Source organism: Magnolia sinica, chromosome 2 (assembly GCF_029962835.1).
Source record: "Magnolia sinica isolate HGM2019 chromosome 2, MsV1, whole genome shotgun sequence".
Lineage (NCBI taxonomy): Eukaryota > Viridiplantae > Streptophyta > Magnoliopsida > Magnoliales > Magnoliaceae > Magnolia > Magnolia sinica.
Genome location: NC_080574.1, coordinates 103,072,168 through 103,193,989, shown reverse-complemented (window position 1 = coordinate 103,193,989; position 121,822 = coordinate 103,072,168). Strand labels below are relative to the sequence as shown.

The window sequence follows — 121,822 nt, the reverse complement described above, 5'->3', positions numbered from 1 at the left end:
ACTTTGTGAGGTCCACTTAGATTTGAGCTAAAACATCTAAGAGATATAATATTAGAGCATTCACTTCATAAATGGTTTGCATTAGGAGGTAAGCTCACATAACTTTTCCCTTTTAATCTCTCTCTCTCCCTCTCTCTTTGTGAGTGCTTACGAGAAGTGGTTTAGCATGCCTTATATAAAGGAGTTAAAGCCCTCCTACATTAATGCACATGCATATATAACGCGTAATAAATACATGTTAAGTGCATGTAACTTTCATCTTAAGGGTGAGAGTTTTTTATTGGATGGATGAGGGTGCAAACAATATGTGCGTATGTGTCATGGAGATATGGGTCCCACGAGTAGTCTTCTTGATTTAAGTGCATGATTAGATTATTTATACCTTATGCTCTCTTATAAAAATGATTTCTTAATCAAAATGACTATAGTTAATTGTATGGAAATCACAAGTGTTCGTAGAAGCGGCAGTGTACCAATTATTGTACACATGCGTTCATGTGAAGTATGGTGTATTAATCGAGTGTGTACATGCCATGATCGTATGGGCCATACCAAAAGTTTTTATATCCAACATTATATCAAAATGAAATTTTTATTACAAAAATCATGGGAAAAATAATTTCAATGTTATAAAAAATAAGTGTATAATACTATGAGTCATGCTCAAATGTATGGTTATAATATATATGGATTTTTTTTTTATGATTTTACTAATGCTAAAATAATTTAAAATCATGGTTTTAAAGATCTACTAAAGTCATGAAATAAAAAGCCAGTATACTCTGCTAGGGTCCACAAAACATGCTAAAATTGATGGTTTAAGAATTCTTAGCCTTAGATATAAGTTTTTTTTTTTTTTTTTTTAATCCTTGTTCAAGTCAAGATTTTTATATGACATTTTTTATACTATGTCTTAGAACATATTAAATGGTTGTCTATAGAAAGATCAATTGGTCCAATGGATAATTCTCAAGATCTTAATGATACATCTATTAGATGATAATTTTAACAGTAGATTTAAAAATTAATAAGTTACTATTTAATTTAGATGGTTTGGATCGATAATTCATGGTTTGGATTGGTGATCCAATGGATGGATTGTCACAGATCTTGGTTTAAATTGATAAAATGACTCACTTGATGATCAGTTATGATTAAATAATAAGAAATAAAATAAAATACCCCCCAAAATTACTAGTATAATACATTTTATCCACATTAAAAAGATTTTTGTCCTGAAATTCATCATACCTTGGCCGGTAAAGAGGTCAGGATACTTTTCTTGGATCTTAGCTTCTCGCTCCCGTGAGGCTTTTTCTTCATTGTGGTGACTTCATTAGACCTAAACCAATTGTATCACATTCGTTCGCAACACTTGTTCTTTTATGTCTAGGATACGCATAGGTCTCTCGATATACGATGCATCTTCTTAGATTTTTAATAATTGCCAATCTATCATGTGAAACGGGCCTCTTTCGTATTTATGAAGCATAGAGACATGGAAGACATCGTGAATACTGGCAAGCTATAGGGGTAGTGCTGGTCTGTAAGTAACAAGTTTGATTCTCTCTAGGATCTCGAATGATCCTATAAAACGGGTTGATAATTTTCCATTTTTTTCGAATCGCATAACACCTTTCGTCGGCGACACCTTTAACAACATGTGATTGCCAACTTCAAATTCTAAGTCTCTTTTTCTGGTATCTGCATAGCTCTTTTAACGGCTTTAGGCGATGACACGTTCTCGCATCACTGAGATCTTCTCGGCTGCCTCTTCTACCATTTTAGATTTAAGCAATTCCTGTTCTCCTACCTCCAATCAACAGTTGGGAGACCTACATGGCCTTCCATACAATGCCTTAAACGGTGACATGTCGATGCTTGACTGATAACTATTATTGTAAGAAAACTCTACCATATGCAAGTAATCGCTCCAACTCCCCTGAAAATCCATAACACATGCATGAAGCATGTCTTCAAGGATTTGATTCACTCCCTCGGTATGTTCGTCTGTCTGAGGTGAAATGCGGTACTATAATCTAATGGTATTCCCAAAGCTTCCTAGAAGTTCTTTCAAAAGCATGAGGTGAATTTAGGATCACAATCAGAAACAATAAATACATGGGTTCCGTGCAAACACACTATCTTTTCATTATACAAGTGACATAACTTACTCATTAGGTATGTGGTGCCTACTGGTATGAAATGAGTAGATTTGTGAGTTTATCTACAATTACCCATATTGCAATATGGACATTCTTCGATCTTGGCAATCCCATAACAAAATCCATGCTGATGTGCTCCCACATCTATTTAGTTACTGGCAATGACTGCAATTTGCCTACTAGTCTCTTGTGCTCATCCTTAATCTACTGGCATGTAAGACATTTAAACACGTATACTGTTACATTCTTCATATTCCTCCACCAATATTGCTTACACAGGTCATGGTACATTCTTATCTCGCCTGTGTGTATGGTGTGTTTTGACTTATGAGCTTCATCGAGAATTTCCCTTCTTAAACTTTCTATTTCTGGGAGATATAGCCTTCCTTGGATTCTAAATCCACCATCTGTTCCGGTTTTCCGTTCCACTTCCTGCCCTTCTGTTACTTCGACTAAACAGGCTTGAATCCATGGGTCTAACTATTGTACTTCTATAACACGATTTACGAGGGTTGGGCAAATAGTTAAATTAAATAAGCAAGCCATGGTATTACGTGTTTCTAGCTAAACATCAAAGTCTCTTAATACTTCCAACGCTTTCCATTCTTACATCTACATTTGGGCTACTATAGTGGATAGTTTACAACTAAGTGCGTTGACTACTACATTGACTTTTCCCGAATGATACTGTAATTCAAAATCATAGTATTTAAGAAACTTCATCCAACGATGTTAGGGTATGTTAAGCTCCTTCTGCGAGAACAAGTATTTCAAATTTTTATGATCCGAGAACAGTTTGAACTTTTCCCCATAAAAGTAATGCCTCCACACCTTGAGTGCAAAAATGATGGCTGCCAACTTAAGATCATGTGCTGGGTAGTTTTGCTCATGCACTTTCAACTGCCTTGATGCATAGGCTACTACATTGCAACACTCCGAACTTTTCAATACCCGAGTATTAAAAGTTCTCGAGTGTTATCATGAAATTTAACCTAGCATGTACATGTATGATACCAATTTAGCTATCCTAACCTTACATCTATTCTCCAACATGAATCTGACCGTTGGGAATAATCTTCATCCCTAAATCAAGTCATTCGACTACTGATTTTAAGACAAGACCATCATATATCTAAGTTCCTCACCTGTCCATCTTAAGCAACTGATTAATCAAATATTCATTGCTAGATAGAGACATCTAACTATCTACTTTGATTTTGGACCACCCGATGATAGTAAACTAGCTACTTGACCTCTACATCCGTTCATACATGCATCAGATCGAGATTCCGATCCGTTCATCCTATTCACCACCTATGAATATGCTTAACCCACCATCAGAACTACAATATGAGGAAATTACACATGTGAACAAGTCACTTGAATCTAACGGTATACATGTTTCACATCTTGATCACTCCAGAAACCCGCTTTGTGTCCATTCGTTTACGAAACTAACCGTACATCTACCTACATACATGGTAAGAGCACTAACCATCAAGTTTTCTTATTTTTAGCAAGTCATCTGACCACTCATCATATTTGGATCCTCCAAATAGGCCACATGAATATTGTAATAAACCAATCATCATGAAGATCTCAGGGTATAGGTCTAAACCACCTGGTAACTTGTCAATTAGATGCGTACAAACATTATTTTGAATTACAGAGTGTGTTAAGTCATTAAAAGAGCATCTTAGTCATCCTTGAGGGATCATAACCCAAATTCAACCATTTGAGAGAGCATGTAAAATAATGATCACCCGTCAAATCTCATCACGTTTAGACTGTGAAGCTGTGAGATACGGATGACGAAAGTCTAAACAAAAGAAAATTGTACAATTGTAATTATGAACCCTATACTCATATATCCAGCAATGTTGCAATATGTTACGTGAGGTTTTCACGGTAAGTATTACCCGCACAATGTTACAATGTGTGGCCCACCTAAGACTTAGATTAGTTCCATACTTGAGGCCATAACCGAACATGATGAGACCAATATGATGAATGGAGTGGATTTCTAGGACGAACACCACAAGCGGACCCCACATATTACAAACAACCGTCTGAAATGTCACTCATCCGCACGCAGCAACAGTGCGTAATGAACCTGGTACAACAATGGGTTTCACCTCATTTTCCTGCCCCAGATGTGGGCCATTAAATCAGTGGATCCCCTCCGAACTTAAACCCATGCCATAGCTAGACAAGACGAAATTGGTGGTCGGGATGGATCGCATCACAACAACTGGATAAGTGGGCCCCACCTACTCTTAAAACACAGAGTCAAATGCTGTTACAATGTCTGAAAGAAACTCGCACATGAAAATTTTCCTCCGTCTAAGAAATTCGGCCACATCAGATCCACCAGATCTAGGTCGTTCATTCTCTAACAATGAGAGTTCAGATGCAAATCTGATATCCCAGATAAGTCGGGGAGAACCACACGACGCTGGCAGCCGGGCATTGCAAGCTCAGGATTGCAACAATGGCCGATAAAACTGGACCATAATAAGTTCCTTGCTTGGGAACTTTGGATCTGAATGCATTCGGAACCATCCATTCCACAACTGAAAGACTTCCAAAACCGACGTGGAACCTTAGGAGAATCGAGGGAATCCCATAGAAACTCAAATTGTCAAAGTCGACAGGATCATTGCAATGTCATGCAAGAAATCACCACCACATGGACACATTGAACCCACCGAGTGAACGACCTTGAAGCTTCGATCTAAAACACCCCAGAGCTCCCCATAACTAATCCGAGTCCTCCACTGCAATTGGAATGTAGAAAGGAGGCAACAATTCAAATATGCCATTAATGTTGGTCATCTTCCCCGCTGAGGAGTGGCGATTGTAGGAGGCTTTCCGAACATCATCTTTGGATTCTAATCGACCAAAACATGGCCCATGAGATCAGCAGATAGCTTGTGTAATTAGGAGGGAGAGAAAGTTGGTGCAACAGCACGATAAGAAAGGGCGAACGTCCAACAAAGCCATCACGCCGTATGCATGTAGGATCAATGCAAAACAAGTTCAGCATATAATCTACGGAGGAACACCCTAAAAACTTTATAAATTCCTCCACTCCTTGACGTTAGAAAATGTACTCAGCAAACGAGAGAGAGAGAGAGAGAAAGGAACGGGAAAGAAAGAAGAAAGAAATGAGAGAGAGAAGAGAGAGAGAGAGAGAGAGAGAGAGAGAGAGAGAGAGAGAGTTCGGGTGTTGGACCAAGTTAACTCGTTTGAGATTAGATGGGTTGAGTTTTTGGTCCATCCGGGTTCCCTGTTCGACCTTGAAGAATAAGAAGAACAAGAAGAAGAAGGAAACGAGGGTTCGGGGTTGACTCAACGGTTGAGTGCACATTTAATCCGTTGGATTTGGGTTGTCAGGTTGAAACTCAAGAGTTGAACAAGGTAAGACACTTACCTCTATAATAAGATAGTTTGTTAAACTACATTAGTCTAGACCTAACATCAACATAAACTGAGTCGTAATTTGAATCATAACCTAACTCTATTATTCCAGACAATACAATAGCCTAATTAGATGAATCATATCAATTCTACTAGGGCTGGAGCATGACGACACAAATCTAACAACATTAGGGTGAAATCGAGATTGAAAGGTGAGGGATTCCTTTAAGCTTACATTAATTCGAGTTGATGTGATTTATCTTATTTTGCATACCTTCATGTTACTTGTTCACAACCCCAAGTGTAGGGTCGCAATGTAGTAATAATCTCGGTAAGACCAAGGTCGAATCCACAGGGAGTAATCTCGTGTGCATTTTGAAAGTAACTAGAATCAAAACTAGAAGAAGATGTAAATTTAAATTGGGAATAAAAGGAAGTAATTGTGAAGTATTTAATTACAAACTTAAGAATTCAAAGGTGAGATCTAGGGTTTTCAAGGATCCACTTGCAACTATTAGGATGTTTCCTTATTTGATTCAAGGAACTCAATTGGAATTGGAGTCTTATCCTATCCAATTGGAAGATATATCAATAAGATCAGATCCGAACTTCCACTGACCTAATTCTCGATGGATGAGAGTTGTGAGGAGGAAGTGATTCCATCATCTGACCATGCCTAGGAGACAATGGGAAACAACAGGATATACTGATTCCACAACCGAACATAGGAGAATTGTGAGGATTAGAAGAGATTCCATCACCCAACCATGCCCAAGGGATGATGGTGAACAACAGGATTTACATCTTCACAATCTCAAATTTGGAAAAGAAGATACTCAAAGTTATTGCAGATCTATTGTAATTTGAGTCATGACAAACTATTAACAATCAAAAGTATTCCTTAAATATCAAATTAGAATCAAAGAAGTTCAACAAGAATAAGAACCAAACAAGAAAAACATCTCAATCACGCTACAAGCTTCATCCCTTAGCCCTAGCTAAGGGATTTTGTAAGACCCGTATCCTAGTCCGTACTGTTCTGTCAACTCCCGCAATCCTTCCCGACGAATTCCGGGAATCCGCGACTTATAATCGATGTTTGCACGCGACCCTAAGTCGTATCCTGTAGAATTGAGTCGGCTTAATCCGAAACTTGTACTATTACGACCGCACCGTCGCCGCGGTTCTAACGCCGCGACTTGCACACCGAACCGATACCTAGGTCAGAAGATGTGGGCCCGCGTTCAATTTGAAAAAAATGCCGTGCATTGCGAATTTCGAGGGAATCTCTACAATGTGTCCCATTAATCAATCATCTCATGTCAAGTACAAAGCACCCATGCTTTTTTTCTCCACAAGTTAAGCAACCAGCAAGTCAACTCTCTCTCACCCTCTCTTTTACACACCCATACATGTCAAGTACAACATCACCTCACCCATCACTCACATCCATCACTCTCTCTCCTTACAACTTCTTCTCTCTCTCTCTCTCTCTCTCTCTCTCTCTCTCTCTCTCTCTCTTTCTCAACACTCTATCCCAAGCAAGCAAGAGAACTCACATCTAAGCATTCCATGTGAAGGAGAAAAGTGACTTTGTGTGGCCCACCTTTCCCACCTAAAAAAACCATCATCTTAGCCATTCAAACCTCATCACCCTCCATCAAAGTGAAGCATAAGGAGATTGGCTTTCCAACGGACCGAGAAGACCGAACGGTGGGTGCTTCCATAGGCTAGATTTCATTGTTTTGATGATGGGCCAAGTGAGGCCTACCGATTGATGGTATGGATCTCACTTTGGACCCTAGATGTGGCTGATGGCTCACTTTAAATTCCATGATCATGCCATGATGGGGCCATCCTCCATGGACCCCATCATGATGTTTATTTTCCTTGCATAAATAGGGTCATCTAGACCTTTCATTTTGGTGGAGAAGTGATCTCCACCATTGATCCTTGATTTGGTGGGCCCATATGTATTGGGACCCACTTGATGTATGTTTTAAATTATGCAAGGGAGGGCCCATAGTGCCGGGGTCCCTCCATCACACGTGTCCCTCTCTCCTTCTCTCCCTCTTTCCCTCTCTTTCTTTTATTCTTATATGTGATGATGTAGTGGTGTGGCCCACTTGGATGGATCCCACCTTAATGTATGTTTTACCCATACCATTCATCCATTTGGTGGCCCACCAGAGCAAGGCCCACCTTATGCATGTGTTACGCTGAGACCGTCCAGCGTCCAGGGACGTTGGACGTGGAAAGAAAATACAAATATTAGCTTGGTTTTACAAGCCTTTGGGGTGAACCACTTGTGTAGGCCCCACCTTAATGTATCAATCTCATCCAAGCCGTCCATCCCCTTTCCTACCACATTTTAGGCGTTAAACTGAAAAACGAAGTCAATCCGAGGTTCTGGCGGGCCATAGCATAACAAATGGTGGTTTTCACTGTTGAAATCTTTCCTAATATTTCTATACATCGAAAAATACTCAATATTGGGCTCGTTGGATCTGTTATGAGATGTAGAATCCAATGGTTGGAGTGGATTCACTTGGAGCGGGCCCCATGTACGAAAAAACTCGAAAAAATGAGATTTCAAAAAAAAAAACCTTCAGCAGCAGCTGATGCTGCTGCTGTTAAAGGCGCAGGCAGCGCCAGCGCTGGCGGGCTAGTGGACGACAGGGACCCACGGTCCCAGCCGTGGCCCCACCATGATGTTTGTTGTATATCCACTCCGTCCATTCTGTGGGACCCTTAAGGCTGTGGGCCATCCCAAAAATCAGCCCTATCTGAGGCTCAAGTGGCCCACATCATAGGAAACAGTGAGATTGAATGGCTACCTTTAAGACCCTTTTCTGGGCCACAGAAGTTTTGGATCAAGATGAAATTTGTTTTTCCCTTTCAGCCAGGTACGTGTGACCTTATCAACGGATTGGATGGCATATAGACATGATGGTGGGCCCCACGTGGGACCCACAGTGATGTATGTGTTCTAATCACACCGTCCATTGCTGTGGATGGTGGATCCCACCTAGATGTATATGTTTTATCAATGCTGTCCAGTTGCTGGACGGCTAGTGAACCCCACCGTGATTTATATGTTTATCCACACCGTCCACACCTGGACGGTGGGACCCATCATGATGCATGTGCTGCATCCAAACCGTCCATCCACTTTGAAAACTCATTTTATGGCATAAGCTAAAGAATGAGTCAGATCCATAGTTTAAGTGGACCCCCCTATATTATATATTATATTATATAATATATACGTGATGGTGGGCCTTCAGTGGACCCCACTAAAATGCATGTGTTGCATCCGAGCTGTCCAATCATTTTGAAAGCCCATTTTAAGGCTTGAGACTAAAAATAAGACAGATCTATAGTTCAAGAGGACCCCACCTTGGTATATATATAAGGCCCAAGTGATTAGGCCCATCTTGTCATATTTATGACCCGTTGTTGAGGCCCACCTTAATGTGTATGAGGCCGTTGTTGAGGCACACCTTAATATGAATGTAAGGCCCATTGTGATATATTCAAGGCCCATGGGTTATGGCCCATTGCAATGTATATAGGGCCCATTGGTGCGGCCCATTGATGTGGCCCACTTGATGAATATAAGGCCCATGTGATATGGCCCATTTGATGTATTTAAGGCCCAATGGGATGTCCTTAAGGTCCATTGCAATGTGTGATTCCTCCATGGTTTGTGTAATGATGTTTTATGGCGGGTCATGCTTTGGGAGCAATGTCGGTTTGACGTCCACATTGTAATAATGTTGGTTAAATGTCTGCATTATGACTCTCCCTTGGGCCCATTGATAGGCCCATACTGGTTATGTGTAGGCTGTCTAGGCCCATCTTCGGTGTAAGGATAGTTCATTACTTTATAACATGCTTAGTACACTTCCATGATTCATGCGCATACGCATCATATGTATGCTTGATATGAGGAATGTTTGATCATAGCATAAGCCGTTGGGCTGAGACATTTACGGGACTCCTTATGAGACGGAGTGCCCATGCGTGAGATTGCTGCATGACTGACAGTTTGACTCATGCATTTCGCATTGTGTGTCGTGATTCACTGCACGCCCTAGCGACATCAGGGTCGTGGCCTCCACAGGCACATCTTGGATGGTTGTATGAGATACCGAAAATATTAGCTCTAGCATTGTGGGCACTAAGGATGTCCTTGGGTGAAAATTCCAAAACCTTTTTGGTACCAGGAGTTGCTCCAATGTCTAGACCGAGTGGATACACGAGCGCCCGAGTGCCGAATACTAGTAGGCCGCCTCTCCCACTATGTCGTGGTCGGTTGGAAGGGGGTGTGACCTTATCTGCCCGAGTGAGGGAGCTATAAGTTAGGCTGAGTTTAACCAGCTCGCAAATGAGTCCACTATCGACGAACCTGGTAGGTATTGGTAGACTACTGATCAGGTGGATAGTGTGGTCTCTTCCACTTGCTTGGTTGTGCAGCTAGGGAGGAGGCAGTCAGTGTGAGTGTACTAGACCCCGGTGATATCCAGAGAGGAACTATACTGATATGTGTACTTGATGAGTACTGACACGCTTGCTTTGCATCTCATATATGACATTTGGCTACATAGGCCTCGCATCGCACGACCTTGGTATGGCCGATAGCATTCATGCCTTGCATTATATAGTTTTGGTATAGCTGATAGCATTCATGGACTTACCCGCATATTTCTGCATTACTCTGATATTGTATACTTGGCACTCGCCTTACACACACTTTCACCACCCTCTAAGCTTTCTATAAGCTTATGCATGATAGATGCATGCAGGTGGCGTTAAGTTGCAGCAGCGTTGAGCTTGAAACGTGTAGCTAAGCTTTTGGAGTTTCTGTTACTTCCATTATCTTATATTTCCCTTTCCGCACTGTACTTAAAGTTTTTTTGATATAGTGGATACGTGGTGATGTTGTTTTGTGACTTGGTTATGCTCCATTACAAAAAAAAATTCATACTGAAAATCCTCCTTGTAGGATCCCAGGATCGGAATCTGGCATGTGAGTGCTGAAATCCGATAATGGGGCACTACGGAGGCTGTCGGCGCCAGATTCGGCGATCGAGAATTTTGTGAGCCCATTTTTCGAGTTTGGGGCGTGATAGATTTAGCCAACCATAGACATGATTGGATTCAAAACCCTAGAAGAAAGCATTAAAAACTAAGAAGAAGAGAAGAAGAAACTCTTGGATTATGGCTCAACCCCTTTGCTCTGCTCCTCTAAACCTTAGATATCCCAAAAAGACTTAGGAAACCCATATTTATAGGTTAGTTTCCGCAAAATCATAAAACCAACTCAAATTTACACACTCTGCGTAACTTTGCGTAACGCCTTCGATGTCATCGAATAGCCATCGATGTTATCAAAGGGGTTTGAATCCGGAAGTCGCGCATTTTCTCCTTTCGTACTGCGTAAGTCTCTGTGTCATCGAACATTCCTTCGATGTCATCAAGAAGTCCTTTGATGCCATTGAATGGTCTTCTATCTATCGAAAATGTGTCCAAAACAGTCCAGCAAGTTGCTTTAATTTCTTCAATAAATTTGATACCATCGAACTGACTTCGATGCCATCAAGCATCTTCTTCAAGTCATCGAACATGACTTCGATCCATCGAGAATTGCATCCAATACGTCCAGCAACCAACTTGATTTTTCTATGAAAATTCGATGCCATCGACCTGTGTTCGATGTCATCAAACGATATCTTCGATGTCATCGAACAGGGGTCGATGCCACAGATATTGAAGTGAATTTCAGTACTTTGTTCTTCTGATTTCCTTCCTCCTCCACTTGATTTTCTTGGATCTTGGGTCTTAAAATCTTCAATCTTAGTCTCCAAAGATCCATCCTATGCCTTGATCATTCTTGAGCATTAAATCTATGCTTTTAACATTCTTTTCAATCTAAGCTCTTAAACTCACATTGCAACACAAACATGTATAAAATATACCATTAAACATTATCATGTTCATAAAACCAAGATATAAATGGAGAAAAATATGCAATATTTGAGTCTCAACATTACTATGATTCTCTATGCAATTGATTGATTTACCATTAACAATTATTTATCCTTTTGGGAATTATGGTTAGGGAATGATTTTAATTATGCATAATTTTTATAAATTTATGTGGGGTGATTGATACAAGCCTTGCCCTTTTACCAATTTTGAGAATGACGTATGCTTCCACTCTATATTGAGTTGGTCTTTTGCTCCCCTCCCCTCATTCTTGTTGAATTAGCCTATTTGCTACTCTCCTCTTTTATTGAGATAGCTTAATGCTACTTTTCTCCTTTATTAGGTTAACCTTGTGCTACCTCCCTTTATGACTTGGTATTCCAAAACTCTCATGGTTCAATTTATTTTTCCTTTGTTGAAGTGATGTGTTAGAGGCCTCACAACTAGTGATTCAAATATTTTATCGTGGACATAATGCGCTCTGGGTAGTGACCCTCTCGGTTGACACGTAATTCTATGAATTTTGGGTAGTGGTGCATAAATCGATGTAAGTAATCTGCAATGCATGTTCATCACTTCCGGGATTGGATGTCACAAATAGTCGCTCCATGAACAAATCATGTCGCGTAATTCATCTGATTCATGTGTTGTGTCGTCTCGAGGTGTTCACGTAAATCCACGATAGCGATGGATATGCCGACGAATCTCCATAGTGTGAGAATGCGGGGCAAGCCAGGTTTTCTATGAATTATATTCCACATTGTGATAATCGCTACATATAATAAGCCGCACACACTTTGCTAGGCATGCATTTATATATATATGTATATATATTAGTTGTACATACTGATACCACTCGTAGTGGTGGAGTACGAGACATATCAGAACTCTTACATTACTCTTACGAATCTCTTAAATTATTGTTAATATTAAAAGATAACTATCACTATGAGTAGGGCATTGACCCTCTCCAACCGTACAGATGATGCAGGTGATGTGCAGATTGAAGATGCGGATGATAATCCCCCTACGTAAGATTATTCTGAATAAATAAAGATATAACTTTATGTTTAGTTTTATTTATTTCCGCTGCAAGCTTTGATAATATAATAAGCTCCCATTGAGAGGGCATTTGATAATTTGTTGAATTCTTTTAATCTAATGGAATAATAAATACAGTTGATTTTACTCTCGTGAATGTAACTAGACGTGATATAAATGGAAAAAAAAAGATTCGATTTTGAAGCATTTAATTTTTATATTATTAACACTCGAAATTTTCGGGCAAGAGCATATATTCGAGCCAGGAAAATTCGGGATGTTACAGCATAATAACACAATCCAATCCCCTATGAGAGGCATCGCTATACACTACGAAACCTTTACCACTAAAGGGTATGGTTAGGACATGCGTTGATGTCAACTTTCTTTTCGGCTTGGTGGACACCTGCTCACACTACTTATTCCATATGAACTTGACTTTTTTCTTCATCAGATGAGTCAAACGTGATGCTAGATGAGAGAAATTCTTAATGAAACGCCTATAGTAACATGCTAAACCTAAGAAACTACGAATTCGCAGTACATTAGAGGGTCGTCCCTAATTCCATACAGCTTCTACCTTCAATGGATCGACGAAAATTCCTTTTTGAGAGATAACATGTCATAGAAATTTGACTTCATGCTTCCAAAATTCCCTTTTTTTTTTACCTTAGCATACAGTTGATGGTCCCTCAGTGTGTGAAGTGTAATCCTTAAATGTTGTTGATGCTCCTCTTCCGTCTTCGAATAACGAGGTTGATTTCCTTGCATTTATTGGTGTTGTGGCTGATAGTCTCCCAGTCCCTTTTGTTGTTGATATATCTTTTGCTGGTAGGATTGTTGTTTTTGCTGCTACTTCGGATGTTAGCAGTCTTTGGATTTGTGGCCTTCCTTTCCATAGTTGAAACATTTTCCAATGAATTGGCGAGATACTTGTGACTTGGGTGGCGGGTTTGTGGGGGCATTTCCTTGGTTCTGGGCTATACTTGGGATGGTCTTCACTTTTCCCTTGATGTCTTTCTGCGAGTCCCTACCCTTCTAAAACTCTCAATTATATTTTTTGATCACTTGAGCCCTCTTCACCACTTCAGCATAGGATTTTAGTCGCATTCCCACTATTTGCCTTCTAATACTTGGCTCAAGTCCCCTCTCAAATTTTCTCACCTTCTTCTTCTCATCAGTTATGAGATAAGTTTTAAATCATGATAGTTTGATGAAATTAGCTTCATATTTGTTCAATGACATGTTCACCTGTTCAAGTTATAGAAATTCCAGCTCCTCTTCTTCGACATTGTCTGGAGAGTACTTCTCGTCAAACTCTTCACAGAACCGGTCTCATTTCCACACAGTTCCAGCAGGGATAGTCTTGGCTATTGTTTTCCACCATAAGTAATCTTCATCTTGTAGGACGAACATGGCGAGTGTCACCTTCTGCACTTCATCTCATCCCATTATATCAAAAAATTTCTCTAACTCCATCTTCCACTAAATGGCCTTTATTGGGTCCATCTCTCCTTTGAATACAGGAGGGAATAGTCTCTTGAATTCTTTCACTAGGTTACCCATTCTTTCAGGTCCTACGGGTACTTCTTCATCAAAGTCTTCTTGTGTTTCTTAGTTCCTTCTCATCTGCTGGTTAAAGAGGTTAGTAATGGTCCTTAAGACTCTAACCTCTTCTTCCATGGTCAGGTTAGCACCAACCAGTGGCACTGGTGTAACCGATGTGGCAGTTGTAGTTCACGTTGCCGATGTATCCAGTGCGTGAGATGTAGTTCCTTGAGGATAGTTTCTTCTTGCTTTTTAAGATGTCATTGATATACAAGGGATAAATGAAGAATTTAAATTCTAAGTTCACTGCCACTAAGGAAAGTTTAAACCTATAGCTAGTTCTCCTAAGTTTCAAATTATTTTATAACCGTAGGTCCCATTTTATTCTAAAACCTAGGCTCTGATACCAAGCTGTCACACCCCGACTCTAGAAACCTAAGTTCGCTTGACTCAGTCGCTGAGTCGAGGGTGTGACTCGATGGGGAGGGGATAGTATTATACACATAACCATAGTAATCATCACAAATAGTAAACATAATTAATCATCATGCATCCAATCAAAAGTATCAATTATCTATTGGTCGATATCCAGCATAAGTTCATACACTATTATTTAAAAGAAAAAAATATAAAATGTAAAATTCTTTATTCTCACAGCAAATCTTCAAGAGCATGCATCTCAAAGTCATCATTCCACACGCAGAGACTCCATTTCATTTCCATGTCCTAGATGGTTTCTAATCAACAAAATGAGCTAACAGCCCAACAAGTAGTTGTATACATGATTCACAACATAGGCATGATACAAGTGTATATATAAAAATTTTAGTATGCCACATTACCACATAAAAAGTTTCTTTAGTGAACAACCGGAGCCATAGCTACGCACAACATCTGGCTTGCCAACACCCATCCGAGCAAGTTACATATGAGCCTAACATGTGTAGGAGTTTACTCATATCCTGCGCAAATGCTGGCTTGAGGAATCTCGCGTACCGTGTGTAACTGTATAGTCTGGCAATGAGTGACCCACTGTAGAGATGGCCAAACTCCTTCACTAGCCTCGACCGTAGTCCAATGAGGATGCCATTTTGGTACCAACCCAGGTTACATCGATAACTCTGCCTAAGAATTTAAGGGACAACTCGATCCCCAAGTTGTCTGGTGTTCTCGGAATGACATTTCAAATACAAGGTAGTTGCATACTTAAACAAATATTAATAGATTATAAATGTCAAGTAAAAGTAAGCATGTAATGTTATGCAACGCATGTGCGAAAATCCATTCGTGATAGTGACTACTTGCTTATAACGTCCATTCCTTATTCGACCATTTTGACCTTTTGATCATTTCTTCATAGATTTGATGACTACACTCAGGTCTACAATCCATAAAAAAATTCATTTTTTTTTTTAGTAATTTAACGGTTGGATTGGATTGGAATCGATCGTCGATTTAACAGTCCATATCATTATTATGATCTTTCCCCTAATTTTAATATTATGGATCTAGATTATAAGGTATTCAATCCATATTTACATTTAACGAATAAGATTTCTAAAGGTACAATTAATTTTATGTGAAGCCCACTTTCACACTAAATGCTTATATGAATTTTTCACTTACAGAATTATATATAACACAATATAAGATATAAAAAACACAAATGATGTAATATGATAGACATGATCTTGTGGTGGGGCCTACTTTTAGAGAGGTTAATTTTCTTTTATATTGGCGTATCATAATTCTAATGATGAGATCCTGTAACCAACTAATTCATTTATATTTTCAAAAATCACAAAAATAAATAAATAAATAAAAACTTAATAAACAAAAATTCAAATTTAGATGGAAAATTTTACTTGTACAAAATCTTATAGAAGGGTGGGGCCCTCCCATACTATTTATTATGTCTACACATGGGGACCACGTTGTTGCTTATGTGACAATGTGTGGGGCCCACACATGCTGACCTCATGGTTAGCCCTTGGTTCATCCCAGTTTTGGGGTCTACTATATCCGACCTAAAACATTTAAGAGATATAATATTAAAGCACTCACTTGATAAACGGTATGGATTAAAAGGTAAGGTCATAAAATTTCTCTTTTAATCTCTTTCTCTCTCCCTCTCCCTCTGTGAGTGTTTACGAGAAGTAGTTTGACATGCCTTATATAAAAGGAGCCAAAGCCCTCTTACATTGATGTACATGCACATGTAACACGTGATAAACATATGTTAAGTGCATGTAACTCTCATATTAAGGGTGAGAGATTTTCAGGTAGGTGAGAGTGCAAAGAATATGTGCATACGTGTCATGGAGATGTGGGTCCTACAAGTACAGTCTTCTTGATCTAAGCGCATAATTAGATTGTTTATATCTTGTGTCCTCTTGTAAAATGATTTATTAATTAAAATGACTAGGGTTAATTGTAGGGAAATCACAAGTGTTTGTAGAAGCGGCGGTGCACCAATTATTTTATACATGTGTTCATATGAAGTATGGTGTATTAATCGAGTGTGTACATGCCACGATCATATGTGGCATACCAAAAGTTTATATATCCAACTATTATATCAAAATGAAGTTTTTATTACAAAGATCATGTGAAAAAAATTAAGATAGAAAAATGTATAATACTATATGCCATGTTAAAATGTATGGTTATAATATATATGGATAATTTTTATGATTTTACATATGCTAAAATAATTTAAAATTATGGTGTTAAAGATCTACTAGAGTCATGAAATAAGAAACCAATATACTCTGCTGAGGTCCACAAAACATGTTAAAATTGACGGTTCAAGAATTTTTAGCCTTAGATATAAGCTTTTTATCATTGTTTAGGTCAAGATTTTTATGTGACGTTGTTGATACTGTTATTCAACGTTGTTTTCTTACACAGTGTATGCATGTGTACTGGAATTGGATTTACAACTCCAATTAGAACTGATCAACAATGACCCCGAGCACCGAGGTAGGTAGGCACGTAGTGTATGACTGAGGTATGAGGAGATCGGTCGCCTATTCAACCACTCGCTCGATGTGTAAATTGGATCAGACGATTTTCATAGGGTGAGGTTCATCCTCTGATGATGGGTTACTCCGTTGCCTTCCATACGAAAAGACTTTTTAATACAGGTGGAATTAAAAGAAAGAGAAATCCTTATAGTCGATCGCGAAGAATAGTTAAAAGAACTCATTTTTGATAGATAAACTGAATTCAACACTCGAGAGCGAACTTAAATTATTACAGTTAAAGCTTATCAACTATTTGATTACCACTACAAATTATGTTATGAAATGTAAACAACAAGCTAGAAAGTGAAAGGTTACACCAAGAAAGATAATTTATTTGCAGAAAGTAAAGGATTACACCATGGAATGCAAATTGACTTGTAATTAAAGGATAATTAAAAGATATATCGGCTTTGTTTAGATTGGTATGAGGCGATTTTTTCTTCTCAATTTGCTTTACTATTTGTAGCTTTGATCTACGCGTTTTGAATCCTTTCCACGTTCCGACGGTTATGGTAACCGCTCTCAATTACTTAGATTCTAGATGCTTCCCATGTTCTGCTTCCTTTGCCTCTTCTTGCGCCACGTGTCAAGTGATCATGCGAGCTCGATCGCCTGTACCTACATCATCTATCATATGATCATTTGAGCTCAACTATTCTTCCTCTCGACCGCTCTAGTGATGCATGACAACAACTGATATGTTGTGGTTCCACTTTCCGAGGCATCTTCGTACATATCTGCAGGAAAATCCTTAGGCGCACCATGCGTGCTTGTACAAATCACACGTAACCTAATATGATTGGTCGCGACGGGATATGACTGAAAATGGGTGCGAACAACTGTGTTTAGGAACATATTAAACGGTTGTCTATAGAAAGATCAAGTAGTTTAATAGACAATTCTCAAGATATTGATGATACATCTATTAGATGATAATTTTAACAATAGATTTTAAAATTAATTAGTTACTATTTAATTTAGATGGTTTGGATTGATAATTCATTATTTGGATTGGTGATCCAACAAATGGATTGCCACGGATTTTGATTTAAATAGTTAAAATGACCCATTTGATGATCGATTATGATTAAATAATTAAAAAGAAAAAAATATCCCAAAAATTGCTAGTATATTACAGGTGTAGTCTGCCTTATATAGGGGTGTACACGAACCGAGTTAGCTCAGTTAGCTCACTCGACTCGACTTGAAAAAGCTCGATTCGACTTGGTTCGAAGCTGAGTTTGAGCCAAGTCAAGCTGATTTTTTGAGCTTGAACAATTTTCGAACCTAGTTCGAGCTTGCCTGAGCTCGACTCGTCTAGTATCGAATCCCAACTCGAATCGAGCTCGGATTGAACTAATTCAGTGACTCGGTTACTCTGATATTAATGTTGCTCACCAAGTGTTTGATGAAATGACTCAACAAAGTGTCATCTAGTGGTAGGGAAGGTATGTATATGAAACAAATACCATTTTTCCTTGATTTTGATGTTGCATACAAGGTGTTTAATGAAATACTATTGAAGAGCTACCGTTGTTTTACATACAGTGAGAAATTGAAATTGCAATGCATGTGTTAGTGAAAATGCAATAGAGGCTCGATTTCGACTCGAATTGGACCAAGTTGCTGCTCGGACCGAGCTGAACTGGCCAGTTAGGCTCAAGGACTAAGCTGAGCCGAGTTCTAGTCGGGGTCAGCTAGCGGCGAGCCAAGTCGAGTTGAGGCCAGCTCGACTCGGTTCGACTCGGTTTACACCCCTGGGCTTATATTTGAATCCGCTTCCATAATAAACTGACAAAATTGATGGATGGCAGGGTTAAAATAGATGCATCGTGATGGGCCCAGGGCACTGCAAGGAAGTTTTCTACATGCCCCGCTATTTTCTGTGGTATGGTCCGCCTAATATTTGGATCTCCCTTTATAATGAGCTGGCAAAATTGATGGATGGCATGCATAAAACACACGCATCATGGTGGGCCCACAGAGCACCAACCGGCACGGACCAGTACCAGCCTCTGTACTGGAGGGTGGTCCAACATCTGTACTGGAGAGTTCACCACCGAATCCCAGTCCGATGGATTAGAGTTCAAAACCGCATAAGCCCATCATTGAAACTCACATGGCCCCACATCTGGGTGGGAGTCTACTCATCGAGGATCAGACGACATTTTAAACGCCGAGGCCAGGAAAATTTCAACGGTAGTCGTTTCATCCCTACTGTGGTTAGCCCAGTTAAGTATTAGATTTACCTTGGTATTTACTCTCACCCTAACACTAGCCGTCCAATGATGGTGGGTCCCGCAAGCTTTTGGTTACAGCAACTCCTGTAAAAACTCGCGTCCCCAATTTTGTGTAGATGGGATGACAATGATTTGACGGTCCCCAGCTTAGGTGGTGGATGACCCTGATATTTCTCAGATTGGAAGATCCTCGCCCTTAGACATCTGTCCTATGTACGTGGACAGCACTGTATGTTTCACTGCTTGTAAGCGCGGAACGACGGCTAAGACCATCGAGCATGGTAGGCGCGCAGGACAGCAGCCGTTAATAGCGGGGGCTCGTCGTGTCAACGGCCTAGATCACCAAACATGCCCCACACGCACGGTCCGACTGGACATTTTGCTCATGCGCAGAAGCAAATGAGTTGCCAGTAATTAAATGGGGGAGCAGAACGGGGGGAGGGGTGGTTTCTTCTTCTCTCGCTTTTCTTTCTGCTTCTGCCTACCAACCAATGTACCCGGAAACGTCCATTTCTCTCCTCTAAAACCTCACTCCAACGAAAAAACAGAGAAGAAAAAAGACAACTCCTTTTCTCGCATTCGGAAAAATCATGGATAGATAGATAGAGAAGAGGAACAACCCCCCCCCACAAAAAAAAAAAAGAAAAAAAAAAAGAAAACGAAAAAAAAGAGCAAAACCCGAATCCCCTTTCCTCCCAAAACTCAGCTTCTTTGAAAAAAATCCGTTTCGGTCCGTTGGAGAAGGATGAGCACGAACAAGTTCCAAATCTTTGATTCTCTACCGGCCTAGTGAAATCGGTCTCTCATGGCCAAGCGCGTCTACCAAGTTTGGAAAGGAAGCAATGTGAGATTTCTTTTCTTCTCTCACTTAAAAAAATAATAATTTATTATTGTTATTATTAATTTGTATTTTAGCACTTGGGTGTTTTTGGAGTTCTTCGGTAAGGTTTTGTTTGTTTTGTTTTGTTTTTTATTTTTCGATGTTTACTTTTAGTGGCTTGTTTGGTGGTTCCTTGAATTTTCTTTTGCTGTATTTGATGTTTTCAGAAGATTTGAGCAGTTGGGTGTGTTTAGGTTGTGCTAATTTCCTTCAAGGTTGGTTTTTGTTATGCTTGGCAGCTTCTTTTATGGTTGATTCGATTGGATGTTCTGGCTTTGTTCAACAGGTGTGCTTTTATATATATATATTAAAAAATAAAATAAAAATAAATTTCCCCTCACTTGTTGTGGAGTGTTTTCTGTTCGGGTGGATTTTTATTTTTTTATTTTTGGGTGGAGTTGAAGGTTAGAGGTAGAATTAAGAGGAAGAAAAGAGAGATTGGGAAGTTAGGCTGGGTTTGTATACACAAATAAATTACATAAATATCATTCAGGGTTCACATTAATGCAAATTGAATTTTAATCATTAGTCCGGAGTCTGAACAAGTTGAAATAACCGATTTGTAATTTCTGTCCTTAGAATGCATTGCATCCTAGGGTTTCTGATGCCATCCACCATAGAGAAGGCATTTTCATCACGAGAAAACACCAAAGCTCCACTTTCGTTCTCATTATTCTTCGTAACATATCCATGCATGTAGCCATAGGGCCTATGTGTAGAGCTTATACGGTCTTCCCTTTCGAGTCCTACCTCTATTTCTTACTTGACTAGTAACCTGGACTTGCTACAATCAAAGAAAATAAATGACACTTTCCAGTGCAAGGTTACACAAAATGCCATGCATATGCAAATTATGGGTGCAACTGGAATGGGTTGGGTTGAGGGTCAACTCAAGCCCAACCTGACCTCAAACTAGGTCAACTTGCAGTCTGACCCAACCCGAGACACAACCGGAGGTCCCCTACTTGAGCCTAACCCAACGTACCATATCTAACCCATCTAAGGTTGGGTGGGGTTGAGTTAGGCCCATAATAATCTCTACTAATAGTAGTAATTTAGTATCTTATGCCATATGTCCGTTAGATATAATAGTTTATACTATATATGTAATGCTGGGTCGGTTTGCCTAAGGCCTCAACTGGAGCCCAATGCAACCCGAACCGGTGTCGGGTTGACGATTTCCAGCTTGTGCCCAGACTGAACTCAACTCAACCCAATCCAACCCAACCCGACGCAGCCCAACCCAACCCGACCCAACCCTTCCAAAATTTTGGGTTGGGCCAGTTGGGTTCAGGTTCGGCCCAAGCCAAGTTGCACCCCTAATGGAATTAATGGTTGCATATAGTACATAGTAGAGATTGTGTACTTCCTCCCACAATATATGAATAGTCTCCACCACTTAAGATGTTGCATATCTCTTTGTTGGGGCTGTAATAGACACAATCGTTTAGTTGTGCATACAGCTCTATGCAACTGTACGGTTGTGTATAGGCTGCCATATACACAATTGCGAAACATACACATGCTAGATTTTAGCGTGCAAAATTATTTCTAATGGATTGGCCATGCATATGAACTAGAGGCATGCTGGTGCCACTTTGGGTCAGATGTATAATCCTATGCTTGGTTTACATCAATCCCGACTTTGAGAAACTTGTTTGTGAGTTTGAAAGAGACATCAGCCTTTAACTCTGGAGCATTGCCATGGCACATTTTAAATAGTTTGTAGGGACTTTGATGGCTCCAAGTTGCTTGACACTTCCTCGAACTAATCATATTCTCTCTCTTGCATCCTTGCGTATGTGTACTATCACGGCATGTCTTTAGTGTCCCGGCATGCCTCTCTTCTTTGGCAATGGTTGCATGGCTAGCTCGGTCTGTTGTCTCTCATTTGGCATATTTATCTCCTTCATTGTGGACGATCTTGGCACTGTTTTATTGTTCTTCTTTGTCCTCTCATTTCCCCATTGTGTATCCTTCCTCATTGACTTGAGGACGATTTCCTTTGCTTGTGTGTGAAAGTGTTGGTGAATCAGAGTGTTGTCCATGGAAAACCAAGTAAGATCTAGCCAATCCTCATTGGTACAATACCATACCACATTGAGTCAGTATGATGTTGCCCCAAAAGATAATTCAAAATACATCAATGGGTCACCTATACAGTCTCATTTGCTTATTCTGGTAACCCAGTGGGTTTGTGTATAACTTTCAATTGCTTGTTCTCTGTGATATTGTTTTATCACACTTGATATCGCATCTTTGAGAATGAGAAATATTGCGGGATATATCGGGAAATACCATAAACATCGTGTGAAGTTTTGTAGTCTGAATTGGGGAAGTTTAGGAAAATGGTGTAATTTCTGAATGAAACTTCAAGATATGTTAAAGACACATGGCTACACACTTAGAAAGATTTTTTAAAATCGTAGTAGGGGTTGAATCGTATTTAATTGGAAATCGTAATATTTTTTACAAATTTCTTAAAAAATTGAAAAAAATATTAAAAATATGAATATATCAGTTTTTTTTTTTTTTTAACTCATCAATCTTCCTTTTCCCATCAATGTGCACCAAGTAATACCATGTAATGATAGTGTTAAAGGATTCTTATTCCCTTTTTTTTGGTCTTTCAAGAAACTTCCCTTAAAAAAAAAAAAAACTTGAATCCTTTAATAATTTATGTTCTTGTTACCTTTCTTGAATATAGAATTACAATGAAAAATCAGCCTTTGATAGTACACTGACGAAAAAAGATATTTTCATTTCCAAATATCATTCCATAATACATATAAATCAGCATGATCGTAACCATCCATTAAAACATTACAAGTAAGTCATACATCAATTTGGTGTTTCGACTAGTTAAGAAGTAAGAAATCACAAAAAAAGGCTACATGATTTAATGTTAAAGAGAATATTTATAATTTAATCTCTTATAAGAACAAATAAAATAATTTACCTTTTCTAAATGATTCTTGTAGCCCTTATCAAATAAAAAACATAAAATGAAAGCCTAGTGAATCTTAAAATAGAAGAGAATAAGTATAATTTGAATCGTAAATTGGAATTTAAATCATAAATCGGAAGATTCAAATCATAGAATCATAGGATTCATATAAAAAGGGATTCAAGGTTGGGATTCAAATCGTGTTGCTTAAGATTTGACTAAAATCATATATCATAAATCATAGGATTTTGACAACACTGGTCACATATTTAAATTAGCCCTTATACCTTCAAAAAATAGTAAAGTGCAATCCTTGATTTAAGCTCTCAAATCTATAAATAAATAGTAAAAAAATCAGCACATATTGGGCCATTTAGTGGGTTGTGGGCTTGCATTAATGGCTTCGAAAGAACTCATCCTTGAGTTGGAAACCAATCTCAACCTTTGGACTTGTATTACCTCTACGACAAATCTTCTTCTTTGGTGGAAGTTGGTGGTGCAACCCTAAGCGTCGGTTTGGCACAACCTTTGTTGGACTCCATTGTAGATGATGTCTCTGTCGCTTGCACTTTTGTGGGTGCCAACGTGTTTGTTGTAATTGCAAAGTTCTTCATGGATCATGAAATATTTGCTCCATTTTTCATGCCATAGTCATCTTTTGCAAATGTGCTTCAATATGAGTGTTGATACCCATTTGCATGTCTATCAATGTGACTGCTGCCATTAGTGGATCCATCAATTGATCCGTTAGTGAATTTAAGTGTGGGTTCAAAGTTAATGCATCGATCACTTCAGATGTCAACTTTCCCTTTGATTCCATGGTTCTTTTCGTTATTTCTGGAATTTCTATTTTAATTCCAGATTCTTTGCACGTTCCAACAATCGAAGAATTCAATCATTGGTGTTTTCATAAGCTGGAGCCGTCCTTTGTTGGTTAGGACCTTGGTAGGGACCTCCTACGTGTCCACATGCTCCAACTTCGATCTCCAGATTCCCTCAATGCCGGAGCTCCCCCACTTGATTAGTGAGAGTGCCTACCGCGTGAATGAGTTGATCTACTCACTCTTTGAGTGTGTGGATTAATTGGATTACTTGTACAAACTCTTCTTGTGTCACCCCCTTCAAAGCAATTAGGGGATGATGTAGAGTCAACAATTTCCCAATGATCACCCGCGTTGATACCAAAATGGTGCAATCCATATATCGAATCAATTAGATATCAACATTGTATCGCAAAAAAGTAGACAAGAAGTACACTCACAAGAATATTTGAGTAGAGAGATGGTGCAACCTGGTTATTGAATCAGCACATGTTGGGCCCTATGGTGGGTTGTGGGCCTATGTTATTATTGTTGGGCCCTATAGTGGACCTAAGTGGGTCGTAAGCATTGTTTTAAATATCAACGATATCTGTTGATATATCCCACGATATATCTTGTATCCCACCTATGCAATACAAAATGCATAGGTAGTGCCGATATATCCCACATGTTTGATCCGGTGAGCATTTTCAATTTTCGATCCTTTTTTTTTTTGAAATTATATTAAATCAGTGCCAAGTGGTTATAAATCCATTGGTTTTTCATGTTTCGCATGAAAAATCATGGAGTTGGAGCTTTGATTTCGATATCCATTAGTTCTTCATGTTCTCCATTTTTTTTTTTCCGAAAATCTCCTTCAACTAGCTGTCAATTGAGACTAATTTTGAAGTATTTAAGATTACTTCATGAAATGATCATCATATACATTTTAATTTTGAAATTTGAGTGTAGGTGGTCCGATTTGGGGAAATTTGGAAATTTTTTGAAATTTCTCTCAAATTGCTTGCAATGTTTCACTCCAAACATGAAATCAAGCATGTATGAGGGTTAATTTACTGATTTGTTAAGTCCTTGTCAATTTTCAGAAAATAAAAATCATTTTTAATTAAAAATTAATAAAATATTTTTTTTTTCCAAAATTTACCTTCAACTAGATGTCAATTGAGACTAATTTCGAAGTATTTGATGAAATGGTCATTCGCATATACTCTAAATGTTATGCATTCAATTTGAATATAGTTGTAGTAGTTTAGTCAGACAACGCATAACTTAGGACCCTATACAAAGGAAACCTATTATGTGCAGTTCTTTTTTGAGATGCTATTATTTAAAAATGTGTATTAATGTATTTTCTAACAATCCCTGAAGTTTCATTGAAAAATTCAACCATTTTCTCAATGTTTCCCCATGTATCCCAAAAAGTGCGATAAATTACTCGATACAAACGATATATCCCATGCGATAACCGGTATGTATCTGTATCCCAAGGATGCGATACGTAACACGATACCGATATTTCGAACACTGGTCGTAAGCGTAGGTGGGCTGTGGGCCTGCATAAGGCTTTGAAGCCTTGCTGAAAAACGCATGAGCGTTCTAGTGTGTTTTATGTAATAATAATAATTATTTAGCTTCAAAACAACTATAAATTAAGGCGCTTGCACCTTTGACTTAAATAAGTGATTTGAAGTTGGCTAGGAATCTATCCAATCTTCAAATAATTAGCTGGCAAGTTGAGTGGAAATAAGAAGTTGCTACTGTTAGGCTGTCTGCTCTGAACCTCTCAAATCGTAAAAACTATAGGCTGGAATTTGGAACATGGGGTCCATAAGAGGCTTTACATGTTTTAACTAACAGGGTATGCTTGAATAAAAAAGTGTGAAAGGATGTGGTTGAGAATTCACGGCTAGAGAGGGCTTGCAGGTAAGGGTTTTTGTTTATATATTGGTTTTGGTTCAGGATTAGGATGTTATTTAGGGTCAGCAGAATGCACATTGGATTTTGGTGTGCCTGGGGACTGTTTAGGGTTGGCTGGATGAGGACTGAAAGATTGGCCAAGACAAGGGCTGATATGCAATTTGATCAGGGATTGAACAGGTAGCAGGTTTTGAGTTTGAATTGCGTGTCAATTTAGGTGTAACAAGGGCTGTATATATGCCTGAAATTTAGTAGTGTTATGAAGCACTGGCTGAGATTTTGGTTTCTGAGGGCTGAGCAGGTCTGAAGTCAGGGTTTGTGGCTGGTTACAGGTTGCAGTTGGAGCTTAAAGGCTGCTTGGGAACTGTTTTTATTTATTTATTTATTTTTTAATTTTTATTTTTATTTTTTAAAGTCGTGTTACCAGCTGTGGGAAGCTTCTGTTTTTAGGTTGGGGAATAGGATATTGTTCTGTCTCCCACTCATTGGATGAGCAGGTGGAGACAGTGTAGTGTGTTTGGGTGATCTAGGGTTCAATCCCAGGCAGTGTTACCTTTCCAAAAAATAAAATAAAAAAATTGAAGAACATTGTTCTGGGTTGGATCTGGACTGGAAGTTTGGCCGAGCAAGGGCTGAGATCATGATGGTTTGTTCAGGGATGTAACTGTTAGCAGGTTTGGAGTTTGAATTGGATGTAGGTTTAGGTATAATGGGGGCTGCATATATGCCTGAAATTTTGCGGTGGGGTGAAACAGTGTCGGGGATCTTTTTTTTTTTTTTCTCCGGAGGGCTGAGAGCAGGTCCACAGTGGGTATGTGGGCTGGCAACAGGTTCCAGGAGGAGGTTAATGGCTGTAATGGGCACTGGTTTTGGTAATTGGGTTACAGTCTTTCAGTAGGGTTGTATGTCCATTTCTGGTGACAGCTTGGTCTTGTTACAGGTTTTGGAACTTGGGTGAGGCTTGCAGCTGGCATAGATGTGGCAGATGGGACATTTAGGAAGTTGATTTGGGCTGAGTAAATTGGAGTATAATGACTGTAGTGATGGTTAGGGGTAAAAACAGGGACTTTAGTTGAGAAATTAGGTGTGAAAGGCTACAGCTTGGTCTTGTTACTGGTTTTGGAACTTGGGTGAGGCTTGCAGCTGGCATAGATGTGGCAGATGGGACATTTAGGAAGTTGATTTGGGCCGAGTAAATTGGAGTATAATGACTGTAGTGATGGTTAGGGGTAAAAACAGGGACTTTAGTTGAGAAATTAGGTGTGAAAGGCTGTCAGTTTGGATGTTGGTGTTAGGGCTTCTGATATACGGTTGGGTGTAGGGGTGTAAAGGCCTGCGGCTGTGGATTTAGGGGTGGAAAAGGGTGTCAGTTGGAGATGTGAGTATGTAGGGGGCTGCAGTTGGCTTAGAGGCGTAGAGGTGGAAGGGATTGGAGCAGGGTATCCCAAATCGGTTACGTAACGGCCGATACGTAACGGTAACGGTGGGACCCGTTACGCGATACGGGGTCGAAACGGCCGTTATGGATTTCTGTGACCGTAACGGCCGTTACGGGGCCGTTACGGGCCATAACGGCCGTTACAGACCCGTAACGGCTGTTACGGGCCCTGAAAAAAAAAAAAAAACAAAAAACAAAAAAAAAAAAAACCTTACCTTTTTTCCCTTTCTTTTCTTCTTCTTCTTCTTCTCGAGCAGCTGCGGCTGCCTCCTGTTCTTCTTCTTCTTCTTCCTCTCTCTCTCACTCTCTCTCGCTCTCTCAATCTCTTCTTTCCCCCTTTCCCTCTTTTTTTCTTTTCTTTCTTTCCCTCTTTTTTTCTTTTCGTTTCCCTCTCTCCATTTTTTTTTTATTTGCAGCAGCTGACTGCTGTAGGTACGTGTCACGCAAAGACGAGCGCCGACACTCCTCGAGCTCCGAGTTGTACGAACGGTTCAAAGGAGATCAAAGTTACATGGGCTCCACAGTGATGTATTTATTACATCTACACCGTTCACCTATTTTCAGAGATCATTTTAGAGCACCCGCCAAAAAATGAATTATATCCAGAGATCATCTGGACCACACCAAAAATAGCAGCAGGGATAATGATTTTCACGGTTAAATAATTTGTAGGGCCCATGGTAACGTTTATTTTCCATCCAATCAGATCAGACTCGAGTGGGCCCCACCATAATATATATATTTTATCCATTTCGTCCATCCATTTTGCCACGTCATTTTAAGTCAGGATTCAAAAAATTATTAATATCCAAATCTCAGGTGGACCACACCATAGGAAATAGTGGTTATAGAATGCTCACCATTAAAAATTTCCTAAAATCCACTGTAATGTTTATTTTCAATCTAACCTATTAATTGGGTCATATTGACGTGGATGAAGGGAAAACACACATGTCAGCTTGATCCAAAACTTTTCTAGCCCCCAATAAATTTTTAACGGTGAATGTTTAATTATTATTGTTTCTTACGGTGCAATTCACCCGAGCTTTGGATGTGCCTCATTTTTGGGCTCATGCCCTAAAATTATTTGGCAAAATGGATGGACGGTGTAGATATAACACATTCATCACGGGTGAGGCCCAAAAAACTTTGACACGTGTGCTGCACTTTACATCCAAGTTCCTCCTAATTCAAGCCTTAAAAAATTGTACACGAGACATATATTAACTTGAAATTTAACAATTAAATTATGGACTGCAATTGCTAACTCACAATGCCAAAATCAAATTATTTGAATAGTTTTAATTGTTAATTTGTGAACTTTTATTTTTTAAAATAGGGCCTTTTGATTTTTATTTTTATTTTTATGATTCACTATCCAATAAATGTGCACTAATTTATAAGTGGGATAATGACAATAAATGGCATGAATTTGAGGCTGATTTGGAGAATAAATTGGTCCTCCAAGTCAACCCCAAATTAGCAACGCCATCTACCTGAATTTAATTTCATTTTTTTAAAGAACTATTGGGAGAAATGATATCAAGATGTTAAGTATATAAATTACATATTTAAAAAATTAAATATATGAATTTTGTAGTCATATTCAAGTTACCTGGTTAAATTAATCAGACAGTCCGATACAACTTCTCACCAAAGAGTGGACTGTTACACCACCATAAACATGTTCCAATTTATAAATGAATGCATATTTGGAATGCTTAGAATATTTTGGATTTAATCCATATTTTTTCATATTTTTTTGGCAAAAAAAAAAATTTGCGCCGTTACGGGCCGTTACGCCCCCGTATCGCCGTTACGCCCCCGTATCCGTATCGGTTTCGGAGGGCACCGTTACGCCAACCGATACCGATACGGGACACCTTGGATTGGAGTTACGGTTACGGTTTCTGCAGATTTTAAGGAAAGAGGAAAAGAAAATGAAAAGAACAAAGGGGGACAAGTTTCCCAAGAACTACTTCCTCTGATAACTAGGTAAAATTGTTCCACCTGCACCTAAGGCGTCAGACTCTGGGGTTTCTAGTGGCATCACACCAATAGAGAAGCCCTTTGCAGGAAAAAGAAGTCAACTAGTGTTTCCAATCTTCTTCATAACATAACCATGCATATGGTCATAGGCCCTAACCCTATTTATAGAGTTTATATACCAGTTTCTCCTAATGTGAACTTACCTAAATTAAAGACAGACTACTAATATTGTGAGATTGCTTAAAATGGCATGTGTATGCACATGGGGTTGTATACACAATCAAGCAGCAGCTCATTGAGTACTTCCTCTACAAAATAGGAAATGAACACAAAAACATGCTTGAAATGCTGTGAATAGATTGATTGGATCTGTGTGCACAGCCGCTGGTTTTGTATATGCTACATATAACGATATGGTTGTATGTGGGATGCCATATACACAATTGTGAGGCATATGCATGCTTATGTTAGCATGTAAACTGTCTTGTAAATTAAATGGACTGGCCACATGTATGAACTAGCGGGGCCCACTCTGGTTCACATGTGATCTAGGGTTTGATTTGCATTAGGAAATGAGAATGATCAATTACATTTTCAAGTATTTTCCATAGTGATGAAATATGAGAATGATCAATTACATTTTCAAGTATTTTCCGTAGTGATGAAATAGCCTCAAAATCCAATTACATCTCTTGCAGTTTTAGCTTGGTAGTAACACATGCAATTTGGAGCCCAAACCAGATATGAATGCTTAAGAAATAACAATTTGGCCACTTATGCCAATTGTAACTAGTAATTGCATTTCATTTGGATAGGGCTTCCAAACACACCTTTAGTGAACAGGTCCCTTTTGTGTTCGATGGATAATTTTTAGGTGAGCCCTTGTGGCGTGGGAAAATCACCTTATTTTGTTCCGATGTGCTTGTATGATGCGTCATCATTTCAACACTTCTTATTTTTTCTCTTTCGCTTTGGTGCTGTTGTTGGGGTTCTTTTGCTCTTTTTAATGAAGTATCCATTCTATAAAAAGAAAAAGGAAAAAAAATAAAATTCACGTGAGTCCCTATTGACAAAAAAAGTATTAGTCCCTTGCCTTGTTGGGTTGCTTTGGGACCGATTGAATATTATCGAATATAAGGGAAGGATCTAGGTGTTAAACACTTATATCTAAGTTGGACACTATTATCTCTGTTCATGCATCTCACTTGTGAGATCCAGACCACTCACTTATTGGGCCATACCATTGGTTAACACTCTGGTTGGATGACATTAGTCAGTGATACTGCAAAAAAAAAAAAAAAAAGAAACGAAAAAGAAAAGATTCTAGTCAGTGATTGGAGGGCTTTTATGGATTTAAAAAATGGTTAGGAAAGAAGTGTGACCAACCTTCCACATTTTTTTTTCAAAGAAAAAAAAAAAAAAAATATATATATATATATATATATATATATTTATTTATATAACTCAAGGGGTGGAAACAGAGGCCCAAAAAGAGAAACCACAATCACTTATACAAACAAAGACCACGAAATAGAAAGGCATCAACCAAACACGAGACAGAACACAGAGGAACCCAACTGAAGCCCAACTTTGATCCAAAAGGGGTATTATGAAGGATTTGTTAGTTAAATTGAGATTTGAGGACTGGTCCTTAACGTCCCTGAAGATTTGAGATGAAACCTTTGGAGAGGAGGAAGAGGAATTGCTGAAGCAGCGGAGATTTCTTTCTTTTCAAATATTCCAAAGGGTGGCCATTAACATAAGGTGCCAGATTGCTTTAAAGTCTTTACCAATGCTCTCACTGTGCCAAGTGAATAACAGATCCAGAATCTCACCAAGCATTTTTTTTAGAGATAAATCTCACTAAGCATTTTTTTAGAGAAATCTCACCAAGCATTACGTAGGGGGAAGGAAATTTGATCAAGATATCATACTAAACTTGAACCATGAATAGGCAATGCAAGAAGAGTTAAGAGATGGATTATGCATCTCCACTGCCGAGCAAGCGGATATTAGGCAAGACAATTGCCTGGCGTTTGAAAATTCTCTACTGTGAGAGTCCTTCCTCTACGTAGAATCTAGCGAAGGCGCGCTCGCTCACTCTCCTAAAACACACTTGCCCCTCCTCGGACAATTGTTATTAAGGAAGGAAAGTCCCCTTTGGGGGAATGAAAGCCTCACCACACCCTCTAACTCCTAATACACTCCCTTCACTTGTAGATTTATTTATTTATTTTTATTATTCTTTTTTTTGGGGGGGGGGGGGAGGGGGGGTTTACGACCACAGATGATGAGGGGGTTACAACCACAAAAGCAGTAAGGGAAGTTTGGATGATGAGGGGGATACGACCACATATGAGGTGCCAAAAGGATTTGGAAGAGAACAGGTCGGAAGAGGTGAGCGTCTAAGAAAGAGTCTTTCATCCTCGGATTTGGATGGATCCCTTGCAGAAGCATCTGTGGCTCCAACAGTTCCTCTATGTCATTTTTCGTAAGGGCTCTCCTACAAGGAGGGCAACAAACCCCTGAACCATTAGTGAAGAAGCAATTAGCCATGGTAGTGGAGTTATTGGAAGTCACTCTGGCCAGAACAAGAAAGATAGTTGTTAGAGGACTATTGGAAATCCTACAGTCCAACTAGAATCTAATCCCATAACCATCACTAAGATTGAAGGAAATGCCTTCTTGGAAGAGAGGCTGGGTGGAGATATTGGCCTTCCACATTGAGGAGGCTCTGTATAAGGTGGGTTTGGTAAACCAACCCCCCTCCTCGACTACATATTTGCAAGTTGCATTTTCTCCACCAATTGCCAAACTCGATACGAAAGCGCCAAAGCCATTTCCCAAGGAGAGCCTGCTTCACATCCGATAATACTCTAATTCCAGCTCCTCTTTCTATGTAAGGCCTATAAACTTTAGACCAACTTAGGAAATGGAACTTCTGGCTTTTAGAGTTGTCGTTCCAAAGAAAATCCCTCCTAAGTTTATTTATCTAATTAAAACAAATTTAGGACAACAAAATAAAGAGAGAATAAGAAAGGAGATTGGACAAAGATGCTTTGACTAGGGTTAACTACCTTGCCCCCCAGAGACAGATATCGACTCTTTTAAGGGAAAAGTTTATGCTCCATCCTTTCAATGACAACGTCCTAGAGATGAAGAGTTGGCCTCCCTATGGAAGGAGGAAGCCCCAAGTAGGAGGAAGGAAAAGAGCTAGGCTTGCAACAAAAGGCTTCGGCTAATCTAGAAAGAGAAGAATCGGAAATATTAATGCCCAACAATTCACTTTTAAAAAGATTGATCTTAAGACCAAAGATGGCTTCAAAACATCAAACTACTTTTCTTAAATTAATTGTAGCTGATACAGGGGCTCCACAGAACATAAGTGTATCATCTTCGAATTGAATATGAGGGATAGAGGGAATGTTGGGGGACATTTTGAAGCCATTGAAAAAACCCCACAAGTTCCCCTTTTTTTAGCATATGACTCAAGCCATTTGAAGCAAGCACAAACAAAAATGGGAATAGAGGTCTCCTTGCCTAAGCCCCTAGTAGAACAGAAAAAGCCTTTGGGGGAACCATTGATGAGCATAAAAAAGGAAGCCAAGGATAGACAAGAATGAATCTAGCCTCACCATTTTTGACCAAAGCCAAATCTACTAAGAAAATAATCTAAATAACCCAATAAACATGATTGAAAGCTTTTCCTATGTCCAACTTACACACTAGCCCCTTCAAACCTTCTCTATGGTGGGAGTCTATGCATTCATGAGCTTAAAGAGAACAATCCAAGATTTTCCTATTAGCCAGGAAAGCTCCTTGCACTTTTGAGATAATGTTGAATAGCACTGGAGGAAGTCTAAAAGTTAAATTTTAGCTAGAATTTTGTAAGGAGCTCCCAGCAGACTAATAGGGCAAAAATCTTTGAGGTCTGTAGCTCCATCGACCTTGGGAATTAAAGCTATGAAGGAGGCTCCCATCAGGCTAGAAATATTTCTAGATTGATGGAATTTCGAAAGAAAATCTATTAAATTGTTCTTCAAAATATCGTAGAAAATTTGGAAGAAAGAAAGAGGAAAACCATCAGGAATGGGGGACTTATTTCTCCCGAGAGAAAAGACAACTGATTTGATTTTTGCCTTAGAGAAAGGGGCTTTGAGAGTCAAAACATCCTCCGTAGAGATATGCGTCAAGCCTGAATTATCCAGGGAAGGTCTTGTCCAAGATTCAATGTATAACAATGAGGAGTAATAAGAGACTATGAAGTTTGAGACCGGCTAAGGCCTCAAGGTCCTCTAACTTGAAACCATTGTATGAAACACTAATCTTATTGGATCTTGATATGGGCGGTGCTTGCTATTGCATGGAAGTAGTGATGTTCTTGTCGCTAGTTTTTAACTAGAGAGCCCTAGATCTCGACCTCCACTTGATTTCCTGCTGCTTTACTGCACTTGAGTACTCATTAAGGGAAGCTGTTTGGGACAATTCCTCCTCCAAAAGGGAATTGGATTACTCTTGTAAATATGAGAGCTGAATGGAGGCAATTGAGTTAGAAATTGTAGCCTCGAGATCGACCTAAGATTCCTTCTTCCAATTAATGGGGTTTTGATTAAGAAGTTTAAGCTTGTTGCTCAGGACAAAGCTCGGGCTATTGGAGATAGAGGAAGAAGACAACCAATTGGAAACCAAAGAAGGGAATCCTTCAACCTCAACCCAAGAAAGCTCAAATCTGAAGGGCTTGGGCCCCCAACTTTCTTCGATCAGATCCAAGAGGACATGCAATGATTAGAAAAAAGTCGAGGAAGGCTACACTGAAAGACAACAGGAAAAGCATCCAGCCAAGTGGGAGAAATAAGAAATATATCAAGATGGGAGAGGATGAGGGGATTGACTGTTAGACCAGGTAAACTCGATGTTTAATAAAGGGAGGTCAATGAGATTGTTCCCCCCTACCTAATCTAAAAATAGATTCATACTCCTGGTAATGCGATTACTGTTGGATTTTTTAAAGAGAAACAAATCACATTAAAAACACCTCCAATACATCATAGGAGGGTCCATTTGTCCTTGATTTTCTTAAGATCCTCCCAAAGAAGATGCCTAAAGGGAGTAGAACAAGGACCGTATACTGAAGAAAAGATCCACTTGAATCTAGAGTATCGGTTTCTAAGAACCATAAAGGCAACAAAAGCTCCTACTGGGGAGTCTTCCTTGACCTAGGAATTGGAATCCCAGGCCACAAGAACCCCCCTTGAAGAACCTACAGCGTCAGGGAAATCCAATCTTTATGCCTCAAACCCCAAATGGAATCTAAGTTGGAATGACTTACCAAGGAAAGCTTGGTTTCTTGAATTGCAATGATCTGAGCTTTATACTTATGAAGCAATTCCTTGACTTGGGCTTTTTTCCTACCGTAGCCGAGGCCTTGAATTTGCTGTGACCAGGGCCCACTTTGGACACTCTCAAACCTTCGAGCAAGAGGAAGTGAGACAAAGAATAGAGGCAGGGAGCCTGTGACCTGAAGGGATATCCACTTTCGTGGAACTATGAAGAGCCGTGAAGGGGAAAGGGGAAGTAACTGGAAAGAACCCAGTCGTAGAGGTATAAGATTTGAATGGAGAGGAGGACCTAGAGAGTTTCTGAAGAGGAATAGACTAGTGAAGGGTAACTAAGGTTAGTTTGGACGGGTTAACCATGTCAGGAGAGAAATTTGAAAATTCGAAAGAACCATTAATGCGTTTGCCTGGCGACAATGGAGTCGTCATTAAGGAAAAGTCATGTGCAAGAGCCTCGACCGTATAGATGAACGATTGAGGGGTGGAAATGTGTTTAGGTGTCGATCTCTAGGGTTGTCAAGGAATTGGAAGGAGCAAGAGAGGAGGACATGTCATATAACTGTCTTTGTTATTGATGTAGTTGTCAGAGTTGAAGAACGAGGAGGTGATTAGATGGCTCTGGAGTCTGCTCAAGAGAGCCACGTGTTGACGTTCCGTGGACTTCGTTAGGAGATGTTCTAAATGTGGGGACCTTTAACGTCGTTTTGAGAGATGTCAACATCTCTCGCTATTCTACTGAATACTGCACGAGAGGCTTTTTGTTAGAGCTATCTTCGCCACATGTATGGCAAAGAGTGGAAATGTTGCCTAAGACAATATCGATATCGCACTATGTATCGCACCCTTGGGATACAGATACGTATCGGTTATCGCAAGAGATATATCGTTTGTATCGCATAATTTATCGCACTTTTTGGGAAATATGGGGAAACATTGGGAAAATGGTTGAATTTTTTAATGAAACTTTGGGGATTGTTAAAAAAGCCCTTAATACACACTTAAATCATAACATCTAAAAAAAAGATGCACATAATAAATTTCATTTGTATAGGGTCCTAAGCTATGCGATGTTTAACTGAACTAATGCAACTATATTTAAATTGAATGCATGATATTTATAAATATATCATAGTCATGTATGAAAACACAACCAATTCATTGAAAAGCAAAAGAAGAGCTGAATAAGTAAAAATTGAGAAATATACGTATCAATGATGGGGACTGGTTGTGGTCTAGACGCACATAGAGTTGCACGGTGGCTCGTAATCATCTTCATCTCAACGGGGCTGGGCATAGTACTGTTGCTCCACAAATCGACAATATTGTGCCCAGGTTATAATAGTGGTACCAGTTAAGATACTCCTTGACATAACGCTAGTACTCATCCTCTCCGAACTGAATCAATACGCCCATCCGTGGGTACTGCGTAATCTTCACAGTCTGTAACTGATACGGATCTGGAAAGGGCACATATGAAGCTCCTTGGTATCCATATTGTTGGCTATATCCATACTGCTGCTCATATCCTTGCCCATATGCAGAAGTGAACTCCTGACCATGGTTGAAAAATGATTTGCCGTAACTGCTGGAGTCACTCATCGCATATCCACTAGGTCCATATCCATGCCTATACTGTGGCGCAGAACTTGAGCTACTCTCCTGTGTTTGTGATCCAGATTCATGTTATGGCCTGTTACTCGAGTTCCTCCCCTCCCTCATTCGTGATCCAAATCTAGAGCCACCTTGCCTGCCACGAATGCTTGTCCCTCATGCATTTTGCCAGTAGCTCTTCAAAATCTAAAAGTTTATGAGTTTGCTTTTTCTGCAGTAGCTTTTGACATGTGTATGTCTTGTTGTAAATAAGACGGGGTCGTGGTTCTCCTGGACGAGAACCATGGTCAGGGTCCTCTGTGGAATGATCGAAATTCTCCTCGGTGAAAGGGCTAGGAGGCCTCTTATACCCGTGTTGCCACCATCCCCGTCACCATCATCATCATCATCATCCTTACTGTCATCAGAGTCATCGTCACCCTTATCACTGCCACCATCATCACCAGACTCATTCCCCGCATCACTCTCTGACTCAGTCTTGGTGTCAGACAATGTTTCCCTGCCACGTGTTCTGCGTGATAGTGATTGACGCGGGCTGCACTTTGGACTCCTTGTCAATGGGTCAAATGCCTTATCAGGAGACCTTTGTTGCTCCACATGTGTGTCAACATCAATCCCTTGGTCTCTGCTTCTTTCGCAACATGTGGCTCTAGTCGTCCATCCGAGGTATCCAAGTCATTTGACCTAACCCATTGGTAAACTGGGTCATCCTCCTCATCCTTAGCATATGCATGCTGTCCGACCGTCATTAGGTCCAGTGGGTCTTCCTGCACTTCTTCCTTCCGTGCAGAGCAGCCTCTCTCGTAACTTCATATTGTAGTGACAATACACTAGCTTCTGAAGCCTTTCATACCCTAGTCTATCATATTTATTTGTGGATAAGGGAGAATGTACTCCAATTCCTTTCATAGGGTGATGAGGACATCGTCCGTGCAAGCACATGGACAACCAGTCGTTGTAAAACCTCGCAGTCAGTCGTACATGGACCACCATTCGCCCGCATATCATAAGATTCTTTCATTATTTTAGAATTTTCAAGATAATATAAAAGTTAAGTTTACTGCAGTAACTCACATGTCATCATGCTGTTCCTTGACTTCACCGCAGGGTGGCACCCAAACATTCCAACTGCGTGGTGGAATCTAACAATCTGTTGATGGTGTATAACAACCAGGTTTAGTATTGAATGGTTGAGATGAAGATAAAGAGAATGTAAGTGCGGAACATATTTACCTTACTACCAAAGGTGCCTTTCCCCGTACAGTCGGGGAATAAGTGATTGTACACCTCATGTACAACCCTCTTTAATGAATTATCTTCGAAGATATTCTGGTTGTAGTGGCATTTGGGATTCAGGAAATACGCTGAAAACCAACATATACACATCAGTACAACCCTCGTTTATTATTGCATATAGATAAAAATCCATATAGGTACTTACTAGCTTGATGTAGTGGGTGAGAAAGTGTCCTTTCCCAACGGTCGTCGATTGTTGCATGCACCCACTTATATGCATTGGGAGCTTTAACCATGATGGCCTTTTTCATCAGCTGTATGGATGGATACAGCGACCGCATCAACGGATTTGTCTCATTGTTCACCATCCTCAACACCACATAAATGGGCTCTAGAATACCCACTACACCACGCACGTGATCCTAGAACTCCTTGATTCTATGGGTTACTTTCGTTAACCTCTTTTTCCATTCTTCGTAATTATGAGAGGCGAAGAGCTCTCGTAACCCCTGTTTGTGTTTGAGAAGGCTACTTAAGGTGATATAAATTTTGGCGAACCGCGTCACCCTGGGGCGCACTATATCCCCACCACACCTCTCGCGCATCGCGGCTAATAACCAGGTGTGATTGTAAATGAAGTTAGTGATGAGCCATGTATTAGTAATTACGGTCTTCACTGACGGCCTATTCCCGATCGCTTCCAGCATGAGATCGATGCAATGGGCTGCGCAGGGGGTCTAGTACATGTGATACTTGTTCTGAATATCCTTCCCCACCTTGACAAATGCACTCCCATTGTCCGTAACAAACTTCACAATGTTTCTCCTCCCAACATCTTGCATGACGTTGTGCATTACTTTGTAATAGTTAGAATCTTTAATCTTGTTACTCACTTCTATAAACTTTAAGAACACCGCCTGTCCCCTGGAATAGACCATAAAATTTATGACTGACATCTTCGTCAGTCCGGTCCAACCGTCACACATGATGGAGCAGCCGTACATTTCCCATGGCTGCTTATATGAATCGACGTATGTCTTCATCTCTGCATGTTCATCATCCAAGTACTTCCCTAAGATCTCAAAGGGTGTGGGCGGCTGCACACCTTCACCCCCACGCTGCACTTCACTTATCATATTTTTGAAGTGCGGGCTTGCTGCGGCATTCGCGGGGATTTGATCATATATAAAAAACTTCGCTATAAACTTTTCAACTTTCTTCCTCACATCCCCTCCACTAAACATCTTTATTTTCTTTTGTGTCCCTTCTGCCTCTTTGTACATCTTCAGATCTGAAGGTAGATTCGGCACCCGCATGCTACTACTCCTGTCCATGCCCCATAATCCTCCCTACCTACTACCCTCCCTTGGTCCACCCCTAACACTCCCACCTGCTCCACTCCCCCCACCATGCTCATGGATAGACCTCCCCTGCTCTACTCCCCCCACCACGCTCATGGATAGACCCCTCAAATCTAGGCCTACTCGTGTCCCACCTCCTATGTTGATCCCTCTCCAGCTGATCCCGCATGGACTCTTGAACTGCGCGTCTATATTTGGGATCATCATCACCATCGAGATCCACTACATCCTCCTCACCTACATATGGTGGCCGCCCCAACTCCTCCCCAATCTCCCTCTCCTGTGCATGTCGTTCATCTTTTGTCTTCACATTTTTTTATTAATATGGCCCTCATCTCTTGTCGCACATCTTGTTGGCACTTAGGGCAATCCACAACATTGCGATACCCTCTTGCTAAATGCTCCTTTACGCGGGTTACCCCATCACTCCTCGATACATGGCCACATAAATTACAAATACTCCCGAATCAATTATCGGGAATGGGCCGACCGTACGTCCACTCTATATCTGGTTGTCTCCCTCCTCTTCCTCTCGACATATTTTATCTGTAAAATAATATTATGTTAATACGTGTTAGGGCCCACCTTGGTGCATGTGTTGTATATCTATGCCACCCATCCATTTTGTCAGATTATTTTAAGGAATGGTCCAAAAAATGAGAATTATCCATGCCACTCATGGAAAATAGATGGATGGTGTGGATAAAACACATCAATCATGGTGGGGCCATAGAGCACCATCTAACAGGCAATAAGCAATTAAAGACAAAAACACATGCGATATATATGGTAAGACACCAAAATTTTAGTCTCGTGTATGGTCTCATCCAGATCTTTGCGACCTTATCAACAGGTTTAGTGATCTTTGCCATACGTATAGTTGTTCATGCATGCAACATCATCCCACATGTAAAGTGTGCCAGATACCCCAAACATGGATGATGCACACACAGAGAATTAAGTCAGCCATAAATGCAGAATGGTCTGGATCATTGAACCATGGATCCAAACTATTGGATGGATGATGCTCAATTTAAGATCCACACAAATAATTTTATTAGTCCATACAATGGTTGGATTTTGCCTAAAGAAAACCCAATTTCCCACCAAATTTAGCCCATCCATTGCATTAATTTGATGGGCCCTGACAGCAGATAGAACATGCCCCAAGAAATTCATCGATTCTAGACCATTACTTTTCATCAATCCAAAATTGATCTGTTAAAATGGATTAACGTCCATTTGATGGCCTTGAATAAATGGATACTCCCAAAAGCGATTTTGGTATTGGAACTGTCCCCTGACTATTTTCTTTTTAAGTGTCCATTTGATGGCCTTGAATAAATGAATAGAATTCCATGGTGGAAAAATGATTTTAGTAAATGGTCCCACTGAAAGTAGGGAACATGATTTTCGATGGCTGGATAGAGGTAAATGCTACATAACACCTCATCTGTGCAAAGTGTTTTGTGTTTTGGAGGCCTGTGGGCATACTTATATTTTGGAATCAACAGTTAAAATGAACTGGAAAAACGGATGGACGGCGTGGATAACCCACATACATTCATAGTAGGCCCAATTGTGTACTGAGTAACTTAGTTCGCAATCCTATTTCACGGGCGTGGATAAGGTACTACCCCACTTGTTCTGAGCTCGGGACAGGCAGAGGCTCCGAGGGCCACTGAGGGGCCACCATGATGTATGAATATTATCCACACTGCTATCTATTTTTTCATATAATTATAAAATATTAGACCAAAAATAAAGAAGATTAAAAGTTAAAATGGACCACACTGTGGGGATTAAATTCATACCATTGAAAAATTCTCAGGGACTACAGAAGTTTTGAATCAAGATGTTATTTGTTTTTTAACTTCATACAGGTGTATATAACCATATCAACAGGTCGGATGGAAAATAAACGACATGGTGGACCCTAATAAGGTTTTAACAGGGTGTCCTTAGCACTGCTTCTTCCGGTGGTGTGGTCCACTTGAACCTTGGATCTATCTTATTTTCGGTCCAGTATTTTAAAATTATATGAAAAAATAGATGAACGGTGTGGATAAAAGTCATACATGACGGTGGCCCCTTAGTGGCCCTCGGAGCCTCCGCCTGTCCCGAGCTCGGAACAGGCGGGGGTAGTACCTAATCCGCGCACCTGGATCTGACAGGCACAAGTGATGTCACCAAGTTATGTGGGTCCCACCATGATGTATTTTTTGTATCCACACTGTCCATCCATTTGAAGAGATCATTTTAGGGCATGAGCCAAAAAATGAGTCATATCCAGAGCTCGAATGGACCCCACCACAGAAAACAGTGGAGAGAGTGATGCCCACATTAAAAACTTCTTGAGGGCCACAAGAGTTTTTGATCAAGATGATATTTGTGTTTTCCCTTAGTCCATATCTTCCTGGACTTATGAATAGATTAGATCACAAATAAACATTATGATGGGCCCAAGGAAGGTTTTGAGTTTCAATGGTGGGTGGACTATCCTCGTTGTTTTTTGTGGTGGGGTCCACTTGAGCTTTGGATTAGCATCGTTCTTCGGCTGATGCACTAAAATGATCTATAAAAATGTATGGATGGTGTGGATACAACACATACATCATGGTGGGGCCCACGGTCAAGGTCACACTGACCTCGCTCGTCCGTGTGCAATGGACTGAGAGCGGATTAGTTGTTACCTCGAGAACAACTCACTGGTGTTACCCTAACCGTGAGGGGCCCATCTTGATGTTATATATATATATATATATATATATAGGAAAAGGTACTATGCGCTCGAGCTGATGGGAACGTCCCATGAGGTCGAGCTATGTGGGCCCCTCCGTGATGCGTTTCGAACATCTACCCCATCAGTCAGATGCACCATTCCATCGTGGGCTTAGGTATCAAAAATCAAGTCAATCCGTTACTTGTGTGGGCCACACCACATACAGAAGTGGGGAGGGGCCGTGCACCATTAAAACATTCATAATCATTTTTTGGGCCCATCGAGATGTGGTTTGCAAATCTAGCCCATCCATTATGTGTGTCCCACTTGGATGAGGGTTCAGACCAAGTTTCAGCAGCATTCAAAACTCAGGTGGGCCCCACCAAGTGCTTTTATATGTTTTTGGCTTGTCTTCACATGATTTTAGATGGTATGGCCCACTTGAGTTCCGTATACGGCTGATTTTTGGGATATCTCATAATTTAGAGGGGACCCATCAAATGCACGGTGTTGATGGTCGACACGCATCACGGTGGGGCCCACACAGCTCGACCTCACGGGAGCTTATCGTGAGGTCGAGCGCATAGTACCTTTTCCCTATATATATATATCCATGCCATCCATCTGTTTTTCCATCCCATTTTAGGACGTGATACCAAACCATAAGAAGATCCAAAGCTCAGATGGACCATATCAAACCCTAATGGTGGGCGTCACTCTCTCCACTTTTTTCTGTGGTGGGGTCCACTACAGTCCACTACAAATTTAGATCTGCCTCATTGTTTGTCTCATGCCCTAAAATAATATTTCCAAATGAATGGACGGTGTGGATACAACACATACATTACCGTGGGACCCACAGAACTTGTTGACGTCACTTAAGTGAATGCCGATTGTGTAGTGAGTAACTCACTACGCTTAGCGTATTGAGTAAACTCTGTGAGGTCCACCATGATTTATGTATTTTATCCGCTCCATCCATCCATTTTACCAGATAATTTCAGGGCTTTAGCCCAAAAATAAAGCATATACAATGTTCAAATGGGCCACACCATAGAAAACAGTTGAACTGAACATCTACCGTTGAAAATTTCTTGAAGGCCACAGAAGTCTTGGATCAAGCTTATATTCGTATTTTCCCTTCATCCACGTTTGTATGATCTTATTAACAGTTTGGATGACCAATAAACATCACTGTAGGGCCGAGAAAGGTTTCAACAGTGGAAATCAGGATCCCCACTGTTTCCTGTGATATGATCCACTTGTGATTTGAATATGCCTAAATTTTGGGATCAACCCCTTTAATTAGATGGAAAAACGGATGGACGGCGTGGATAGACAACATATTCAAGGTGGGCCCAACCGAGTTTACTCAGTACGATAAGAGCGCCGATTTCTTGTTTTCCCCAATCCGCGTCCCTCTCCTTCACGAACGTAACGGTTTGACGAGGGTTCCGAAGTGACAGTTTGGCGATGGTTCTCGTTCCTGAAGGAAGGTGTTTCTTAATCCGGCTCGATTTCTTGTCGGAATCTCCGAGAAATCCCTAAAGGCACTCTCCAATCAGTGAAGAAAGAGGGAAATTGAAGAAAATAAGGAGAAAAATCATTGAAGAGAGAGGGAAATCGAACTTACTTGTCAATTGATGGAATGACCCACCTTCGATCACCAATCTTCGCTACAGCCTACAGGTACTCTTTGATTTCTCCTCTTTTTGTTTCTAATTTTTTTTAAAATTATTATTTATAATTCTCTGCAATCTCGCATCGGCTTTTTATGGTCGTTGTGGGTTGTTGGCTATAGTGGGACTTGTGAGTCCTCTGCAATCAACCCGTGAGTGTCCATGAGTGTCTGTCGATATCCAAAAATAATGGGTGAGGATATCGACGATACATCGTGCGATATCGACGATACATCGTGCGACATCTGGATTTGGGGGTATTTTTCTAAACTTCCGGGGGTTATCGCGTGGGTTTCGTCTCGCTGGCAGGCGATAATGATATTATCGGCCGATAGTATCGATATTATGAACACTGCCTAAGACCTTTGTCACGATAGCTTTAGCCAGAGATCTGCTAACATCATTTGTAGCTATGGACGACTTGTGTGTGGAGAGGCTAGAGTTGCGTGTCCTGATTACCACTGATTTGAATCAAATCGTTGGATGGAGTGACACTTGGCAGGGTGGAAGGTCTGATGGTGGAGCGATTCGGACTATCCACGATGAGAGAGAGAGAGAGAGAGAGAGAGGGGGGGGGGGGGGGGTGAATGTTGGCCATATCAAAATTACCAGTTTGTCCTTCCCACCACAATTGGGATGTTGGAGATAACTGGAACTAATCGCTTCTTCCGAATCTGGAGTCTAGCCGATCTCAGCTCCCAAATGGATTCAGTTGCTGGATTAAACTGAACAACCTCACAAATATATGAACCCAATGCTAAGAGGAACTTGGGATTCCAAAGCTCCAAGGGGATGCCAGTAAATAGGTGCTGGGAAACTACAAAGCCGAAGTAGTAGTTCTCCCATTTACGAATGGAGGTTATAGGGCCGTTTTGGTTCGAAACTCCTGCCCTAAGGATGGGATCCAAGCTTGCCTTAGGCTTGAGATTAAGAAGAATGCTGAATCTCTGAAGGGTTTAAAACTGAAGTTACCTTCTATAAGCAGACATTTTGTTTCGACCCAGTTTTTGACATCAGCAATGAACTACCAGGCTATGGGAGTATGCAACTGAGGCCTACACTATCATAGAGTCATCCACCTGAATTCCCGATCCAATAAAGGTGATGACTCTCTGGACCTGGGGCTTGTCAAGGCCTAGGGGGTGGACCGTTTCTGCAGATGGGAGATGGAGACTGTAAGAGTAACCTCCTATCAATTCTTTGAAGGAGCGGCCGTCTACGTTATGAGATTGAGGAAGGCCTCTATAACTATGATCTATAACTGTAGGTGGAAGTCGGCTTGGGACGTCGACCCTCATAGGATAGGCCTTCCTTTGGTCTGGTCTTGGGCTGAATTGGGTCTTCTGGATAGAAATGTGACATTCATTGAAGTCGGCTTGGTGGAGGGTGGATATGGCCAGTGAAGCAGCCTTAGAGGAACCCATCCTCACAAAGGCGAAACCATGGAGCTCCAATATTTCTTTTTTATGGGGGAGCACGATTTCCTTGATCTTCCCTGCCTTTTGGAAGACTCGTGAAATCGTGTATTTGTCCCAGTCTGCTGGAAGATTGGAAACAAACAGGGTGGGAAAATGTGCGAACGTGGACGTTGGAGCTAGTTTCCTTGAGATCGTTTCTTTCTTTCTATTGACTAGGGTCCAACCTTCATTCTTCGCATCAAGCTGACTAGCTGGGATAGCAGGAGCTCTCCCCAAGATACCTCTGTGTCCATTGAAATGGCTTGCAGGTCCTCTCCTATCGGCTTGAAGTAGTTCGCTTGGCTGAGAAATGTAGTGGAAGGGATCTCGAGTCCTGGTGCTGTGATGGCTACCTCTGGATCTTCTTGCAACCTTGCTTCTTGTGGATTGATTTTTGATACGAGATCTGGAAGAGGGTCTTCCTATTGGATGAAGGCCTCTTTCCCGTCTGGGTCTGGGTGAGGGCATGAGACCCCCCTTCATATATTTGATCTACTTGAGGTCGATGACCTCTTGTTGCAACTGGATTGCCTCTCGTCCCCTCTCGACGTTCTGGTCTTTTGTCAGCAACTTGACGACTGTCTCTGAACTCATCTCGATTATCCCTTGATCTTCTTCTCGGAGCTTCGCTGAAGGAAGCCCTAGGGAAATCTCTCTCTCTCTCTCTCTCTCTCTCTCTCTCTCTCTCTCAAAAACATCGCTCTATGGTTGAAACCAACCAAAACATTTTTGAGTCCCTCTATGTTTAAATTATCCAACTGTCCACATTCAATCCCAAATCATTCCAATCTACTGCTAAGATAGTCCGAGTGTTTTATTATTATTTTGGGTATACGCGCTCCATTGAAGGTTAGATCTTTTACATATTGCCTTGTCTGTGAAGAGACAATGTTTGATAGCGAACTTAGATATAAGTGTTTTACATTGGATACTCCCTCAACATATTTGGCATGTTCTACAAAATGAACTAATAAGGTTTGTCCTTGGAACTTCTTGTCCGCATTTGGAGCTCTCTTGAGCACATTTCTGCTGAAGCCTAGAGGTAGTGGAACTGCTTTCGGTCGATTTTTCTTGGTTTTGTTTCCCAAGTAAACAATTCTGCGAAAGATTTCCAATAAGATTATCTCTCTTTAGGAGTTTGCGTGCCATGCTTACTGTAATTATTTATTATTATTATTATTATTATTTTGAAGAGCAAACTCACTTTAATTATTGAGAAAACACATTCATAAAATAAATGAGAAACATTAGTCTTAAACGGCCTCTTGGATAACTATTGTCTGCTTTTGATTTTCTCTTGAACATGAAATTTGAGTGAAGAAGAAGACACCCTCATGTAAGCTCTTCATTTGCCTTCCTACCATAGATCAGAGGAAGAAGAGGCACTCATTTAATTTTTTCTTTTTCTTTTTTAATCCTTTTTTCTGATTATATCTTGATGCTGAATTCTGAATGAAGAAGAAGAGGCCCTCATTTAAGCCCTTCATTCACATTCTGACCATTTATAGGAAGATCTTAATCCTTTCTTCTAACCAGCTGTCAAATCTTTCAGTTAGTACAGGTGGGGTTGGTTTGATGATTAGAATCATTGAAATTATGGGCCTTAGCATGTATGGTCCATGCAACAAAAATCCCCCAGGTCGGCAGACTAGATTCAACATTATTTATTGGGGAGTTGATCTAGTGCCTTAGGAGGCATGGGAGGTTCTGTGGCTTCATGTCATTGCCATGTACGTGGCATACATGGATGAGATTAGAACGATTCGTTCAGTTGGTCCAGTAGTGAACTGGCCATAAGACTGAAGTCACAAATCACAATGTTTGGATGATCCTAACCTTCTATGGGGGGCATATGAATGGACACTAACCAAGTCAATGGCGACTCAAATTTTGTGAGAAAAAAGATTAGAAAAGTCTGGACTCGAGGTAGCCTGCCAATGGTAGAGCCCATGAAATGCATGGTTTGGACTCATATACAGTGTGTACCGTTCATGATATGGAGCATGAGGATTCTGTTCCTCTGCGGTGCTGGATCTCTTCCTTTTATGTTCAATGTGAACTTCTACTGTATTTTATTTTTTAAACGTCTCTGTGTTGCACACTTACTGAAGTTGGGAATTTTCAATTTGGGAGATGTTGGATGCATGGGCTGTCTCGATTAGAGGTGGGCATCGAGTCGAGTCGGACCGATTTAGGTCCAACTCGACTCGATCCGGTTTTGCCAACTACCTGACCCGAACTCGATCCAACTCGGGACCGCGTCCAGCAGGGTTGACTCGATCCGAACTGATTCCTGGTTGGCCTGATCTGAACTGAGTCCGACTCGGTCAGGGAAACTTAGTCGGATTGAGTTGGGTATGATTTAGATCGAGTCTTTTGTTTTAAATAAATTTTTTTGAAAAATTTTAAAAAATAAAAAAAATGGCAAAATTCCAAAAAATTGTAATACATATTAAGCTAACTATACAATGCAAAAAAATTGTAATACATATTAAGCTAACTATACAATGCACAAAAATATGATAAGCAAAAAAAGCAATGTAATACAATTATACAAACATATTAAGCTAACTAGTAACTAGTAAGCAATAAGCAATGTAAATGGTAATACCAAAAAACAATGTAAATGGTAATTCCAAAAATTTAACTACTAATTGTTTAATTCAAAATTTCAAATAAATTAACACTTTTGCAATTTAGGAATTAGGGTTTAGGGTTTAGGGTTTAGGGTTAGGTTTAAGGTTTAAGGTTTAGGGTTAGGGTTAGGTTTAAGGTTTAGGGTTTAGGTTAGGGTTTGGGTTAGGATTTATGTTTAGGGTTAGGGTAGGGTTTAGGATTAGGGTTAGGGTAGGGTTTAGGTTAGGATTTTGGCTTAGGGTTAGGGGTTCAGGGTTAAGGTTAGCTCGGCCGGACCACCAACGAGCCAGGGCGGGATGCTGCAGCCGAGCTAGCGAGGTCTCGAGATCGGTCAAACCACCAGCGAGCTAGGGCGGGACTCACCATCAAGGCCGATCCTCTAGCGAGGTCGAGCCAGGGCGGGCCACCAGCTGCAGCCGAGCCAACGAGGTCTCGAGCTCAGCCTGACCACCAGCGAGCCAGGGTGGGACCCACCGTCGTGTTTAATAGCTAATCCGTGTCCGTCCCGATCCAGGGTGGGCCACGACCGAGGTCCCGAGCCAGGGCGGGCCACTGGCGGCCTGCACAGCTGCACCCGAGATCTCGAGCTCAAATCAACCTAGGAAAAAAACATATAAAATTAACCTATCTAATGAATGGACGAGGATGACCGGTGAAGATAGAGTGCTGGGCTGATGACTGGCCTGGATTCCGATCGAGTTCGGTGCGGTGCCGGCTCGGGTAGGGTTAGGGTTCGGGTAGATGAAGGGTAAAGGTAAAAAAGAAGAAGAAGAAAATTTGACTTTATAGTACCTGATTCCGGATCGGATCGGGTTTCAAATCGGTTCGGATCTGACCGGATCAAATTCCAGATCGGATCGGATCGAGTTGCTACATGACCCGAACTCGACTCGGTCGGGCTTCGGATCCGAGTGGGTCTACTCGATCCGACCCAACCTTGGCTTTCGGTTTGGGTCGAGTCGGATTCAACGAGTCGAGTCGGATCCTGCCCACCTCTAGTCTCGATAGGAGGAATGTGGATTTAAGTTTAATTCTATTTTTAATGACATTTGTATTATTAGCCTTTCTATATTTTTTGATATATTTGAATCGCAACTCCGATTTTATTAAAAACAAAAAAGAAGAAGAAGAAGAAAAGAGACTAAACTAGGGAAGGGAATGATGAGGCATCATCCACATACAAACAAATGTACCTTGACCACAATAACTTATCTCTATTATAGCTCTTGAAAAAGCAGACCTTGTAGCCCGATATACAACACTCTCCTAAACCTTCGGAGAATAATCTTGTTCATTTCAGATGTGTTGTTGACAAGGTGTGCCAAATCGGTCATGTATCTGCCGTTTTGGCCAATACGTAACGGTAGCAGCCCAGGCCATTACATGATATGGGTCCAAAGCAGGGCGGGGTAGAAAACTGAAAGCATAACGGCCATTACCCCATCGCGGCAATTTTCACAAAAAAAAAAAAACCTGAAAAAATTGGAAAAAAAACCTACCTTCTTCTTCATCTTCTTTCTTCTCTGCAAGTGCCTTTCTCTCTCTCACTCTCTCTCTCTCACAGGAAGGTGTCTCTGCATGTAACATTCTCTCAGAATTTTTGTACTTAGTCCATTTTACTTCGTGTTGCTGCTCTCCAAGGTGTACTGATCCTGTACCCTTTCTACCCTGCTAGCCTAGTTTATGCTATGTTTATTTTGAGCTCCTAGGATGGGTTCATGGTTGTCTTTCCATTTTCACATCTCTTCAGGAACATGAAACCTAATGTTTGCAGCATCAGATTCTGTAATCTATGCTGCTAGTGCACAACCACTCATACTCACATTCCTGAAGTTGTTTGTTGTCTTGTGGCTGCATGCTGACCAGTCACTGCTGGAAGCCATGCGTTAATGCTAAAGATTGGAAGGCTACTTTTAATTAAAGAAAAGGAAAAAAAAGAAGAAGATTGGAAGGCTACAATTGTTTCTGTTAGCTGTTTACCTGTTTCCATAATTTTCTAGCTGCTTATATCCTGGACCATTATGAGCTGTTTCTATGCTAATTTTCTGTTCTGCATGTTCTACCTTTTCTCACATTTTAATTCCTTCTTTGGGTGTTTCTTGCAGAGGTTTATTTTGGGTGGGAGGTTGATATTTGGACCTGATGCTAGGTCACTGCTTATCACTGTATCACTCATTCTTGTTCCAGTTGTGGTATTTTGTGTACTTGTTGCGGGAAAGCTTCTCCACAAGTTTCCTGCATATAATGCAGGATATGCGATTCTGGTGGTAGCAATCGTCTTCACTATCTATGTAAGTCCTCTATATCTTTCTTGTATTTGACAATCTCTATATGATTAAAATTTTCCTTTAATGTCATCAATAAACACAATTTGTCAATATCACACTTCAAACATTGCCCTATCGAGTATGACCTCATATCATATAGAGAAATTTATGTACTTATTGATCTAGTTATTTTGTTTTTGAGCTGTTTGGATTGGTGGAATCCTCTTTTCTACAGTGGAAATAAAATAGTTTTCTTCATATATGACGCATTTTACTGTTTGCGAAAACAAAGTCAGCTGTGGAAATAGATTTCCATTTCATGAATGTCCTCGAAAAAGGGTGAAATTTCCATTTCCTCAATCGAAAAAAATGGAAATGGAGGTTTCCGTGGTTTTTGCATTCTCTTCATGCCCATATCTCAAATCCGTTATTAGCTGTGCTAATATCCTGTTGGCTGTTAGTTACTATTTGTCCATCCATTTATTCTTAATGCTTTTTTGCCTTTCACGAGGCATTATGCAATGCTCTACCTGAGACTATGATGCCATACACACAAAAAATTTACCATTTGGGGAGATCCTAAACTCTTCATTTTTTTGGCAGGATAATATTTTTTGGCAGGCTATATATATATATATATAAACCAGCTGCATTTGACTGAATAATGGCCTGAGATTCAATGACAATCATCTTTTACTTTGGGAATTTTTTAGTGCACTGGGAATCCACTGTATGGTCCATAAAATCAATGATTTTGGGTCATTGAACTGTGCGCTCCACTTGTACACATTGAAAACCCAGTCTCCCATTTGGGTTGAGCAGCCTCTTCACAGTTCAACATCTTTTGTCCTTGGACATTAATTGGCGAGTTGTGGTATCAGAATTGTCTTCTTCATTTTTGATTATTAGAATACTATAGCCCACCTTTTTTGCTTTGTTAGTTCATTATTCCAAGCATTACTTTCTGTATTGTTATCATGTAATGTATTGCACCCTTAGGATACGAAAATGTTCTTGATTTTGCTTTCACTAATCATTTGGTCTTTGTAGGTATTGGTGTTGCTTCTTGTTACTTCTGCCCAAGATCCAGGTATCATCCCACGTGCTTCACATCCACCAGAGGAGGAATTTTGTTTCGATTCTTCAGCTTCGGTCGATGTTGGTGGAAGACAAACACCAAGCCTACAATTTCCTCGTACCAAGGAAGTTATGGTTAATGGAATGCCTGTGAAGATCAAGTATTGTGATACATGCATGCTATATCGTCCTCCTCGTTGCTCTCATTGCTCTATTTGCAATAATTGTGTGGAACGCTTTGATCACCATTGCCCCTGGGTGGGTCAATGCATAGGACAGGTATGCTATTTAACATACAATTAATTACTTATTTGCATTTAACTTGTTTTTGTCCTTTTCTTTTGTGAATAGTTTGAACTTTCCTCGTTTTTGCTTCCATTTTCTTTGATGTCTTTTGGAATGTGCATAGATTTGCGTGTTGCCTCGGCGTACGCTCGTTCTTGTGACCTGCGGTGTACCATTTAAGGATTAGATTTAGATTATCGTTTATAGTTCCTTATGACTTCCTAATTGCTGTAATCTCCTATTGGAATTAGTTCCCATCTCCTTGTAAGGCTTTTCATTATAGATAAAGGATTAAGGAGAGGGGGAGAAGATGCAAAAGCTCTCTCCCTCTCCTAATGCCCTCTCTCTCTCTCTCTCTCTCTCTCTCTCTCTCTCTCTCTCTCTCTCTTCCAGAGTTTATCCTTATTTTCTCCTTTTCTGTAGAAAAACTCTAGTTTTGAAAGTCGATCAAGGTTTCTCTTTCTTCCTCTCCCTGTTAGATGATTAAAGAGAGATAAACCCTCCATCACCATCCTACGCGTTCAATCTTAAAGCAGCCATATATACTTGGGAAGGGATTTCTCCATCAACAGTTTCATTTAGAAACAGATAGGAATCTTAGATCTGCGTTAAAGAAGCATCCCCCCAAAACTAGATCTTGTTGGAAATTACACTAGAGTTGCCATATCTTGCCGGAATCACCTCTAGATCCAATTTCTTGTGCTAGAAGTGCACAAAGAATTTTTTAGTGCCACCAAATCTTGCCAAAAATGAACCGATCTTTAAATTTCTCTATGATCTTTGTTCGGATTTTGAAACTCAACGTATACATATTCTTGGTTGAGAATTTCTTCCTACCCTCAAATTTGTATATAACTACATAGGAACAGAAGCTAGATCATGCCATTCTTTTAGAATGGTCCGCCATGACTATAGACTCTAAAAGTGTTGAAGGGCAAGGAACGTTGGACAAAGATAAGCTCAGATGCACATATTGTGGAAAAAGATGACACCTAAAGGAATATTCTTCATCCTCATCTTTGGCCAAAGGACATCAAAATGAAGTCTTCTGCTAATGTGAACACCACTGAAGGGACTTTCACCCATAAGGACCAAGACCTAAGGGACAAAACTATCAGTTAGCTACAATAACAAGTGGCAACTCTCCAAGCCTCCATCTCTGCCACTAACCAAATAGGGGTAGTCAGGTACTTGCTGCAATTGCAAACCATGTCTCTCAGACATCCTAGATAATTGATTCAGGGATATTTAACCACATGATGGGTACGGCCAATGGATATACTTTCTCCTCTCCTACCTCCAGTAATATTAGATTGATTGATGGTTCCCTTTTTAAAGCTCTAGAAAAGGGAACTTTTTGTCTGGCTCATTCCCTGTCTATCTTTTCTTTAGTCCATGTTCCCTCGTTTCCATATAATGTTCCTTCTGTAAACTCCCCAACCAAGCAACTGAATTGCCATGTTATTTTTTATCAAATATTACCATGTTGTGTTAGAGCAATCATCCACAAAGATAACAAAGTAATTGCAATTCGATAAACTGGAAACACGAACTGGACTCCAAACATCTGAATGCATCAAGCAAAAGGGTTTATCACTTTCTTTATCCTCATGTGAAAGAAAAGACACTTTTTGATGCTTGGTTAACTCGCAAGCTTCACGATCTAGTCTAGACACATACGACAAAGATAGAACAAGATTCTTCAAACTATGTAAAGATGGGGTGTCCAAACCTAGAATGCGACCGATGAGGACAAATGTTGGTCTGCAATGCATTTCTAGTTCATATTATTCCACGATCTAGGTAATAGGGTCATTTTAATTCATGTCCTCCACCAATCATCCTCCCCGTCCTTAGTTCTTGTAATTCACAATAGGAAGGATAGAATTTGATGGAACAACTTAGGGCTTTGGTTAGTATACTGATAGATAATAAGCTTAAAGGAAACTTGGGAATGTACAAAATCGAAGATAACGAGAGATTTGGAGTAGGACAGATATTGCCCACCTTAGAAATACGAGTTGACGTACCATCAGCTAGTGTCATAGAAGAGATGGATGAGGACTGGACTAACTGAGATAGCGTACTTCGCTTACTGGTCATGTGATCGCAAGCGCCATAATCAATAATCCAAGGGACACACTTGGAAGAACTAAAACAAACTATACTTGAATGGATAAAAGTAGTTGTAGAGGAAGGCGTGGGTGGAGTGATCTCTCAGAAGCTTGGCGTATTCTTCTTTGGACACGTTAACTATCCCAACTTGTATCAACTGTGTGATTGTTGAGGCTATAACGTGTGTAATGACGATTACCATGACCACGACTAGAATTTGTTCTATGACCACCCAAAGTATTCTTGCCTCCGACACGATCTCCCCCTAAGTCTCTACCTCCAAACCGACTTTTGTAACCATGACCGCCTTGGCTCCCCCCATCACCTCTAATAGATGCGAAGATAAATGCAGACCGATTAGATGATGAAGAACGCTGTGTGGTGATACTGTACGCTAAACTCTGGTGAATGCCTTTGTGATTAAGGCTCACTTCCTCCAAAAATGAGCTCTCATTGGTTCGAACTTAGGTCGGAGGCCAAAGAGGAATTTGGCGACTCAAAATTCCTCCCTTTGCCAACATCGGTTGACATTGGCTAATACACATTCAATTCTTCCCACATGCCCTTTAGGGCAGAATAGTACCCTCTTACACCCTTACCTCCTTGTTGTAATGAAAATATATTCTGTAGAAGCTCATAGATATGAGTTAGGTTTTTCTTATCCGAATATAACTCCTTCCAAGTTATCTCAGATTGCTTTGGCAGTATTGAAGAAGATGACATTCGCACTGATATGTGGCTCCAAACATTGGTATTTTGCTCTACCATCACAAGTTAGTGCCTTATATTGGACAACCTTGCTGGATAGAATCCTCAATTTGACATGTAAAAAGCAAAAGCCATTCTGTCCAAAGTAGATGCACGATTTGTTATGTCCTGGCAGAGTTAGTTTCCCATCTTCTTCATTGTCCATTCGCTAGGAAGGTTTGGTCTTATATGTTTGTGCATTTTGGTGTCGTTTGGGTGGTGTTGGAGACTGTGGAAGGTCTTGTTACTGGGTGGGGGTGATGTTGTTTGCCCAATTAGTTGTCTTATTTGGAAAATATCAATCTAGGCGACCTATGATGTTTACGACAGGAGAGAAGTAGCAAAAATTTTCAAGGTAAGTCATGCAAGGTTAACTCTATCATTAAGGAAATAAGTGGGTTGATTATGGAGTGGAATCGGTTTGGTAAGAAAATGAAGGACACATCAAAGCATATTATCAAGTCCAATTGGGCTGAAGTGATCAAGTGAGACTTGGTGGTCTTCAAGATTGCGTGATGGTGTTGTCCTCTCGAAGGTGGGTACAATTTCAACTGTGGTGCTTGCTCTTTTGGGTATCCAGGTCCAAAGGGAATTAGGGAAATTGATATAAGCCACATGGCTGTTTTTATTATCGAATTTAGAGGTCCTTCGGGCATATGTGATTCAAATCATGTAGAAGCAACTGTCTTAGTGCATGCTATTAAATTGATAGTTGCCATAATCTCTAGTCTGATTATTGTTGAGGATGACTCGAGTAATGTTGTCAGATGGGAAAAAAAGTTTGGTGGCGGCCTGTGGGAGCAAGGTATTCCGTAATGGCATCAGTAGCCGCAACGGCCACCGTTGTTACCTTTACGATATGGGGTGTAATGGCGTTACGGGGGCCGTAACGGTCGCTACGCTCTCTCTCTCTCTCTCTCTCTTAATTGAAAAAAATTCCAAAGAACCTGTATCGGCCCCGTAATGGACCTTTATGAGGCTGTTATGGCCTTTACGGGGGGCATAACGGGCCGTTACAGGGGCTGTAACGGCCTTTATGGGTCATTTTTTCTATAATGGCTGTTATGGCCTTTATGACCCCGTAACGTGTAACAGTTGCCACCGTTACCTTTATATAACGGCCTTTACGACACACCATGTGTGGGAGATTGTAGATTTTATTGAAGAGACTATCGATCTTTGTGATTCCATTGAAGTTTCCTTCTCCCACATTCACCTGAAGCAAATACTTTGGTGGAGTCTCCGGAAGGCACGACTAGGCAGATGCTTCAGATTAATGCCAAGAGATAAGGATGAGAACATGGGTCAGGATTTGATGATGTATCTTTTATGGAAGTTTGTTGGCCTTGTATTTGATCCTTGTTTTTCTTTTTGGCTTTTCGTAAAATGTTGTGTTATTCATAAAAATAGAAAGAAAAAAAACGAGGACATGACATTCTTTGAACTTCTGCCATGCTAACTTGTTACTGTTTGGCACTCGTAGTCATTGCTTTATTCAAATACATGGTAACTATTGGAACTGTTGGTAAAAAGGGAAGAGAAGAAGGGAAGAGGAGGAATGTTTTGCTTGATTAAAATGGGCATATGAGAGTGGTATTATAGATTTCTCAACTCTATCTAGGAGATTTCTAGGATATGTTAGAGAATTTTAGAAATCTCCTTAATACAAAATATTACAAATTTCAGGATCTAAAATATATTTTCGTGCTCTAGAATCCTCCTAAATCTATAAGATTACAATTCAACATGATCTGGTAGATTTCTAGAATATCAAGGAGATTCTCGAATACAATGAAAATACTCCGATTGCTACATTTGGTAGTACTTAACCTAGAGCATGGATGTTACACTTGCTAACTTGTTTAATGTATCATGTGGATGAGAAGTTAGGATGGTTCTAAGATATGCAATCCCATATTTGCTGATAGCGATAGGTAAGGGAATTGTAGTAGTCGGGGTGTCAGTTCGACTAGAAATGCTACTGGAGGAAGGAGATGATGAAAAGTTTGTTGCATGCTCATTTGGGGTCAAGGGTCAATGAGATTTTGAATTTATAGTGGGGAAGGTTGGCGAGTCCTACAACATTTGCTTAGGGGTCCACTTATGGAGAATGCCCATTGATCCACAAGTGTCGCTCATTTGAGTCTTCTAGACTCATCTATCCAATAAATTTTGTGCTTAATAGATGAGTGGGATGTGGTTGTGCCATGTCAACATGTATTCATGGCTTGACTTCTCCAACCTCCACACCATGGCATCCTTCTTGCCAAGCGAAGGCAGAAGCCGTGGAGCGGGCCGAGCTGATAATCAAGTGAACTTGTAACTACTTGTCTGTTAGGTTTCTCCTGCAAGGGGGGACCACACCATATCCTTACTTGAAATGGAGAAGCACCGAGCCATGTATATGTTGCCATCCATAGCTATCCTTGCTAGCCTAGGAAACTCGGCTTAAAGTGGCCTCTCACCAAGCCACACCTCCTCCCAAAAGTGAGTTATCTTCCTGTCCCCACTGAGAAGCTAACTCCTAAACTTGTTAGCTATAGTTTTTGCCGCCTTCCAAAGCCTAAAAGCCCTGTATAACGATGAATCCCTTAGCCACCAACCGCCCTCCATAACCTTGTACTTAGTCGCAACCGCATTCCTCCACAAACTCCCTTCTTCCCCACCAAATCTCCGTAGCCATTTTCCCAACAAGGCTAGATTCACTGTCCCTAACCTCCAAATACCTGCAACCCCCTTCCCCATAAGGTAAGCAAACTTCCTCCTATCGCAATTAGTGGAGCTTCCTAGAATTTGTGGCTCCTTGCCATATAAAATCGCACCTCAACTTTTCAAGTTGCGCCAACACCAATTTTGGGCATCTAATGACCTTGTCCCGAAGATGCTTTGCAAGTTTGTCCACACAAGGAGAGATGCCAAGATATGTAGACAGAAATGACCTGGCTTCACAACTGAATACCCTAGCTGACCTCTCCACTCCTTCCTAGATGTGTGAATCCCCAACATTTCACTCTTTAGAATATTGACTTTCAAGCTCGAGACTACTTCAATGCACTTGACTATCTTTATGAAATTATTCACCATTCCCTCCTCCCCATTATAGAACTTGATAGTATCATCGACAAACTGAAGGTAGGAAATTCGAGGCCTCCCATTCCCCACCTTAAATCCCTTAATGAGACCCATAGCCTTTCCTCTATGCAACATTTTGTTCAAAGACTCCACAATTGCCACAAATAGGAATGGGGATTGTGGTCCCGCTACTAGAGATCCCTTGATGTTCTTTAGGGTGAGCCATTAACCAGGACAAAACTTAGTGGACCGGATGCACTCTTGGATCCACCCCCTCCATCTTTTCCCACATCCCAGCTAACTCAACATATAATCCAGGAAGCTTGTAGACGATACCCTTTTCCTCGACCTTGTGACGCACATTTGTGTGCAATAAGCGCACTACCTAAAAGTTGTCTCCCGCGACAAAAGCACTCTGGACCATGGATATAATGCTTGAGAGCATTGTGGAGAATCTAGATACCAAGACTTACGTATAATCTTATACGGGCTTCTGATTAGATGAATAGACCTAAAGTCCTTAAAACCCTCGACTCCTTCCTCCTTCGAGATTATAACAATGAAAGAATTACCCAACTCTGATGCCAGGTGGCTGCCTTCGAAAAACTCTATAACAAAATTAACCACATTACCTTTTATCACCTTAAAAAACTCTTGTAAAAATGATAGGGGGAAGCCATCTGGACCTGTAGTTTTATCACTCCCCAACTCATTAACCCTAGCTTTGACTTCATCCTTTGAAACTAGTCTTTCTAGTGATTCTGCTTTTGGACCTTCAATATTGTGGATCAACATACTAAAAGTAGCATTAGCACCTTATGATATGTGACTTTTATTGAAGAACTGTTTGGAGACTCACCTTAGTTGCATGATCCTTCTAACCATGTGTCAGTCTTGAATCTTGATCCTAGTCTTGCTTCCTAGCTATTTATACTTGCTAACATTTTGAAATAGATGCTTCCTTGCTACCGCACCCAATTCTCTTGCTGATGCGCTTCACATTTCTTGCAAACTATATGACCAACATGAGATGACCTTTAATCGCCTCCCAAAATTTTTGAAAGAAAGCCATAATAAAACCAACAGACCCTTGGGCCTTATGCCTCTTCGAATTTAAGATTACATCTTTTATTTCTCTCTTAGAATTCCCGCTCTAGTTATCTAGTTTATTCAGCGTAATGATGTCAAAAAATAGACATTCAAGTGTGGGTCTTTTGAACGATTCCATTGAATAAAGATTTAAAAGTAACCAGCAATTTTCAACTCTTATCTCTAAAAACTGAAGTTGTCCCCTTCCCACAAGATGGATATATTATTTTGCCTCTTCGCACTAGTCATTTAATGCAAGGAGGTATTTTTATGCCCCTCCTTAAACCAGGTGGCTTTAGATTTACGCCTTGAAAATATTTCTTCATTCTTGAGAATATCATAGTACTCACCCTTGAGCTCCTCCTCTACTTGTGCTCTGACATAAGGCATCAGGTTCCTCCTCTGCATCGATGCTTGCGACTTCATCTATTATCTTTGCTTTCTTTTCCTCATGATTCCCAAATTTAACCATATTCCATAAGAGCTGGGCATCGAGTCGAGTCGAACCAAGTTAGGGTTGACCCGACCTGGTTTTGAAGCAGACTGTAGACCTGACCCGAACTTGACTGGACTCAGTACCAAGTCCAGCATGCCTGACCCGATCCAAGTTCGGCCTGGACAAACTCGGACCGATTCCGACCCAGTCACAGGGATCGATTTGGGTTGAGTCAGCACCGAGTCGGGTCGAGTTGACCCCTTTTTTTTTCCTATTGGCCTTTTTCTTCCTATTTGTATCCCGATTTAGTAGTGTACTTGAGTTATTCGGAATAAACATTGTCAAAATTAATTTGTAATGGAAAAAAAGAACAAAGTAAATAAACATGGTCAAAAGTTGCACATAGAAACCATTCATTCATTCAATACCCTCTATATATGATGAATGCCTTTGTGGCTTGTAACCCGAGCAACCTTGTCCATAATATTAATCCCCTCATTTACCTTCGTCGCTAGAATCATCCTTTGGTTCTCTTTTTACAGCTTGGACTATGAGAGAAATTTGGGCCGAGTCCGAGCTTGAGGTGTCTAAAAGATGGTTGTTTACCTCTTCTGAATCAGATGGTAGAGATGCCTTTCCATTGTCCTCATTCATAGATTTAATGAGTTTTTTCAACCTCTTTTTATGATCCGATTTGTACGGGATTCCCAACCACCTATAAAATGCAACAAGACTTTTAATAAACTTCGATGATTTATCGCTTGGCTTATGTCTTGTACTTGTGCTTGCTTCGAAATTATGTTGTCTAGGAGGGGGTTGATGTTGTCTGGTCCTGGATGCTAATTCTAGGCTTTGTTTTATGGCTTCTTTATAATCTCGTTCTTCTTGTTGCCTTGGTAGTCTTTCTTCTTCTCTACTAAGTGTGGGGGCTCTTCCTCTGATGAACCCTTCTTCATTTATATAGGTCTACTTCTATATCTTCTGTGGTTGGCTGTATTGGATGCAGGGGAAGGGGTGGAACCCTTTGTATTTGAGTCGAGAATGGCTTGAAATAAATCCTGGACTTCTGGAGGGGCTTTACTACACGGGGCAACATCTCCTCCCCGATAAGCCAAATGTAATTTTAACCAATTTGTTTTGTTTACAAGTTGTTTTCCACACAACTTGCATTACAACTTTATCTTTCCGTCATGGGAGTAGGACTTGTGCTCCATAATCTGAAATATCTGCCGATGGGTTGTCTTCCGATGATATATTTATAAGTGTGAATTTTGAAAGAAAAAATATTTGGTTAGGCTAAGACAACGTAAATAATTAAGGAATGAAGATAAACAAACGCAATTAGCCAACCATATGAGATTTAAGCAAAATTAAGTCATTTAAAAGCATAAACGAAAAGAAGAGAAATATAAAAATAAAAGAAAATACATAAGCTGATAAGCATGGAAAATATCTATCCACCCATCAAATGTTACAATTCAAGTCCACAAATAAAATTGTCAAATTGTCGTATGCAAATGCAAGGGAAATAGAAGGTACTGTCTCATCTTGCTTCATCCAATTGTTGCAGGTACTGTCTCATCTTGCTTCTCACTCTCCTCTTCATCAAACTCCTCATCAACATAGTTGCCTTTTCCCTAGATCGGACGCAACCAATCTTGTGTACAAATGAGCGCTTCAACTGATTATGGTGTAAGTAAGATTCGATACTTGTTCACGACCCTACTCCTCGTGCTAAAAGCATAGTCCGACGCCACGGTTGAAATTGGAATTAACAATATATCTCGTGTCATCAACGAGAGCATGGGGTACTGTGATTCACATCACAAGCTTTCGACTTCCATTAGTCTAAAACATCAAATTCTTAGCCTTTGTACTTTACAAGTGGCTCATTGAGGTAGTGGTCAAGTTCTGTTTAGGTTGTTTGTGTTTGGGTGTTGTGCTATGAAAGACATCAAATCGTCGATCATGTTTCATTGTATAACAATGCTAGAACTATAACCCACTTGGGGAGTCTGACCTGTGGTATTGTCTTTTGCGGCCCTCAATATTTCTAAATAGAATTTGTACTAATCTCCGACTGCCTCACGAATCTTATCGACCTCAATGTCACTCTTCTCGCCATACAACTTTTTAAAAGTGAATATAACCATGAACATCTTGCATCGGTGATCAAGAACGATAGCAACAACCATTACCAAACTATTCTTAGTCCAATACTTATCAAGCTTTAACTGTATACCCGTAGTCATTATTTGTAGAAAGTCCGGTCCACTACAACTTCCGTGCAAAACATCCTTTACTTTGCAAAGTTTTGGCAGAAATATATTTGTTGTTGGATACTTGCTTCTTAAAAAAATCTTCATTGTGTTGTAAAAAACGGAAAGAAACTTGTGAACTACTTCAACTCTTATCCAATCATCATTAGAAGGAAATCATTGATATGCACTATCACACTCTGCATAGTGAGAGAATGCATCTCTGAATTTAACATTTCGTAAGTTGAATTCCAACATGTCATGATATCCAGTTTCTTCGTTCTTTGAGATGACAAATTGAACCATTTCACGATCTCATTCCATGTATTTGATCATGAAGGTGACCCCTGTATGTACTTCACACTCTCTTATGTTATTGATCGTTAGTTCAATTGTTTTAAGCCCATCTTGTACAATCAAGTTTAGGATGTGGGCACCACCTAACAAGAAATATTTTCCTACCGAAATATAAGTCACTGGTGGCCCTAAATTGGTTCTGCAAAATTGTTATCACACTATCGTTTGCAGAGGCATTGTCTAAAGTTATTGATGAGATTTTCTTCTCAATGCCCAACTCCACAAGGCATCTATAAATGCAGTATGAAACAGTGTTCAAAATATCGGTATCGCGATATGTATCGCACCCTCGGGATACAGATACGTATTGGTTATTGCATGGGATATATCGTTTGTATCGCATAATTTATCGCACTTTTTGGGAAACATGGGGAAACATTGTGAAAATGGTTGAATTTTTCAATGAAACTTCATGGATTGTTAAAAAGGACCTTCATACACACTTTTAAATCATAACATCTCAAAAAAAGGTACACATAATAAATTTTCTTTGTATAAGGTCCTAAGTTATGCGATGTTTACTTGAACTAATGTAACTATATTTAAATTGAATGCATGACATTTATAAATGTATCTAACACATGTATGAAAACACAACTAATTCATTGAAAAGCAAAAAAAATAAAAATGGATAAATATACGTATAAATGATAGGGACGTTGTGGTCTAGACCGTTTCATGCACTAGAAACCTAGGTGGGGCCCACCGTGATGTTTGTGAGAAATCCATCCCACCCATTTGTTTTGTCAGCTCATTTTAGGACATGGTACAAAAAATGAGCGAGATCAAATACTCAAAGTGGGCCGAAAACGTGAAGATTGAACGTAGACAATTGAAATATTCGTGGGGCCACAGAAGTTTTGAATCAGGTAATATTCGTCTTCTCAGTTCATCTCAGTAGGAATGACATTATAAATGGTATGAATGGCATTTAAACATCACTGTCGACCCAGAGAGGTTTTAACGGTAGGAATTTCCCTACCCACCTTTTCCTTTAGTGCGGCCCAGTCGAGTCCTAGAACTTGCTCACTTTTGGTCCCAAGTCCTAAAATGAGCTCACAAAAAGGATGGACGGGGTAGATTTCTCACAAACATTATGGTGGGCCCCACCTAGGTTTCTGGCGCAGGAATTTCCTGCCTAAGGCTTTCATAGGAAATTGGTGGAAGCGGATTGGCTGGTATACCACACATCACCCAGGTGTGTTGAAGTCAACAAGTTCTGTGGTCCCATCATGAAGTATATTTTATATCCAAACCGCCCGTCCATTTGGCAAGCTAGTCGCAACGCTTGAACTGAAAAATAAGTCAGATCCAATTATCAAGTGGACCACACTGCAAAACGTAGTGGAGGATTGAATGTCTACCATCGAAACCATTTTGGGCTCACATAAGTTTTGGATCATTATGATATTTCTTTTTCCTCTTCATCCAGGTATGTGTGACCTTATGAACAGATTGGATGGAAAATAAATGTTATGGTGGGCCCTAAAAACATTTTAATAGTGAGAATCATTGTTCCCACAACTATTTGTGGTGTGGTCGACTTGAGCTTTGGATATGACTTATTTTTGGGCTTATGATCTAAAATGATCTCGCCAAATAGATGAACGGGGTGGATATAATAAATACATCGTGTGGTCCATGTAACTTTGATCTCATTTGAACCATTCGTACAACTCGGAGCGTTAGCGCTCGTCTTCGCACCACATAACCTGTGTGGTACAACAACCAGTCCTGTGGGGTCCACCTTGCTATATATATTTTATCCAGGCCGTCCATTTATTTTTTCATATAATTTAAGAATATTATTCCAAAAATTAAGCAAGTTAAAATCTTGGGTGGTCCACACCAGAAAAATTAAGCATATCCATATCATTTAATGGTAAGTGTTCATTAGTCACTGTTTGATGTGGTGTGGTCCACCTCATATTTTAATGTGTTTGATTTTTGGGATGACATCATAAAATGCGCTATAAAAACGAATGGATGGAGTGGATTTACAACATATCATCAACGTGGTCCCTACAGTAAGCGTAACACCCAATAAATTATTTCTCACGCAGCACCAATCCACCAGGGTGCATTTACGGCCGCATTTTATTCCATGTACTTGGTAAACACTGTGGGGTCCATCGTGATTTATATATTTTATCCACTCCTTCAATCCATTTTAACAGATAATTTTAGGGCTTGATCCAAAAATTGAAGCATATATAAAGCTCAAATGGACCGCACCACGGTAAACAGTGTGAATTGAACATATACCATTGAAAAATTCCTGAGGGCCACAGAAGTTTTGGATCAAGCTTATATTTATGTTTTCCCTTCATCCTTGTTTCTGTAATCTAATGAACAGGTTGGATGACAGATAAACATCACTGTGGGGCGTGGAAAGGTTTCTAACGGTTGAAATCATTATTCCCACTGTTTCATATGGTATGGTTCACTTGAGCTTTGGATATGCTTCAATTTTGGGATCAACCCCTTAAATGAGCTGTAAAAATGGTTGGACGGAGTGGATAAACCACATACATTCACGGTGGGCCCCGCGGAGTTTTATCAGTACGATAAAGCGTACGAGTAACTCAGTACGCAATTAGATTGCTAAAGGGATTTCAGCGGAGAAGCCTCATTTTGAAAGAGGGAAGAGGGTTTCGGAGATTCTGAACCCCAAAAATCTCAAATCTTCTGCTCAATACGCTCGATTTCTCGCCGAAATCTGGGTTGCAGAAATCCCTTCGCCGAAATCTTCGTTGCGATGCGAAATCTCCATTGCGATGTGAAATCTCCGTTGGATTCAAAGAAAAAATAAAGAGGGAAATCGATTACCGCTGTTGATGGAGTGGGCCATCAAATTCGACCTCCGATCATGCAATCTGAGTCTATAGGTACTAAAATCCTCCCTCCAGCTTTTCCTCACTCTCTTTTTTTTTAAAAAATTTTTTTATTTAAAATTTACTTTTATTTTTTGATTTTTTTTTTGATTTTTTGGTAATTATGATCCCCACAGATCTAATGATGAGTGATAATATCGACGATATCCACAATATCAATCAATTTCCTACGATATAGTGCACGATACAATCATTTTTTCTCTCTTTTTTTTAAACTTCCGAGTGGTTTCGTGTCGCTGGATAGCGATAACGATAATATCGGCCGATAGTATCGATATTGTGAACACTGGTATGAAATAATCAAACCAGCATGAGGAGGTGCAAGATAGCGGAAGTTTATAACTCTTTTGCAGAGCCTCCATTTGGCATCAATGTGCGGGCAGTTAGTGACATATACCTGTTTCGTTGATTGGATGTCGTCCACAAATCTGTTGTTAGGCTGATTCGGGAAACCGATGCCAATTGTCTTTTTAACTTGACTTTCTCGCTTGCATACATCTTCATGCACACCATTTTTATTGTTGTATAAGAGACCTCATATCTGTGGTTAAGGCCGCTGGCTAATTCGACAAAAGACGGACTTTCTACCATCTGAAATGGTTTTTCATTTGCAATAATAAATCTGGCCGTTAACTTATTCATATGGCCCCTGTTATACTTATAGGTGGACAAGGTACCTTGCGATGGATCCACCACAAATTGGGTAAATAAAAGTGTCTTTTGGCCTGAGGTCCGGCTTCTCACTTTTTTATGACACTTCAATAGTTGTTTCGTTAGAGTTGTGGTCGACCTGTCTGCTTGTTAAGCATATTGAGCCTTACAATACTTGCATTATATCTTCACCATGTCGTTCTTTAGGGTTACTTCTTCAAAATCTTCCCATATTACCGATCTTTTTTTCCCCTTTTACTGAACTCTGGGAGGCACTAATCTAAATGGACACCTCTTCATCTTATAGACCTAATCCTTGATCCAAGATCATCGGCGAGTACTTGTAGTACTTGCATTATATTTTCACCGTGCCGTTCTTTAGGGTTACTTCTTCAAAATCTTCCCATACTACCAATCTTTTTTTCCCCTTTTACTGAACTCTGGGAGGCATTAATCTCAATGGGTACCTCTTTATCTTGTAGACCTAATCCTTCATGTAAGATCATTGGTGAAGTGACTGAGAAACTGCTGGAGGTATTGGAAATTTCCTCACTAGTCATTTACAAATTGAAAGATACTAAATTAGACTAGCACTATAATGCCTTAAAAGTATATGCTAAACCTTAAATTAGTCACCCGTCCAAGGTTTGATTAATTGTAATACTTTCATATTCCTATTTAAACGCCCACACCGAAATTCCGGCAACAACTCCTCATGTTTCCGTAGATAAATTGATCTTTCATTTCATTCTTATGCCAAATATCTAAGCAATGTAAAGATATTTGACATGAAAATAAAAAAGGAAGAAACATATCCAGAGAGAAATGGAGAGATGGAGCATAACAGAACATGCATGAGCATTTAAATAGATTATATGAAAGTATACTATCTATCTAACCTTAAACTGTCCAAAATGGGACAATTTGAGCAATTTCTATGTCACAAAAACACACTATATCTATGCGTGGCCACAGAGAAATTTTCAAATGGGTAACTAATTGTCTAATTCACAAAAATAAACCACATCATGCTAATTGTCTAATGCACAATAATAAGCTAAGCAATAAGAAATGTAATCCATAATTCACAAAAATAAACCACTAATTGTCTAATTCACAAAAATAAACCACATTACGCTAACTGTCTAATGCACAGTAATAAGCTAAGCAATAAGGGGTTAGGGGAATAAGGGTTTATGTTTAGGTTTAACTGTTTAGGGTAAGGGTTTAGGGATTAGGTTTATGTTTAGGTTTAGCCGTTTAGGGTAAGGGTTTAGGTTTTAGGTTTTAGGGTTTGGGTTTAGGTTTTAGGTTTAGGGTTTGGGTTTATAAATGGCTTAGTCCGGCCGCACCCAAGCTAGCCCGGACACACCACAGCCAGGTCGGCTGCACTTGAGCCAGCCCAGACGCGCTCGAGCCAACCTGGCCGCACCACAGCTAACCTGAACGCACCTGAGCCAGCACGGACGCACCTGAGCCAGCCTGGACCAAATACAAGCACCCGACCCATTCCAATTTGTCCATTAAACCTTATCCGACCCCAATTTTACAAAACCCCCAAATTACTATAGGTGAAAATTATGAAATAGAACTATAGAAGCCTTCTTGAACACAATTACTTTGATTAGTTGATTTGGAGAAATGGGTGGCTGTCAAGAGTTGGCGGCGAGCGGGTGGGTTGAGTGAGTGCGGACGAGTTTCTAAGTCGAGCCAAGAATAATGATTTTCAGTGTTTCCTTGCCGGGGAGAGAGGGAGAGAGAGAGAGAGAGAGAGAGGGGCCTGGTGGTGGTGGGTGGCTGTTGGGCTCGAGAGAGGAGGGAGGGAGAGAGGTCGGGTGCGGTGGGTAGGTTAGATTAGATTTGTATATATATATATATGTAACCTGAGTTAAGTCGGGTTTTGGATCAAGTCAAGTAAGTACCGAGTCGGATTTCGGGTTGAGTCGAGTCGAGCGACTTATATGGTTAGGTTTTGTGCAATGGAGACCATGAACTCTGCCAGTTAGGAGTGATCTGGTACAAGTTGATGGCTCTAAAAGGGCTAGGGGAAGGTCTACAAGGGCGTGGATGGGAGGTAGTAATAAAAGACTTGATGTCCTATGGCCTAATTGAAGTTATGACCCTTAATTGGGTGGAATGGTGGAACAAGATTCATGTAGACAACCCTACTTTGTTGGTATAAGGCTTAGATGATGATGTTATTGGTGTTAGCATTGGATGCTTGAATAATTGAACAAAAAACTATACTTTTGATATATCAACCATGAAGAGTACGGGCACATGCCAACATGGCACAGTTTCATAAAAAGTGTCATGCTCTTATGCACAACTAAGGAATCAACTAAGCCTATTAAGAATGTACAACTTGTCTTAGAGCATGGTGTAATGGTGACGCTCATGTTATCTCTGGTTCGTTATTGGGAAATTTAGTTCTAATTTTTTGTTAGAGTTAAACTAATTTTGTTCTCTGTCTTTGCATGCAATAGTTGCTTCAATTTCCGCTGGTTTGGAACACATTACATTTCACTATGGTATTTGCTTATATTTTACTTTGCACTAAGGGCCTGTTTGTTTTTCAAAGCAATGGTAAATGCACTGTAAATAGGTAATTATTACGATTTCACCGTGTTTGAAAATTCATAGGAATATGTGCCTTTGAAACCAGTTCAAAAGAGGTAATTTTAATTTTTGAACCATAAGGTAATGTATATGATATATCAGTTCCGTCTATCTGTTTTACTACAATATTTTGAAGCATTAGACAAAAAATGAAGCAGATCCAATACTCAAGTGGCCCACGCCAAAAGAAACAGTGGCCCCACAAAGTTTTTAACGATAAGTATTAGATTCACTTTTTCGTATGGCGTGGTCCAGTTGAGTTTTGGATATGCCTCATTTTTTTGCTCATGCTATAAATTTTACTAGCATAATGGATGAACGGTGTGGATAAGCGAAATGCATCACAATGGGACCCACGTATATTTCGTAATATTCTTGGTTTTCGTGTCAAAAAAGTAGGCAGTCAAATCAGGTACGGATGAAAATGTTGTAAATGCTTGGGGAAATAATTATTACTTTTTTACATGGTATTCACCCTTGCACTGGAAAATCAAACAAGCCATAAAATTAGAGGTCTAGGTTTGTTAACTCCTACTTTTTTATGGGTAAATTTTTTCTCCATCTGCACTGTTGTGTTTTCATGTCCATATTCCCCATTATTTCAGATTTAAGATTTTCTTTCTTGAATCATAATCTCATACTTATACCAAATCAAATTCTATATTGTGATATTAATCATTTGCATAGCTGCTTATCAAGACATTCCATGTCTTATTTTTCTGTTTCATGCATGCATCAAATATCCTTTCACCAATATTAAGGTCATTTGCTTGTTCTATCCTTTCACCAATGTCAAGGTCATTTGCTTGTTCTAACTGCCTTCATTTATGTGCAGCGCAATTATCGTTACTTCTTCCTATTCGTTACTTCCTCGACCGTTCTCTGCATCTATGTGTTTTCAATGTCAGCATTGTACATAAAGATTCTCATGGATGGGGGTTACCCGACAGTTTGGAGGGCAATGAAAGAATCTCCTGCTTCGGTGGTACTCATGGCCTATTGTTTCATTTCTCTGTGGTTTGTTGGTGGTCTTACTGGCTTCCATTTATACCTTATAGGCACCAACCAGGTTTGTCTCTTTCCCTTTCATGGACAATACCTTTATTTTTTCCTTGTTAAAAACAAAAATCCTTGTTCCTGTTGTTCAACCTTTACGAACTTGTGTTAGTACTGTTACTATCTTCTGAGGATGCAAACAATAGTAACATTCTCTTTTACTTGATTCATTCACATTTCTCAGCAAGTATCACTTTGCTCCTAGTTACTAGCAAAATTGCAGTACTCCAACTTTGCTTGCATTGCCTTAGTGGGGTGTGCTAACTGAACTTAGCAACTGGATTTGTCTGTTTATCTGAAGGTTTAAAGGAACAACAGATTTTAACTGTATGAGACTCAGATACGTCAGCATTCCTGTCTGAAAACGATTGATATTGGCAAAATATCACTTTCAATGTATTAGAAAGTTTGAAAATGATTATTATTGGCAAAATATCCTTTCAATGTGATCAAAGATATGTGCCATCTATAACAGCAGGTCACGCATGCATGTGCATGAATGCATATACTCTCACAGCATATCAAATAACCCTTTTGTATGATGACTGTAAGTTAACTGTAAAATTGTAGTATATAAAGGGACAATACTCATTTACTTTAAATATTGGTGAACCGTCATTATAGTGAAGCATATAAAAGGGGAAAAAGCTATCCAATCTAATTCACAGGCATTTGATGCCAGCCCTCCTCATCATATGCATATGCACACACTCTCTCTCTCTCTCTCTCTCTCTCTCTCTCTCTCTCTCTCTCTCGCTAAGCTGCATCCCATCCATATCCTGTACTGTTACCCTCGTTGCATCTTGTCAACACTGGTATTCAGTGTCTTGAAGTATCTCAGTACGAGAGCCTTGAATTTCATCCAACAAAACTATGACCACACATACTATCCACATCATATTCATATCTAATACTTCAATATTTAAGTCTAAAAGCTGAACCCATGCCATATCCATGTTGTAAATTCTTAGTTGTACAAGGTGTGAGGAGAAGCAGTTGGTAATGGTCCTTGGGAATGACCTTGCACTCCACCGTCCAAGTACTTTCCAAACAAACACATTCAAAGGTACCATTAAGTTGGCAAAAAATATGCTAACTTTGACAGTTTTGTTATTGCTTCCTCGAAGATCAAATTTTCACAATTGGTTACCATTTTAGCATTCCTTTCATGTACTGTAGATTTAGTTCTAAAGATTATCTCCTCTTGACTTTGTAGCAGTCACCCAATCCATCCAATCATCCACACGGCTTGTCATTGTAACCAATTTGTTCCATTATCTGCTGCATCATCTTCATTATCTCACTTTGATGCCCTGTTATACATGGGCATCAACCCTTGGTACATTTTGGATTGGAAAAGTGGATTACGTTAAAGACAGATTTGGAGCTGTTTTAGGTTCAAAAGCGGTGAAACATTGGGCTGTCTGGAGGCAGTTTAGGGGCTAATTTATTTATTTATTATTATTATTTTTTTGGCACTGGGTGCTGGATGGATTATAGCTGGTCTGTGGGGGCAAATTTTGGTGTATAGTTCGGGTAAGTTTGGTTTGAAGTGTGTGGAATAAGGATAGTTGAGAGGCTTTTGAGGGCCCTGTTATAAGTTGAAAGTTAGGAGAGATTTGTGTGAACTGTTCATGGACTGTTTTCAGGTTGGATTATTCCGGACAGGCTTGGGTCACAAATTGGCTGAACTAAGGATTAATTGTTATGGTGTGGTTTAGGGTCCATTGGGGGTTATTGTTTATGAGTCCAGACAGAATATGGGCTGGGTTGTGATCAATTGGGGTATAGGGTTGAATAGGGGCTGTAGATGGGTTATGGTTTGGATTGTAGGCTGATCACACCCTGCAGTTTAGAGTTTCAAGTCGAAAATTAGGGTTAACCTCTGTTTCAGGGCTGAAAGGAGGCTGCAGATGGGGTTGGATATTGTAAATATGCTGTGGTTGTGAATTTTGGGGAATAGAGATGAGGATTGTTGGGAAACTAGGTCAAAATATGGGAGAATACATTGAATATGACTCTCTGCTCTTTTTGGTAATACATTGAATATGACTCTCTGCTCTTTTTGGTACTGTCCTTTCCAGCTCTTTCAAGTCTGTCGTTGAGGCCTTAGATACCCTTCCTCACTATGGACAAGGGGATGTGCCGGATGTTTCACCACCTATCAATGTAGATGGTGACATTTCGGACTCTGGTCACTGCATTTTTGAGATTTGTTATCACCTTTTCTTCACGAGCCATATGCCTCCCTATGTGTTAGCCCTTAACCGAAGGTGTGACAGGTACCGATTGGGGTTGGCTTTTGTAAGGTTTGGGTATTGCATGGCACTTGAAGATTCTTCTAGGATTTGGATTGTAGTGAAAAATCAAAAGAGAAGATGGGGATAAGAAAAAGAGTTCGGTCTCAGGTTTATTGAGGCATGAAGGAAAGAACTCGTGCATGTCCTCTAGCATGATAACGTCGTTAATCGGCATTCTTTTGGAGAATCAAAATTACACGGAATTCTTCAAGAATTTTGGTAATTTCATGTAAGTAGTGGAGGTGGTCATACCCGTCTTTTAGGAAACGGGCTTCGGCCAAGGTTTCACTTTTGTTAGATTCAAAGACAAAGCTAGGGATGTGGATGTGATTATAACTTTCAATAGTATCTAGTTTCCCACCAAGTTTTGAAGGAGGAATTGTATAATATGCCTTGAAATGGAAACCAATATCTAGCTGCTTATCTGTTTCTTTTTGCTGCAAGGCTTCATGGAAACCTTTTGAAAACCTTATTAGATTAAGATGGTTAACTTATCTTAGTGGTTGTTTTATGGGATTCAGGTTATTTTGATGCTTCATGCAAAGGTGATGTGCCAAGGGTTTCAAGGAAGCTACTCTAATGTAACTGCAACAGAGTATGTAATTAACTTGGCTGTTGTGGTAGATGACGATCTAGTGATAGTTAGGCCTAGCTTCTTAAGGTCTTGACTGGGAGTACTCTTTCAATTTCCCTCAGTGAGCTTGGGCAATGGGAAAATTCTTCATGGGTGGATGTCTATTGGAGGTTGAGACTGCAACTATACATTACGGAGCTCAAACCCCTATATCTCTCTCTCAACCTTATTTTCCTGTAGTGAAGTTATTGAAGAAGGTTGTAGAGCATCGTGACAATATTGGGGGATTGACCAAGTTGCAAAATTTAAAGCAAACAACCAGTGAGAAATTAGAATTTGTCAGACTTGGCGATCAATGAGAATAATTCTAAGATTGAGCCTAGAAAAAAGGCTTGAGAGGAGTTTAAATTATTCCTCAATAAAGATTACATCATGGAATACACAGGGTTTGGGGCTCATAGAAAAGTCAACAATTAAAAAGTTTCTCTATAAATGTAAAGTGGACCTTCTCTTCCAAGAAATGAAGGTTGTGCACACATCTCGCTTTGTGATCCAAGAATTTTGGGGTGCGGAGGCCTATGCTTGGTCAATTCTTTGTGGGGTTGATCGGGATGATGTATTATTGTTTGGAGTAACAATGTGGTAGAAATGGTTTATGAAAGGATAAGAGAGTTCTACTTCTCCCTATGCAATAAGTTTATTTCTAAGCGTGATGGGTTTCAAACTACTGTGATTGGGTCCCTGACCTTCCACTATTATTCGGCCTCTAAATTCAACAAATTCGAACAAATCCTTATAGTCCTGCAGTCTGTCTCCAAAGGTGAGTCCAACCATATGGGCTATCTGTACCACTACCCTGTTAACTGCTTTCCTCCCCTGTGCTACTGTTGTTTTACTCACCGTTCTCTGCCTAAACTGGGATTCTGCCAAAATCTTACTGTGTGAAACCCCTTCTTCCATGCATTCGTTAATCGATATCACAATGTGATCGGACCCTGCTGGCACATGCAATTCCTGCTTCTGCAAATCTTTTGACACGATTACCAACATCTCTTCTTCTTGAGTCCCTTGTGTCTGCACATTCAATTGTGACGAGTATTCGACTCTATTTGGCCTCAAATACATCATTAGCACTTTTTGTAATACCTGGTTTTTTCTTGCTGAACTAAGCACCCAGATCTCTCACCGGGTTTTGCCATTTTGAAGATAAAGGCCTTCGGACGTTTGTGGCTCTAATTTGCTTCCAGCAAATGACTGAAGTTAAAAAAAGAAGAGAAATAGGCACACCAACGAGTCGTTATGTATTTTGAGACACATGCCATGACTTAAAGTAATCACCCACCTGTGCAAAATATATAACATGTATGATTCCCGTTTGTGTAAATAACACCACTCGAGGGTCGCCTACCACACGTGGAGGGAAAGGTCCCTTCAAGATATCTATGAAAATCTCATTGTTTTTAAATCCTCAGAAAGAGTGATGTTAGCGGGAGACATGTCCTTCCTCTCTTTATTTTCATTAAAGAGTGTTTCAGAACCTTCTTTACATGTAATGCAACCATTGGAACATTTGGCACCCAATTCTGCCTCGAGATGCACACCCAAAGAGAAATGCGACACATAGCAGGAGTCATTATTATTACTGCCACGCATCTGCACCGCCTCAGCTCTCTTGCCCCCACCTCTCTGACCTCCAATAAACAAGTTACAGCACAACACCTCTCCTTCCAGTAGGCTGCTGGAGTTCCGATTATGTACACCTTCATCTTCAGCTATCAGCACCCCATGGAAGATGCTTACAAGCTGCCTTTGTTGATCTTCGACATTAATGACGAGCTGACGATGTTTACCCTTATATCATTAGCAAACTCTTGCTCTTCTTGCCTCAGCCTAACCAGAGTAACATGATTCCTGACTTTGATTCAAAGTGATTTCGGGACCACCCGAAACTTTTTCTTCCTTATTTGAACTTTGGCGAAGTGAAGATTTTCGTGTTTTGTGGTCAATGGGTCAATCTCCATTACCATTCCGAAGCAAGATCCTATCTCCGAAAAAACTTCATCTATCCCGAGTTCCAATGGATAATCCCATATTCGAATCCATACTTGTTCTCATCGGAACATGGACTAGTTTTCCCAATGTTTGATCTCCCTCACCATCTCGTCCCAGAGTAGATTGTCTGACATCAAAAACTTGTAGGCCGCTTCTTTGGACTCTACTGATACACATATCGCATCGCCCACCAAGCAGTCCTCTTCTTCTAAGTTGCGATTGTGTTGTAGCCTCATGTGAATGTTGACCGTACTACCACTTCTAGGGGAGATTCTAACCTTTATCCCTTCGTCTGTATCCACTCTCTAGAGACCTTATTCCTCATTTGGCTGAGATGCATACCACTTCTCATTCATCCAAATGTTTACCATACTACCCCTTCTATGGGACTCTACCAACACCTTTGTAAGATTGGGAATTCGCATCTCTTTCCGGTCCCTTGTTAAGAATTTATTTCTTCCTTGGCATTTGATCTGCCCTCTGATTGATTTCTGCACTGATAACACCCCTCCCCTTCCCTATATTTTTCTTTTTTCCACCACCTTTGATGGGGACATCATGCGCACACGCGCACGCACCCCGCACCCCCCCCATGCACGTACGTATGCAGGAGGGCTCCACCATCGATTTGGCTCGATGACGACGTCCAGGGAGGGCCTCCTAGCTAGAAGACGAAGTTTGGTTCAAAAGGGTGGACCTGATAGTCAAGAAAAGCCCATCATGGGATCTCATGATCGTGGCCCACTCGTCGGATTGATTTCATATTTTAAGTTTTGCTTATTGTTATTATTTAGAACATCGTGAACGCTTTAGATTTCTTTGTTTGGTTTTTATTTTAGTTTGCTTCATCGCCAAGTAATAGGTTTTGCACATGGTGCGAGTTTTTGGGGGATAGGGTTTTCTCTATAAATAGGCACCCCTTGCAATTCTTTTCATTAATTGAAGCTTAATAAAAATTCATGCTTTATTTTTCTGCTCTCTTAGTGAGTTGTGAAGAATTCAAAAGTGGGTGCGAAGCCCTCCCTTTTTGAAGGGTTAACTACCGTGGTGCGAAGCCACATCTATCCGCATCCGCCCCTACCCTCTTCCATCCATATCTCTCATCTTTTATCATTATTATTACTTTGAATTTTCTAGCTTTTGCAGCTATTTATTCCAAGGTGTTTCATAACGGTATCGGTTGGCATAACGGTGCCCTCCGAAACCGATACAGATACGGGGGCGTAACGGCGATACGGGGGTGTAACGACCCGTAACGGCGCAAAAATTTTTTTCCCAAAAAAATATGAAAAAATATGGATTAAATCCGGAATATTCTAAGCATTCCAAATATGCATTCATTTATAAATTGGAACATGTTTGTGGTGGTGTAATGGTCCACTCTTTGGTGAGAAGTTGTATCGGACTGTCTGATGAATTTATGAACCAGATAACCTGAATTTGACTACAAAATTTATATATTTAATTTTCTAACTATCTACTATCAATGATAGATATATTAGAATGAATGTAATGCGAAAATATCTTACATTAGGTGTGTGCAATCATTTTTGAGGAATTTCTCGAACATACCTGTGCACGTGACTGTGATTCCTATTTATGACCTGTCATCCTCAAGTCAAGAATATTAAAAAAAATAAAATTAGTAGTGTTTGATATACTCCCCTGCAACTTGATTAAGGATTACTTGATTGGTTGTCAGGGGAGCTATTTTAAATACAAGTTCGGCAGTGTCAAGTGTGTGCATGGCTTTTTGCAATAATACTGCTGTGAGCTGTCTACTGCAAATACTTACCTTAATATAAATATATACTCACAATCACAAGTCACCACCAAAATGAAAATCTGCTTTTTTGTGGTTGCTCGACCTCCACATCATTGTCATCGTCACTATCAGGCTGAGGCTATCCAATAGGTGTAGGTGCTGCATATCCATAATATCTAGTGCCAGAAGGAAATACTAGATCAACGAAACCAGAGGATGACTGATCCTGACTAGGCAACGACTCTGACCCTGAGCAAGGATATCCACCAGTGCCCGTCGAATAGCTATACTGGTGCCCATACTCAGGCTGTTGAGAATCTTGAGATTGAGAGTGCATCTGCTGTGATGAGTAACTTGGATTTGGATCTGGATATCTATAATTATATGGATATTGATTGGGAGGGCTACTCTAACATGAATGTGATGGAATAGACTCAGTATAACTATCATAATCATAATGCAATTGACCATAAGAATATCCATCATAATAACCAAGACCATGAGCCTGCTGATGTTCTGGACCTCCCGGACCTGGTGCACCACTAAATGTACCCTCCTACTGGCTGTATCGTGACTCGGTACACTCATAAGTCTGACCTCGTGTACCACCTCGTTGATGTTCATCGGCATCGCGATCTGTAGACGGCTGTATAGGGCGCTGAACAACACCGGAAGTGCCAGCACCAAGGGCAGGGGGTCATCATCACCATCATCCGACACGGTCACGCTACCACTGCTCTTACTCTTTTGTTAATCTTGGGCCGTACCCGTACTTGGTATAAACGCTGCCCCTCTTACTGGGTCCAACACATCTGCACGACTCTCTTGTTGTGCCCTAAGTATTTCTGGGTCATCAATTTTCAATTCTTCACTATCCTCTTCAATTTGCTTTTCCCTTGTTTCCAATCAAGGTAGAAGCGGGTCATCCTCATCATAAATATTGTCCAAGTTTATTGGATAGTAGTCTCCGTTATCGACAATTGTAATGCTCTTATAATGTCGTCACATTCTTAGTTTTATATTGTAGTGCATGAAGACAAATCTATCTATGTTCTAGTTTGCAATCTATTCCTATTCTTTGAATGAATAAGCGCAAAACAACTCCAATTCCTTTCACAGCTAGATGAAGATGTTGTCTGACTTAAAACTTTTACTGCAATTTTTTGGAGAGCCTTCGTACTCTCTTCGAAATTAATCCACCATTCGGCTGGTTGCAACCTAGATACTGCATGCTGTGCAAGAACATCTCCAAAGCTACCAAGGTGATTTCCAAATGTATCTAATTCATTCAACGCATTTATTTGCAGATCTATGTCAGGCTCTAATCTTTCTATGCATTTTTTAGCCTGACACAAACTTCATCATCCTTGACAAATGATTGGGCATATCTGTACCTAGGATTTAAATAGTAACCTGCTGCATGAAGATCATGATGGAGTTGTCTTGTCCATCTCTTGTCGATCATCCTCCAATAAGACTCCCAGCTTCTACAATTACGTTGAATTGCCAACTTTGTCTTATCCATGGCATCATATAGGAAGCCCATGGTAGGTGCTTTGTCAGTTTCAACATGACGGAATACTCTCATTAGTGGCTCCATCACCTTTAGGATCGACTTAACCCCCTTCCAATATTTGTTGTCCCGTATGGTGTTCACAACTTCAACCGGTGTCTCTGATGTCTTCTTCCCATGTTTTGTGTTGAGCCATTCTCGGGAAGCGAACATCTCACTCAACTCTCCCTTATGTTGGAATAATGCTATGAAGTTTGTTGCGAATCTAGTCGCCGCAGGCCTCAACAACTCTCGTCCTTTCGTAAACTTTCTCATTATTGCGACTACTTGATTATGGTTGTAAATAAACATTGTCACTTCTCTTGTCCTTTCGACTATTTCCTTAACATTCTTCTTCTTCCCAATATCTTCCAATATAAGATCAATACAATGGGCAGCACATGGTGACCAAAAAAGATGTTTTCTCTTATCCATCAACATATGTCCTGCAAGCTTATATGATGCTTCATTATCTGTCACAATCTGCACTACATTCTCCTCTACAATCTCTTCTACAATTTTATCCCTTAGTTTAGTAATATAATTAGAATCTTTTGTTACTTCTGAGGCATCAATTGACTTGTGGTATATAGTTCCTAAGTGGCAGTACACCATGAAGTTGATCATGCTGCGTCTGGTTGGGCCAGTCCAACCATCACACATGATCGTGCATCCTTTGGCTTGCCATACAGGTTTAAAGGTAGCCACGTATGCTTTCACATCCGCATACTCTGCATCTGTCCATTTCCCTTAATCTCCTTAGCTGTGGGAGCTTTTATTTCTTCACCTGCTTCTGCTGCTGCATTAATTACCACCTGCCAATATGGAGAATTGGCCGCGTTAGGAGGTATGTTGGCATGTATAAATAACTTTGCTGCTGGTCTACCTAATTTCTCAATGGAAGTTCTACTCCACATTTGTTTTATCTTCTCTTGTTTAGTTGATTCTTTCCTAAACAGCATTGGATCAATAGAGGGTCTCCTAGGCTCATTTACTTCTTCATCCAAACATATAAGGGCATCACGTGAAGATGTCTGTCGTCGGCTCCCAAATACATGTCGTAACCCACCAAACCTACCCCCCCTCCCCCCTACAGAAGCAGTTGCACTCCCACTCCCACTCCCATTGCCCCCCCTGTATCACGCACTAACCCATGCGTGCCAAACATGCGACGAAGTTCTTCCTCTTCACGAGCTAGACGCAAGCTCTCTCTCCTAGCTATAGTTACTTCCCGATCTGAATCTTCATCAGAATCAATAATATCTTCATCACGAATGCCCATATATTCAGGACCAAACACCTCCTGTCGAGCTGTATCCAAAACATCATCTTTTTTCTTTTGTACAGCAGCACGTTTACCCTTCGACTCATCCAGACTAGCTTGCATTAAATGCATTATCTCTTTCGGTACTCTAGTACATGCCGCAACTTGACCCTTTCGATGTGCCAAATGTTGTTTGAGACGGGTAATTCCACCAGTCACTATTCTATCACAATACTTGCACCTCATTTGGTGCCTAGTACCACCAACCCTCTCACAATGTTGCCATCCAATATCCTCACTTGTTGTTGGCCAGACCCAGACATTTCTTTAGGTATAGGTAGATACTAGATAATTAGATATAGATGAGAGTATGAGTGTATGACCTATGTCAATAAAGATGATTTTATGTTCTAACTAAACCCTAAGAAGCTCCAAAACCTGTCCAATATAAGCAAATAAAACAATAAAGTCACTAATTCGAAAATAGCAAAAAAATATAAAATGGCACCCTAAATCTGTAAAATGCACATTAACATGTTCTACTATGATTAACACATCATATGGCATGATTAAAACAGCAAAACAATCATTAAAAATTGATTTTTCGAATTTAAAAAAAAAGAGCGAAAATTAATGCATAAATAGAAAAAAATATAAACTGGCACCCAAATCTGTAAAATGCACATTAACATGTTCTACTATGATTAACACATCATATGACATGATTAAAACAACAAAACAATCATTAAAAAATGATTTTTCAAATTTTTTAAAAAAAGGGCCAAAATTAATGCGTAAATAGAAATATATATATATATATATATATATATATATATATATATATATATATATATATATATATATATATATATGGCACCTCAAATCTGTAAAATGCACATTAACATGTTCTACTATGATTAACACATCATATGGCATGATTAAAACAACAAAACAATCATTAAAAATTGATTTTTCGAATTTTAAAAAAAAGAACCAAAATTAATGCGTAAATAGAAAAAAATATAAAAAAATATAAAATGGCACCCAAATCTGTAAAATGCACATTAACATGTTCTACTATGATTAACACATCATATGGCATGATTAAAACAACAAAACAATCATTAAAAAATGATTTTTCGAATTTTTTAAAAAAAGGGCCAAAATTAATGCATAAATAGAAAAAAAATATATAAAAAAAATGGCACCCCAAATCTATAAAATGCACATTAACATGTTCTACTATGATTAACACATCATATCATATGGCATGATTAAAACAACAAAACAATCATTAAAAATTGATTTTTCGAATTTTAAAAAAAGGGCAAAAATTAATGTGTAAATAGAAAAAAATATTAAAAAAATATAAAATGGCACCCCAAATCTGTAAAATGGACATTAACATGTTCTACTATGATTAACACATCATATGACATGATTAAAATAGCAAAACAATCATTAAAAATTGATTTTTCGAATTTAAAAAAAAGGGCCAAAATTAATGCGTAAATAGAAAAAAATAAATAAAAAATATAAAATGGCACCCCAAATCTGTAAAATGCACATTAACATGTTCTACTATGATTAACACATCATATGGCATGATTAAAACAGCAAAACAATCATTAAAAAATGATTTTTCGAATTAAAAAAAAAAGGGTTAAAATTAATGCGTAAATTGAAAAAAATATAAAAAAATAAAATGGCACCCCAAATCTGTAAAATGCATATTAACATGTTCTACTATGATTAACACATCATATGGCATGAATAAAACAGTAAAACAACCATTAAAAATTGATTTTTCAAATTTTAAAAAAAAGGGCCAAAATTAGTGCGTAAATAGAAAAAATATAAAATGGCACCCCAAATCTGTAAAATGCACATTAACATGTTCTACTATGATTAACACATCATATGGCATGATTAAAACAGCAAAACATATTAAAAAAAGTATAAATACCTATTTTTGACGAATTTTTGAAAAATGGCCCACTGAGCTTCGATTGAAGAAAATCCGTAAAATAATGTGTTTTTATCTCAAATACCAAACCAAGATTGGTCGAAATTAGTAGTAGAAGGATTGAGTGAGAGTTTGAAAGCAAATGGTTTAAAAAAAATGAAAAAATTGAGCTTAAAAAGGCAAAAAAAAAAGTTACCGTTATATGACCGTTACGGGCTAGCCGTTACGGGTCAGTAACGGCCGTTATGCCCGTAACGGGCCCATAACGGTTGTTACGGGTGCAAAAATGGGACATCGCCGATACGGTCCCGAAAGACGTAACGGGTCCCACGGTTACCGATACGTATCGGCCGGTACGTATCCGATTTGAGATACCTTGATTCATCCCCCTACAACCAGTTTTCAAAATCTGGACCTGTAGGAGGGCTGAAACTTCGGCGGAGCACTACGCCTCGACCTTATGTCGGATCATTGTCAAACTTGGAGGGATTAGGGTCTCCCCTGGCCGACCAAGGCCCAGGTGTCACTTTGGGGAGGCGGGCTTCCATCACACGTGCGTCAGCCTCGGGCCACCATTTGCACGCAAGAGCTTTTTCCGGGTCAGGTTTTCTTTTGGTTTTACTCGTTTCATTCCTATTTCTTAAATCCTAGCCTTAGATTGCATTAACTCTAATTTATTTGCCCTTTTTTCACCCTGGGGTTCCTTGAATTGAGATTGGGGAATCCCTTGGATTATGGACTGTTTGCTATGCATGTGTGGTTGATTTCTATTTCCCTTTGAGCATCCTTTGGTTTATAATTTTTATTGGTCCAGTCTTAGCCTGTATAGGCCCGGACCCGCATAGATTCCCCTTTAATTGAATGATTTGGACTTTTTATGTGGGATGTGGAATTTGTGTAACTGTTTCTGAATTGGTATGATCTAAGCCTGAATTCTTGCATCTCATACTTAAATTTCACCGGGTCAGGTTTTCCTCTTGTTTTCCTCGTTTCATTCCTATTTCCTAAACCCTAGCATTAGTTTGCATTAGCTCTAATTTATTTGCCATTTTTTTCACCCTAGAGTTCCTTGAATTGAGATTGGGGAACCCCTTAGATTAGGGACTGTTTGTTATGTGTGTGTGGTTGATTTGTATTTCCCTTTGAGCATCGTTTGGTTTATAATTTTTATTAGTCCAGTCTTAGCCTGTCTAGGCCTGGACCCGCATAGATTCCCCTTTAATTGAATGATTTGGACTTTTTATGTGGGATGTGGAATTTGTGTAACTGTTTCTGAATTGGTATGATCTAAGCCTGAATTCTTGTATCTCATACTTAAATTTCATGTCCTGCATTAACCTTCCTTATTTTTTTTTACCTCGGAGCCAAAACAAGCCTTTTGAATTCCCAACCTCCTACCACAGAAGCTTTCTCCATCCAACAGCATCACCACTTTCTTGATCTTGTCCTCCTGACTCATTCAAACAAACACAAAACCACGATATTCCGAGGAGTATCGATCGTGAGGGATGATTACTTCCATCACTTTCCCAGCTCAACCGAAGACTTCCTCGAAATTGATCGAGAGCCATCCAGCCAGAAAACCCACCACATACAAAGTCGGGAGCTCTGTAAGAATAGATGAAGCTAGAAAGCCCTTCCCAGACTCTGCCTTCTTCCATCTAACAACAGTCCATCCTTTTGGTTTTTCTTCCTCAATTAAACCCTTTCCTTTTTTAGCATACTAATTCCGATCTGATTCTGATCTTGGAATTGGAACTCTAGCAGCGCTAGGTCCCCCAACTGGGTTCCCGAGCTTTCCGACATCTCCCCTGACCCACTTTTTTTTTTTAATCCAATCCTTCATCTTCAGGATGACCTCATATATGCAAACCTATTATGTATAGTTAATTTTATAATTCTAGAAGGTATCAGAAACCTCCTTTATCAAAGGCTACATTTCCTCCATTTTTGCATGAAGAAGGCCACAACAAAGATGGATTCTCTACTATTTCTCCATTAAAGTTTCAAAGATTGTTTTGGGTTAAGATTTTTTTTTTTTTTTAATCACTGACATGTATCGTCCAATATGGATCAGATATGGTCAGATACACCCCACATCATATCGTTTTTGGGCCTGGCCAACATATTTAAAACCTTGCTTATGGGTTAGGTGTAGAGTTGGGCATCAAGTCAAGTCGGACCGAGTTAAGGCTGACCCGACTCGATCCAGTCCTAAAAAAGGCCTGACTTGAACTCATCCGACTCGATACCGCGTCCAGCATAGCTGACTCGATCTGAGTCCGGGTTTGGGCTGGACTGATCCGAACCGAGTTCGACCCGGTCAGAAATATCGAGTCGAATCGAGTTTGCACCAAATTGGATCATGTCATCGGGCTGGTTTACTATGACAAAGCCACAATGGGGTCTTCTTTGCATTCCAAGTTGCAACATGCAAAAAATGCGACTGCAAAGTAAATAAACCATGTCCACAAATCTAGGGTTGACCCTACCTGATCCTAGTTTGAAATCAAAAGTAGATAAACCACGTAGACATATAGACCAATAAAACTTTCGTTCATTCAATATCATCTATATGATGAATGCCTTTGTGGCGTGTAACTTGAGTAACCTTGTCCAAAATAGTAACCTCTTCCTCCACCTTCGTCGCCAGAATCATCATTTAGTTCTCTTTTTACGGCTTCAACTGCGGGAGAACTCTGGGTTGACTCCAATCTAGAGGTGTCCAAAAGATGGTCGTTTACCTCTGCTGGTGGAGATGCCTTTCCATCGTCCTCATTCATAGATTCAACAGGTATTTTTAGTCGCTTTTTATGATCTGATTTGTACAGGATTCCCAACCGCTTATAGAATGCTGTGAGACTTTTAAGAAACTTTGATGATTTACTCGTGTCTGCTTCGGCATCATGTTGTCTCAGAGGGGGTTGATGTTGTTGTCTAGTCCTGGATGCTATTTTCAAGCTTTCTTTTACGACCACTTTATAATCTTGTTCTTCTTGCTCCCTTAAAAGTCTCTCTTGTTCTTCTCTTCTAAATGTGGAGGCAATTCCTTTGCTTAACTATTCTTCAATTATAATAGGCTTACCTTTGTATCTTTTGTGGTTTGTTATATTGGTTGTAGTAGTAGGATAAGGTGTAGAGAAAGTCTTTGTATTTGAGTCGAGAATGACTAGAAATAGATCCCGAACTTCCTGAGGAGCTTTGCTACATGGTGTAGCGTCTCCTCCCCGACAAGCTAAATGTAATTTCAACTGATTTGTTTTGTTTACAAATTGTTTTCCACACAACTTGCATTATAACTTTATCTATCCATCTTGGCAGTAGACTTGGGCTCCATAATTCCAAATATCTGCCGATGGATCATCTTACGATGACGTATTTATGTGTTTGTTTTGAAGGAAAAATATTTGGTTAGGTTAAGGCAACATAAATAATTAAGGAATGAAGATGATTAAACGCAATCAACCAACCATATGATATGAGATTTAAGCAACATCAACTAATTTTAAAGTATAAATGAAAAGAGAAAAATATCCATCCACCCATCAAATATTACAATTTAAGTTTGCAAAAAATAATTGTCAAAATCCTGTTGTAACGTACAAAGCAAATGCAAGAGAAATACAAGGCAGTGTCTTATCCCTCGGCCTCTTTCATGCAATTGTTGCAGGTACTGTCTCATCTTGCTTGTCACTCTCCTCTTCCTCAAACTCTTCATCAACAGAGTTCCCTTTCCCTCATATCGGATGTAACCAATCCTGTGTACAAATGAATGCTTCAACTGAATCGGTGTAAGTGAGCTTCGATACTTGTTCACGACCATACTCCCTATACTGAAAGCAAATTCTGATGCGAAAGTTGAAATTGGAATTGATAGTGTCTCGTGTCATTAATGAGAGCACAGGTTATTGTGAATCACGGGATTTCGACTTCAACTGATCTAAAGCATTAAATTCTTCGCCTTTGTACTTTACAAGTGCCTCCTTGAGATAGTGGTCAAGTTCTAATTGGGTTGTCTACATTTGATTCTCAACATGTGCCAGGAAAGACATGAAATCATCGATTGTATTTCGTTGTTCATCAACAGTAAAACTAGAACCCACTTCAGGAGTACATAGGCCTGCGGCTGCAATATTGTCTTTTGCGGCGCCCAAAGTTTTTACGTAGAAATTGTACAAATCATCAAGTGCATCACAAATATTATTAACCTCAGCGGCACTCTTCTTATCATGCAACTTATTAAAGATAACTATAATCATGGACATCTTGTATCGAGGATTAAGAGCGACTGCAACAACCATTAGTAGACTGCACTCAGACCAATACTAATCAAACTTTAACTGCATACCCATGGTCATTGATTGTAAAAAGTCTGGTCCACAATAGCTTCTGGGCAAAACATCTTTTACCCTCCAAAGTTCTGGTAGAAATATATTTGTTGTTCGATACTTGCTTCCTGAAAATTTCTTCGTTGTGTCGTAAAAAACTAAAAGGAACTTGCGAACTGATTTAGCTATTGACCAATCATCATCAGAAGGCAACCAAAGATACGCACTATCACGCTCCGCATAGTGAGAGAATGCATCTCTGAAAGCTATCGCTAAATCCAACATTTCAAAAGTTGAATTCTAACATGTCATGACATCCAGCTTTATCGTTGTCTGAGATAACAAATTCAACCGTTTCACGATCTTATTCTGTGTATATAATCGTGAAGGTGACCGCCATATGTACTTCACACTCTCTCTCATGTTCTTGATCATTGGGTCAATTGTTTTAAGGTCATCTTGTTTAATCAAGTTTATGATGTGGGCACAACACCTAATATGAAATATCTTTCTACCAAAATAGAAGTCACCGGTGGCACTAAACTGTTTCCGCAGATTTGTTATCACGCTATCATTTGCAGAGGCATTGTCTAAAGTTATTGAGGAGATTTTCTTCTCAATACCCTACTCCACAGGACATTTGGAGATGCAGTTTGAAATCATCAATCTAGTGTGAGGAGGCGCAAGATAACGAAAGTTTATAACTCTTTTACAGAGCCTCTATTCAACATCAATGTAGTAGGAAGTTAGTGACATATATCCCTTTCGTTGATTTGATGCCTTCCACAAATATGATGTCAGGTTGATTCGAAAAACCGATTCCAATTGTCCTTTCAACTTGAGCGTCTTGCTTGCATGCATCTTCATGCACACTTTTTATTATTGCACGGGAGACCTCATATCTGGGGTTAAGGCTTCTGGTTAATTCGACAAAAGAATGACTCTACAACTGAAATGATCTTTCATTGGCAATAATAAATCAGGACGTCAACTCATTCACATGGTCTATGTTATACTTATAAATGGACAATGTACCTTGTGACGGACCCACTAAAGATTGAGTAATCTGGCAGCATCTCCACGTCTCTCCAGATAAGTTGATCTTCCATTATATTACGATGCCAAATATCTAAGCAATGTGAAGATATCTGACATGAGAAATGAAAAGGAAGAAACATATCCAGAGAGAAATGAGGAGATGGAGTGTGGATCAGGCATTAACATTTAAATAGGTTACATGAAAGTATACTATCTAACCTTGAACTGTCCAAAATGGGATAATTTGAGCGTTTTCTATGCCACCAAAAATAGACTATATCTATGTTTGGCTACATAGAAATCCTCAAATGGGCAACTAATTATCTAACTTATAAGTTACAATAATAAGCTAAGAAAAAAGCAATGTAATCCATACGTATTAAGCTAACTATATAAGGCACAAGCACAATAATAAGCTAAGCAAAAAAGCAATGTAATTCATACATGTTAAGCTAACTATCTAATGCACAATAATAAGCTAAGCAATAAGCAATGTAAAACATAATTCCAAAAAATTAACCACTAATTGTTTAATTCAAATAAATAAAACACATTAGCAATTTATGATTTAGCGTTTAGGGATTAGGTTTAGCTCTTTAGGTCTTAGGGTTTAGGGTTTGGATTTTGGATTTTGGGTTTAGGGTTTGGATTTAGGGTTAGGGTTAGGGTTTAGGTTTTAGGTTTAGGGGTTAGGTTTTAGGGTTAGCTTGGCCGCACCTGAGCTAGGCCGGACGCACCATAGCGAGCCCGGCTGCACCACACTCGAGCTAGGCCACAGTGGGCCCGGCCTCACCGCACCCAAGCCAGGCCAGGCACACCACACCCGATTCGAACAAGCCCGAATGCACCACAGCGAGCCTAGGCCGCTCCTGAGTAAGCCCATCAATAAAAAAAAAATAAAAATACCTGAAATTGAGCTGGATGGGTGCTGTTGTGCGGACGGGTGGAGGGGAGAGAGAGAGAGGAGGAGGAGCTCGAATGGGTGGCGAGGCGGGTGCTGCTGTGCCGGAGTAGGGGTCTCGGATCGGGTTGGGTGTGGCGGCCGGCTGGTAAGGCTAGGGTAGAGAAGGGTTTTTTTTTTTTTTTTTGTTTTGTTTATATAGTACCCGATAATCGGATCAGTTGGGTTTCAGATTGGGTCGAGGTCTGACCGGGTCGAGTTTCGGTTCTAGTCGAGTCGAGTAACTCGAACTCGACTTGGTCGGGTTTCAGATTGGGATATGGCTACTCGATCCTAACTCGACTCTACCATTTGGTTCGGGTCGAGTCGGACGAGTTGAGTCCACCGAGTCGAGTCGCCCCCTGCCCAGCTTTAGTTAGGTTGTCCTTTCTCTTCTATCCTTTAAAGAGGATGGATTTTTGGGTCGTAAATTTTTAATTTTGGTGTGCATTTTGTCAGCTCATTTCTCACCAAATGGTGCAGAAAGTATATGGTATTACGAAAGCATGTGCCTAGACGTAGTACTAAACCAGCTATGGAATATCCACTGTCATGTCCTGCCGTAATTAGCAGTACCCCTCACATTGACACTGTTGAACCATTTGCAGTAGAATCCCAATGATCCAAGTGGCCTTATCTAAAAGGACTGATGTCTAAAGGCGATTTCTCCGTTCAAAGTGCTTTTGTATTTGGCAAATAGGTGTTAGACAACATTTTGGTGGTTAATGTAAATATCCACTCAAGGAAGATAGTGAAAAAAGAAGGGATTGTATAAAATCAAAGTGGAAAAAGCATATGATCATGTGAATTAGGGATTTCTGTATTATTTAACAAATCTGATGGGTTTTGTTAAGAGATGCTGTGGTTAGATAAAAGAATGTGTCTCATTGGCCTCCTCTGTGCTAAACTGCTAATCAATAAAAGGATAAAAAGTCATTCCATCCCACTACTTTTTGCATCTCTAGTTTGCGAATAACATGTTGGTCATGTGCTGCACTGATGATGGTCAAATCCAAAAACTTGATAGGAATTCTCTGATGCTACGGAGCTATCTCGGGTTTAAAGGTAAACCTGGGAAACATCATGATGGTTGGGGACCTATGCTCAAAAAATCGAATCATTGGCTGCATGCGTGGGTTTTAAACAAAGAACTTTCCCTATTTTGTTTCTCTAGGCCTCCTTCGGGACCAAGATGTCAACTTAGTCAATGAGGTTGCTGGTTGAGAAGTTTGAGAAGCGCTTGGTGTCATGGAAGAGGAGTTCTATCTTTTAGAGGCCTTATCACATTGATTAAAGTGGCCCTATCTAATATCCCCTGTTATTATTTCTCCCGTTTCAAGAAGAAAAAAAGAACTTGAAAAATTCAAGGGGACTTTCTTCAGGAGGGGATTAACATGCAGAAAAAAATTGACCTTGTTAGGTGGAAGGAATTGCCAAATTCCAAATACAACCGCCTTGGTTTGGGTAGGATCCAAGAGAGGAATTGTATTCTTCTCTCCAAATGGTGGTCAAGGTAACCGAGAATGTAAAAAGAATGTGGAGGATAGTTGAAGATAAAATGGTGGTTGGGACCCCGACTTTAATTCCAATAGGGCAAAATTTGTGGTTTGGAATGCCATGTGCATAATGGGGGATAAAAGCCAAATCTGGGGAAAAGTCTTTGGGAAGGTATGCGATTGGAAAGCATGCAATTCAAAGTCAACAAAGGCAATAAAGTGAGAATGTGGCAAAATTTGTGGATAGGCAACATGGCTTCTACATTCCCAAATTTGTACAACGTGGTTTCTAATAGAGCAACTTGGGTGAAAGATTGTGTTGATTTTATTGGGGAATAACTCATTTGGAACATCCATTCTCAGGGAGGAAGAAAACACTCAGTTCACAGACTTGATGAATGTATTGGAATCAGTTCCAGACCTCTGTAATGAAGCATACCACAAAATCTAGAGATGGATGGAATCATGATAGTTACAACAAAATTGTACTCCCAGAAGCTTACAGGTTCAATGAATTCATGTGGTTCGTGGTTGCCACCCCTCACATTGCATCCTTTTTATTTTTATTATTATTATTTTTTGGGGGGGGGGGGGGGGTTGTATATTGTCGTTGTATATTGTCATTGCTCTAACAATTTTGTGCATGGAAGGGGAACAACCTTGATGCAGGACAATTAACCACTTGCTCTAAAAGCTCGAATTGTTAGAGTATGGTGAAGCCACATCTATCCCGATTCACCCCCATCCATCGCCATCTCTACTATCCATCTTCTACCATCCCTTCTTCTCATCTTACCCCATTATCTACACTTCGAATTAATCATCTATTGCAGCAATTCTCTTCCCCACAGTAGAATTTCAGAATCTGGCCCTATAATAGGGCTGAAACTTTGGCGGAATACTACGCACAAACCGTACATCGGATCGAGCTGAGATTTGGAGGTTTTGGAGTCCATCCCTGGCCGACCAAGGCCAAGGTGGCCTTTTTCTGAATAGTGGGCGGCCGAGATCACACGCATGTGCGTCTGGGCCATTGTTGTTGTCCACGCGTGCGGTACTTCTCTGGTTCGTCTCTCTCCTCTCTTTCACTCTGCTTTCACCCTAAATCCCTAAACCTAACCTTGAATTACTCAAATCTTCAAATTTATACACCTTTTCTTACCCTAGGGTTCCTTGAATTGAAATTGGTGAATCCCTTGGATTAGGGACTGATTACTATGCATGTGTGGATGATTATTTCTTATCTTTGAGTATCGTTTGGTTCATAATTTTTATTGATCCAGCCCTATCATGTGTAGGCCTGGACCCGCATAGATTTCCCTTAATTAAATAGACCCCACATCGCATGGGTTAGGACCTCGGCCGAACCCCCTTCGTGGGCCCCAAATTACATGGGCCGTCCACCCCGAGTGTCTCCACATCCCACAGGCTACCCCACTCGAGCCTGATGTGAAATAGGCATTAATCACCCCCGGTGAGGAGTCTCGAACACGAGACCTCCGTGGGCCACACTCATCCCAAGTGTGCCCCTGCATCCCACAGGCGACTCCACTCGAGCCTGGTGTAAAAATGCCCCTGCATTAATCACCCCCAGTGAGGAGTCTCGAACACGAGACCTCCTGCTCTGATACCAATTTGATGCAGGACAATTAACCACTTGCTCTAAAAGCTTGAACTGTTAGAGTATGGCGAATTAATCCCCTTATCTCATAACCCAGGCCCCACATCGCATGGGTTAGGACCTTGGCCGAACCCCCTTCGTGGGCCCCAAATCACATGGGCTGCCCACCTCGAGTGTGTCCCCGCATCCCACCGGCTACCCCACTCAAGCCTGGTGTGAAATGTGCATTAATCACCCCTGGTGAAGAGTTTCGAGCACGAGACCTCCGTGGGCCGCAGCCATCCCGAGTGTGCCCTTGCATCCCACAAGCGACCCCACTCGAGCCCGGTGTGAAAATGCCCCTGCATTAAGCTTGAGTTAATTAGACTGGCAAAAGGGGAGATCTTGGTTCCACTGCTTTTTTTTTTCCCCCCTTGTTTAGACACACACACACACACACACACACACACACACACACACAACCAGATTAGTTTCTTGGCTGCCAGCTAAACATATCGTTTGCCCTGGTAGAGGAACTAATTCTTTGATGTTTGAGTGCCACTACAGGAATAGCACACCATTGCTTTTGCCTTGTGAATGACATTCTCCTCTCCTAGTTTATACCATTATCTTATCCAGTGGGGGTGGGAATCCCAACAATCTCCTATGGTCGCCAGCAGGGACAACCACTGGTTTACACGCTATTGGAACTAATGGCACTCATGAAACAAGGGAAACCTCAAAAGACAAATCATGGGAATATTTCTTGCTCTAGGCGTGGAGGTAAAGGCATCTTGCAGCATTATGTCCTACCAAGAACCTCAACTACAGGGATGGACCTCTCAAAGAGGACAGAATGAAGAGCCAACAGTTGAAAGATTACCAAGGAAAAAAAAAGATGGAGGAGCAGGTGTCAATGGCAGTATATTGTCATTGCTCTATCAATTTTGTGCATGGAAGGGGAACAGCCTTGATGCAGGACAATTAACCACTTGCTCTAAAAGCTCGAATTGTTAGAGTATGGCGAAGCCACATCTATCCTGATTCACCCCCATCCATCGCCATCTCTACTACCCATCTTCTACCATCCCTTCTTCTCATCTCACCCCATTATCTACACTTCGAATTAATCATCTATTGTAGCAATTCTATTCCCCACAGCATAATTTCACAATCTGGCCATACAAGAGGGCTGAAACTTTGGTGGAGCACCACGCACAAACCGCACATCGGATCGAGCTGAGATTTGAGGGTTTTGGAGTCCATCCTTGGCCGACCAGGGCCAAGGTGGCCTTTTTTTGAATAGTGGGCCCCACACACCTGCGGCCGAGATCACATGCGTGTGTCTGGGCCATTGTTGTTGTCCACGCGTGCGGTACTTCTCTGGTTCGTCTCTCTCATCTCTTTCACTCTGCTTTCACCCAAAATCCCTAAACCTAACCCTAAATTACTCAAATCTCCAATTTTATGCCCATTTTCTTACCCTAGGGTTCCTTGATTTGAAATTGGTGAATCCCTTGGATTAGGGACTGATTACTATGCATGTGTGGATGATTAGTTCTTATCTTTAAGTATCGTTTGGTTCATAATTTTTATTGATCCAGCCCTATCATGTGTAGGCCTGGACTCGCATAGATTTCTCTTAATTAAATAGACCCCACATCGCATGGGTTAGGACCTCGGCCGAACCCCCTTCGTGGGCCCCAAATTACATGAGCCGCCCACCCCGAGTGTGTCCCCACATCCCACGGGCTACCCCACTTGAGCCTGATGTGAAATGCGCATTAATCACCCTCGGTGAGGAGTTTCGAACACGAGACCTCCTCCGTGGGCCGCACTCACCCCAAGTGTGCCCCTGCATCCCACAAGCGACTCCACTCGAGCCCGGTGTAAAAATGCCCCTGCATTAATCACCCCCCGTGAGGAGTCTCGAACACGAGACCTCCTGCTCTGATACCAATTTGATGCAGGACAATTAACCACTTGCTCTAAAAGCTTGAACTGTTAGAGTATGGCGAATTAATCCCTTTATCTCATAACCTAGGCCCCACATCGCATGGGTTAGGACCTCGGCCGAATCCCCTTCGTGGGCCCCAAATCACATGGGCTGCTTACCTCGAGTGTGTCCCCGCATCCCACGGGCTACCCCACTCGAGCTTGGTGTGAAATGTGCATTAATCACCCTCGGTGAGGAGTCTCGAGCATGAGACCTCCTCCGTGGGCCGCAGCCACCCCGAGTGTGCCCTTGCATCCCACAAGCGACCCCACTCGAGCCCGGTGTGAAAACGCCCCTGCATTAAGCCTGAGTTAATTAGACTGGCAAAAGGGGAGATCTTGGTTCCATGGCTTTTTTTTTTTCCCCTTGTTTAGACACACACACACACACACACACACACACACACACACACACTCACAACCAGATTAGTTTCTTGGCTGCCAGCTAAACATATCGTTTGCCCTGGTAGAGGAACTAATTCTTTGATGTTTGAGTGCCACTACAGGAACAACTCACCATTGCTTTTGCATTGTGAATGACATTCTCCTCTCTTAGTTTATATACCATTATCTTATCCAGTGGGGGTGGGAATCCCAACAATCTCCTATGGTCGCCAACAGGGATAACCACTGGTATACACGCTACTGGAACTAATGGCACTCATGAAACAAGGGAGACCTCAAAAGACAAATCATGGGAATATTTCTTGCTCTAGGCGTGGAGGTAAAGGCATCTTGCAGCATTATGTCCTACCAAGAACCTCAACTACATGGATGGACCTCTTAAAGAGGACAGAATGAAGAGCCAACAGTTGAAAGATTACCAAGGAAAAAAAAAGATGGAGGAGCAAGTGTCAATGGCAGTATATTGTCAGTGCTCTACCAATTTTGTGCATGGAAGGGGAACAGCCTTGATGCAGGACAATTAACCACTTGCTCTAAAAGCTCGAATTGTTAGAGTATGGCGAAGCCACATCTATCCCGATTCACCCCCATCCATCGCCATCTCTAGTATCCATCTTCTACCATCCCTTCTTCTCATCTTACCCCATTATCTACACTTCGAATTAATCATTTATTGCAGCAATTCTCTTCCCCACAGTAGAATTTCAGAATCTGGCCCTACAATAGGGCTGAAACTTTGGCGGAACACTACGCACAAACCGTACATCGGATCGAGCTGAGATTTGGAGGTTTTGGAGTCCATCCCTGGCCGACCAAGGCCAAGGTGGCCTTTTTCTGAATAGTGGGCGGCCGAGATCACACGCATGTGCGTCTGGGCCATTGTTGTTGTCCACGCGTGCGGTACTTCTCTGGTTCGTCTCTCTCATCTCTTTCACTCTGCTTTCACCCAAAATCCCTAAACCTAACCATAAATTACTCAAATCTCCAATTTTATGCCCCTTTTCTTACCCTAGGGTTCCTTGATTTGAAATTGGTGAATCCCTTGGATTTGGGACTGATAACTATGCATGTGTGGATGATTAATTCTTATCTTTGAGTATCGTTTGGTTCATAATTTTTATTGATCTAGCTCTATCATGTGTAGGCCTGGACCCGCATTTCCTTAATTAAATGTTTGGACTTTCATGTGGGATATGGAATTTGTGTAATTGTTTCTGAACTAACGTGATTTTTAGCCTGAAATCTCACATATCATATTTAATTAACCACTTGCTCTAAAAGCCCGAACTGTTAGAGTATGGCAAATTAATCCATTTATCTCATAACCCAGGCCCCACATCGCATGGGTTAGGACCTCGGCCGAACCCCCTTCGTGGGCCCCAAATCACATGGGCCGCCCACCTCGAGTGTGTCCCCACATCCCACGGGCTACCCCACTCGAGCCTGGTGTGAAATGCGTCTTAATCACCCCCGGTGAGGAGTCTCGAACACGAGACCTCTTCCGTGGGCCGCACTCACCCCGAGTGTGCCCTTGCATCCCACAAGCGACTCCACTCGAGCCCAGTGTAAAAATGCCCTTGCATTAATCACCCCCCGTGAGGAGTCTCGAACACGAGACCTCCTGCTCTGATACCAATTTGATGCAGGACAATTAACCACTTGCTCTAAAAGCTCGAACTGTTAGAGTATGGCGAATTAATCCCTTTATCTCATAACCCAGGCCCCACATCGCATGGGTTAGGACCTCGGCTGAACCCCCTTCGTGGGCCCCAAATCACATGGGCCACTCACCCCGAGTGTGTCCCCACATCTCACGGGCTACCCCACTCGAACCTGGTGTGAAATGTGCATTAATCACCCCCGGCGAGGAGTCTCGAACATGAGACCTCCTCCGTGGGCCGCAGCTACCCCGAGTGTGCCCTTGCATCCCACAAGCGACCCCACTCGAGCCCGGTGTGAAAATGCCCCTGCATTAAGCCTGAGTTAATCAGACTGGCAAAAGGGGAGATCTTGGTTCCATGGCTTTTTTTTTTCCCCCTTGTTTAGACACACACACACACACAACCAGATTAGTTTCTTGGCTGCCAGCTAAACATATCGTTTGCCCTGGTAGAGGAACTAATTCTTTGATGTTTGAGTGCCACTACAGGAACAGCTCACCATTGCTTTTGCGTTGTGAATGACATTCTCCTCTCTTAGTTTATATACCATTATCTTATCCAGTGGGGGTGGGAATCCCAACAATCTCCTATGGTCGCCAACAGGGACAACCACTGGTATACACGCTACTGGAACTAATGGCACTCATGAAACAAGGGAGACCTCAAAAGACAAATCATGGGAATATTTCTTGCTCTAGGCGTGGAGGTAAAGGCATCTTACAGCATTATGTCCTACCAAGAACCTCAACTACATGGATGGACCTCTCAAAGGGGACAGAATGAAGAGCCAACAGTTGAAAGATTACCAAGGAAAAAAAAAGATGGAGGAGCAGGTGTCACTGGCACAGGTGTCTATCTCACCGAAGACTAAGCAGATTGAGACAATCACTAAGGTGAGGTTATCCTAGCATGAGGTGAAGTTATCCTAACATGAGGTATGTGTGGTGGAAAGCCCATCAAAGTCATCATTGACAATGGCAGCAGCATGAACAAGTTCTCACAGAGAGTGGTCGATTAGTTATACCTGTGGGTAGACAAGTACCCACAATCCCATCAAGATGCCGGGTTACGCAGTGAGATCATACTAGTGACCCACTGATGTTTGTAGACTTGCTCCTTGGGACAATCTTACACCGTGACTACATGGTATGTAGTCCCAATGAGAACTTCTTAACTACTTGGTCGTCTGTAGATGCATGATTGTTGCATGCAGTGTTGCAAGTTCACTAACTCTTGCTGCCTTGTGCATGACTAGAAGGAGATCACTATCAGGCCAATGAAAGATGGCGCTCCTCAAAAGGATGATGGGTTGATGAGGACTATTCCTGTAGCAACAAGGACATTTCAGACAATGGCAATGTGACATGGGCCAAGTTTGCAAAAAATGTGAGAAACAAGAAGACAACAACTGTTCTTTTGGACTAAGAAATCTGTGTAGAACAGAAGACACCAGTGTAAGTAGAAAGGACATGAGACTGTCGAGAAGCAGATTCATGTTTAAGGATAGAATAAGGTGCTCCAAACCTAGGCTTACTCTACTAATGAAAAGGAGCCGCCATCCACCATCAATGGTCCCAACGGAGGAAGCAAAACTGCCATAATAAGATGCCCCATCCAAGGTGTTCCATAACGGTAACAGTGGCTGTAACGGCCACCACTGTTATTTTTTGAAAAAAAATGTTACACGACTGTTATGGGACTGTTACAGGGCCTTTATGGCCTGTTTTTTTTTTTTTTCTGTGACGGCCATTTCGGCCCCGTAACACATAACAGTTATAACTGTTACCATTCCGTAACGGCCGTTACATAACCAATTTTGCAGACCTTGGTCCCATTAGAATATCCCTCATTGTGCTGCAACTCATGGAAGAGTGCTTTTGAACATGGCGGGAATGGATGCCGGTAGCCCTCTCGTCCCACATGTGAGCCCATTCAACTACATTCATGGCCTCACTAGATCACATGTGTGGATACTGCCTTACCACTGGTATTACCTGGACACTAATCCTTTCTGGGTTTTGCCATGCTGACACGTGGGGACAATTGAACATTCCTGGACATGACGCAACACTTCAAAATCTGTACGGATGAAGTGTCTTAGTGATGTCAGCGAAAAGTGCTGCATATCAGACACTTTTTAAGTGAGGTGTCCAAACCCATTTGTCAGAAGTTCTCCTTTCATCTGTTTCGATTTTTTATTGTGAATTTATTTCATCAAGTCAAAAGATGTCTCATTCCTCGCCCCTAAGCTTGCCTCCATTTTCTTGTTATTGAAGAAACTACTCATAGGAACTTTCGCTTGCTGTCTAGATTTTTCAAAAGATGTCTCATTCCTAGCCCCTAAGCTTGTCTCTATTTTCTTGTTGTTGAAGAAACTACTCATAAGAACTTTCGCTTGCTGTCTAGATTTTTCAAAATAGGTAGCATGAGCCGTGTAACAAAAAAAGAACAAGCCTTGCTGTTCTTTTTGGCTTTTCTAATATTTTGTTGTGGTTCTCTTAATCTTTTAAGAGATCAAATAATGTTATACAAGCTATCAATTTTTAAGGTGATTATGAATTATTTTCATTGTTTTGTTTATCAATTATTGTTATTTTAGATTTCTAGTAATTGGTTTTCATTGGGAATTTGTGAATATTCATTTTTTTTTTTTTTTTGCTCTTTTCTTATTTCCTTTGTTTTAGTTTTTCATCACATTATTTTATTTTATAGAAAATGCTATTTTCTTGTGTACGGAAGTGTCCTTGTGCCTAGATTTTTGGAGTTTGCCATGCCGGACACTTTTAAACACTTGGCACACATGCCACATGCCCAGATAACATTGCTTACCACATGGGAGGGAGGATTTGTGTTTGGTAATTTCTCTATGTTTAAAAGTCTAGAATGTAATTGTTTAAGTCAAGAATACCCCTGAGGGTGGCTAATGTTAGTAAATACTCTTGGCTGCTGCCGCTTTTTTTTTTCCCATGTGTTTCTGGCTACATAAAGCCTCTTTGGATGGATAACACATTTTGATGAGTTATGAATTTCTTTCTTGTCTTCCTTGTTACTGATCTAGACCTCAGTCGTGTATCATTTGTGTAAGTTGGCATGGTGCTACCATCATCACATCAGTGGTCCTTATGCAATCCTTTTATTTCTCTTTTCCAGTAACTACCTTTTCTCGAAATATTAGTTTTTTAGTTGGCCCCATGTCTCCCTTCGGTTTCATCTCTTCTTAGCTATTAGCTATCACATGATTAACTGAATATCACAATTTTGCATGCTTAACGCAAACTGTTCAGACCACATACGAGAATTTTCGGTATAGAGCTGACAACAGGGTTAACGTATACAACCGAGGTTGTTTGAGGAATTTTCTAGAAGTATTCTGCAGCAGGACAAAGCCTTCAAGAAACAAGTTCCGTGCCTACGTACAAGAGGAGGCATCAAGACCTCCTATGTCCCGGGCTCGGGAGATGGACGCCGATGATTCTGCTGTATCAGACCCACGTCCAAAAGTTGAAGATGATCTGGAGATTGGTGGGGACCTATTGAAGATCTCCCAGCGTCATAACTTTGAGGATGTCAATGAGGAGATCCATGGCAGCAACAACAATGGACCAGACAATGTTGCATCAGAGTCCGAATTTGCTTTCAGTTCAGGCCAGCAATCTCCGGCTGTTGTATTGGAGGCACGTCACTGGAGTCGGGGTGTGAGAAGTGGGAGCTGGGAGATCCTACCAGAGATTCTTGCAATGAATTCTTCAGTCACTGAAAGCCGAAGTCACATGCAGAAGGAAGGACGCCATTAGGTCCCTATTTTGGTTGATTTCATGTGAAATTGTTACCCTCATGTGCACGGCGCTCAAACAGAAATATATATAACGTGGTCCCTTGTCTGAGAGAGGATTAATCTGGACTGTTGATCTTTGAAATTGCCATCAACTTCGTAAAATATCATGGATGCATTCCTGGGAGCCAAACATGCCTTTTGGGTACATAACATTGTGGGGGTGTAAGTTCAATTTCTTTCAAAGGTAGTGGTGTAACTTGTAGGCATGACAGTGTCATCATCATGCCTCATTTTCTTCCAAGTAATATTGTGTAACGGTTTCATACTAAGGTTTGTGAATCTGAATGCTTGGGTGATTCTTTTTTTTTTTTTTTTTTTTTTATTGAATTGCTGTTGTTGTTATTGTTGTAAGATCTCTGATGTTCAAAAAGTGTTCTGCATCAGACCCTTTTTCGGGCTGCTGTCTTATAAAATTGAGTGGACAGTACATATAGCAGGTTGATTTGCATCAGATATTGCTTGTATTGGTTTACAAATGGAAGACTAAGAAAATGAGCAACAGTTCATTGAGGAAATCACTCATATGATTGGATGGTGTTTGCAATTGTTTGATCAGCAAAGTCACTGGGGACATGAATCATAATCTAAGTCTATTTTCTTTTCATTCTTTTTATTAAAAAGAAAAAGGACTGAATCATTCTCCTTTATTGAAGGCATTAAGAACTTCCATGGAATCCATGGGTTTCAAAATTTGGATGCCTTGCAGGTTAGTGAAAGGCCGAAACAGTGGGTGTGCTGGTGGTATGGTACTAATGTCACCGTATGAAGCAGAGTTGAACGGATTCTGAAGGATCATGAAATCTTCATGTCCTTTGAAGCTCTTTCTGTGAGTTCAGTTCCTCTAGAAAAGTCTAAGAAAGCGTTGAGGACTTCTTTCAGCCAACCATAGAACTCCATTGACCATTGTTGAACTTAACTAGGTGGAAATTTTCAGAGGATCCATGCACCCGGACAATCTCTTTCCGTCGAGTGTTCTACTTGGGAGATCTTGGATTCTGGCTCAGCTTTGGCAACATACAAATACACATATTGAAGCTGATTCGGTGGGTCACTTGGATGATTGGAACTGGGGATCATTGGGGTAAAAAGGTGGGAGTACATCTCCCGTCATTTTAATGATTGGGGACGTGTAGCCATATAAAAAAAGATAAGGAAAAATGCAGACCATGAAAAGTAAAAAACAGAGAAAAGGGGAAGATCATTAGCAACTCCGAAGAGAGCCAAAACCATAGAACCTCGACAGTGCAGAAACCATGAAAGCAGTCATGATTTTGAAGGATCCTGCCACCACTACTTTTGCCTGGATTCCCCTTTTATGATCCACCTTCATTTTTGAAAAGGCAGAGTGGGAGAGCAGCAAAACACAATTTTCTTCTTTTATTAAAGAGGCACTAGAAGCAATGATTTTTCTTGGTAACAATCCCATAGTTTTAAGCCCACCTGATACACATATATGGGCCTAGCAAGAGACTCTCAAACATCTGCGCCCACTGTTGCAAACAAACAATTAATGGTACCCGCTCATGATAAGCGCATTTCATGGCGCGAGACTTATTAATGATGTGTCCCATAATAAGAGCAACCCTAGTGAAAGAATATGGGGTCTAACTATAGTAGTTTTTGTTTATACCTAATCTGTCACAGTCCACATTGTTCAATGAGAAGATGTCACTGTTCAATGAGAAGATGTCACGCATGGGCACTCGTAAATAATGGTGGGAAGTAATACTATTTACGTTAGAGAGAAGCCGCAAGGACTCAACAATCAATGACATGTAGCTTGTCAAAATCAAGTTTGCTTAGAGCCATATGCATGTCTGCGACAGAAAAGGATGATATCATTCGAAAAACATGTAACCAGTGCATGCACGACACGTGTGACCTTTTGCATCTACAAGAAGTTTTGCCGACCGGCAAATGGAAGATTCTTTGTAATCCAGCTCACACATGACACGGTCGTACCAAGTAAAAAGCAGATCCATAAAAAGGAAATTTTTCCTTGACAAAAATGATTTTTTGAACAACAAAGAAATATGAGCAAATAACGAAAAGTCAATATGGAATTAGAAGCAAATCATACATGATAACAACATACAACAAGAATTCTAGATCTTGCTATGACATGATCGGTGCATGACCAAAAGCTCATAAAGAAACTACAATGTAAGCTTGCATGACCAAAGATTTGTAAGGAAACTACAATATAACTATAATATCCTAAAAGCCTATAAAAGTAATACTCAATCAAAAGTTCAGGCCATTGCCACACAATCAATCTCTCTACAGCATAACCATGCTATCCTTAGTTTTTAGCTTCTTAGCCTAGACACTCCACTTTTGTCCGGCCACACTACAGCAAGTTCAGAGCTCTTAGATTACTTTAGATTCGTTAGTATCTAACGTCATCACTACAGTACGTTTTAAGAATATGTTAAATATCTGCAACAACCATTGTTCGATCCCTGATCATCGGGTCCTTGGTAGATTACTAGTCACATTTGGCTGACTTTACACCATGACTGTCTCACAATTGTTTGACATTTTTCCATGGCTATTTTTCCAGCACAAGCAACACTAGGTATTTGCTTTCTTCTCTCCTTAGTTTAATTTAATTTTCTTGTTGATTATATTGTTCTTACTCCCAAATCAATAAAATCAACGATCAATTTATTTATTTTATCTTATCCATCCATTCTTAATTAACTGAGAAATCTGATATACCATCACCGTTTTAAGAAAAGCCTTTAGCTCAAGGCAAAAAAATCTCATTTTGAAGAACTAACCGTTGCATTCTTAATCAACTGGTCACTATAACGATTAGTGGCTGAACATTAAGATCAACCTTCACAGGTTTGATCCTAATCCAGTTAGTTTGTTACTTGGAGTTATAAGTGTTCAATCAATTTGAGTTGAGTATGACTTAGGTATACCTGTCAATTGAATTTGGGTCATTTACAAATGTAGCCACGCATCCGAATTAAACAACAATATTTTTATGTGTTTGAGTGAAAGATTACAATTTTTTTTTCTCTCTCAGTGAAGCATACTATGAATTCTCGTTATTAGAGAAACATAGTAGAATAGCATCCAAACCATCATCAACAATGGCAGCAACATGGACAACTTCCCACAAAGAGTGGCGCGATTAGATTAGTTACAGTTGTGAGTAGAGGATGACCCTTAATCCCACAGTTGCCCGGGGTACGCAGTGAGATCATACAAGTTACCCATCGATGTTTGAGGACTTACTCATTAGGATTACACTAGAGAACTGTATATTAAAAGTCCAGAACAGTTTTCATGAGTTACAAGGCAAAAAATCCACTGATTGGATGGCCTAATCAGTCCGCGAGTCCTTGATTTGGTGTTATCTTCTATAACCATTCTTTTCCTAAGCCATGGATGAAATGGTTACAATTGGCTAACAACAATGATACTTTAGAATCATAAGCAATCTACGATGTGTCCTAAGAAATAGATGGATCACTTTGTTAATTGGAGCTACTTTTGTGCAAACGATCTTGACCATCCATATTAAAATCTATTGATCAAATTGTTAAGTTTTGCATGAGTGGTGTAATATTCGCATGGTATCACATGAAATTTGTTTTTGGACATGATGAACAGTTTAGATCAATGGATTGAACTTGTCAAGTGAATCAACTAGGAGCACTAGAACTTATAGTGTCCCCAAGGGCATTTCTCTTCTGAAATGAAGAGCATGCATCTTTACCTTGTGAGTTACCAAAATATCCTTTATTTTGGTTTAAAACACTTTGCCTAGTCTTTTAGCAATTTGAAGAATTAAAAGTTTCCAGCCTGTCCCATTTCCCCATAATGCAAGGTGAAATTTGCATGGTACCAAATGCAATTCTATCCTACTTAATCCCATTTAACACCTCAAGCCAAATGCCCCCTTAATGGTAAACAATTTTAGCAATTTGAAGAATCAAAAGCTCATTTAGCAGCATAGGACAAAAAGGATTTAGAAATTTGCTGTTTTTTGGTCATTGAGTATTAAGAAATTAAAAGAATTTAGATATCAGAAGAACCAAAAATCTCCCTCAACGCTCTGATATCAAATCAACAAGACTCCATTCAGACTAAAATCCACCAAACCAACTCATGTTATCATCAGAGATTTGACTCTAACTGGGATCCTTTATTGCACCTTGTTATTTCACATGTAATGCAGGTAGTTCTCCAGAAAAGTTGGTAAAAAAGAAAAAAGAACAGAAAAGATCGAGCATAAGAAAAAACACACAAGCCTACAACATCTCCAACTCAACCCTCCTAAAACATTAGCATATTAAAATGCTGCGTTCGTCCCATCATTACCATCCACTACTGTTGACAGGATCGTGCGTACAGGATTGAGTGCGGAACAGTTGGTACGTATTTCCCCCTGGGTCCCAGTCAAAACACTCATCTGACCCATCTTCACCATTGCCAACGACACCTTCTCAAAGAACAATGTCTGGTTAACCGCGAAGCTCGTCACGATAGGCCGTGTCCTGCGGTCAGTGTACAAAGTCTGGTCAGACGTTAGAAGGCCTTGACGGTTCATGAGATCAACGTAGTACTTGTTATCGAAGACGTTTGGTGATCGAAGGTCCAGGTTCGTTGTGTTGGTAGAGTTTAGGGCCGGGCACCGATTGTACAACCTCCTGGCGAAGGTCTGATCCAATGTGGGATCTTGAGTGGGGTACAGACGATTTTCAAACGACGTGCAATGGCTGATCCCGATCGTGTGGGTTCCAGAGAGTGCGACTAGGTCAGTGGCATCTAGGTTCTTCTTGCTGAGTGCATCGAGAAGTTCCGAGGCATTACTGAGGGGACCCGGGAGGTTGTCCAGAGTTGCATCTCTGGTGGCGAAGCTCAGACCATCACGCCTGCCCAAGGGAACCCGGTAGTTGGGACCGCCTGCCTGTAGAAATATCGAATCATGGATTGTTAGGTTGGGGTTGTCCACACAAGTGTTCAAGAAAGATCCGGCCACCCGATCAGTGGGATTTTCGGCTTTCAGATGTGTTTTTATTTTGGACCATCCATTTTTGGGCCATCAATCAATTTTTAGGGGAACAATCAGATGAGCGACCCGGATTGCGTCCTACCCCGCCTGTCTCCAACTGGTAACAGGCAGGAGCTTTGAGTGGCCACCGTGACGTATGGGTCTTATCCACACCGTGCATTCATTTTTTTTTTTTTTTTTTAAATTTTAAATTTTTATTTTTTATATTTATAATCCCAAAAATGAGGTAGTTCCAAGGCTGAGGTGGACTACACAATGGGGATTTAAATCTTACTGTTGAAAAGTTATTGGGGGCCACATAAGTTTTGGATGGAGCTGATATTTGTGTTTTCTCTTCATCCAGGTATATGTAAACTTTATGAATAGGTTGGATGGACAATAAACATCACGGTGGGCCCTAGAAAAGTTTCAACAGTGAGAATCATTATCACCGCTGCTTCCTGTGGTGCAGTACATTTGATCCTTGTATATGCCTCCTTTTTGGCTTCGTACCCTAAAATGATATTTAAAAATGGATGGACGGTGTGGATAAGACCCATACACCACGGTGGCCACACAAAGCTCCTGACCGTTCACAGCTGGAGACCGGCGGGGGTAGGACGCGATCCGCGTCCGCTCTAAATGCGACTTACATCCGACGCATGTACACTTTATTAAAAGGTTTGAGAGCCCTTGGGTAGCCATGTCGAAAAATCTAGTCCAGTAATTTCTCGGGAGATTTTCAAAATTTTACACTTTACATTATTGAGAGCCCAACGGTATTTCTTCTCGGTAAAATCCAGTTCTTGGAGGAATTTTGTGGTAAAAATCTCTTTATTATAAATAAATAATAATTTTAAAATTTATAAAAATATAAGAACATTTAGTTAAATTCTTCTTCAAAGTCACATAAAATTGCAAAACTTTCAAAACTGCAGAGATTTTGAAAATATTACAGTAACATCGTTTTAAATTTTTGCGAGAATTTAAAAATCTCGGTGATATTTGTCAAAGACAGGCAGCTTCAAACATAGACACGGACGTGGATTGCCTGCCGACGCTACCGGTGGCGAGGTGGCTATTGGGCAGTGCTATGTGGGCCCAGCATGATATATGTGTTTTATCCATGCTGTTTATCTATTTTTCCAGATCATTTTAACGCATTGATTTGAATCTTTAGTAGACCACACCACAAGAAAATAGTGGTGATTGAATGCTCCCAATTAAAAGCTTCCTAGGGCCCGCTGTAATGTTTATTTTCCATCAAACATGTTGATTAGGTGACATGGAAACATGAATATCAGCTTCATCCAGTACTTTTGTGGCCGCCAAGAAGTTTTTAATGGTGGGCATTTAAGCACCACTTTTCCCCTGGTGTGGTCAAATGATATTTAGATTTAGATATCTTTGGGGTCGTACCCTAAAATGATATGGAAAAATGGATCGACGGCGTGGATAAAACACATACATCATGGTGGGATCCACCTGATAAACATTAACATATGCCCTAAGAAGTTTTTAATGGTTGGACGGTCAACTATCACGGTTTCTTTATGGTATGGTCCACCTGATAATTGGATCTGCTTCATTTTTGGAATAATATTGCCCCAAAAATGATCTGGAAAAATGGATGGATGACATGGATACATAATATATCAAGGTGGGCCCCACGGTAAGGACTGCACCGTCTTGGGTGATGCCGGGGTCTCACGTAATCCGCTATCAAATTCACATCTTGAAATGATGGTTCAGGTCATGGTTATCTCAGGCAAAGTATCCAGGTGATGTGATCATGGATTAATTATTATATCTGTTAGTCAAAACCTAAGAAAAGGGAATAGATTTAGGAAGGAGCTTAAAAAGGATAGTGGCATGGCACATGTCCATATTGACATGTGCCACATACAAGGAGCTTAAAGATGATGGTGTCAAGTCCGGTTCTGGAACATGATAGTTGTGTAAGCTAAAAATTCAGAACATGTGATGCATGCACACAAAATATTATTTTCCTGCAAGCACTACACTAGAAATAAGCTTTACTTCATGTTTTATTCCATTTTTTTTTTTTTAAAGAAGCATGTAGACATGTTATTCTTGATAATATTTTAAGAATTGATGTCTTTATTATTATTATTATTATTATTATTTTTGTATATGTAAATGGGTTTGATGAACTATAAATAAATCATTTAGCCCTAAAAACTAAAAAAAAGTTTTGATATTACAACCGCATAGGATGTAATATTTCCTCTATCGCATCTAGCACAAAAGTGTTCCAAAATCTTAATCCTAATCCAACTAGTTGGATTAAGAGCACAAACCGAGCCATGTAGGCTAGGAGGGCCTTTAAGAATGGATCTTGGGTCGAGTTAGGTTAAAAAATAAATCGTAAGCACTGTTTGGTAGACTTATAAAAATGAGTTCATCTTATTTTAGTTGACAACAATTGTGTGTTATAGACATTGATCTCTACAAAATCGCCATTGACTAAAATGAGATCAGCGCATTTTTTTTGGCGTCTACCAAACAGGGCAAAGAAAATCAGCAAACAAGTTGGGCATGGGCTAAAATCCCAGCACATCCTGTAGTCGAACCATTGCCAACCCTACTAGTCACAAACTGAGAGAGAGAGAGAGAGAGAGAGAGAGAGAGAGAGAGAGAGAGAGAGAGAGAGAGAGACCAAGAAAATGGAGTCGCGGGCAGCGAGAGCGACGATGTCAGCACAGGAAACAACCTGGCGGCAACTCTTCTCGATGGCAGCACGCAGGTCGTTGATTATCTTAAAAGCTTGAGGCCTCAACGTCAGGTTTGGAGGCGCGTTCTTCTCACTCGGTCCGCTTGCAGACCCGTCCAGCAACAGTGATGCATCACACCCCTTCATTCCAAAACAATTCACACAAAAATAAGAAGAGAAAAAAAAAAGGTTTATTACATTATTAAACTATTTAGGTTGCAACTGTTTAACTGAAGTCATTGCCTTTCATAGAGTGAAATAGAAGAACATGATTCACGTGACCCACCCAATTAATTGTGAAGATAATGACAACGATGATGATGATTATTTAGGCTGCCTTTGGTTGCACCAAATATCCTTAAATTTCATGAAATTCAATGCAACTAAATGCAGCCTTAAAAATAAAAATCTAAGAGAATTGAATCATAGTGAGTGGTTTTCCTCAAATGTGTCATTAATGTGCAAGGTCATGGTTTGTTGGTCCAAACCATTGATCTTGTAGACCTTGTGGTCCTCCCATCTAAAATTAATGGACACCGTCCATGGCATGCTTTACAATCAGATCAATGATTTGGATCTCCAAACTGTAGATTCCCCACATATAATAAACCTGTGTGCTTTTTGTAGCAAGAGCACACTTGCATAACAGGCATGGTGGGATGTTAACCTGCACGAAGCAGTCGTGGAAGTGGATACGAAGTACACCGGCAGCCTGACCGATGTCAGCGTTGTACACTTTCCGGAGCTCATTTCGGACAATTGTTTCTACGTTCGGGCAGCTGGATCTGTAGAAAGTGAATGAGAGTCCTTGGACTAAAGGAGGAGAGGTTTGGGCATGTGAAGAGGATGATAGGAAAAGGATGGAGGAGAAGAGGAAGATGAGGAGAGACAAGGAAGCCATTACTTCTAAGCACATGCACAGAAGAGAAGAAGGCTACCCCTTTTATGGACAGCCATGCCGTACTCCGTATTTCTACACCAAGCTGCCTTTACTTTACTTTTAATTTTTTAATGGACAGCCATGCTGTTGTTGTTGTTTGACTCCGTATATCTACACCAAGCAGCCTTTACTCTTTTTTTTTTTTTTTTTTTTTTGAAAATTTGTCACCTACTTCATTAATTAGCTAACTAATAAGTCTCATCGATTACAAAATAATAGATCCCAACGTATCGCAATGCATTGGTCCGGATTTTAGCTGTTGTATTCTTGTATTTCTTCAGTCCAAAAGGATCTTAAAAGATGGAATATGCTTTTCTCATGCCAGTTTCACACCACTTGCATTTTTAAAGCCTGTACATGTGGGTCCTGCCTCCACGTGAAGAGGGAGCACCAACAAAAGCAAACCATTTATTTGATGGCCTTTATCATCTACGGGGTATTTTGAAAGAAAATTCATTTTGAAATATTTCAACCTTTTGATTATTCAGTGGTAAAGGGGACTGTCGATGTTCAAAGGAAGAGAATCAAATAATTGAAGGGATTAAATATTCGAATCTAAGAACTTTTAGTTTTTTTGGCCGCCCCCATCAAAGGTGAGCCCATCATATAGGCAGATTAGATCATTGAAAAATGACACCTAATCCGAAGGTTAAAATCTCAATAATCCAGCGGTACATTAAGATCCATTCTAGCATGAGCCAACATATCATGGATTTATATTGATGCTGGTCCGGTTGATGAATCCGTGACGTGTATTCTTTCAGCCAAAAAAACGAGATGAAAATTAAGGAATCCTCAACTGGCTTAAGCATGGCATACTTAAGTTCATCATATACAAGAGTTTCAGCACAAGGTCATAGGTTCGAGTGCCCGTTGCGGTGAAATCCCAATGTAGTGTGAGTGCTTGAGTGTGTGAGTGCGTTAAAAAATAAAAGTTCATCATATACAAGCCAACTTCTATTTCATATGTATTTCAAATTTATAGTGTGTATACCGCTAATGTATAAGATACATGACTGGTACACACTGTAAATTCAAAACAACCATGTAACAACTTAAGCAAGTGATCAAAAATCTTAAAAGCAGGTGACTTTTTGCCTAACACTTATACTTTCATCAAACAAAAGGAAACGTTAAAATAATCCTATCTAACGAGTATCACTTCTCAGCCATCAACAATCACTACTGCAAAACAAATGGGCCTTGATGCAATTTGCATCGTAATCCTATCCACGCAAAGCTGGTTTTAACCATGAAGACTGTCTTATTCATGTTGAAATATTTCAAGCGTTCTATTGCATCATGACATTTACGGCTGTTTGGATACTCCACCAATAAGTAACTTTTTAACTTATATTAAGTTAATAATATATTTTGTCAACTTAAGTTAGTTTAGTTAATAAACATAAATAAGTTACTTAAAGCACAGTAACTTTTTTTTTTTTTCTTTCATGAGTTTGTTTTTTAATTTTGCTTTTCAACTTACAAAAAATAAGTAACCTAGACCATGGTCACTGTGAGCAGTGTGCGTGTGCTCCAACCTCCAAACCAACAGATGTGTTGTGTTTAGGGGTGTACATTGAGTCGAACCGAGTTGAGCTAGCCTCAGCTCGACTCGGCTCAGCCACTAGTTGACCTCAGCTCTGCTCGGTCCTCGAGCCTAACTGGTTAGCTCGGCTCGGTTTGGTCAACAGCTCGGACCAGTTCAAGCCGAGTTCGCCTGTACAGCATTTTCACAAACACCTGGACTGCACCTTCAAAATCTCACTATTTGTAAAACAGTAGCAATGGTTTCACAGGTATTTTAACAAACACCTTCTAAGCAACATAAAAATCAAGAAAAAAAGGGTATTTGTTTCATATACATACCTTCCTTGCCACCAGCCACACTCCGTTGAGTCATTTCATCAAACACTTGCTGAGCAACATCAATATCAAAGTAATCGAGTCACCGAATTGGTTCGATCCAAGTCGAGTTGAGCTGGGGCCAGCTCGAACTCGGCTCGAACTTATTTTCGAGCTCAAAAAATCAGCTTGACTCGGCTCAAACTCAGCTTCAAACCGAGTCGAATCAAGCTTTTTCGAGTCGAGTTGAGCAAGCTAACTGAGCTAGCTTGGTTCGTGTACACCCCTAGCTGTGTTGGGAAATACATCCATGATGTCTGTGAAAAATCCGCCTATCAATCATTTTAATTATATCATTTTAGGGAGTGGGTATATATATGAGGTAGATCCAATACTCAAGTGGGCCACAACTTGCAACAGTGGTATTGAACAACCACAGTTGAAATTAAGCGCCCATTGTCATGTGGCCCGTCATTATTTTCATGAGAAATCCACTTGCTTATCAGTTTTTCCCCCTCATTTTAACCGGTGTGTCCAAAAATAATGTAGATAAAAAACTCAAGTAGGCCACGCAACTTGAAAAAGTGTTATAAAACCCCCACCTTAGAATGGAGGAGCTAAAAAATTGAAGTGTTCCTCCGTAATGTTTTTGAGAAATCCTCCCAGTCTACCATTTTCAACATCTCATCTTACGCCATGGCCTCAAATATGAGGCAGATGCAACACTCAAGTGAGCCACACTACTTGAACAGTAGCATTGACTCCATTGTTGAAATAGTCACGGGGCACACATTTATCATTATTATTTTTGAAATATCCACCTGTCCGTTGGTTTCTTTGTATTATCTTATGGGTGTGGAAATGACCTTATGACTGGTTTGGATGACATATAATCATCATGGTGAGCCTCCCAAAGATTTCAATAGTGGTCCTTCAATCTCTTTTATTTCCTTTAACATGGCCTACTTAAACTTTGGATATGCCTCATTTTTGGACCCACCTCATAACATGATCTGGTAAAATGGATAGATTGGGTGGATTTCTAAGAAATATCATGGTGGGACCCAGGCATGTATAGAGTTGGGTTCAACCAGCAATCCTAGTCCAGAAAGGTCAGGGTAACCACCTATTCACACTACCCAAAAAAGGGGCAAAGGCTACGGATAAAATCCGTAGCCATAGACATATGGCTACGGTTTTAGTTTGTAGCTAGTCCGTAACACGACCGTCGTCGTAGGTGCCATAACAATAGGTCTGGAACCTATGTCTACGGATTTAATCCGTAGCTATAGGTTAAATAGCTACAGATATAATCCGTAGCAATTATATCTGTAGCAAAAAATTCAAACAGCTACGGATATTATTTGTAGCTGAAAGTCCGTAGCAATATGCCAAAATTGAAAAGGCTACACCTATCTGATTAGTGGCTATGGATTTAATCCGTAGCTATAGGTTAAATAGCTATAGATATAATCTGTAGCAATTATATCTATAGCAAAAACTTCAAACAGCTACGGATATTATTTGTAGCTGAAAGTCCGTAGCAATATGTCAAAATTGAAAAGGCTACACCTGTCTGATTAGTGGCTATGGTCAATATCCGTAGCTATTTTGTACATTGAAAAATTAAATGATTTATTCATTCAATTACCACCTGTACAATCATTCATTCATTCAATTACAATCATTCATTCATTCAATTACAATCCTTCATTTAATCAATTACATCATTCATTCATTCAATTACAATCCTTCATTCAATCAATTACAATTACAATCCTTCATTTAATCAATTACAATTACAATCAATTACAGTTACAATTACAATAATGCTGAAAATACAAATCTTTGGCTTCATTAGAGAAATGTGCTCGACTTCACCCTGAAATTTCAACAGCTTCATATATTCCATTATCCTACAAACAGTCATGTCATTCATAAATTAGAATGCCCATTGGAAAAAAGAAAGATAGTGAAAGAAGTGCATCACGTATAACCACTTTTTTTTTTTCCTTAATGAATTAAAAAAAACTCAAAGAGCAATGAAATTGACACAAAAGAAATGGTCTCACCATATGATTATAGGTTTTGGTTTAGATTTAGGTTATAGGTTTAGGTTAAGGTTAGGCTATAGGTTATAATTAAGTTTAGGTTATAGGTTAAGGTTTAGGTTATAGGTTTTGGTTTTGGTTTAGGTTAAGGTTTAGGTTTAGGTTATAGGTTTAGGTTTAGGTTATAGGTTATAGCTTTTGGGAGCTTGATTATAGGTTAGGGTTTACGTTTAGGAAATCGGGTTCGGGTTCGGGATCGGGTTTAGGTTTGGGTTTTCAAGTTTAGGTTTAGGTTAAGGAGTTGAGATTAGGATTAGGTGTAGGTTTGAGTTTAAGGATTTGAGAATACATTTAGGTTTAAGTTAAAAGTTTAGGGAAATGTTATAAGTTTAGGTTAGGTTTAGGTTTAGGTTATAGGTTATAGCTTTAGGGAATTAAGAATGGGTTATGGTTTAGGTTTAGGAAATCGGGTTTAGGTTCGGGATTGGGTTTAAGTTTGGGTTTTCAAGTTTAGGTTTAGGTTTAGGTTAGGGAGTTGAGATTAGGATTATGTATAGGTTTAGGTTTAGGGAATTGAGTTTAGGTTATAGGTTTAGGGAGAGGTTAGGTTTAGGTTATAGGTTTTGGGATTTGGGAATAGTTTTAGGTTATAAGTATAGGTTTAGGTTAGGTTAGGTTATAGGTTAAGGTTTACGGATTTGAGTTTAGGTTATAGGATTAGGTTACGGTTTAGGTTTAGGTTATAGGTTTTGGGATTTGAGAATGGGTTCGGGTTTAGGTTATAGGTTTTGGTTTTGGTTTAGGTTATAGGTTTTGGTTTAGGTTATAGGTTTTTGGATTTGAGAATGGGTTCGGGTTTAGGTTATAAGTTTTGGTTTTGGTTTAGGTTATAGTTTTTGATTTAGGTTATAGGTTATAGGTTTATGTTAAGGTTTAGGTTTATGTTAAAGGTTTTGGGATTTGAGAATGAGTTCAAGTTTAGGTTATACGTTTTAGTTTTGGTTTAGGTTATAGGTTTTGGTTTAGGTTATAGGTTTTGGGATTTGAGAATGGGTTCGGGCTTAGGTTATAGGTTTTGGTTTTGGTTTAGGTTATAGGTTATAGGTTTAGGTTAAGGTTTGGGTTTAGGTTATAGGTTTTGGGATTTGAGACTGGGTTCGGGTTTAGGTTATAGGTTTTGGTTTTGGTTTAGGTTATAGGTTTTGAGATTTGAGAATGGGTTCGAGTTTAGGTTATAAGTTTTGGTTTTGGTTTAGGTTTAGGTTATAGGTTTTTGAATTTGAGAATGAGTTATGGTTTAGGTTTAGGAAATCCAGTTCAGGTTCGGGATTGGGTTTTCAAGTTTAGGTTTAGGTTTAGGTTAGGGAGTTGAGATTAGGATTAGGTATAAGTTTAGCTTTAGGGAATTGAGTTTAGGTTATAGGTTTAGGGTAAGGTTAGGTTTAGGTTATAGGTTTTGGAATTTGGGAATAGTTTTAGGTTATAAGTATAGGTTTAGGTTAGGTTATAGGTTAAGGTTTAGGGATTTGAGTTTAGGCTATAGGTTTAGGTTTAGGTCTAAGTTTAGGTTTAAGAAATTGAGTTTAGGTTATAGGTTTAGGGAAAGGTTAGGTTTAGGTTATAGGTTTTGGGATTTGAGAATAGTTTTGGGTTATAAGTATAGGTTTAAGTTAGGTTATAAGTTAAGGTTTAGGGATTTGAGTTTAGGTTATAGGATTAGGTTTAGGGATTTGAGTTTAGGTTATAGGTTTAGGTTTAGGTTTTAGGTTTAGGTTTAGGTTTAGGTTTGAGTTTTGGGATTTGAGAATGGGTTCGGGTTTAGGTTATAGGTTTTGGTTTCGGTTTAGGTTATAGGTTTTGGGATTTGATAATGGGTTCAGGTTTAGGTTATAGGTTATAGGTTTTGGTTTTAGTTTAGGTTATAGGTTTTGATTTAGGTTATAGGTTAACGGTTTAGGTTAAGATTTAGGTTTAGGTTATAGGTTTTTTGGATTTGAGAATGGGTTCGGGTTTAGGCTATAGGTTTTGGTTTTGGTTTAGGTTATAGGTTTTGGTTTAGGTTATAGGTTTTAGGTTTAGGTTATAGGATATAGGATTTGAGAATGTGTTCAGGTTTGGGATATAGGTTTTGGTTTTGGTTTTGATTATATGTTTTGATTTAGGTTATAGGTTATAGGTTTAGGTTTTAGGTTTTGGTTTTGGTTTTGATTTAGGTTAAGGTTTAGGGAAAGGTAATAGGTTTTGATTTAGGTTATAGGTTATAGGTTTAGGTTTTAGGTTTAGGTTTAGGTTTTGATTTATGTTATAGGTTATAGGTTTAGGTTAAGGTTTAGGTTTAGGTTTTGGGATTTGCGAATGGGTTCGGGTTTAGGTTATAGGTTTTGGTTTCGGTTTAGGTTATAGGTTTTGGGATTTGATAATGGGTTCGGGTTTAGGTTATAGGTTATAGGTTTTTGTTTTGGTTTAAGTTATAGGTTTTGATTTAGGTTATAGGTTAACGGTTTAGGTTGAGGTTTAGGTTTAGGTTATAGGTTTTTTGGATTTGAGAATGGGTTCGAGTTTAGGCTATAGGTTTTGGTTTTGGTTTAGGTTATAGGTTTTGGTTTAGGTTATAGGTTTTAGGTTTAGGTTATAGGTTATAGGATTTGAGAATGTGTTCGGGTTTAGAATATAGGTTTTGGTTTTGGTTTTGATTATATGTTTTGATTCAGGTTATGGGTTATAGGTTTAGGTTTTATGTTTTGGTTTTGGTTTTGATTTAGGTTATAGGTTATAGGTTTAAGTTAAGGTTTAGGGAAAGGTAATAGGTTTTGATTTAGGTTATAGGTTATAGGTTTAGGTTTTAGGTTTAGGTTTAGGTTTTGATTTATGTTATAGGTTATAGGTTTAGGTTAAGGTTTAGGTTATAGGTTTTAGGATTTGAGAATGGGTTCGGGTTTAAGTTATAGGTTATAGGTTTAGGTTTAGGTTATAGGTTTTGGGATTTGAGAATGGGTTCGGGTTTAGGTTATAGGTTTTGGTTTTGGTTTAGGTTATAGGTTTTGGGATTTGAGAATGGGTTCGGGTTTACGATATAAGTTTTCGTTTTGGTTTAGGTTTAGGTTATAGGTTTTTAGATTTGAGAATGGGTTATGGTTCAGGTTTAGAAAATCGGGTTCAGGTTCGGGATTGGGTTTAAGTTTGAGTTTTCAAGTTTATGTTTAGGTTTAGGTTAGGGAGTTGAGATTAGGATTAGGTGTAGGTTTAGCTTTAGGAAGTTGAGTTTAGCTTATAGGTTTAGGGAAAGCTTAGGTTTAGGTTATAGGTTTTGGGATTTGGGAATAGTTTTAGGTTATAAGTATAGGTTTAGGATAGGTTATAGGTTAAGGTTTAGGGATTTGAGTTTAGGCTATAGGTTTAAGTTTAGGTCTAGGTTTAGGTTTAGGGAATTGAGTTTAGGTTATAGGTTTAGGGAAAAGTTAGGTTTAGGTTATAGGTTTTGGGATTTGGGAATAATTTTAGGTTATAAGTATAGGTTTAGGTTAGGTTATAAGTTAAGGTTTAGGGATTTGAGTTTAGGTTATAGGATTAGGTTTAGGGATTTGAGTTTAGGTTTAGGTTTAGGTTTAAGTTTGGGTTTTGGGATTTGAGAATGGGTTCGGGTTTAGGTTATAGGTTTTGGTTTCGGTTTAGGTCATAGGTTTTGGTTTAGGTTAAGGTTATAGGTATAGGTTAATGTTTAGGTTTAGGTTTAGGTTTAAGTTTAGGTTATAAGATATAGGTTTAGGGAATTGAGAATAGGTTAAGGTTTAGGTTTAGAAAATCGGGTTCAGGTTCGGGATCGGGTTTATGTTTGGGTTTTCAAGTTTAGGTATAGGTTTAGGTTGGGGAGTTAAGATTAGGATTAGGTGTAGGTTTAGGTTTAGGGATTTGAGAATACATTTAGGTTTTAGGTTTAGGTTTAGGTTTTAGGTTTTAGGTTAAGGTTATATGTTTAGGTTAAGGTTTAGGTTCAAGTTAAGGTTGAGGTTTAGGTTATAGGTTAAGGTTTTAGGTCATAGGTTTTGGTTTAGGTTATGGTTATAGGTATAGGTTAAGTTTTAAGTTTAGGTTTAGGTTTAGGTTTAGGTTTCGGTTATAAGATATAGGTTTAGGGAATTGAGAATAGGTTAAGGTTTAGGTTTAGGAAATCGGGTTCGGGTTCGGAATCGGGTTTATATTTAGGTTTTCAAGTTTAGGTATAGGTTTAGGTTTGGGAGTTAAGATTAGGATTAGGTATAGGTTTAGGTTTAGGGATTTGAGAATACATTTAGGTTTTAGGTTTAGGTTTAGGTTTTAGGTTTTAGGTTTTAGGTTAAGGTTTAGGTTTAGGTTAAGGTTGAGGTTTAGGTTATAGGTTAAGGTTTTAGGTCATAGGTTTTAGTTTAGGTTAAGGGTATGGTCCCTGCAAATACAGATATAAACACGGCCATCCGGCGTAAATGGCCAAGCCTTTCCAATGATGTCCATAAAAAATGGACAGCTTCATCATGGTCATAATAGTGGTTCTCTCTTTCCAGGGAACCCCGCTCTTCCGAATAGCTCCGATGCACATCCGGGTCTGCTTCATTAATTTCGATTAAATACATAAACACGGCCTGTCCAAATGGCCAGGCCCCTCCAATGCTATTCATAGGAAATGGACAGCTTCATCATGGTCATAACAGCGGTTCCCACCTTTCAGGGACCCCCGCTCATCCGGATAGCTCCGACGCATATCCGGGTCTGCTCCATTAATTTTGAGCGAATTTAATGGAACACATACATAACCACTTGGTCCCAAATACTTACTTTATAAAAGAAAATCTCCCCTGTTTTCTTAAATTTTCCATTTCGATCTTTTTTGGCCCAAATCCATGTCAATGCATGAGAATCATGCATAAACATGAATTTTAAGCAAAATACATGAGGGAAATTACAACATAGATATCACGCACACGATATCACATAATGTATTATTTGATGAACTACACATGTGCATTCTTGACAAGAGACGTACCAGATGCTTGAATCTGAAATATGCAGCTCCAACCCTCCCACATGCAACATCCACCTGAAAGAATGCGCATAACCGTTATGCTTGAGTAATCAATACAAGAATGTACAAGTAAAACTATAAAACCAGAGATACTCACTGCATCTTCAAGATCTCCTCCATAGTTGACGATTCATTCTAAAACCCTTCTCCCTCTTCCTTTACCCGGGCTTGGGACCGGCAATGCAAGGAGTTGCATTGGCAGAGTTAAAAAAGGGCTTAGGCTCTATTTGGTTTTCAAAAAAAAATGTTTTCATAAATACTAATGTGATGACCAAATGGAGCCTAAGACTATAAATACGTTCAAATATAGAGTACAAAATTCATTCAATATTAAAAAAAATAAAAAAACAAGTTCCAAATTAGTTTAAAATTAGTTCAAAATACACACAACAAGTTCAAAATTAGTTCAAAATGCATACAACACATGTTCAATTATACAGTACTAAATTTGTTCAAATTATTGAATTCTCAAAGCCTCTTTCCCCCATTGTACAAATGATCCTGGACCGGCCTCTCCAAGTGTAGATGTGAACCCATCTTCTTTCCACAGAGGAGCGTGAGGTTGTATAATCTCAGTCAGGACAACAATAAAAGCTCCATCCTCCAACGGCTCGCAATGGACAGTTGCATTTGGATTAACTTCGTGTACTTCACCACGAGCAACTAGATCACGTTTGCCAAAACCAAGCAAGTCGCATCTCTTACCGATATATATAATATCCAGCTACATTTACACATAAAATGGCATTGGTATTGTTAGCATTTATAATATAATTGTAAGCTCATTATAGTAAAAAATTTATACTTGCATACCGACGATGCCTGAGTAGATTTAGCGACTGTTGGTGATGAGAGATTTTGAGTATACTGTCCATCTTTCTGCATATCCACCAATGTTTTCTTCATCTCAACTATATCTTGAGTCATACCATCTAATTTTTTCTTCACCTGAGATAACTCTTGAGTTGCACTCTCCTTTTCTTTTGTCACATTCTCTACCTTTGAACGAGCAGGGGCTGACGTCTTCAGTCCTATCTTGCTTATTGAGCAACCTAGACCCCGCATTCACCCTCTATTGTCAGAACCAACTGTAAAACATTGTAAATCAAGTTATTAGGATATTCATGATTACCATAAAACTTAAGTAAATTTTAAATTTTATTAGTATCTCTGTAAGGGCATCATCCATGCTGGTCATCCTAGAAGTAGGATTGCTACTATAGAGCTCATCTAGTTTTTCCTGTGAAAAATACAAATGAATGCAATATAATTCAAAGTTATACATAGGCTTTTCATAAGCGTACTAGTTAGTTGTACGAGGGATGCACTTACAGCAAGGTCAGCATATTGGACAACTTTGTCCTTTCTTGTATGGCTTCTTAAGAAGACTTCACATCTACCTATCTCGACATCAGAGGTAAGATTCTTCTCCATCGCCTTTGGCACATTACATATCATTCAAATACACATCATTAATAGATTTAGATGAATGATAATTCAAATTTAAATTCAATTTTAAACTATAATATCTATTTTTAAATACATACCATCTTATGGCGAGTAACAGCCATGCTGTGCCTCCCAAGACACGCAGGTCTTTTTAGCTTGGCCCGATTGACTTTATTCCTTGTGCTTACCCTCTTGAATTCCTCGGTGGTACGTTGATCCATGAAGGCCCTCCATTCCTCTATAGGGATACCTGGGGGGCAGGACCATCTCTTACAGCAATAGGATCCTCTAGAGATTCGGTGAGTTTCTTTACCAGTACCTGCCACTTTGCTCTCTTCCAGATTCATTTATTCCATAATCAAGCAAATAAACAATAAAAATGTATCCTCAACACATCTTTAATAAATGAAAATCAGATGTAATTTGTTTCATGTTGGAGGATAACCTTCTCGCTTTCTTAGCGGGTTGATCCTCTTTTTTTGTAATCCTCTTTTTTAATCAAATCATCATTACCTATATATAAATAAAATAAATAAATAAATAAATAAATAAAAAACACATTTAGCATGCTCCTGGAAATAAACCAAAACTTGATGTGCAATTGAGCATGTTTCTAGACTTCTTCTGCAGTACCTTTGTCCTTTTTCCCCATCTTCTGAACAAATGATTAAGACATGGAGCAGAACTCGTAAGGTAGGCCTGCTTTCAACAGCAACTAGTTGTTAAACTTTTGCCAAGCAATAAAGAGAAGGTCAGGAATGGTAAAGCCAACCCCAAATAGCTGGGATAAGGCTACGATGACAAAGCATTTTCCGTCACACACTAAGAAATGGCTGTTCCATTACTTCTAGGTGGGGTAAGATACCAAGATGACAGAGCTAAAGAAAAAATAATAAAAAGAGAAAAACTCATTGAACCTTATTTCCTCTGTGTACAACCATTGAAGTAGCCTCTGGTTATTAGTATCAGCTGGGTGTAAGAAGCTAGAAAAACACACGCAGAAGAAATTAGTGAGCAAAACAAACATTGAGAAACATGAAAAGCTAAGAAAATGGAAAACTCGGTAAGATTTAGAAGACCATCCCCATCCACATCCAAAGCCTTAAAGTGATCCTCTTTCCACCAACCGATATCGTAAGTGTTATTGTGTGCCATAAAAAGTACAAACTACAATCAAATCTTCTAGAACTTAGGTCAGTTATGGCAATTTAACGGGCATTGCTTTATGCAAACATCAAGGTCACTAACATTCTGGTTCCTAGAATAATTGGATGCACCATTTTTAGTTCATAATTTCATAATGACAGCTAGCTGTGAGTCCACGCATTTGAAGCTGAATAGGAAATTATTATAATGTCAATTTGGGCCCAGACAGAGATTGATAATGGAATGGGACTAACCCCACTTTGGTCTAAATCCACAAAGTGGACCACATTTGTGAGTTCTAAAAAGTAGTTGGGCAGAACTGCTTGCTGCAAAAAGACCACGTAAAACTGAATGGTAGTGTTTTCTCTTGGGCGTGAGGAGATAGACTTCCTTTCCCTCCTATTGTTAGTCAGGAAGAGCTTGGCTGGTTAGCAGTGAGGCTGCAGGGTTGCTGCTATCTATTCTCTATTCTCCAAAGAGAGAGAGAGAGAGAGAGAGAGAGAGAGAGAGAGAGAGAGAGAGGCTTTGTACCAAAACAAAAAATCTTTAACCCCTCCTAGAGTGCTCTTAGCCCTGCCCTGAAGAGAAAGGACACTTTCCTCCAGGTAATGTATACATGTAACCTTGGTAATCTTGAGCAGTAGAGCCTGTCACAATAAACCCACCATTGCTTCTTCACATGCATCCATGAGAATGTCTCATAGAAATAAATATTTATAAACCCTCAAATGTTGGTGCTAAATCATAGATTGTGCTCGAAAGTTAGCAACAAAAATAAACCATGACAATGCATGTTTATACACTTACAAATGGACAGCTGCAACCAAACGTACACAAGAGCAATCACTGTATGCAAGTAGCTTTGTACAATTTCATGCAATTACACTTGGGAAGTAGTGAACTTTGTGTTTTAAAAGGAGATTGGAGGGATTTCAAACATAGGGGAGGGTATCTATGTAATCTCTCTCCCTCCATGTGTGTTGCGCGTGCCTTGCCCACTAGGGCCCTTAATGGGCAGGGTTGCACCTGAATTTGAATACATGATTATTTAACAGGCCCTGAATTTTAGGTCTAATTAAAACTGAGTAACTCAAAACCTGCCCCATACCATTGCCATCTCTATGGAACACATGTAACATTCTCCACATGGCTCCTACATGTAGGCTTACCGAAAGACTCAAACTTCAGTTTCAACAGTGAATAAACATGTTTCAATTTTAAAATCAGGATGATCAATCTTCCTGATGTCATAAATCAATCCAAAAAAGAGAACTGATCATACCATTCTAAAAGGAAATCTCCCTGCTCATGCAACTTAACAGAAATTGTTAGAGAAGTGCAGCTATTCTGCAACAAAGAGTCGTATATATGTTGAAAAGACATGATCCTTTATTTGCTCAATTAAAACCTAGTTTTGATTGTTGATAAAAAGATTTTTTTTTTGACAGATAGATTGCTGATAAAAAGAATATGGCAGAAAATAAAAGGACAGCAAAAGCAGGGAAAAAACAAGAGGAAAAGATGAAGCAAGAGCATGGAGCGAAATGGAGAAAATAATAAACATTTAATCAACACAGCTGAAATACTAAAACCACATTCCATAACAAACCACTTTTTTTTTTCCTTAAAGGTATGATGACAAACACTTTTGGAGTGCACTAAGAAAATATCAATCAATAGTCTGTCTATCAAACTCAAATGGCACAAGTATTTTTTTACTACAATAAGTTATTCCTCTTTTTTGTCATTCACACAATATCAGCAAAAACAAGTTTTTAACTCTAACCATCAACAACAAAAAGAATATCTCTATGGCAGTGCCCACTTTTATATATCACCACCACCATCTTGTCCCAAGCAAGCTTATTTTGGGTGGGCTTTACAGATCCCTTTCTTAAGCCCCAGTCCTTATTGAAGTGAACAAGTCTTCGTATAATCATACTCCTCCTCACCACTTAGATCCAAGTTCATTTGAATCTTTCAGGCCATTCAACCATAATCTAAGTTCCCTAACCAAGCTATCTCCAGTTTTTTTAGCATAAGGTAAAAGCATTACACTAGGCTTATCTTTCATTGGGCTTACTCTTAGATATGCTTCAACAATTATAATTACTGATTCTATCTTTTATTGGGCTTACTCTTAGATATGCTTCAACCATTATAATTACTGATTCTATCTTTCCTATCCCAGTCTTCCCACCACCCATCTCAACACCCTCATCTTTAAGTTCATCTCCTGCTCATGTTGCCATCTAGTTTGCCCAACCTAATATGGCACATCCATTCAAATAGTTGTCTCCATTTAGCTCTACACGTTGATGCTTAAATCCATATGTTCAACACAAGTTTTGTACCTTAGCCGATCTAAAATAGATCCAAGAAGTTGGATGGCTTACCTCCCCACACATGATCATCAAATACACACATCAAAGGCAATGTGCACAACTTACCTCCACGTAACGACCTTTACGGTACACCATGCTTGAGGGACATTCTCATTAAAAGAAACATTCATAGTGGTCTGGGAAGATTAAAAACATGTGAAATTCTCTCTTTTAGGAGAAACAAAAAGTGACTAAATGCATCCATCCATTCTGAAACTAAACGCCCAGAAAGGCCAAAATGCTGAAGCATTTCATTTCAATAGGAAGGCATAATCCACGATGAAACAGTAATGACAAACTAAGATCATTATGTCTGAAAAAATAAGGTACTGAAATTTTCACCATAATCAGAGATCATATCTAAAAAACCCTTTTTCTGAAAAACCATTGCAGGATATAGAGCTTTTTATTAGTGATCTATAGGAAGATATCAACCATTCTTTTCAAGATATCTCCACCATATATCACACACGAACCCTAGATCTGTCGAGAATAGAGCATTTTATCAGTGGTCCATAAAGAGATCGATCATTTTTTTCAAGAGATCTACACCATATATCACATACGAAACCTAAATCTGGCGAGAAATCTAGGAAAATCAAAACAAAAGGGAAGAAAATGCAAAGATCTAATGAAAAGGATCTCAGATCTGAGGTAAACTCACTGACCTGGATGCCATGTTTGAGGCAGTACAGCTCCCAGCAGGCATTGCCGACTTAGATACCGGCCTGATCGATGTGGATCGAGATGCACTCTCTCATTTTCAGAGGTGGAATAAACTGAGAGAGAGAGAGGATTAGGGAGATGGAGCAGAGATCAGGAGAGAAATAGGGTTAGGGAATGGAGAGAGAGAGAGAGAGAGAGAGAGAGAGAGAGAGAGAGAGAGAGAGAGAAATTTTTTTGGGCGTGGCTCCGTTTTGAGTTCGCGCCTATTTTAGGCGTTGATTGGGTAAGACGAACCCATGGATGATCCTTTTAAGGGCTCCGTGGGGCCCACCATGATGTATTTGGTTTATCCATTCTGTCCATTAATTTTTATAAATATTTTTAGTTCATTATTCCAAAATTAAAGTAGATTGAAGGCCCAATTGGACCACACCATGGGAAGCACATGTGATTTAATGTCTATGTTTCCAACCGTGTGGTCCACTTGAGCCTTAGATCTACCTGATTTTTGGTTTCATGCCCTAAAATAATATTTAAAAATAGATGACCGCTTAGATAAAACACATATTTTTTTGGGCCCTATAGAGCCCCTTACACCATTGTTAATTATTAATGGTGTGATAACAATTTAGCTATGGATTAAATTTGTAGTAAATATAGCTACGATTTATATCCGTAGCAAAATATTAACATGGTCCATAGCCTTTGCTCAATTTTTTGGTAGTGTCAGTCAAGTCACGACCGTGGACCCACCTTGACTTATGTGTTGTATATCCATGTGGTTTATTCATTTTGCCTACTCATTCGGCTAATTTTAGGATATGAGCCCAATGAAGCAAATCCGAATCTCGGGAGTACCACACCATAGTACATGAAGATTGAACGGATACCATTAAAAGCTTCTTGGGAGCCACAGAAGTTTTGGATCAAGCTTATATTTGTGTTTTCCCTTCATCCAGGTCTATGTGACCTTATCAATAGGTTGGATGGCAAATACACATGGTAGGTCATAGTAAGTTTTTAACGGTGGGTATTCAATGACCACTCTTTCCTATTGTATAGTCTACCTGAGATCTGAATCTGGCTCATTTTTTTAGCCAATATCTTAAAATGAGCGAACAAAACGGATGAATGGAGTGGATATATAACACATACATTAAGGTGGGACCCACCGTCATGGCATTGTGTTTGTTGTGGGTGAAAATGGACCAACCAAAATGACCCAAAATGGGAAATGGGAAGACTTTTGCGAAGAGGATTACTAAATTACGGTCCTCCCGACCTCAAAGTTCGATGAATCAGACCTAACTATAGCTCTAATCCGGGACCGACCTCAAGCTCAATATAACCAACCTCGAGCTCAGTCTAACTGCCCTCGAGAACA

At 39.9% G+C, this 121,822-nt stretch overlaps 2 protein-coding genes across 2 annotated transcripts; one reads left to right on the top strand and one right to left on the bottom strand.

Annotated features, from left to right (window-relative positions):
- Positions 1–19,832: 19,832 nt before the first annotated feature.
- On the top strand, positions 19,833–97,466 carry LOC131237325 (protein S-acyltransferase 8). The gene is made up of 5 exons (XM_058235034.1): positions 19,833–20,275; positions 49,568–49,753; positions 50,780–51,085; positions 68,165–68,398; positions 96,606–97,466. Exons 1-5 carry the CDS (start codon positions 20,237–20,239, stop codon positions 97,113–97,115), a joined length of 1,275 nt encoding a protein of 424 aa, XP_058091017.1. The 5' UTR covers positions 19,833–20,236; the 3' UTR covers positions 97,116–97,466.
- A 3,831-nt stretch (positions 97,467–101,297) lies between these two features.
- Positions 101,298–105,820, bottom strand: LOC131237326 (peroxidase 12-like). Its single transcript, XM_058235035.1, has 3 exons — positions 105,569–105,820; positions 104,848–105,042; positions 101,298–102,083 (listed from the first exon to the last, which is right to left on the bottom strand). The coding sequence occupies exons 1-3, from the start codon at positions 105,815–105,817 to the stop codon at positions 101,466–101,468; spliced, it is 1,062 nt and encodes a 353-aa protein (XP_058091018.1). The 5' UTR covers positions 105,818–105,820; the 3' UTR covers positions 101,298–101,465.
- Between the last annotated feature and the right edge of the window lie 16,002 nt (positions 105,821–121,822).

Coding starts and splice junctions, on each gene's coding strand:
- LOC131237325 (XM_058235034.1), top strand. CDS start 20,237: ATGGCCAAGCGCGTCTACCAAGTTTGGAAAGGAAGCAAT. Junction 51,086..68,164: donor TGGGTCAATGCATAGGACAG/GTATGCTATTTA, acceptor ATTTATGTGCAG/CGCAATTATCGTTACTTCTT. Junction 68,399..96,605: donor ACCTTATAGGCACCAACCAG/GTTTGTCTCTTT, acceptor CAAACTGTTCAG/ACCACATACGAGAATTTTCG.
- LOC131237326 (XM_058235035.1), bottom strand. CDS start 105,817: ATGTGCTTAGAAGTAATGGCTTCCTTGTCTCTCCTCATCTTCCTCTTC. Junction 105,043..105,568: donor TCCACGACTGCTTCGTGCAG/GTTAACATCCCA, acceptor TTTGGAATGAAG/GGGTGTGATGCATCACTGTT. Junction 102,084..104,847: donor CCCGCGACTCCATTTTCTTG/GTCTCTCTCTCT, acceptor ATATTTCTACAG/GCAGGCGGTCCCAACTACCG.